We start from the raw sequence: 144,179 nt of genomic DNA on the forward strand, positions 1-144,179 counted from the left end.
TTAAATTCCTACATAATATGTTATTCTAGAATATAATATTAATGGTTTTGAATATTCTAGGAGACCTAGGAATTTTTAGAAAGGAAATGCTTATCATTGGATATCTTGTAGACTTAAATGATATGCTATTAGAATTATTGGAAATTTAATGATGGGTCGATTTGAGAATTGGTAAGATATTGTTGTGAGCATTAGTGAAATAAATGGTTTAGATATACTTTCCCTCTGTAATGAGAATTAGACAAATGATAATATTGCAATTGTGGCATTGTATTCACCTTGTAATTGTGATTTTCTGTTAACATATTTGGAAAACTTAGAACATTTAGAAAACTTGATCAACTTTTACTTTTTAAACCAGTAGGAAAGAAGATTGCCTGTTTCTGGTTATTGCCTATGCAAGTTAAATTTTTGTAATCGCTTTTGTTTAAAGTAATGGCAAGGCTTGGATATGTTGTTTGGACCTTATCATCTGGTTGGTTTGTGGTTGGCCATAGTTGGTCAGGTCCCCTAGTTAGAGTACCATCAGGCAATGGACCTTTGTACTAGCTTTTAATATGCTCAGTTGGACCCGTTTCTATGTAGGGATCATTTAAGATTTATTGACCGAAGTGGTCGTTTGTATATTGGTTGTGCTCGCCTAAAAGGTAGGAATGTAAATGATGTGAACCCTATGTAACTATAACTTATTTAATTATCAAAGGGGTCTTGTAGTTGAGTAGACCTGGAGATGTAGCCCTCTAGGGGTGAACTCCGAGATCATTTATGTGTTATGTGATGCTTTTGTCTCTCATGTTTCATGGTTAGTGTTAGCATGGATGGATGGTAATTTGATAGAATGTATAAGTGGGTTAGATGAGAATTATCGTAATGCATGTATGTAGTCATCTTTTAAATGCAATAAATGGATCATGAAGGAATATACTCTAGTAATGTTAATGAAAACAAGTATTCATGAAAAGACCTCATTAGTTATGATGATATTATAGAGCGTTTTTGAACAAGATGCATGGTATGAGTTTAATGCAAAATTGAACATAATGAATGGATAACAATTATTGGATGAACTCGTCATACTACCTAAATTGTAATTCTAATGGATGAACTTCATTTAGTTACTTACATTTTAATCTTCATAAATGAACTTCATCATAATAGTTATATTTTAACTAAATTGGATGAACTCATTTAGTTATTTATATTTTATTCTTAATAAATGAACTTCATCATAATAGCTTCATTCTAACTATAATGGATGTACTCATCAAGCTATGTATATTTTAACCCTAATGGTTGAACGTCATTATGCTATGTACATTTCAACCTTAATATGTGAACTTCATCTTAATAGCTACATTCTAACTATAATGGATGAACTCAATTGGTTATCTACATTTTAACCTTAATAAATGAACTCCATCTTATTAGCTATATTTTAACTATAATGGATGAACTCAATGGGTTATTTACATTTTAACCTTAATAAATGAACTTCATTATGTTAGCTATATTGTAACTAAAATGGATGGACTCGCCAAGTTAACCATATTTTAACCTTAATGGATGAATTTACATGTTACCTATGTTTTAACTTCTATGGGTAAATTTCCTCATGTTAGCCTCATCTCCAACCATAATAAATGAATGCTTCCTAATTTCTATAATGTTAATTCACTGAACAAATTATATTCATGTTTTAAGTAATAACATGTAATTAAGATATCTTGCTTAGTTGGATCAAATGTCGCGAGTTGAGTTAGGTGTTAAGTTACGTAATCACGTTGGGAAACTCCTTAGGTTCGTTTACTCTTCCGTTGTGTTATCTAAGCGTTAGATAACTCCAATGTATCTTAATGTTGTGTATTAAAGTTTAAAAAAAAATATATATTTGCACTCCATTTGAGTGTTTTAGCTTTAACCCTTCGGGGTTTCCTGGTGGGGCATTACAATTTCTTCTTGAAAATATCTCTTATAGTCATTCCTCAATAGAAGTGCAAATTTGTAATCCTCACCTTCACCAATGCTTTCTTTTAAAGCATTCCAAGGACATGCAAGCATTTGGTCAATCTTAGTATTAATTTCTTTAAACAAAGAAAGTCGCCAACCCCCTTTTTTTCTAAAGAAGGCATCGTACAAATAGAGATTATAGGCTAGTTCCCCAATAGAATCGCCAAAAAAAATTTGGTTAATAGATTTGTCTTTCTAAAAAAAGTAACAGAATGACTCAATGTGCCCAACATGAAAGAAAAATAAGAAACTAATAGTTGGAGAGATCACCAATTACATTAGCAATCTTCCTCTGAATTTTAGAGGTACAACTCCATCCTAAATCTACTCCTAGGTTTTGCAGTATGCTTTTTACCAGAAAGCAAGAAAGGAAAGGATACACACTTCTCATATGTAGAAAGATGAAATTTAGATTCAAATTATCAAACAGGAATGTAAGAAACACACAGTTTGCTCACAACACAATTAATTGTACAGAAAATATTGCAATATAATGTAAATAACTGAACAGGGAACACACAAAATCCAAATTATTCAAATAGTAAGTGTTTATGGAAGGTTAAGAATCATATTAGCATTATTGTTTTGTCCTAGGAGACTATATTAGTTTCAAAGCTAGTGATATTTCTATCTTCTATATTTAGTTTTCAACTTTGTCTATTTTAGTTTTAAGAAGTATCTAGTGATAGAGGAACTATATATAACTTGAGGGAGATTAGGAAATAAGTCCAATTTATAAAGAGTGCAGAGACTTATAATCATCTCCTACAAAAACTCGTTATAGAGTATACACTATGGAATAAAGAGATGAGAGAATGAACATAGATGGCAAAGCAAATGGTTGGGCTGAAAGAAGGTTTGATTTGATGATTAATATGATGGATATGAACAATAATATGAATACACCTTGACAACTAACGAGTGAAGAAAGTTCTTCTAAGGGTAATAATTTTGATGGCATTGAAATCCAACACAAAAGATTGTTCTTACTTTAGCTACAAGACCAACTTGGCCAATTTTTTTGAAAAAGCAAGTGGAAGCTCCAAAGTTTTAAGCACACAAATTATTGTTCGATGATATAATAGCTTGTTATGTAGAATGTATATCTCTTCCTAAGGAGATCTAAAGAAACATGTCACTCACCAATTATATGAACATGAAGAGGTCTCATAATGGTTATATACACAAGCCTAGGTTGCAAGTATTTTAGAGAGTTGTGCAATAAGATTTGGGGAAGTTGACACTCTCTTAGACCATTTATGGATCTAATAGATGCCTAACTCATGTGTGAATACAAACCTAGAAACATGACTATCCCTTGGATCAGTGACTAAAGATGAATCAATCAATATTCCACCTTACATTTGGAGAGTACTATGCATGAGTGGTGGTATCATAGTCTAATCAATCTAGGTCACAAATCTAGCACCTCATGTGATAGATTTTGTAATTTTTGTACAATTAATAAATTTTCAATTAAAAAGATCTTGAAGTTTATTTCAAAGATTTGGTTTAGCTTAAAAAATGTGGTTCAATGGAGAACTACATAATAGAGTTCCAAAAGCTATCATTGATAGTTTTAAATATCATATAGATAAGGTTGACTATGCTCTTCATTGAGGGGTTAATTGAATCTCTCAAGGAGTTGGTAAAGGATTTTGAACCACCTAACTTACAAGAGTTTATCAAGTGTGCTTTGGCATTAGAGATTTCCATGCCAAAAAAAAAATTCTAGTACAACAAATTCATTCCAAAGAAGCTCTTTCACAAAATTATATAAGAAATGAAGAGTTTCCCTTTAAGACTTGATATTAAGGTAATGGTTGAATTGAGAAAGAAGAAGGTATGTTTTAGCTACAACGAACCATGATCACCTCAACATACATGTGTTAGGAAAGAAAAAGTGTATTACATTGAGGTGACATTTGATAATGAATTATGAAATGAGGAACCCAAATCACAATTTGAAGAAGAACTTGAAGAAGAGATTAGAGAAGAGAAATATCAACCAAAAGAGAAGAAATCGTCTAAGTGGGAGGAACTCTTGTCATTTCCTCTAGTACTTTGAGGTATAACCCTTTTCACATATGAGGGGTCCTATGAGATAGAAGGGTGATTTTACTTATTGACACTAGTTTCACTCATAACTTCATTGATGAGGGACTTTTGTCCAAGCGAGTCATCAAGATAGAGTAATTTGAAATATTCAGTTCTATGGTTGCTAATGGTTTTATCATCTAGTGTAATAGGAATATCTCCTAGTTAAATCATAATATGAGAGGATACAATATGAAGGATTACTTATATGTTGTTAGCATTTGAGATACATATATGGTCCTAGGTATCTAGTCATTCTACTCATTAGGAGAGATCACACAAAACTTATTGACCATGAAATTTAATTTTAAATCAAAGGGAAAAGAAGTGGTGCTATGAGGAATAACAAATAAAGAACCAATAATTTATACACTTCAGATACATTTGATCATGGTTGAGACATGTTGAGAGAGGCTATGACCTATGATGAATATGGATTGATAATATGGAGGGATAAGGTGAGGTGTAAATGCATAAAATAATAATAATGTAGACACATAAAATTAATTAAATTAATATTTAATTAATTTACTCACATCACATAATTAATTTAATTAATCATGTTAGCCCTTTACTATTCCTAAATCAATTATATCCTATCTAATTAATTACCCCCTTCCATCCATATAACTAATTTATTAAATAATTAAATTTGTCTCATTTCTTCTAAAGTTTAATTTATTTCAATAAATCCAACTCATTTTTGCCAAATATTTCAATTTCCCTCCTAATCCCAATTAATTGAATTAATTTGGGGATTCCTACAAATCCACCTTTTAACCCCCTTCATTAAGCTAATTAACCTAAGTCTAATTCCTATCAACATTTATCATATTTTAAATGTTACACACCTACCCAAGTCCACATGTGACTCCCCTCATAAATGACTTGCATGCACAAGTCATTTCACCTCTCCACCTCACTTTTGACCCATGGGTTCTCATGCATGTGTAAGAATATCCTTCCCCATGGAGCCACCCTACACCTTTCCCTTTTGGTCTGCATGTCATATCCCCTCTTCCCATAGCCCTTACACTCTGCTAAAAGTGTTTCCACTTGGTAGCCTCATGGTCTTTCCAATATTTTCTCACACATGTGTGAGCACATCTGCACCTATTTCCCATGACAAGTTCTCTTCCCAAGAGGTGCTCACACATATTTGAGAACACTTGCCCCTCTTCCCAAAGCCTACCCCTTGTGACACTTGTCACAAACCTATGAGTCCAATCCAATTAATCTTCTCAACCTTAATCTCAACTCTTCATTTAACTTCCAATCTTGACCATCCATTTCGAATCCCCAAAGTCTATAAATTGAAGACTTCCTTTATCTCAAATCATCCACTTTCATCGTATTCTTATGCTGCCCTTTTGGTTGCACATCCACTCGATTGCATCCTTATCTTGTCATTTTGAAAACATAATTATTCTATCTCATATCCATTATCATCCACCACTTATCATGTCAATATCCACATCTATCTAGCCATCCTATGTTATGCTAATGTGAGAGCCATCTAAATCACAACTGAGATCAAGTATTGCAGAATCGAACCGGTAGAGAGCAACAAATAGAGTATGAGGGCAGTGTAAGAGGTCTGCGCTGCCAGAAGAGCGAGCTAGAGACTGGTAAATCTCGTGTTGAATACGAAACTCATGAGAATGGCCTCTGCCATGGGTAAATACGAAATGCATGAGCAAGTGATATAGTGACTGTGTAGAAGTCATTAGCCTTTTCACATGATACAGTTATAGCCCGCTGGGAAGCTGTGGTGTCTTGTTCTTTTTTGCCTCTGATGATTTGCACTATGAGGTTATTATTATTGTTTGTCCCTTCAACTTGTTTGCCATTTGTTTCTTACAATTCCATAGTTCGGGCTTCATTTCGGACTTCATCTTTAATGTCGCGGGTTCTTTCTTGTTTAGCTCCGACTTTCACTTGGGAATTTGTTGTGTCTTCCACAACTAGTTTAGTTTTGATGGGAATTGAAGTCCCCATTTGAAATTTTGGATTCAGTTTTCTACGCCCATGAGTATTGGGTCTTTTATTTTGTGCTTTTGAATCGGTAGTCCATAAGTTTAAGATCTTCTTGCAGATTCAGCCTCACAAAACGTCACAAAGCCATAGCCTTTAGAATGAAAAAGTATATTTTTTTTAAGAGAAGAGAGGAGAAAGGTATTTGTTATTGGTTTCAAGTGCAATTATGTCTTTAAAAAAAAAAATTGTGTCTTTCCGGAGGACGCTTTATGAGCCCACTGACACACTAGATGAGAATCCATGATGACTAACCACCACTAGATGAGAATCCACAATGACTAATCACATCTAGAAGAGATCCATGATGACTTCACATTGCAACGCATGAGCTTTTGTAAGTGTTGAGATCATTTCTTTCCATCATTTGTTCAGATTTCCTTTGATTTTTTGCTAACCAATCCTCTAAAAAGGTGTAGTTGTAGGATATCAAAGAGGAGTTATAACAAATCATTTTTGCAAGTTACCAAGACATTAGTTGGCGAACCACTAATCATTTTGATGTTTCATTTTGCAATGATGACTTAAAAACAATCTTTATTTGTATTTAACAAAATCCTACAAATACACCTTTTCTATCTTGGTTAAAACAAACAATCACTTTGCTATCTTGGTTAAAATGAGCATTCACATTTCATTTTGCTACAAACTGGGTTTAAAAAGAAAACAAATTTTGCAATGAGGCATTACAAATAACAAGTGTTTGTTGTGATTGGCACATTTGTGCATTTGTGTGTATAACCTCGAAGTATAATAGAGGTATCCTCTCCCCTTTTGGGAGGTGGAAGAGAAACCACAATATTTCCTGAGCGATCCTGCCTCTTAGTGCGTTACACCTGTGAGGGAATGAATCACTTACAGTACTCTTTCGTTCCGCTATATAAATAATCGTGGGGATGACGAAAGTCACAACCACCTGGTGTCGATGTGTTATACCAACAAATTTATCCTCTAGTATCCTTATGATGCACTAAACCCTCATTTTGATGGCTAGGAGGCCTCTTAATTGAGCGAACCGCCACATGCATAGCCACCAGTATTTCCCTGAAAGCTGACTAAACACTTTGTAGTAGAGGCCAAAATCCCATTTGCTTGTTGGTGCAGGAGGTCAGACCTTTGAAGCCACCCCACATTGTACTATTCACTATCGAGTTAGATGTCCCCTAATTCATAAGATCTCTGAATCTTCGGGGTATGAGATTTTGGTATGCTCGAGAAGTGTGTGCCATGCAAGGGGGAGATAGTCCTACTGAATCTCTTTCTATCCACTTTGTCTAAGTATATGGAGAAATCCAAGTGGGGACTCAACAAGTAGAATCCTCTTTCCAGCCTAGGCAGTGCATGCTTTCGCGTGTTTTTAATTGTGTACATGAGTGAATTTTGTAAAATCAGGCTAATCTAGGCTCTCTATCTCACGCTTGTTTCAAGTGTCAAACTTGACCAATGCGTTTTATTGTTTGATGTCTCTTGCCAAGAAAAGAAATTCCAAATTGGACCGAAACAAACACCTTTGTTATCATAAATATTCTCATGCACTATATAACCAAAGGTCTCTCAAGCATCCCAAAAAGTCCATCTATCGCCAAGTCAAGAAAAAGAAGCCTAGTCTCAAGAAAATATTAAAGAGTCAAAGCTTCTTATACAAAAACTAAAAGCTCTGGTTGAAACACCACATCTTCCTACACCATTTCCACGACTACCTACACAGTTTCAACAATGAATTTGATCAAGAACCATTGAGAACCCGTACTTTTAACCAAAGATCAAAATTGTCTCAATCAATCTATAGGTGTCGCTGCATTTCATTGTCTCTCCCTTCCTCAACCAAAGATCACATATTGAGCATCTTCCCGTCGTGGGTAACCTTTCCCTTCTCTCTTCATCATCAACCCATTCATCCATAATCATTTTTCGCCCATCCTTAAGGACTTAGCACATTAACCCAATCAATCTTCTAATCCAAAAGTCAATCATCAATCATCAGTCCTACACCAAGGTCAACACTTTGCTAAGTCTAATTTAGATCTTTATCATTTAATGATTCCTAATTAGTGTGGTGCTTGAGAAACTATCTATCTCAAGTACCTTACCTAATTAGCCCTAATCATTTGGGTTGATCCAAACCCTCATCCTTGTCTAATCTTGCTTAGGAACTTAGCCTATCCTAAGTAGGAGAAGACTTAAGTAAATTAAATCCTAATCCAAAGATGTGAATTTAGCCTAACTTGGTTCTTACCTTGCTCTTGGCGCATGTCATTAATCTCTATACCCCACCTAATCCTAATCTAAGGACCAAGGTGTTATCGAAATCCAAATCAATCTTGTCCTAATCCAAGGACCAACCTCTCATCTAATCCAATCATATCAAATCAATCCTAAATCAAATCCAAAGTTGTTAAGTCCTAATCTTCACTATTCATCTCACATCTCGCCATTGTCCCTTGATCACTTTGATCCATATCATCTCAATTTTATTTTCATCTTTGTCATCTTGAGGCTACCCTTGCATGGTCTACATATGCTCACAAAATAAAAAGTTGGCTACCCAAAACCCACATTCAAACATCATGGGTTGGTTTGAAGAAATGATCATGGAAGTTCAAAAATCACTCTATCAATCATGCCCATCCAACTCAAGCATGCCTCAAATTTATCCAACTTTCACCTATTCATGTCTCCCACCCCATCCCACTTACCAACTCAATCTCATAACCTCGCATCCATCTATCATATCCCCATCCATTTCACCTCAACACATTATATCCAATCCCAATCCGTATTCCATTCCTTGTCCTTCGTCTACCTTTGACAAGGGAAATCCAACTTATTCCTCATCCATGTTTCTCTCTTATCCCTCACCCACATGTTCATCCCATATGACATGTATACCCAAATCTTCTCCCCCATCCACATACCAATACCCATATTTTTACAACACCTCCACTCACCATCCAAGTCCCTTACACCATATTTATCGAAGCCTTAATCCTAATTCCCACTACATAATACCAATCTTCCATCTCATCCTAAACCTTCACATAATCCTATTCCTACAACATCCACAACATCCCCATCCATTAAGTCCTTTCTTCATAATTTTATCTAATCAATCGTAGCAAAGGAGAGTAAATCCCCACCTTCAAACAAAGTTGCCTAATCTCCCCAAGTCATACGCCCCCCTCCCATCAAAACACATATCAATCCCCTACGCTTCATGATACTCTCATCCCCCCATCTACCCAAGTCGAAGAATCCACCTCCTCCTCCATCACACTATCCCTTCAACCCCAACCATGTCCAACACTTGTTCTAGAGCATGCTGGCATAGATTCTTCTCCACCTTAAGGTCAAAGCATCCCTCCATTGCATGATCCCCTTCCATCTCAAGATCCACCCCTTCCACTCCACCAAATGATCCCATCCCAAGTCAAGATCAAAGTATTCCTTCATCTCCATGTCATGATACCAATATATCTAATGATCCTAATATTCCTCCTACTCCCACACATGAGCCTAATCCTCCCCATGATACTAGTCCTCCACAAGATCCCATCACCTCTATCCAAGCTATCCATGACTCCCATACCTATATGTTGCAAATGTGATGTCGATGGTTGCCATTGATGTCAACATATTGGAGTTGGTGATCTAAAAGATGTGTTCCCAGAATATTTGGTGCTCTGGAAGATGTGCTATAGTTGATATTTGGTGCTAATTGTTTGTGATAATGGTGATCTAGATTTCTTTGTTTACCAGATATGCTTTTGGTCAATTGTATTAATGAGTATCTTGGTTCCATTATTATTTTTTCTATGTTGGGTAGTGCTTTTTGGGTCAAGGTATTTGGAAGTAAGTGTTATATCCGGAGAGATGAAGATACTCTTGGAAAATTTGACAGCAAAGCAGATGAAGACATATTCATATGATATTCTACAAGGAGCAAGGCATATTGGTGGCACAACAAAAGGCTAAACAAGATTGTTGAAAGTGCAAATGTGAAGGTTGATGACGACATTTCCAAAGACTTTGACTGGGGTATCATGCTACTAGTCCTTATCTTTTTCTATCCACTATGTTTGATTCTTATTTGATATAACATCACTTCATGATGCTATATCAAAGAGGGGCAAAATGTAGACACATAAAAATAATTAAATTAATATTTAATGAATTCCCTCACATTGCATAATCAATTTAATTAATCATGTTAGTCCTTTATTATTCCTAAATTAATTAAGTCATATTAGATTAATTACCCCCTTCCATCCATATAATTAATTTATTAATTAATTATATTTGTCTCATTTCTTCTAATTTTTTATTTATTTCAATAAATCAAATTCAGCTTTAGCCAAATATTTCAATCTCCCTCCTAATCCCAATTAATTAAATTAATTTATAAGAATAAATTAATTTGGTGATTCCTACAAACCCACCTTTTAACCCCCTTCATTAAGCTAATTAACCTAAGCCTAATCCCTATTAACATTTATCCTATTTTTAAATGTTACACACCTACCCAAGTCCACATGTGACTCCACATGTGACTCCCCTCATAAATGACTTGCATGCACAAGTCATTTCACCTCTCCACCTCACCTTTGACCCATGGGTGCTCACACATGTGTGAGAATGTTCTTCCCCATAGAGCCACCCTACACCTTTCCCTTTTTGTCTGCATGCCATATCCCTTCTTCCCATAGCTCTTACACTTTGCTAAAAGTGTTTCCACTTGTCAACCTCATGGTCTTTCCAATATTTTCTCACACATGTGCGAGCACATATAGACCTCTTCTTCATGAAATCATGTGAATTTATATTGATTACTAAAACTCCATTTTAATGAAGACAAATAAAACATTAATTTTATTTATTTTGAGGTGGAATTTTATTTTATTTTTGAATAAAGGGGTAAAATTTTTATTAATAATTAGAGAAAAACATTACACAAGAAAACCAGAGCCACAAGGCTCCAGAAGAGAACAACAAACCCAACCAGAAATCATCCAGCTTCATAACTGTCCATATCCTCAGCAAAGATCTTATGCAAGTCTTGACAGTAATCAGGGGAAAGATGCTCCCAACCCTCAACTTTCCAATCATCATCATGATCCGAAGCTCACTTAGCCAAACAATCTACAACTCTATTCCATTCACGAGGAATGTGGATGAAAGACACCCTCTCCATCATAGCACTAATTTGCAAAATATGGTGCACAATCCCTGCCAGCTACCAATTAATCCCACTCACCTTTTGTTCAATCAACAGATTAACAATAATCCATGAATCCAATTCACAGATAACCTTATGTCACCCTAGCTCACATGCACGCTCTAGGGCATAGAAAATTGCTAGTCCCTCCATAAAATTATTAGACTGCTGCCCTTTATGTATTGAAAAGAAGAAAACCACATCCCCCATACAATCCCTACCAACACCCCCAATCCTAACAAGACCCAGATTACCTCGAGAGGAGCCACCGGTGTTAATCTTAATGGAATCATCCTGAGGGGGCAATCATCTTCCCACCCTTTGAACCTTCTCCTTAGCTCGTCTACCTCTCCTAACACAAGCAAAGACAAGAGACATCTCCTGCAAACCCAACCTACTCACAATATCAACCTCTCCTCTATCTAGAGGAAAATTTACCTCACATTTAGCTTCCACCGTCTCCTGGATCATTCCAATGATTCTATTCCACACTTGTTGAACTAACAGTCTGACTTCCCTAAAGATCCTCCTATTCCTCTCTAGCCAGATCTGCCAGTATGAAAATGGACCCAATGTGCTAGACAGTCTGGAGAAAAGAGGACACAATAGGAGGCCTGCCCAAATTGCCCCAAAACTCCACCAAAGAATCTGTGCGAACATAGAGGTGCTTCCACACCCCCCACCAGTAATGTCAGAGCAACAACAATAAAGGGCATCTGAAGAATATGTGTGAGGAATCCTCCTCTCCATTACCACACAAAACATAGATGGAAGGCCCGTGGAACCCACGCTTGCAAATATTGTCCCCGGTTAGACATCTATTCAAAGCCAAAGTCCAAGCAAAACAGTTACACTTTGGTCAAGAGAAATTGTTCCAAACATATTTCCACCAATGCACCTCCCTCCCCTCTAAGCGATGGAACAACAGCTCCTGGTACCCATTGGTAACAGTAAAAATGCCCTTAGGATTCAGGGACCAAGCAAGTCTATCCCTATCCTTAATGGAACTACAGTGTCTACTAGCCAAAATGCCATGAATCTCAGCACAGTCTTCCTCCATATCAACAACCGACAATTCATTAGGAACCTTCCACCGCACCATCTCCAGTTGCCCATACGTATAAACAGACTTAAAGTTGCTCACTCTAGACCACCCTGCCTCTAGGAACCTCTGGCAAAGATTCACTAAATTAGGAAATTGATCAATAATGGGGGGATAGCCATCCCAAGAATCGAACCAAAAAAGCACCTCTTCCCCCTCTTACAGATCCAAAAAAGACCTTCTTTAATCAGTGCAACCCCTTTCTTGAGAGTACTCCAAATTGTAGAGCCTTTTCTCACAAGCAGATATCTTGGGATTTCCTCCTTTGAGATCCTTTGCATATACTTGAAAGACAAAATCCTAGCCCAACCTTGATCCTTTCAACACACCACCTCCAGTACGATTTAGCCGCCAAAGCCTCCCCAAATAAAGAAGACTACCTTAAGCCAAGCCCACTCAACTATTTCGGGCTGCACACCAAGTCCCATTCGACAAGACTCCATTTATAGAAGGACAAGTTGTCTGCCCATAAGAATTGCCTTGCCAAAGAATCCAATTCCTTCACAAGACACTTTGGGGCCACTTGGAGCATACACCTATAAATTGGAAGATCATGAGCCATCGACTGGATTAGTTGAGCCCACCCAGTAATGGATAACCATCTATGAGTCCAATGTTCAACCTTCATGCAAAATTTGTCCAGAATACCCTGCCAAGAGTCCCTGGGAGGATTACCGACAGAGATAGGAATACCCAGGTAATTCAAGGGAAGAGAACCAACCTGGAATCTCAAGATGTGAGAAATCCTCAATTGAATAGTTCCAGGTGTGTTGAAGAAGAGAATGGAAGATTTATCCTCATTGATGAACTAGTCAGAAGCAACAAGATAGACATCTAAGATTTTACATAGATTTATAGCTTCTCTGATCCTAGCCAGTCCCATCACGACCATATCATCCACAAACTGCAAATATGACTGAGGAGGCATGTCATTACCCCAACTTCAACCATGAATAATACCCAGTCCCACATTATACTTAATCAATCTCCCCAGACCCTCAGCCATAAGAATGAATAAGTCTAGGGAAAGAGGGTCCCCCTGACAAAGACCCCTAGACACACCAAACAACTCAGTATGATCTCCATTAACTAGCACAGAAAATGAGGTAGGTGAAACATAACTCATAACCCATTGGATCCATTCATCAACAAAACCAAAGGCCCTAAGAATCTTATGGAGAAAGGACCATTGGACTCTATCATAAGCCTTTGCCATGTCCAGCTTGATAAACATAGATTTTTCCTTGGAAGCTGCCATAGAATGAATGGTCTTAGTAGCAATGACCACTCCATCCAAGATTTGATGACCCTCCACAAACCCACTTTGCTCTTCAGAAATGACCCCCCCAAGCCAACTCTTCAACCTTTCAGCTATCAGCTTAGAAATAATCTTATAAATCACATTACAGAGAGAAATAGGACGAAACTGGCCTAATCGATCAGCCCCATCACACTTGGGGATGAGTGCAATGTGTAGACATCTAAAAATGGTCAACGCTTGCGGAGTCATACTTTAACATTTGCGCATTGCCTTATTTTAGGGTTTTTGTGTTGCATTAACATTTCTTCTATGTTGCGCACTTGGTCTTTATCATTTGTGAGCATCAAGTCCTTCTTCTACATTCCTCATTTTTATCGCTTTCGAATTAGGGTTTTGTCCTCTTGTCAATCTTGTCATTTTGCGATCGATTTGTCATCGATCGTTGTCCTTTTCAATCTTGTCATTTTGCAATCAATTCGTCATCGATCCTTGTCCTCTTGCCAATCTCGTCAATTTTGCGATTGATTCGTCATCGATCCTTGTCCTTTTCAATCGTGTCAATTTGGATCAATTGGTCATTGTTCCTCATCAATTGGCGCCTATCAATTTGGTCTCTTTATCAATCTTGGTCAATTTGTCAACCAAAATCAATCGTTTATCAGCATTGGTCCTTTGTCAATCAAAATCATGATCGAATCGACATCAATTATCTTTTGTCAAGACCTAATTGTCGTTCTTGCATTTCTAATTCATCTTCTAAGGTTTTATGATTTATTCATTTAATCTTGTTGTCATTTTCCCTCTAGGTTAAATAATTTATTTATTTATCCTAAGTCTTCTTGTCACAATTAAATATTTATTTAATTGGCTAACTAATTCCTCCCTCTTTTTGTGAATTAATTAATGAATGAAAAATTATTAATTAATTTACCTAATTTTCCAATTTACTAATTTTTCCTAATTTTTTAATTTTCATCAATTTTCTAATTTCCTAATTTCCAATTCATCTAATTTTCTATTTTCTCCTATTTTTCTAATATTTCTCCTAATTTCATGGGAATGACATTTCAATCTTGTCATAGTTTGTCATAATTTGTCAATCAATCAATTTTGCATAGCAACCTTGTCAATTTTGTCATAATTTGTCAATCAATCAATCTTGCATAGAAAGTGTCAATTTGTCATAATTTGTCATATTTGTCATTCTTGATTTGAAATTTCCTTTCAAATCTCTTCATGCTAATCTTGTCTTTTCTCCAATTTATCTATAAATTGGATGAATTTCTTCAATCATGGCCCCTGATCCCCGAATCAATCACGCTTCTAGTATTCTTGCGCTACCATCTTGTCAATCTTGCTTTCACATTATGCTTATGCACTTAAAGGTGAGATCCACAAAACAAAGCAATTTGAAGGAGAAAGAAGGACAATGGAGAATCATGGAGGAGACATCCGCATTTGTGATGGTTTGCGTTTGAATTGAATGTCTTGTTTTCATAGCTCTATTGAATGTTAATTAGGATTTGTCACTGCAATTTAGTTTTTCGTGATTGAACTAGGCTAATGTGCATATTGCTTTGATGATTTCCAAATTCCTATCTACATTCTTAGAAATAATCTTATAAATCACATTACAGAGAGAAATAGGACGGAACTAGCCTAACCGGTCAACCCCATCACACTTGGGGATGAGTGCAATGAAAGTCACATTCAAAGCCTGAAGCATCTGCTTACTCCTCTGGGACTCTTAGACCACCTCCAATAAGTCCAATTTGATAATATCCCATAATTCTTGATAGAACTCAATCAGAACCCATCCGGTCTAGGAGCCTTCCCCTTCTTCATGTGAAAAACAATCCTCTCAAGTTCATCCAACAAAATAGGTCCCATAAGCTGCTCATTCATCTCCCTAGTAACTAGAGAAGGAATACAAGCAAGAACCTGATTTTCCTCTTTTGATTCCCCCTGAGAATCCTCACTGAAAAGGGATTGGAATTACTGCATAGACTCCCTAGAAATCTCCTGCAAGGATAAACACTGCTCACTTCTATCATTAACCAGAACATGGATGGAATTGCCATGTATACTTTCTTTCACTGAATTTAAAAAGAACACAATATTCTTATCCCTCGCTTGAATTCAATCTATATGAGCTCTTTATTTCCAGTAGATTTCCTCCCTAAGCTCCCACTCTTCTAAAACCTTGACTGCCCCAACTTCCTCCCCAAGCAAGGCTTCTAACAATCCATGCTCTCTTATCTCTCTAGTAATGCCATTCAACTCTAATTGAGTTGTACCTTGGCATGAAAAATATTACCAAAACACGGACGATTCCACTGTTTAAGCTGGAACTTAACAAATTGCAGCTACTTGGAAAAAGTGTACATGGCAGTGCCAAAGGCTGGCCTCCCTTTCTTCCACCACTCTGCAACCTGAACTTGCAAAGAAGAATCTCGCAACCACATAAGCTAGAATTTGAATGAAGGAATGTGAGCGACCCGAGCAGAAGAGGATGCTAATTTGATGGGCCAGTGGTCCGAACCTTTCCAATCTAGAATCTCAGAGCATGTGGACCATCCCCCACAAACCTAAAAACTAGAAACCAGAAAGCAATCGAACCTCTCTGCAATCCAATACTCCCCTAATCTCCTATTGTTCCAAGTGAACAGACCATTACCAGGCTTGATGTCAACAAGATTCAAGGTTGATATACTATCTCGAAGAAGGAAGGAAGAAAGCTCCAACCGCATAACACCACCCTTCTTCTCACTCAACTCTAAGATAGCATTGAAATCACCTGCCATAATCCACAGATGAAAAGGAAAAAACCCCACGCATAAAAGTAATATGAGACCACAAATTATGTTTACCCTGAAGATCAGGGGGCATAAATGTTAGTAAGCAAGATATATTCCCCAGTCTCAAGACTGGAGGCAACCCTAGATAAAGATGATCTGGAAGAAACCCACCATATAGGACGAATCCTCAAGGGGTTCCAAAGACAAGCCACACCTCCAGAGGAGCCAAATGCCCCAATACACTGACATTCGCCTCTCCCCCATAGCTTAGGCACCAAACCCAACATACTTTCCACATATAATTTAGTTTCCTGCAAGAAAAGGACATCAGGAGAATGACCCCTTATCGATTCCTAAGTAACTTTTTGTCTAGGGCCATTGTTCAAGCCCCTCACATTCCATGAAAGTACAATCATTTTGGGGGATTAGAAAAATGAGAATCCAAATTCTTTACTAACTCTGACTCAACCAAATTCTCCCCCATCAATTTGATCTTATCCAAGTCCTTCTTTCTGCCAACCTTCAAAATCTTCTCTGTTGCTCCTTTTTTAATGTCTTTCTGAAGAAGACCCAGATGTAAAGAGATCTTATTACTTTTAACCTCAACAGAGTCCAATTTTTGTGTTGCAGGAGAAACATCCCCACCAACCATCTTCACTTCAGCACTAGAGATGGGTCCCTTCTAGGCCAAAACCTGTTGATCCATCTCCATTTGTTGACTTCCAACCTCCTGCAGAACCTGGGCAGGATCCAAGTTCACACTATCAGGCATCAACCCTACTACACTATGATCCAAAGGAATCATCCCCAGATTCACCTCTTGCTCGCTAAGGTCATCCAAGGCTTCAAATCTGTTAAAGGTATCCTCCTCCTGTCTCTCCTGCAAAGACCTCTTTTGACCCTAGTTCCTGTTCTTAGTCTTAACTACGATGAAACCATCAACACCCACAACCTCACCAGACTCCTTTATCAACCCCATCAAGGTTACGAGAAGGTAGTTGAGATTGATGCTCAACCGATTTAGACGCAGGGCACTTGCACTGCAAATGACCATACTCATGACATAGACGACACCGAAATGGGAAAGTCTCATAATCAAGTTGTTGGGCCCAAGAGTAAGAACTCGCACTATAGCATCTAGCAGAGGCTTACTAAGATCAATTTCAACATAGATACGTGCAAAAGTCATTACCTTTCTCTCCAGGGTTTGCTTTGAAGATCCAACAAGCTTCCCAAGCAATTAAGCTAGCATTCACAACACATCCTCCCGACAACATTCCACCAGAAAATGAGGTAATCGAACCCATAATGCGACCTGATTCGGGAGCTCCTCCAAAGGGTTAAATCCTGCATGCCAAGGTTTGATGAACAACCCCACTTGGTTATAAAAATACGAGCCTCCTTCAAAGACCCTATTGCGATCATCCATGCAATTAAAAGTAACCATGAAATAATTGTTAGCCAACAACATAATATTCATTTCCCCTTCTGGTGCCCAATTCCTCTGAGCCCAATTCTCCAAAAACTGCAGAAACCCTCATCCCCAAAAATTTGCAATATAATGAGTGTTTTGAAAAGTATTCAACATCTTCAGCTATCATCTCCAGAGGAATCACCAATTTCGGCCTCTCACTACATCTCTCCAGACAACCATTGATCTTCTTAATCCGAGAGACATCAGGCATACTAGCACTACCAAACCTCGAATATGAAACAAAATCATTATTATCAAAGGTCTTAATACCTTGAGATGGGGATTTCGAACCCAACACTGCACGAAAATTCATGTCGGCTGATGCCTCAGAGGTCTCTCCTTTAGATCTAGACATCGCACCTCATGACAAACCCACACCCCAAAGGGAAATGAAAGAGGAAACTGCACACCCCAACAATACACCGAACACCCACCCCACCCGAGCACCACCAAAGAGCAATACGGATCAAAGCCCCGTCACCCCATAGGCAATCACGAAGCACCAGAAAAAGAACTCGAGCTCCTACCGCACTCTGCACAAACCCTCCACCCATAGGTCACCCCACCGCCACCAACACCAAGCACCCAACAAAAGATAATCCCCTCCCTGCAAGACAACCCAACGCCCTTCCCTTGACGCACAGGTAACCAGAGACTGCCCACATTTTAGGGCATCGATGTCCTAGCTCGAACCCTGCAACCTCCCTTTGTGCTCAAAGCCATCTTCCTTGAGGTGGAAAATTAAATAAATATATTAAATTTATTTAATTTGAGTGGGATTTATTAAATTTTATGAAGGGTGAGATTTAAAATGCACATGAATTGACAAGGTATAAGGATAAGATGAGGTGTAAGTGCGTAAATGAAATAAATAAATTAATAATTTTATTTATTCAAGGTCAATTTTTTTTTTTTTTTTTTAAGCAAGTGCTATCAAGGTGGGGATAACGCCCTATATTAATAAAAAAATAGATTACAAAATATATTCGACTGACTCAACCTCCCTACCAACTCGACAAAACCAAACAATACAAAACACTACCAAATTATAATAGCCTTAAAATGGTGGCCACCCGCACTCCAATAGTCGCCACCTTATCAATGATGGCTTCCGAAAGCCACCCATGTTCATTCTGCATCATCCTCCTAAACGGGCCCATGTCTACATTCGTGACCCCAACCCGAAAGACTTCCCAAGCTTCTGCCATAAACTCCTCCTTCTTGTTCCTGAGAGCAACTGTGGCTTGCTGGGCTTCATCCTCTGAATCCGAGAACTCTACATTTGACAGGATAGCAACGAGGTTGAAATAGGGGCCTAGAATACTAGCCCACTCCTCTACCACCTCCAAAACCGCACCACCCATGGTCTCCGCAACTTCTTCCCTCATAAATCCTACCATTTTCTACACACATGCCTCCTTTGATGGCAGTACATCAACCAGTAAGCACAAGATGATTTCATAAATATACCCATCACACCAATGCCTCTCCTCACTAAATGCGTCCTCTAGCAAACCTTGAATGGTATTTAGACCTTCTGTATCTATATCAAAGAGACATTCGCACTGATCTTCCAAAGTCTCCTAGCGACAAAGACAACTAAGGCCAAACTGATGCACCATTTTATCTTCTGAGAGATGCATGCTTCGACCAATCTGATCTTAGCTTAAATAGGCCTAACACTTCTAGAATCATCCATCTAACACTCCAAACCTGCCTTCTCTTTTCCCACCTAGTCCTTAAAACTAGGCGCAATCCAATCTAGAAAGGTTGTAGCAGTAGTTGTCTAGCCCGCATGAATAAAGCTGACAAGAGAGTACCTCTCTTATCCAGAAAGACACATTTTATAAAACTTCACCCTATACCCGTCCTTGAGAAATGAGCTCTGTCATTGTTCAGGATATTCTGAAAATCTATGTTCCTAGCATCTACCGTCGACATGACTATTGGCAAAGTCTCTGCAATACCTTGGTTGACAAGAAAATCTGCCACTTGATTGCCCTCGCGGAAAATATGGTGAAGATGGTAATCCGTCAACTTTTGAAGCAGACAGTCTATCCTCGAGATCCAAGCGTTTAACCGCCAATTCGTAAATCCTTTTTTGATAATCCCGCTTAGGATGACTTGAGAGTCCCCTTCTATCATCACCTTAGAAACTCCATTAGATGTGGCCCATTTCAAACCTTCCTCTAATGTTGCAATTTTTGCTACGTTATTAGTAGCAATTCCCATAGGTCCACATATTGCCCCAACTAGGCTACCCTTCTCGTCTCTAACTACCGCACCAAACCCAGATAATCCAGGATTTCCTCGACTAGCTCCATCGAAATTCAATTTTTTCCAACCGAATGGGGGAGGTGTCCACTTAACTTTCTTCCGTTCAATTGATCTAGCACCTTGAAAGTGACTAATGCTTTGTTTCAAATTCCATACTTTCTCCATCTCCATATCCCATTTAGTGTAATATTTAAATCTTCTCCCGAGGATCTTGCCATTAATGGTTTCTTCTATTGCCGCTTGGATTTTATTAATAAGAAGAGTAACCTCCAACTCTTCCTCCCTGAATATCCTTCTGTTTCTCTCTTTCCACATGTGCCAAGCGACCATAGATGGGCCAACAATCCACAAACTCCCCCATTTTGAGGACTTGCCACCCGTCGGCCAAGCAAAGATAAAGTCTTTGCAAGTACTGTTGCACACCATATGGTTTTGAAGCTTCAACAATAGCCAATCCCAACATTATTTTGAATAAAAACAACTGTACAATAAATGTTCAACGGATTCTTCCTCTTGTTTGCAGAGGCTACATCTGTTGGGCCTCGCTATACCTATTGTTTTTAGTCTGTTGCACGTAAGAATCCTTCCATGCAATGCAATCCATAGGAAGGCACCAACTTTAGGCAACACCCTTTTGTCCCAACACAGAATGGCAGGCCAATTGCAATCCTTCTGTCTCTTTCTTTGCAGTTCATATCCCAAACTCACCTTATATTTACCCGATTTGGCAACATTCCAGACAAGAGAGTCATTTTCGTTCAAAATGAAAGTCTTCCTGCTTTTAAGAATGTCAGCCAACTTCACATTGTTATCACTCTGCCAATCTCCAACCCGTTTCCACGAGATAGGAGAATTTGGAGAGCAATTATCATCAACATAATCTGCCACATAAGCTCCCATAATTGCCTCAACTTGATTAATCCAATCTTGATCCTCAATCACATCTGCCAATGCTTCCTCTCCATTCCAAGAATCTCTCCAAAACTTTGCTTTGCGCCCATTACCAATCCTCCATGTGAGATGATCTGTTATGATCTTCCTCCTTTCCCAAATGAATATCCATATCGGTGAACCTCCAATCGAATTGGCCACTGTAAATATTCTCTCTAGTTCATTCGAGTCTAGATATTTGGAAGCCATCAACTTGCACTAGCCTTTATGGGAAAAATTATACATTTTCCAAGCAAGTTTCACACCAAGTGCCAAGTTCTGGAAATTCATTTTCCCGAGACCTGCCCCATCTTCCTCCTTGAGCATGTAGGCAGTTTCCCAATTGATTAAGGGTATCTTTTTTTCCTCTTTCGAACCTTCCCAAATAAACTTTTTGAGCATTCCATCTAATGCTGATGAAGCCTTGCTAGACACTCTATAGCAAGACATGTAATAGACAGGAACTGTGAACAAAACAAATTTTATCATCTGAATCCGCCCTGCCTGCGAAAGCCATTTATTTTTCCATAACACAGATTTGGCTTTGCACTTATTGACAACTTTTTCCCACATTCTGTTGTCCAATTTTCTTGCGAACAAAGGAACCCCAAGATATTTAATTGGAAAACTGCCTTGACCAAATTGCAACAATCCCTCTATCTTTGACTGAGACCTCTTGTTTGTGTTGAGGAAGTATATCCTAGATTTTTGTTTGTTCATGCACTGGCCCGAATCCTTTTCATAATCTTCTAATACATTCTTAATAACATGAGCTTCTCTCTCCGTAGCTTCACCAAACAGGATAGTATTGTCTGCGAATTGCGAATGAGAGATTAGATCCAAACTTTCATGAATTGAAAATCCTTTCCAATGGCCTCGCCCAACCTTGCTTTTTATCTGCCTACCAAGCACTTCTGCCATAAGTGCAAACAAAAAGGGCGACATAGGGTTTCTTTGTCGAAGCCCATTAGTAGCTTGGAAAAAACCGCTCACAGAACCATTAACTATGATTGAAAATTTTACAGATGAAATACAATGTTCAATACATTTCAACCATATTTTATCAAATCCAAATTTCCTAAGAACCTCAGATAGGAAGCTCCATGTAACTCGATCATAAGCCTTGGACACATCTAATTTAATAATCATACCTTTGAATTTGGAAGTATGTATAGAATGAATAGTTTATGCTACCATGATTATGATATCCATGATTTCGTGGCCCGGGGTGAATCCATGCTATTTAGGTGAAATGATTTTCATCAGGATGGGTTTTAGCCTGTTCACCATAGCCTTGGATAGAATTTTGTAAATAGAATTACATAAAGAAATGGGCCTAAAGTCCACAATGGATGAACAATCCTGCTTCTTAGGGATCAGAGCAATATTGGTATGATTAATTTCCTTCACAAATCTACCCTGTTTTCTAAAATCTTCCATAATGTTGAGAATGTCATTTCCCAAAAACCCCCAACATTTAAAAAAAAAGTCCACGGTGAACCCGTCTGGGCTAGGAGCTTTGTTTGGATGCAAGTTAAAAACAACCTTTTTGACCTCCTCTATAGTGAATGGACAACATAATAATTTGTTGTCCTCATCTGAGATCTCCTTGAAGATAATATCCGTCATCATATGAGGTTGGGGTGGTTTGTACCCATTAACATCGCCAAGAAAATCCTTGAAAAAATTCACCGCTACCTCCTCAATAGCTTTAGGAGAAGAATGTCACTTGCCTTCCTGATCTATGATCGAGACTATTACGTTCCTGTTCCTATTAGTCTTTACCGAGGCATGGAAGAATTTAGTGTTCGCATCACCTTCTTTAATCCATAGCTCTCTGGATTTATCGCGCCAATATATTTCTTCTCTAAGAAGTATATCTGCCAGTTCCTTCTTGAGAGCTATTTCTTTGTGATACGCATCATTAGACATCCCGAAGGTTATAGTGATAGAATTTAGTACAGATAGTTCCTCCTCAACTCGATTTCTTTCTGCAAATATATTTTTGAGAGTATCTTTATTTCATACTTTAATCTTCTCCTTTAAAAATTTCAATCTTTTCACAAAGCTATAACTCGAGGTTCCCTTGAATATATTACTCTCTTTCCACCATTGCTCGAGATGTGAAATGAACTCACGATCTCTCCACCACATACTAAAAAATTTGAAACTACTGCTTCCTTTAGATGGAGCCTCACTCAACTTAAGCTCCATAGGAAAATGATCCGATAGAGAAATTGGAAGAATGGATGCCTCTACCTGAAAAAGATGACTCCATCCAGGATTCTCCAATGAGATGTCTATCCAATCTTTCCGAAATGTGTGCAAAATTGGCCCTTCGATTAGTCCATGTGAATAGCCCATTCTTTGGGACAACATCCAACAAATGATTATATACAACAAATTCACGGAAATCTTCCATGACCTTATTTGACATTCTCAAACCTCCCTTTTTCTAATCTAAATCAAGCAATGCATTAAAATCACCTATCACAACTATTCTATCACTCCTCAGATTGGAAATTTTGTTTGAAAGAACATACCAAACATGATACTTATCTAAAGTTTTTGTAGGTCCATAAACATTTATTAGAGGAAATTCCAAGTTCTCCTTCAAATTGTAAACATAATAGATCATCTAGTGTTCAGATTTCTCTAATAACGTAACTTTGACCAAAGAAGGATTCCATATAATGCCAAGTCCACCAGCGACTCCATTGGCTTCTTGAAAAACACCCTCCCAAACTTTACAAGACTCGATGAAATAATTCAAATTCTCTGAACTAAGCTTTGTTTCCTGGATGGCAAAGATATCACAACTACATCTACAAAACACTCGTTTCACCAAGCATCTTTTGTTAGGGGCCAAGAGACCCCTGACATTCCACATAATGATCTTCATCTCTTGCCAAGGGAGAGCCCTTCTCCCTTAGCTTTCCTCATGAAATCGAATACACTAATGATTCCCTTCTCTTTTGCGCTATCTTCCCTTTTTTGACGGTTGCTCCGCCTGCCTCTGAATCCTTTGGCTTTACCAAGTAAGACGTTAGCCGACTTATTGATACATCTCGGATCTACATTCTCCAATGCATCCTCATGAAACAATTCCTCCTCAAAGTCCCGATCAAATTCAAATTCTGTGTCAGATAACCCTTTGCATGAATTGTTGATTCCGGGGGTTAACGAATCTTCTCCTCCCACCTTGGTTTCAAATGCTTCCTGCTTGGAAGTCTCCCCTCCATCATCGAGACATCTATTGATGACTGTGATCCTATTCTCTGAATGGAGATCTTCCCCATCTTTTAACGATAATAGTGAACCTTTCTTTTGTTGATGCGGAAGAGATTTTGTTTCTTGACTCTTTTCAACAGAAACCAAAACTGTTTTCGATGGTTGTTCCAGCTTTCGCCTCCAGTTTTGTAGTGGTCTCCTGAAAGGAGTCCTAGCCTTTCTAACGAACATTTTGTAGTCCTCTACTCCATGAAACTTGCTACCGCATTTGGGGCAATGACGGATTTCTTTTTCAACTTCTACCTGCTGCCTCCACGCACCTTTCGACGTATGTAATGTGCTCCAGGATACGCTCAACTGCCGCAATCCTCAATCTAACATACTTACACAAATCATCCTCATCATCAACGTCTATCTCCAACACCGTCCCAAGCATTCTGCCAATCTTCTCCAGGAATACCTCTCCCCAATATTTAATCGACAAATTGTAAAGGCATATCCAAACCGGGCATGAATAGACTGCCAACAGGATGGGATCAAAATTCGGTGTCCAGGGTTGCAAATACACCGCGTGCTTGTTTGCAAACCAATTCTCTTGATTAAGGATACAATCTCTTTCGGATCGATTTTCAAAAAGCACCACGAAGAATCCTTTCGGTATAAATTTGATAACAATCCAATCGCCCCACTTATCTTCAACCCACGATCTGATATTTTTCCTTGACCAGTTGAGGCCGATGATCCTTGCGATCACCGCATGTTCTTCCCAAAACTATCTATCTTCCTCCATCTCCTCCATGAGATCCACCACAATCTCGCCTTTCTCTTCATGTAGCCTCCCCTTCGATTTCCCTGTGAAATCCTCTGAACCGCCATTAACATCCAATGGTTTTTGCACAGCCGGTTCCTTCATTCCTTTTATTTGATATTCAAGGTCAAAAATTAATTAAGTAATAAAATTATTTAATTATTATTAGGTGAAATGGTAAAATTAATTAAATAAAAAATATTTAATTAATCATGAATAAAAAAGATTAATGAAATAATGAAATAATCATATATTAATTAATATGGATAGGAGAATAATGCTATGGATGACATTCTACAATTCATATAAAAAATAAAATAGTTTTCTAGTATAAATTTAAAAAGAGATATATAAATGTCAAAAGTATTATTAGAGATGTTTGCATTGAATTTGTTATATCTTTTGATTTTTAGATAGCTACATTTAAGACATGTATGAAAATATAAATTTAAAAAAATATATAAATATAAAAATATTAATTTAGAGATATTTTCATTGAACTTGTTATATATTTTTTCATGTTTTAGATATATATATTTAAAATATTTCTCTATATAATCTTACAAATAACAATAATTATGATAAATAACCCCTTGTAAAAAGATGTCACAAAGAAACCATTAATCTACAAGCAAGTTTCATAAAATCTTCAAGATCTCCACCAAACAAACACTTAAAATGAATAATTTGTTTTTTAAATTAAAAAATAATTCTATATTAAAAAAACTCAAAATAACATGACTAAAATGAAAATTAAATATATTTTTTCATTAATACTAATTAGTCAAACACTTAACATGCTACATCATAATTTAAACAACTTTTATATTTTCATGAAAAACATTCTTAAATGACGTCATAAGATTCTAAGGTGGAGATCCATATTAAAATCTAAACCGTATCTTCTGAATAAATACCCCCTAAAACAGGACGCCTACACGTTTTTTTTGAACTACATATATATTTACTCTTTTCTGTAAATTATTGAAATAACCTGCTTGTCGTCAGAACTCACAATGAACAGAATTATTCTATAAACAATGCACATAATTTAAAAACGAACATATAATTCAATCCACATCATAAATAGGAATTTATTGGAGAAAGGATTATGGATAATGGGTAGCCACGTCAACGACAATTCATTTTGGTAATGGTGCGTTACATTCCCGAGTATCTATCGATGCTTTCAAGTTGAAAATACAGGGAACTGTAAGATGGGCGTTGCTAGATTTACTGCAAAAAACTGTGCACCCACATTTCCTTCTATATTGGTTTCATTGCACCAAAGGAACACAACCAGATATTTTTGCTCTAAATCTCTAAATCTGCAATTCCATAAGTTGGTGTGGTTGAAGAAGTGCACAAGAAAAGCAGTAAATAGTGAATTCTATGGTGTCATCAGCTGTCAGACCAACATCCAATATAAGTATGGATTGGTGAAGAAACATGGAGATGGGGATGGAGATGGGTTGAGCTTACCTGGAGGAAAAATGGTGGTGGAACTTGTGGCAGCCTGGAATGATTTGACTGATAGAATGACCCCTGCAATTTCTTCCAAGTCCTCTAAATTGCTGTTGAAGTCCCTCAAGATTTCAGTCTCATTGTTGCAGAGCTTACCATATGGAGAAGATGGTCGCCCTCCTCTGACAAAAGCTCTTTCTGTGGCTTGCATTCTTGCTGATCTTCAGGTACAAGAACTTCACTAACTTATTAAAGAAAATGTGATGTTGAAACCTAGTAGAATTAGGTTTGCTCCAAGTGAATCAATTTTGTGTACATTACAATTCCATTGAAATTTTCACCGTGTATAACTTTTTATTGTTGTAGTTGCTGGATAATAGAGAAAAGTTTCAATGGGTTAATAAAAAATTACAAAGAAAATAGTAATACTGGAACAAGATATGAAAAAAAACGGAATGGAAATATTAGAATTCATAAAGAAATCCACGCTATGATGTTTGATGTAAGTAAATTAGAGTAGTCGCATTGCAATGTTATTGAAGCTGTCATGGCGTATAAAATTTTGTTGTTGCCATTGCATCTTGATCAGAAACCAAGAGAGAAAAAACTTAATGAGATGTTTTGAAAATCCAACAAAGAAGAGTAGAAATCTGTAGAAACTCTGGGCAGAGCACGGGAGAGGAGGTGCTACAGTTGCGAAGGGAAAACCCTGTTGCCAGGTAAGCAGAGATGGGGCTGTTGAGCTCCTACTGTTAGCAGATTTGGGGCAATTATTCTGGTGACTAGGTGTAAATGCCAGGACACTGGAATTCCCTTGCCTTTGGCCACTGGCACATACCTCATTGCTGGGCTTAACCATCACAGCACATTTGCAGTCAGATGGTAACATTGTATTACTTAACCCTCTAGTGAAGACCTGCATAATTATATTTTTTAGAAACGTTTTGAAAGCATATGGTCCATAGCTAACAATGCACTATATACGTGTGTGCTATATTACCTTTAGACTGGTATAGTCAATACACTTTTGACCTGCAAACATGTGTGACATTTAAGCTGGATGTACACGTCACTCCTTGAGAGTTTTTTCACAGCTCTGAACTACAGTGTATAGATAAGTATGGGACGGAGTTTCAAACCTCAACCTCCCCAAATCAATACTCATAAAATGATATTTCATATTACTACCAGGGAATTCCCAGCAGAACAACTTCCTAGGCCTCCCCAAACAATAATATTTTTGTTTTTAATGTTCATTGGTGTCAGTCATATACTACAATAAATATTATTCTAAAGGGGTTTCTTATAGCTTTTTGTGGGAATGCCAAATAATGTGAAAATAAAAAATATCAGATCACAGTAGGGTCTGGGTCTGGCTGGAATGACTGTCAGAATTCTCTCTTTATTCATAAAAAAATTACATCTGTACACATAATGATTTTTTCTGAACCAATTAAATGTCTTCATGCTTCTTGATGACTTGATTTGCTTCCTAGATGTTGAAAGATAACCTTCCAAATGAACCTACAGACCAAGTGTTCCTTACAATCTGTAGTTTTTAACTTTTTGGTATTCTTTGCTTAGATAATTTTTCAGTGTTGAGTAGTAAAACACAATTTGAAGCTGTAGGGGTCATATGACAACGAATGATTATGTATTATAGTCTGTTTATAGTAGCAAAAGCGTTTCCAAGGAATTTTCACAGGATTTTTAATTTAAGATCATTGGCAACCACCGTCACCAATAAGTATGGTGTTCTATGCCTATGTCCAGAAACACAGCGATTTTTTTTAAAGAGGTTGGTGATATTCTGGATTCCCTGAGTCCATGCTTGGTCTCTTTTTATTTTATCTCTTAGGACCCCTTGGGATACCAACATTTATTAAACTCTAGATAAAGTACCCTTGTGTCATTTATAAATAGGCTTTGCTTTGGTTTATCATTTACATTGTCTATCACTTGTGATTACTCCTTTTGGAAGGAAATATAATAAGGTTTATGCTTTATGCTCAGTATAGACTTCCAAATTCTTTGTTTTCTGATATATAATGTTTCCATTTCATTAAAAAGATATAAACTGGTTAAAGTTCTTGATCGAAAATTGGGTTTTAGTGTTCCATGCTATCCATTTTTCCGCTCTCATAAGCTATTGATTTACCAAATTTAGAGATAAATACTTAAGTTGTAATGCTTTAGAGGGTTAGTTATGGTTACAGCAGGATATTTGTTAGTTATTTTCTAACGATGACAACAGATTGTTGTGATATTTGTTAGTTATTTTCTAACGATGACAACAGATTGTTGTGGTCTATATGCCTGGTTAAACTTTGGTTTCTGGTATTGTGAATGACTCTTGGAGGGTTGGACTGTATTAGGAAATCCATGCATGAATCTTCTATACAATCCTGCAAGTTCCAAAAATGTCCCATTTCATGGACATTTATTGGTGTTCTTCAATCTTGAATGGTTCTGATTTTCTTGTGTTATGTTTTTCATCTCTTATCAAGTACCTTTATATCCTAAATCTTTGTTGTTTTTGAAGAAATTGTACGTTTATAACGTAGAACTTATGTTATCTAAAGAGTTTTAGAACTATTTCGAGACTCACCATGTGTCCTCTGATTCTTACTAAAACCAGTGTTTCATTTGGGAATACAGAAATGAACTTTCCTAAACATAGTTGAAGATATTGATCATAATTTTCAGAAACATTACAGAGCAATTGTCAAAAGCCAAGAAACCCACAGGCAAGATTGCACTAAGAGTAAGGACTAAGCTTGTGCATCCGGGACCTAAACACATTAATTCAACTGATCAACCAATCCTATAGCATGATGGCTATTTATGTAACATGCTCTATGTAAATTGTAAATAGGCTCACATACATGATATAAGGTCCACATCAGCATAAAATGTACATCATTGCAATCTGAGAGCCTAGGAGTTTGCTTGTAGAGTTTGAATTGAAGAGTAGGTGCATGATACAGTTTATAGCTATATTTCTGGTTCTAAATCCCTTTATCTCAATATAGAAGGGGTTTCCATGGTATTGCATCTCTGATGACTAAAATGCTGCCAAGATAAACATAATATTTAAGAGCTGTCTGCATTGTTTTTTTTCCCAAATTTCAATAAACTGCATGTAATTATAGTGAGTTAAACCTTCAGACTGTTTCGAAGATCAACTTCCTTCTTTTCAGTTAAGGTTTTATCCAACTAGCAACTGCGGAAAACAATGAATATATATGGACAACTTCTGTAATTCCTGCACATACCTCTCAAAGAAGCAACCAAATTGTGATCATCACCAAACCACATCCTATGGATGGGTTTCCTTTAAAGCTCATCATCTGTCTGTTAAGTTATGACTTCAACCAAATTTGTCTCCCTCACACAGCCATAACAAGATATCATTGAGAAATTCAAATTCCTCCAGAAGATATGCCATATGTGATCTCTTGAAGTAGGAAATGTAATTTTTAGGGAAAAAATAATTGGGATAAAGTCAAGGAAATGTCTTGAAGATCACAATGGTGAGATTGGATCTTTACCTATGAAGGTGAGAAACATAAAGGAAGATTTACTACAAACGTACATCAATTTAACTGAGGATATAACTTATAGTAACAATGTTTGTCCAAAGAGGTGAAACAAACTACCACGTGCAACTCAAGAAATTAAGCTATAGGCATGTAGGAGATGTATTATAATGAAAACTTACTGGACTAAAGTTTGGGGAATGAAATAACTTCTACTAAAAAACTTGTAGCTTGTTTATATTGCATGTTTGATTATCATGTGTCTCCATACTGCAAAATAAGAAATACATCAAATTTCAAATATGCTGTCTTTGGTACAAGGCTGCCTGCATCCTTCTGAATGGATGAGTAAAACCTTCTTACAACTGGTGAAGAAATCAATGAGCACTTCTCTTAATAGAAGCAACAAAGAAGATACTTTCTTAGTTCCATTGTACATGATTTCCCAGGTTGCTTTGTGGCCTCAATACTGGCAGAGCCGTGAGAAAAATAGCATACAGAAAGTTCTTTGTGCTTTGAGTTAAACAGGCAGCCTGTTAGGAAATCGTTGATATTTGTTCTTGTATGCTAATGTTTCCCCTTTGGAAACTTGAAGTGATTGTGTTTTTCCTTACTAGTTTATTTGGCTAGATTATATTTATTTTTAACACCAATTTCTCACAGGTGGATGCAGAAGTTATTGCTGTTGGACTTTTGAGAGAAGTGCTTGAGGTAAGTGCTATTAGGAGGCATGAAATAAACATCCAGCTTGGCAGTGAAGTTACTCATTTGTTAGATGAATGCTTAAGAGTGAAGAAAATACCCAAAAGGGTAGACATTTTGGATGAAAATAATGCTTCTGCACTGAGAAAATTCTGTTTGGCATACTATGACATTAGGGCTTTGATTGTAGAACTTGCCATTCGACTGGATATGATGAGGCATTCAAAGCACCTACCTAAATATCTTCAACAAACACATGCTCTTGAAGTTATGCACGTATATGCACCTCTTGCCCATGCAATAGGCACTGGCAGCCTATCATTAGAGCTTGAGGATCTTGCTTTCCAATATTTGTTTCCAAATTCATATTCATTTTTAGATGCATGGCTGAGAAATCATGGAATACAGGGTAAAACTGTTTTAGATGAATATAGGTGCCAACTTTTTGAAGTTTTACAGAATGATCCTGAATTGGGGAATATGGTGGATGGTATCTACATACAGGGCCGATTCAAAAGTCGATTTAGCACGATGAAGAAACTTCTGAAAGATGGTCGTAAACAAGATGAGGTATATGATGTGTTAGGTTTACGGGTTGTATTGAATGCTAAAAGTGGCAAGGATGTGCAGGAGAGAGGAAGGAAAGCATGCTATAGGGCACGTGAACTTATTCAGTCAATGTGGAAAGAAGTGCCACAAAGAATGAAAGACTATATTGCCAAACCGAAGGATAATGGGTATGAAAGTTTACATATGACAGTTGATCTTAGTGACACTATTGTTGAATGCCCTTTCATGGAAATTCAAATTCGCACAACTGAAATGGATGCTGCAGCTGTTGGTGGGGCTGCTTCTCATGAATTATACAAAGGTGGATTGATAGATCCAGAACAGGTAGACACTTGCTATTGGGTATATGACAATAGATTAAAAATTCGAAAGCCAGCTGATTTCAGTTGTTTCTCAGCCTGTACAAGATTCATAAGTGAATGTTGGCTAATAGATACATTAATATGGATTTTTCTTTATAGTTTATTTTTACATGGGCCAATATGTGTCTTTTAAGTCCTTTTAGTACATTAAATTCTCATTTTCTGACTCAAAGTGATTTCAACAAGTGTCAAACCTCATTTACTTTGTATTTTCAAGATTGTCTCAGGTTTTCACTGTAATAAAAGCTTATGACCTGTTAAACAAGCTTATTCTTATTTACCATTCTTCTCATTGAAATGAAAATTTTCTTCTGATATGATAGCATTTTAAATGATCAAGGCATAAAGAACTTGGTTCCCCTGTACTTTTGAGGTAATGGAGATGATTTTTGCTTGTCTAACTTCATAGAAGAAACTTTCATTAATTTCCTTATGAATGTTTTTACATATTGTCAAATTTAAGTTTGACAACAAAATCTACAACGAACCTTTGAATAGCCATAGTTTTGTCAAACTATCACACATAATGCTTGATGCTGTTTTTTTCAATCTTATTTAATTGCCTCATATTCACAAGTTTAAGGACTGATTTGTTCTACCTATTCTTACTCTGCATGACTGCTTTCTGCTCTAACTGAAGCTCAATTGCTTTCTATGGCTTTAAAACTGATATCTTGATTTTCATTAAATTAGCTAAAGAATCCATGAAGTGACATGGATTAATTTTTCTCATAAGTAAATAATTTTCTATGTTTCGTTTATTTCTTAGGAAAATATTTTATTATTTATCATGATTTATCATCACGTGTATTTCTGTTGTGATTGTCCAGTTGCTGTGTCATTCATTTTATGTCTTTAGATTGCTAGATTCTTCTTCCCAAGTCTCCAGATAGAAGCGAATAAAGTAAAACAGATAGACAATTATATGTTTGGCTTTGATAGCCATGCAATTTGAATATCCAACATGCACCGCTTTTGACATAGCACTTAAAGAAGATGCTAATCTAGGGTTGTCATTTTATAGATGTAGGAATCAGTGAGCATATATCTTAAATTGTCATCTGCTGGAACCTTTGGTAGGCTTAAAGTCCATTTCTTATGACCTAAATGCTTGGAATCCAATAATCACACGTAATCTTCTTAAACTAGATTCTTTATAAATTCTATGCAATCATCCTTATTCTGCAAATATGCAGGAGAACCTTAGTAAATTCTTTGTTTTACCTTTTTTTTCAATTACTAGAGAGGTTCACCTCAGTCAACCTTGGGGTTCTGTACCCCTTATGGTAACTGAAACCCATCTTTATCACTGAAGAGACCATAATGCAATTAGGCTTGCAATCCTCCCAATACACTTACCTACCTACTTATACCCATTAAAATCAAGTATATATATGATAGCACTCAACAAAAAATGGGTTTACTTGAGCATATTCTGCTGATCTAGTTTTTCACTGTAGTTCATATAAAGATATACAGAAGGAACACCTTCTTCGTGATGGCTGTATTTGTTTCCTTGCGGTTCATAATGTATATTTTGGGAGTGCCTTCTCTTTGAAGGCCATTCTTGCCTTAAGGTGTGTTACAAATTACCTATATCCATTTTAAATATTTTGGGAGTGCCTTGTCTTTGAAGACCATTCTTGTCTTATGGTGTGTTACAAATTATCTTCTTATATCCATTTTAAAATTACCCGAGCCTAAGGCTAACACATGGCCTGCAAGGAGTAACTAAGTTCTGATCTAATTGGATATCATGTCAAGAGCAGTAGATTTGTGCTAAGAAATGCATGATGGCTCTCCAAACTTTAAATGCTCAGAATGTTTGCAGAAGTTTTTAACTTCCAATGGTAATTCGTTTTAAATGTTTTCAGAATGTTCTTCTTAAAAGGCCAAGATTTCCGCCCTTCCAGAATAACAGTATTTTTAATCAATTTTTGTCAGATGTTGGATTAATTTAGTACAATTTGGAGAATTTTCCATATTCATGATGAGGTCAACATCTGAAGGGGGTAGGGCTTCATAATAAGCACTTGCTCCTAAATATAATCCGACATCTTTAGGTATATCTTGTCTAGCAGATGCTTCCCTGCATTAAGGTATGCACTTACTCAATTCTAAATATGTGCTCAAGGAATATATACTAATATTCCCCAAAATGATTTCTGACTATAGAATAAATAAATTCATAAGAATAGCCTTTATTAAAATATTCTTTTTGAAGAGTGTTTATCTAGATTCATACCGGTATCTTGGTAGGGGTTTCCTTGGAAAGATCAGAATCCATTGTCCATGGGTGCATAAAATGGCCCATCTGTTAAAAATCAAGGCCTGCCCTGGAATATTTTATCTTCACTTCTATTGATGGGATATAATATCCTTGAGTTTGTTGCATGTAACAAATGGTCATGTATATCCCAACTATGTTCTTTCCCAAGCTTGGTTGCTTCATTCAGAAGTCACCATTTTGGAAAGTTCAATGTTTAGCTCAAAAAATGCTCAATATCACCTTTTTAGGTAGATGTCAAGAGGATGTAAATGTTGATCCTAATATGATATATAACTAAGTATATGCTATATATTTTTAAGTATAATAAGGATAAGAACTTGTGGCATGTTAATCCTAACATAAATATTAGTTAATACATTAATCCCTCTTAAATAGGATGAAGGGGTATGTCCCTACATAGTTAAGCCTATAAATAAGGAAGAGAACTCTCTCCCATATCATCATATCATAATATATTGAATTCATATATTATTATCTGATTGCTGGAGGTCACCCCCTCAAAGTGGTCTGCCATGTTTCTGATTTTTACAAATATTTCCAAGAAGTATCATAACAGTAAATAAACTATGGTCAGATATTAAATTGGTACATGGCAGAGTATCACCTCTGTTTTACCAGCCTAAGATGATGATAGATTTCCAACTAGTCTTGCTATAAGTATGATTGGTACCTTGCTAATGCTTCTGTTTAGTGCACATTTTGTTGGTTATAATTTAGGAGGAAGGTGAAGGGATACATTCTCTCTCCAGAGAGCCTGTCATAACATGCCAAATGAACTAAGGTTACTTTTTGTAAACTTGGCAAAATTGGATGAAATACTACCAAGAAACCTGCTATCTCTTTTTATTTATTCCTTCAAATCAGCTTACAAATAAGAGCTCTAGACTAAAAAGCAATAGATTGTGTCAATAGCTATTTGAATTGGTAAGAAACTTGCAATATATTCTTCTTTATGCCCTCAAATCACATTTGGAAACACCAAACAATAAATGCCAACCAACTACTTGCTCAGGTTAGTGCTAGTGAGCGCCTGAGCTCATTACTCAGAATAAATCAAATATGAATGAATGTGGTATAACTAGTCCACCTTTCATTAAATTGTCCTAATCACTACAAACGTACTATGGCTACAAGCATGGATTCCTGCATGCTGGACATTTATCATACATAAATACAATAGGGATTCTACTTATAGACATTTACCTCCCATAGGTCATAATTATGTTATTAAGTTTTGACCTCGTCAATTGCAAGTACAAGGATTGATGCTTTACTCATTTCTGTCATGACTGGGTTTATAACATTAAATAGTGATCTCATTTATTAATGTACAGAAACTATCATTTGTTTATCAAGATCTCATAGTAAACATTTTCATTCCCCAGTATTGTTGAATTAATTAACTCACTCCAATACTATCCTCAAATTCTTCACCTCCATGTGATGTGGTGTTGTTTGATAGGCAGTCATGCTTGTCAATGAGAAGATTTACCAAAGTGCTTCCTAAACTAGGTGCCAATATCACTGTATAGGGTGGACCTGATGGTGAAGAACTCATGCTTTGGTAGGGGAGGCACAGATTCAACTTTGGAAGGGGTAGGCTATGTATGCCCTGTGTCATTATAGCACATATGGTGACTCTCTATAGGGAGTAGAGGGTTGTCTCATGTGCTGTAAACTTACTTGTAGTCTAAGCATTGTTTGATGCTTAGGATACCATCTATGTGGACTTCAAAACTATATTTTCTCTCTTTTGCTTGACTCCTACCTCTTGCATTTTCACAAGGAATGAGCTCTAGGTGAATAATAAAGGGTATGGGTTAGGAAGTCTAGGGTTTGGAATCATGTAGATAGGTTGTGGTCAATTGGAGCATTATAGGCAAGAGGTATGGTTGTAATCAGTTTGGCAACATCCATAGTTTCAAGACTCAGACTTAGCAAGTTGATATTTGACGCAGCACTCAAACTCAGTAAATAATTGACAAATTGAAAAAGCATGAAATATGAAGACTTTTGAAGCATTTAAAGCTTTTACCATGCATCCTTTATTAATTAAGCTTTGAAGGCATAGTTAGCTCATCAATCAGAAGCTACATTCGTCACATACACAAGTAAACATTGATCAAATGAGTACAAAAGTGGATTTGAGTTGAAGGAAACAACATTTTTAAATATATAAATATTCTCAAGTGTTTTAGGTGTACAAAACTCATTGATTATAATATCTATGGCATCAAAAACAAAAATCAAAACATAGAGTCGTGAACTATGGTAGAGAGGAGCTTGTATCACTTGGCCCAACATCACTAGCTCCATGTGGGTCTTGCTCTTGTATCTCAGACAAGTCTACAAATTCTACTACAATCAGAAGAGAACTACTTAGGGAAGGGATTGACTTAGAAAACCAAAAGTATAAGTCTCCTTCAATTACATGGGATTTACTTGGAAAATAGGTTGAAAGAATTAAAAAATGTTGCTTTTCCATCTCACATGGCCTAAAGTCATTATTATTTTTTGCCTTTAAAACTAGAGTGAGGTTTAAGGACAACAACCCTTAGCATGGTCTAGGGGTAGTGACCCTTGTGGGGTTCTCGGGTAGCCCGAATTAAAGCCTTCGGGACCATATAAACTTTCATGGTGCATGCTCTTTTCCACAATTTTATTACTTTTAACCAAGCTCCAAGAGTCCTCCAATCCCTTCAAAAAATGCAATTAGCAAAGCAATAGAACAATAATTAGGCCCTAAATATGTTTGTTGGTTTTTCTGTTTTAATGGTTTGAATTTTTAGCTTCAATTCTCTCTTTTTCTCCTTGCTTGTGCTTGCCAATGGAATAAATATCATTTTGAAGTAATAAAGATCATTTTACATGTTTTAAGCTTATGCATTTTGATTTTTTTTTCTTTCTAGTTTTCCACTTGATTGTCATGGTTGACTTTTGTAGATGAGAGTTGCCAGGTATGGCAAGTCTAGTAGATTTGGTGAGTTTGACTAGTCCTGTCGAGTACTCGGGTATTGAGGCTTTGGGCCTCAGTTCACTTCGCTTACCTCAAGACTCATGGAGTTTGGGTGAGGTCCTAGCAAGTCTTGTAGTTTGTAACTATGGCAAGATGGTTAGAAAGCGATTGGGATTCTTGAGGATTAGTCAGGTCTACTGACAATTTAAAAGTTGGGATGATAATTGGCATTAAATGTTGAGCCAGCAGATGTTATCTGACCAAAAAGATTAAAGAGAAAAAATTGTACTAATAAAGTGAGACAAGTCTACCCCCTTGAATTTTTCTTAAGATTTTGAAATTGGATCTGTGCCAGGGAGATCGATATTCGATGGAGTAATAATAGCTCAAGAATCCATCCATTCAATCTAGACCAATAAAAAACCAAGTAATTAAGTTGGATATTAAAAGAGCATATGATAAAGTTGATTGGAGGTTTTTATGAAAGTGTTTAGAGGCTTTTGGGTTTTCAAGAGAATGGGTAAATCCGATTTTTTACAGCATATCTAGCCTCAGGTTTTTAGTTTTAGCTAATGGTTCTCCAGAAGGAATCTTTGAAATTTCTAAAGGTATTCATCAAGGGGACCCTATTTCTGCCTTTCTCTTTATAATAATGGTGGAGGCTTTGGGGAGGTATTTGAGTAGAGCCCCCCAGGATGGACAAGTGAGAGGCGTTAAGATTTCTAACTCGGTTGAGGTAGTTTCTCATCAATAGTTTGCAGATGACACCATGCTCTTTCGATATGCTAATAGAAAGGAGGCAAATTTTTTTAGGAAAACTCTCAAAATCTTCTCATCAGCATCAGGTCAATAGGTAAATCAATCTAAATCAGAGATATTTTTTTTCAATGTAAAATCTAGCATAGAGAAGGAGATAAGGCAGGGAAGCTACCTTGTTCATATTTAGGATTACCCTTGGATAAAGGATTGAGGACCACCAAAGTGTGGGATCCAATTGGGGAGAAAATGGATTAAAAAATGGAATCTTGGAAAACAAAATGTTTCTCATGGGCAGGGAGAATTACTATGTTGAAGGCAGTTTTATCAACTCTCCTTGTTTATTTAATGTCATGCTTATCTCTTTCAATAGGAGCAAATTCAAATTTGGTGAAGAAAATGAGATCCTTCTATTGGCAGGGAATGGCTAAGAAAAAAAATTGGCGTTGATTGCTTGGGATAAGATATGTAAGCCTATAGCTTCAGGGGGAGTGGGATTGAGAAATCAGATGCGGCAAAATAAAGCACTGGGAGCTAAATTGGTTTGGAAATTATATAAGGATTCTCACCTAAAATGGGTTAAAATTCTTTAAAGTAAATACTTAGAAGACATGAGCCCAAAAGTTCTCTTTAGGACTCCAAATCCCCCAAAAGGGTCAAGAGTTTGGAATTTTATGTTAAATTGTAGAGAACTGATTTTAGAACAGATTTCTTGGGATGTGGCAGATGGCTAAAAGGTCCTTTTTTGGTTAGATTCATGGGGAGGCTATCCTGCTTTAGATAAAATAATGAATGTCAATAATATGAGAGAAGTATGTGAAAGATATTGGGGAATACATGTTAGAGATTATATTGAGTTTCATGATAGTAATCCCTTTTTGGGATGGAAATGTAATATCCCTGACAATTTTTATTTTTATTTTTTCAATAAGATTACAATGCAAACACAATAAACCGTTAAGGTTAGAGAAATAAGCCAAAACAACTGAAAGGGAACCCTTCCACCTTTTGATCACTGAGAGCCCAATTTGAGAGGGTGAGAGCATACGGTGTTCCGAGGATCGTTAGCACCATACACTGAACTGAAATTACAATGCACAGGCAGCAAGCCAGCCCCTTTTGCTTATCCAATAGGATAGAAACTAAATTACTTGGCGGTGAACCAGCCAAGGAAATCGACAAGGAATTTCAACACAATCACTCTACCGCATATTTCAGCGGGAGGACAATACATAGAAACTATCACTCTATCGCATATTTCAGCGGGAGGACAATATTACTCGACCGCTTACTCGGTAGGAGGACAAAAGTTACAAACTGAATTACAAACAAGAAGGCGGCTATGCCATCCTCTTCCACTTGGACAGTGGGAATTACAAATAAGAAGCAATAAGAGTGATTGATCATTTTTACTGAAACAATCTTACAAATAGAGATATGAGAATAGATAAGAAGTTAAGTGCAGATCTCAAGCTATCCAAAATCACACAACATAAACACTACTTGCTGTTCTGAAACTGAAAATAAATGACACGTTGAACTAGCCACACCAGGCAACACCAAAAACTCACAACTCACTCAAATCTACACTAAATCACACCAAATCTGAAATAAATGAAAGAAATGACATAGGCGATCAATACCTAAACCTCAAACCAGCAATGTGGAAGCTTCAGGAGTGATGCACGCAACCTGAGGCACCTCCCAAATGGTACAGCCTGCTGTAGATTTCAATTTGCAGCTAAAAATCAGAATCATCATGTCCCAATCTGCAAATTGGTGAGTTATATCGCCCAGGGAGTACGGGTGGATAGAGCCAATACCCAGAATGTAATGATCAACAGGCAGGGAGATATAAACGAAACAATGCTTCAGCCACCGCATCCAACAACACCAAAAATCACAGAAGCAAACAAAACTCTCCAAATCCACACAAAATGCAATCCACAGGAAACAACCAAGCAATCCAACAAAATCGAACCACAGCTAGGAGTGATGTCTCACACTCAAAACTGCAAAGGATACTCTAGGAGGTTTTCACCCTCGAAGAAGTCTGAAGTCATTCCGACAGCATAACAGTGTAAATTCTCTAGATGACCAAATGAGAGGCCAAGCACTCGTATTTAAAGATTTTCCAGTCTGAAATTCAAATCCAAATTACCGCTAAATTCACCTCCTTCAATTTGCATTTCATTTCCCCAAGGTGGACCCAAGTATGATGTCCCACTCATAAGTCAAAATCACACCTAGGGGAAAGACCACAATTTTTTGGCATGTAAATACACTTTGTTAAATAAAATAATGTCTCCACATTCACTTTTTGGCGTCCCCCTTCATAAAATAAATATTTCGCCTAGCAGACTTAGGAAAACAACATAATGCACAATTCTCAATAACATTAATCAATAATAAAATAATTAAATATTAAACCTTAGGATAAGGAAATAATATTTAATCAAATAACTTATAACTCCAATACTGATTATCATCAAAATCAAGGATGAAGTTGAGCAATGAAAACCACTGAATTGAACTGGATCAAGACCCTGTCCAAGACTGCCAAAAATAACAATTCTCAAATTCCTACTTACTAAAAATAGTAAGTCATGAAATACTGCTCCGAAAAGCATGATCTTTGCACCCAGAGAAAGAGCTTGGAAAGCTCGGTAAAACTGTACCATCTAGTCAGCCAAACCCTAACTTACTAAAAATAGTATGTGAACCTCAACCGAACGCGATGCATGTATCATCACTGCGAAGCTCTCCGAAAACCCAGAAAAACTCCACAATCAGAAATCCAGACTCCAACTACTTCCCACTCAAAATCCTCCCGGAAGATTGAAACTCTAATTCTGCCAAAAATAGCCTACGGGCCTCCTGAATAGGCTATTCTCCACCAAGAATGATCACTGACTAGAAGGGGACATTACAGGAAATAGAGTAAGTTTGAAGAATTTCCTATCAAGAAAGAAGATCTATCCCAACTTATGGACATTTTGAAGAATAGATCCCTTTCTTTTAAGAATGGAAAGGATATTCTGATTTGGAAAGGAGCAAAATTAGGTATTTATAATTCCAAAGACAGTTATAGATCAATTGTTGAGAAACAATGCTTTCAAAAAAATGAGATCCCGATCCAATTGTGTTGGGATAAAATTTGCTTGCCTAAAGTAGGAATTTTCGCTTGGGCAACCCTTCAAGGTAGAATTTCAACTACAGAATGGTTTAGGAAGATTGGATTTGCTGGCCCATCCATTTGTGTTTTATGCGAATAGAATGAAGAGATATTCAACCATATTCTTTTATGTTGCCCCTTTTCTTATAAATGTTGGCAATGGTTATGTGCAAGATTGGGATGGATAACAACTCTTCCCAATGATATTATGAGTATGTTTCAAGGTTGGCCCAGATTATTTTCTTCAAGTTTGTATAGATCTTTTGGACTTCCTCGCCTTCTTTATTGATTTGGGAACTATGGAAGGAAAGAAATCAAAGGATATTTAAGGAGAAAAAATTGTCTTGGGAGGCTCTATCTAATAAGATCAAAGCTGCCATCTAGTAGGTAATTAACCTATGAGCCAAAAGATACTCAATTCTCTAGTTGGGATGATAAGATGAGGGGTAGATGGTTTGGGCTAAAGATTCCTCCCTATGCTGGTCAAGGGGGCAAAATATTCAAACAAAAGAGAAGTCAATGCATGTGGGTTCCTCCTAAAGAAGGTTGGTATAAGATGGAGCATCTTGAGGAAACCTTGGCTTCAGGAGCAGGTTGTGTAGTTCATTCTTGGGAGGGAATGCTAGTTGCCAAGAAGGCTAAATTGTTAGAAAAAGATACAAATAATATAGTAGAACTTAAGGCTGTAGTAGAAGGGCTTATAATTTGCAGAGAATTAGGTATCAAGAAGGTGGAAATTGAAGGGGATTTTGCAATTGTTATCAACGCCCTTAGAACAGGAGCAACCCCAAATTGGAGACTGAATTCAATCCTGGGTAGGGCTTTAGAGCTTCTAAAGCTTTTTGAAGCTGTTACAATCAATCACATCTATAGAGAAGCAAATGGCCTTGCAGATCAATTAGCAAATTTAGGAGCGGATGGAATAGACAAAAAAGAGATCAAAGGGTCTCAAATTAATAAAATTTAACTAGAAGATTGTAATGTCCCCTAATTAGTTATACTCTAAGTTAACTTAAATTTGCCCAAATCTATATTAGTTAATTAAGTTTTATGGGAGTGCTGTTGATGTGTTTTTTATTCACTTGCGAACACAAAATAAAATACCCAAAAGTATCTTATCCTCTCTTGGACAAAGTTACTCAAATGTTGAAGATTGGCTTAAGGATCACTTTTGACAACTCCAAGGTTCTAGTATGTCAGTATTATAATTTATACAAATTGAATTTGATTTGCCTTATTCCTTCTGGATTCATTAACAATATATGTACATGTATAATGTCTAATAGTGATGTTATGTATAATCTTTTCAATGCCGTTTGAATAATTATATATTATATGCCTTTTCAATTTTATATCATATTAATTGTCATCAATTTGATTAAGATTATTCACAATGGTTTATATTCAATAATGTACATATACAATCAATTTGATTAAAATTATCCACAATGGTTTATATTCAATAATGTACATATAGAATTTTAATATATATATAAATACTGACTGTTATGTTTTAATATTCTTCAGAATACGTAACTATCATTTTCCTTCCTATCCTTGTTGGCAGTTTGGATGATCTATCTTCTATCTCCACATTGGCACGGAGTGTGGGGGGGTATTTATCCTTCCCCCCATATCGTGGTGAAAAGCCATGATGTTCCCTTAATGGGCAGCGCCCCCTTTTTGAAGGGTTGCTGTCCTCCTATTTCTTACGGCTCCTTTCTAAAAGAGCACTGCTTCATAGAATGCTTCGATTTGGAGACTATTCAAGCCATCGTTTAATGAATGGTTATCGGGCCTTGGTGAATATAGGAGTTAATTGGTCAAACCAATATAAGATATGTTTTAATACAAAGCATCATTCAATATTGTTAATGTATATAATATAATTTATATTGTTAGTGCATCATTTTTAATATAATGTACATTGTTAACATAATAACATCATAATATAATAGAATATCATTTTAATATGAATGTATTATAATATAATTTTAATATGATGTTAACATATTATATGGCAAAAATTATATTAATTATTTCTAATATAAATGGGGGGACATGACAAGATGAACATTATTTTTAGATTTCATGGTAGAGGACAGTAGAATCATTTGATTTGAATGGGAGTCAAGGCTTTTCGAAAATATTTATATCAGACTGAATTTAGTCAATGCATTCTATTTGACATTGAGGTTAAATTTCAAAGAAGAAAATTATGAAAAAAGTTTATTCTCATTCATGGTGATGGATCGTAATCATAAAGTTTGGATTGAAAAGCATTGAAGGATTCAAGGCATAGACGGTGGCAGTCCTAGAAAGTAGGCGGTTAACGGACATCCTAGGTGGCTATTATTTTGAAATTATGACTCAGTCTCTTCTTAAGAAAGAGCAGTGTCAGTTGGCAACGGTTATCGGTATTCAAATTGTGTTGGATCGATCACATCTCATTAATTTATGAGGTGGTGGTTAGGCTGGCATATGGTGACGTGCTGATGTGTTTTTTATGACAGCGTTGAACACAAAATAAAGTTTCCTAACGGTTGCTTCACTCTCTCTTGATCAAAGTTCAACCGCATGCTAAGATTGCGATAAGTTCAAACGGCTAACTCCAAGGTTCCTTTATGCGATGGACGTGACTCAGTTGGCGGATGTGATTGCTGGTAATCCATGGGGACTTACGTTTGAATCGTTCTTTCACTTCTTTGCTGTGGCTGGAACTTCATCATCGGATATAGCAATTTTGTGATGCTTCTGCTTCGAATGAAATGAACTGGAATGGACTAAAATTAAAGGGGAAAGGGTTAGAAGGATCTAAATCTACTCCTAAGGGCAATGATATCAATAGATAATGCTTTAGTGGACAAATTCCAAATAAACCAAGCTTTGCTTTGCCAAGTTTAACTACAACTCCGCAAGAATCGGTGCAATCTTCTGAGGATGTTGAAGGATTTTCACATTGAGAAAGTGCATTTGAATACACAACACGATGCAATCCAAATGACTATTCACAATTGAACTTAGCACAAATTTGGTGGCCCAGGCTAACTTCACACTACAACTTATAATCAACAAGATGCAAAAAGTATGAACCATGGAAATTCATCAAACACCATTACATTCTCCATTGAAATCAAAGCACTATACAACTTCTACTCTAAGCAAGGAAGGTGAACCATGCAAGTTTTGAAAAATAACTTAAGTGGACACCATCAGAGAACAATGTTTCACTGTTATTATCTCAAAAACTTATTGCAACAATTTCATGCAAATCTCCCTGCTTTACAAATGAAGGGGTCACCCCTTTATATAGGCCTCTAGCCTTGAGTATATGCAAACCCTAATTAGGGTTTTTCCTAAAAGATTCCCCACACATGATGCAACAAGGTGGGAGTCCACAATAAATGCCCATTATGCCCATATGCAATTAATTACATTCCCGCCCAAAAGTGGCGTCCATTGTGCATTGAATGCACCACTTTAAAATTTGCCCAATATGCACTAAATATTCTTCCATGCAAAAATCACCCCATTATGTCATAAATGCACCATCATCTCCACATGCGACGACAACATGCAAAAGAATCAGCCATGATGCCATAAATGTGGTGGCTACATGCAAAAAAAATGCTCCATTAATTCATCATGTGCTGACCTGGCTGCCACTTGGCAAGAAACCCTAGGAGAGAGAACTTTGTCCAGGAAGCATTTTCTTGAAGTTTTGAATTTTCCTTGTTCTAGAGGAGATTTCCCATTGATTTTCAATATTTCCTATTTTTTAGGGATTTTTAAAATTAGGGTTCTAGGGTCCAGGAGAGAAAAAATTCTCTCATGAATCCAAATCTATCATCATTTTGAAACTCGGATGATTTTTGATGCTCCAAAATGGATTTTTCAAAATTTTTATTGGGGGGAATTTTCTTCTTCAATTCAATCCTTGGGTGTGATTTCTTCCTTGCTTGGAATTCCATCTTGAAGGAAGGAATTTCCAACACTTGGTCAATTTTTCACTTTTTCCAAGAATTCTTCCTTGAAGGAAGGAATTTCCAACACTTAGTCAATTTTTCACTTTTTCCAATAATTCTGTCCTGAAGGAAGGAATTTCCAACACTTAGTCAATTTTTCACTTTTTCCAAGAATTTTGCCTTGAAGGAAGGAATTTCCATCATTTTCACCTTTTCCAAGAATTCTGTCTCGAAGGAAGAAATTTCCAACACTTAGTCAATTTTTCACTTTCCCTTTTTAGGAATTCTTTCCATTTTGAGCTCCGGAATTCGGGAGAGAGAAAATTCTCTCTTCTAGCCAAATCTGTCATCATCTTGAAATTCGGATGAATTTTCATGCCTGAAAGAGGTGTGTAGGGGAAAAAGTGAGACTAAGTATGGAAACCCTAATCCCGCTCTCATACACACTCATGGAATACAAAAGAGCCTAGGGAGGTAACGCACTTCGGCTACTTCTTGTGAGGAAGAGAGAGCCGAGGATTACCTCTTAGGGTTCCGATTCCCTTGCTGCAAGAGAGGAATGATTCAAAATGCAATCTAACCTAAAGTGCAAGTAAGCAAGCAAACCCTAATTTGGAAATGCAGAACCGAAAATAACTGATAAACCGCCGAAGAGTACAAATTAGGAGGCAAAATTAGAGGTGCACCTGTGTCTGAAATCTGAGTTGAAATGTCTGGGACTAGGGTGCCACGCCACTGTCCTGATTCTGCAAGTCTGAAGTTGCAATTGACAGGATGAGATCTATACACTGCAAACTGCTGCATTGCCAAATCCAACTGAAGACAGGTAGGACCAAGGCGCTACGCCTCTGTCCTGGGTAGGACTAGGGCGCCACACCTCTGTCCTAGGGGTTTTTGCTGAGATCTGAGCCCTAGGACAACCTCCGTGTGCTTTGTTGGTCCTGAAACTTCTAGCAACGCTCGGATCCGAACCTGTATCTGTAGCTGAAAAAGAGGGTTTCGGGTGGCTATATAGGGTTTTGCCTTAGTCAAATCCCTGTTTTGGTGATTTCCACCTCAACAAATAGCTGATAATGTACTGAAAATGTGTGTGCTAGAACCTTGTGTGTGTGCAAGATCCTAAAATGAAAGCAAACAATCTAGAGCAACCTTAATTGCTTATAATTGACAAAGTAAATGCTCTAAATCCATGATGCAAAGTGATCTAAAGCATGAATATGAATCAAAATGAAGCTAATAGAAAGACATGGAAACAACATGAAACCATACCCAACCCCAAGGGAGAGGTACAAGCCAATCTTCAGTCGATGATCTCCTATTGTTCTCCCTACATCTTCAAAAAGCCCCCAATTGATGAAATGATGCTTGATGAATGTTTGATGGATGAATGTTGAATGTTGTCGAAGACTTCAAAGATCTACTCTTTCGCTGCAAAGAAGGCTCTTTATGCTCCAAAAACCTGCTCTTAGATTCTTAGAAGAAGACCCCTTCAAATGAAGAAAGAGAGCTCTTAAGTATGAAACCTTAGATCTTAATTTCATGTTTAGGCCGACCTAAGATTTGAATTTCCTACCAATCTTTTGGGGTTAAGCATTACTATATCATAGGATTATGCTCCTAAAATTTCGGGAAAAAAGCTGAGGACCATGTGCACTTTCAACATGGTCCAACCAACTTTTCACCAAATTTTCGGGGACGTTAGATATAATGATATTAGAGCAAATCCCAAAGTTATAGCTGATTCCAAGGTGTTTTGATATGTAAAATCGAGCCTCAAAGGTCAAAATAGGACAAAATTAGGGTTTAGGATTAAATGATTTATTGAAGGAATAAAATGACAAGGGGCACACTTAAGATAAAGGGCCCATCTTTATAACATGTGAAGTGATGAATTATGATTTTAGATTTAATTAAATACTTAAAAGAGATTAGAAATGCAAGATGCAAAACACACTAAGGCGGGTGCTAATCAAGTGTGACACTACAAGAGGATTTTTCAAAAAAAATTCCGAGGGGAATTTTTTTTTTCTCAATTTATCGTTGACCTTCCATGCCTTAGATTTTTTTCATCTTCAATTGACCTTGAGCGCGGATTTCATCATGTGGAGGAAATTTCACTTTTTCTTTGATTTTCCTTGACTTCCCTTATCCAGCACGCCATGCCTGACTTGGGCGCTATTTGATCATCATGGAGAAATTTTTCATTTTCATACTTTTCCATGGCACCTTGGAATTGGCGCCCTTCCTTGACCCTTGGCGCTATTTGCACTAGGTGGAGAAAATTCAACTTTTTTGGATTTTCCATGGCATCTTCAATTTGGCGCCATTCTACACACTTGGGCACTAAATAAGCATAGTGGAGGAAAGAATGGTGTGGAGGAATTTTCCTCCACTCCCCCTTTCTAGCACCCTTCTTCCTCCTTGGGCGCCAAAACACCCTAGTGATAGAATTCTCACTTTTGCCAACCTTCCTTGTCATCGACATCCTAGCGCCCACACTTGCATTTGGGCACCAAAAACACGAGCAAGGAATTTGGGGGGGGTGAGGGAGGGTGGAGGAAATTCCTCCATAACCCCACTTTAGCGCCCTTCTTCTGGACTAAGCGCCATTTCCTCATGTCCAGGGAATGATGGATTTTCCCTTTGGTTGCCGTTCAGACTTAATCAAAATGTTGCTCAATTGCCAGAATGGGATGTCATGTGTGAAATTGAAGTGCTTTGTCATGCCAGACTTAGAATTTTTCAAGTTTTCCACTTCTGGGATGAGCGTCCATACTTAGCCCTTTTTTTATCAGTGGCCTGCCTTTTCAAACTTTCCGGATTTAGACAATTCTTCAGGAATGTTCGGTCTTCAGTGTCTGCTTGTGAAGATCCTGCCAAAATAGACTTTCCCAAAATAGTAAGTGTTTCAAAATGTTAGGATTAAGGCAAAACAGGTCAAGAAAGCACTTACTAAAAATAGAAACTGCTAAAAATAGTAAGTTTGATTTCTGGCAAAATTAGATCAATCCCGGAGGCAGTGAAATCCCTAAAAAATAGGAACTTTCTAAAAATAGAAAGTTGCTCAAAATTCGCTCAAATTTCATGAGTAGGTTCCTTAAAGGGTCATGATTCCAATGCAACGTTCAGTTTTTCCAAAACACTGAAGGAAAGGCCTCAAATCCAAGTCTGAAGGATGAAACCCTAAAATAGACCAAATAGGCTCTAGACTTGGCCAAATTTGCTCAAATGAGCTGCAAGATTGATCAAACTGACCCCCAAACACTTGCAAATAGAGAGGACTGATGAGACTGCCGCGAAAAGACCCAACAAACCAAAGCCAAAAGACCAAGAGGACCTAAAAAGTAGGGGGTCCCCATTTGCAATGGGGCGATGTGTGAAAACGCCACAACATGAGGGTTGTAGTTAGTTGCCTATTCTTTGTTTAGCCAAGGTGGTGGATATAGGCAGCAGAGCTTTGAAGGTATGCCTATTAAAAAAAATGTTTTTTTGGTGTTGATTTTTCCCAGGCAAAAGGACAGGCAGCTGGCATTGTCAGTGAACTTATATCAATTTTTGGGCGATCACATCTCATTAATTGTTGGGGTGGAGTATAGGTTGGCAATTGGTAGCAGTTGTGGTTAGCAGCTAAGTGGTCACAGTTAGTAAGGTGGGAGCTAGTCATTTTCTTTCCTTAGCTAACAAGAGAGTGAAGATCATGACTGAGGGATAAATCTATAAAGTGGTGCAAGGGAAAAGGATTCAGACACAAATAAAATATAATTATCCTGGGTAGTGTTTCAGCTTGGGGTTGTCTTTCTTTAGTCATCTTTATGGGGGTTCTTGGATGGTGAGTCACATTCTAAGAGATAGGTCAACAAATACTTGGTGGGCACTATTTGAAACTTAATCCACATGTATTGAAATCAATATTGCATTTAATAAGGCAGGCTGATGACAGGGTGGCCTACTTGCTTCACGCAAGTTTGTAGTCATATCAAATCAAAATTAATTTTGATATGCATTTTCTGAAGCACTTCAAAGTGGAGGAAAAGATGACATGGTATCAAATAATGATGGAGCATTTCATTGTTTCTTATTTGAGAAGATATCAAAGACAAGAAATTTTCATATTTAATCCTCCACCAGCCGGTAGAATCAGTCATTGTTTTGTTTGGGTTCTGCTCTGATAGCTATCAAAGATGGACTCTCCTATTAGATTGGTTTCAGAGAAGAGGCAGATGCTTTTCTTGGCGTAGTGACTAACAAGCGAGTGTTAGAAGTGACAAACCACTCTCATTGTCTGTTTATTCATGCAGTTAAAAGGATTTTGGGGGGTGAATTTATAAGGGTAGAACATAGATACAGAGTTAACATGGATATACCAGCTTTCTTTCTAGCTACTGTATTGTGGATTGGTGAGAGAAAGGTTGTAGCAAAGGAGCTGTGTAGAAGGGTTTCTAAAAAGGCTTTCCTTGGGGATCTGAATCGAGTGCTTGACAATGTGGATGTTAATTTGACCATTCCATACTGTTGTGACTTCTTCACACGTCACCCCATTGCAAATGGGGACACCCCTTTTTGCTTTGCTTGCCTGGTTGCTTTAGTCGTCTAGGGTTGTGATCCAGCAACAATTCATTCTCAAAGTGGTCTTAACAGGTAAAACTGATATCATTTCGCAAGCTGCAAAGGTTTTAAGATAACAAACTTCAATTCAAATAATTGTCTTTTGAGGACACGATGCAGATTGATTTGAGTTGAGTTGTAAAAATTGTCTTAGCACGAGAGCTGCGTATCAACTCCTAATGATATAGGTTGGCAAACTTCTGTACATGAAGGTTGAACAGAACGAGAGATGAAACCCTCAAGTTGCAAAGATGAAAGTTGGTGAATTATTCAGTAAGATGTAGGTGTGCATGATACCAAGTTCGCTGGAAAAGACAAGTTGAAATTAGAACTTCCAAACATCTGAGATGAAACTGACTCCAGCATACATAGCTGAAGGATGAAATCAGTTATGGCAAAACTCGAACCTCCAAAGAGATGAGTCAAACAGCTAAAGCGAATTCTCCTAAAAAAAAGAAATGATAGCGAATTTACCTAAGGCAAAATTTCAAGCCACATGGATGAGGGTTGGAAGATGAAAACATGACACTCTCAAGTCGCAAAGATGGAGGTTTAAAGAATCATCAAGCCCCAAAATTCTAACCTCTAGATATGCAAGGTTGGTGGGATTGCTAAAAGGATAAGCAGTGCGAATTGAAATTTACACAAGGAATTTTTACAAGGAAGAATGCTGAAGTTAAAAGAGCAATGGATAGAAAGATGAAGTCCGCTGGAAAGAATATGAAGGATGAGTTCGCTGATCAAGGAAGTTGGCAAGATTGAACTTCCAAACATCAAAGTTGAATTTATTAAGTATCAATATCGAACCTCAAAAAGAGTAAGTTAAAATACTTGAGCATCAAAATCGAACTCTTAAAGATGGAAGTTGAAATGCACACAAAGATGGAATTCACTCCTTCAAGTCACAAGGATCAAAGTTGAAATTACTAAGTATTGAAGTTGAACTTTCAAGGATCAAGGTTGAACTCTAAATCGAACCTCCAAGGATGGGAATTGAAAATCATTAAGATAAGAATCGAACCTATAAAGATGGGAGTTGAAAATCATTAAGATAAGAATCGAACCTATAAAGATGGGAGTTGAAAATCATTAAGATAAGAATTGAACCTCTAAGGGTGGAAGTTCGAACCCCCAAGGATGAGGGTTAAAAGTCATTAAGAACCTCTAAGCAAATAGGTTAAAACAAATGATAAGTGAATTTCAACTTGGACAAATGGAGGCTGACCAAAATCGCGTCGCATAAAGAGAGACCCTCTAAATTAACACTTAAAAGTTTGTCAAGTCCGCCTCCTAGGAACACATAAACAAGTTCGATTTTTGTTAATTAAAAGCCTTAGTATACTAAGTTGGCCAGCATGAAGAGTAAAAGAAAATGATTAAAATAGCAAAGTCGGCTTGATCCAATTATGAAAGGGTGTGACTTTTAAACTTCAAATCGTATAAGGAAGAACATCCTTCAACAACACAAATGCAAATGCAAATCATAAACCTACAAATCATAAATTTGGCCATCAGTTTCAATTAGAAGCAATTCGCTCAGCAGTTTGGAGGAAGAAAATCGCTAAAGATTGGTGACATTGCTGGAAGTAAAGAACTTTGCTACCCTTAAACATTTAAGTTCACCTTGATTAGCCTTCCAAATTCGTCCATTATAAGCTGGAAGGAAAGAGGCTTTCAGACATTAACTTGTGGCAGAAGGCAGGCTCAATGAACTTGTCCCAAAAGCAAAAGGCTGGAGGTTTGAGAAAGATTTTTGAGTATAACAAAACTCAGTCAGCTCAGGAATTAATTTCAGAATTTACTAATCATTAAAGAGAGGAGGTATGACTCAGACTTTCTGAGTAATAATCAAATCTTAAGAGGGGTAACATTCAGATTTTGGATTACAAATTACATGTACTATCTCAATATTTCCAGAATTTAACAAAACAAATTTTTCTCTAAGTTCTGATTTTGTTACAGTTAAAAATCATATATATCAAAATAATATCAGAACTTAGCAACATAAGTATAATTCAACTTTGAGGCATTCTAACTTCGAAATTCTTGCAGGAACATGTCGGGAGAAGGATCAAGGAAGGATCAGATGAAGGCCTTGCTCAAAGGGTTTTATCTGGAATCTTAAATCACTTCAAGATGGAGGAAAATTGGATACCAACCTGGAGCAGTTTGACTTAACCAAGTTCAAGAAGAGGATGTATGGCACACATGAGAAAACGCCTTCTCCTATGGCAACCGACATGATCAAGAATGGAATTTGTCAAGCTGCTGGCTTCCCACCTGCAGTACAGTGCAGTGAATTAATGGTGGAATGCGTAAAACACTACAACTCCGAAGAGAGGACCATAGTAGCATCCAATGGAATGGTCTTAGCACAGCTCATGGAGGAAGCAATCAGAGAAACATTTGGTATTCCGTACCATAATGGGATGATTGAATTAACTAAGCAAGAGTTAGAGGCTTTCTTTGAAAAGGCATCAGGAAGATGTACGGATCACATTATTTCAGACTGGATGAGTGGAAGCAAGAAACCATAGTCTAAGATACCTAAGAAGTTTGTATGTCTTGATTTCAAGGAAGAGTATGGGGATATGGTATTCTTGCTGAATAGAATCACGGGGCGCCCACAAGGAGCAACATTTCAGATATGGATGTTTTGTTATGTGGAAGAAGTCTCTCTAGGACTGAAGATGATAAATTGGGCTAAGTTGATTAGTGATAACTTGGATAACCAGCTAAGAGAATTGGATAGAACAAAGACATTTTACTTGAGCTCCTATGTTGTATATGCATTGGCTAGGCACATAAGGTATAAAGAATTGATATGCAAAGGAGAGGTAGGCATCAAGAAAGGACAGCTCAAGGTGTATGATTGTTATCCTCAATTGCGGCTACATGAAAAACAATTTTGAAGGGTCAATGATGTGTTCACAATGTATCTCACCCGGTTGCTATAGGGAGGACTCCATATGAGACTATCTTAAGGAGCAATGGCATTGGTAGAAAAGTTTGGTTCGTGGTTCATTCAATTCCCCACCTTCTCATACATCGGGATTCAAGGTTGTTCATACCATCCATATCGTCTTCCACGATATCCCACTGATAGGATGGTACTACTTGAAGTAGTAATGTAGTTGACAGAGTTTGATTTCATCCAAAAGGAGGAAGGAAGACGAGGGATTTCATACCCTATCTCGATTGGTAAGCTGATGGAGGCATGTTATTCAGCCCAAGCCGCCGAGACAACAAACATGGAGCTAGAGTTTTATCAGCTTGGTGTGTATAAACCAGTATTTTAAGACTCGTGGACTCGCCACGGACTCACAAGTCCATGGGAGCCACGAGTCGACTCGCCAAGGACTCGTGAGGCGAGTCCTGGTGAGTCCATTTGAAAGATTCGCGAGTCTTTTGCAAGGACTCATGCGATTCTTTTGCACGGACTTGCGAGTCTTTCAGATGGACTCGCGCAACCCAGAAAAAATGCCATGTAAGCTTTAAAAGTGAGTTTTTTATATTTTTTTGCCCTCATTTGGCATTCTTGCTTGGTTATGGTAGGTTTGTAGGGTGTGAAGGAGGATAAATACAAAGAGGAAGATGTAGTCTTCTCTTTAGTTTGTTCATTGTTGTTTTTCACATTTGGAGTTGGACATATCATTATTTGTAATTTTGTAGACATTTATAAACTTATGCTGCTATTATACATTTTAGAGTTGAAACTATGAGTATGAATGATGAAATTTCAAATATTGCGTGTTTGTAGATCATATATGTGTAATGTTTCAATTATGGCTCTTATGTTCTCTAAATGCATTAATTTCTTTATGGTTTTTTTGTAAAACTATGTTTTTTTTTTGTCGAGTCCTTGCCGATTCTTTTGTGAGTCTTTCATGAGTCCGAGTTCGAGTCCAAATTTTTGGTTTGTTGAGTCCATGGCGAGTTCGAGTTTTAAAGTTCAGCAATGGCAAGCAAAAAATGAAGTTCAGCAATGGAGCAAAGAAATTATGTTTATCATTCTATTGTGCAAAAATGAAGTAGCTTTTACCTTTTTAGTGTTTAAAGTCATCAAATTAGGGTTGGGGGGTCGAATATGCCTTTTTGGCATTAAAAAACAATTTTAAAAAGTCAAATCACTTTTTTGTTAGATTCTGCCTGGGTTCTTCTGGGTTTGGCAAGGACGAACCCACAGGGCTTGGGCGGGACCCTGTCCGGACTCGGGAAGAATCGGCCTAGGACCCGGACCCGGGGGGCCTAGGCAAGGAACATGGTAACTTAGTATTGAACAATAATGGGTAGTTTTCTAGGTCATTAGTAAGCAAGACACTGAAATATCCCCTGTCCGGACCTGGGAAGAATCGGCCTAGGACTCGGACCCGGGGGGCCTGTTGATGTGTATTTTGTACACGACCAAACACAGAATAAAATACCCGGAGGTATCTTATCCTCTCTTGAGTAAAGCTCCTGAATGTTGAAGATATCGCAGAAGGATCAATCGGAGAAGCTTCAAGGTTCTTGTTATGTAGGATCTCTACTCGTGGATAAGCTCTTTGTGGTATGATGTGATTTTTGTTGGAATCACAAGGGGACTTTCACTTGATGACCTAAACGTCTGATTTGTTGGAATCACAGGATTTCACCAGCCTAGATTTTTTGAAAAAAGGAAAAAAAGGATGAGGGCGAGGGAAGGATCTAATTCTGACACTAAGAATGTAGGAGCAATGAATAACCTTTGGTGAAATTCTAACTAAGTCTTGTTTTGACATCCCAGGACCATCTCCACAAGGTTAGTGTGATCTTCGGAGGAAAGCTTTATGATGTTCAGATCATCGCTACAGGCATAGACACCATCAGGTTGATGCATATCAGTGAAGAAGTGACAATTGAAGTTAAGCTTAAGTTGAATGATTCCAGTTGACTACACAAGGCAAGTCTGCAATCAACAAACTGCTAGTAGTATGGATATACAAATTTCACCATCAATCAAACACATTTCTTCCACTCATCTAATAACATGAAATCAAAACTGAGAAGTATAAAGACCATGGAAATTGTTGAATCGACCCATAGATTTCACTATTTCTTCAATGAAGTTTTACAAGCCTTTTACAACAACATCTTGGCAACAATCTTTGCCTTCTCTTTCTATTCTACTCTAATTGCTATACTATTAACTGACTTATTCACTATTTCTAACTATTCACCTTCTAACTCCTGACTAACTATTAGCCTTTACAAATGAAGAGCCAGGGCTTATATAGTGCCCTCAATACAATTCAATGGCTCCGATCCACTTAAGATCAATGGCCGAGATTTTACAATGAAAACCCTAATTAGGGTTTGTTACAACTCAATTCTGGCCAATGAAATAATTGCATTATTTGGGCACATGTCTTCTCTGGAATATTCGACCAATGGATAATCGGGGTAGGTACATCAAAATTTGTGCCATCTCCAATGAGTCGGGTACATTGAATCTGGACATGCTGAGGTGGACCAATCCAACTGGAGGAGTGATGACTAGGATGCCACCTTGTCTTTCCTTCAAATGTTGGATTGGAAGAGGTCGTCCTTGATGAGGCTGGGCTGGAGAAGGTCGTCCTTGTTGATGCTGGGCTGGAGAAGGTCGTCCTTGTCCTGGCCTGGTCTTCTTTCATCTGCCAAAACAAACCAAAAGATGATTAAGGACACATGATAAATTCATTTCAACATAGCATTTCCAACTTAAATCATCAACAAAAGATATTAAAATGAAGTTTGCTTAAGATTCTTTCCAAGGACAGGCTCCATCAGAATTTCGCTCTGGACCCTTTGGAAGGGTCAGGAGCAAAATTCTCTCGAGCTCAAAATTCACATTTTTTGAAGGTCCAAATCTCTCCAAGGCATTCTAAATAGCTTCTTTCACTGTAATCCAGGCCTAGTTTTACTCAAATCTTGAAGGAAAAGGTATCTTTAGTGTTTTTCGCTCTGGACCCTCTGGAAGGGTCAGGAGCGTTTTTCTCCTTTTGTAGCTCATTTTTGATCATTCCAACTTCAATCCACCTCACAAGGCTAGGAAATAGCTTTCTTCTTTCACCCAATCCAAGTTTGATTTCGTTTTGCAAGGCAGAATAGGAGATTTTAGGATTTTCGCCCTGGAACCTTTGGAAGGGTCAGGAGCGAATTTCCTCCTTTGGCCTAAAAATCATCACTTTTGAAACAAACATCAACTCAAAGGTAGTCTCAAGGGCATTTCTTTCCTTAGTCTAGTCTTGTCTTAGCATAAATTTGAAAGGAATAATTAGGTTTTAGGATTTTCGCTCTGGACCCTTTGGAAGGGTCAGGAACGAAAATCTTGTTTTAGGGCTATTTTGCCATCCTTTCAACTTCAAATCACCTCCAAGGCATAGAACATCTTGTCTTTCTCCTTTCCAGGGTATAAAAACCAAAATCTTGTCATGATTTGCAAAGAAAAAGGGGAATCTTAGAAATTTCGCTCTAAACCCTTTGGAAGGGTCAGGAGCGAAATTTTCATTAGGCTTCAAAATTTGCATTCTTGGCAACCAAAATCCACTCTAAGGCAACCCAAATGCCTTCTCACACTCTTGTCCAAGCTTGGCTTTGCTCAAATTTTGAAAAAAAGATGGTTTTAAGGATTTTCGCTCTGGACCCTTTGGAAGGGTCAGGAGCGAAAATCACTTCTAGGCTCAATTCCTTCATCTTTCATGGTTTCTAGCAACTTAAAGCCACTCTCAGGGGAAACTTCTCCTTGAATTTACCTTAGCCCACACTTGATCTAGCAAAAAATTGATAGCAAAGAGAGGTTTTGAGAAAATTCGCTCTGGACCCTTTGGAAGGGTCAGGAGCGAAATTCTCATTCTTGACCAAAAATCATCATTTTTTCAACTTGAAACTTCTTTGCAAGGTAGGATTTCATCTTTCATTGCCCTAGAAACAAGGTTTCATGTCCAAGAAAGGTCAAAAAGTAGGTTTATAAGGAATTTCGCTTTGGACCCTTTGGAAGGGTCAGGAGCGAAATTCACCTTCTTGGCTAGAATCCTTCATTTTTTCAAAGCTTTCAAACATTTCCAACGTCCAAACATGTCTACTCTTCCCTTCAAAATGCCTTGCAAATCAAAATTTGGTCAAATAAGGCCAGAAATGAGTCTTAGGTTGATTTTCACTCTGGACCCTTTGGAAGGGTCAGGAGCGAAAATCTTGATTTAGGCTTTAATTGCTCATTTTTCAAACTTCAGGGTTCTCCTGGAGGCAAATATAGATTGTTTTCCACTTGAGGAACTAGGTTTTAAGCCCATTCAAGGTAGCAAATGAGGATTATAGAGAATTTCGCTCTGGACCCTTTGGAAGGGTCAGGAGCGAAATTCCTAATCTTGGCCAAAATCCTTCACATTTCTATGTTCCATCACCTCAAAAGGCAGAGACTTGTTATTTGCTTCCCAAATTCGCCCATGGAACAAGGTTGGTATCCAAAACAAGGGAGCAGATGAGGCTTATGAAGAATTTCGCTCTGGACCCTTTGGAAGGGTCAGGAGCGAAATTCCTATTTTTGGACAAGATCCTCACTTTTCAAAACGCTTCTCAAGGCAAGAACACATCAAGACTCACATACAAAGCCTAATAAACCAACGCCCATCCAAAACAAGGAAGGAAAATGAGAGTTATAAGGATTTTCGCCTTGGACCCTTTGGAAGGGTCAGGAGCGAAATTCCTCTCCCAGGCTAGAATCCATCATCCCAAGGTCTAAAATCTCCTCTCCAAGGCAAAGTTGCATCAAACCTTCTCAATTATGCCTCAAAAGTCTACAAACTTGGTCAAGCTAAGAAGGAAAATAGAGGAAATAAGAATTTTGCTCTGGACCCTTTGGAAGGGTCAGGAGCGAAATTCACCTTAGGCCATGATCCTGACTTCATTTTTTTGCATTTCTTCATTCAAACAAGTGCTTTTGCCTTCATTCAAGCCTGGGAATGCGTTAGTTCTAGGTTTTGGTCAAAGTAGAATGTCTTATGGAGAATTTCGCTCTGGACGCTTTGGAAGGATCAGGAGCGAAATTCGCTTTGGACCCTTTGGAAGGGTCAGGAGAGAAATTTGACATTTTGGACTCTCCGTCAGGATCATTTTATGGAATATAACATTTAAGTATAAGTCTAATACTTTAAGTTATATTCCATATATACTTTCAGGATGTTTGAGAGTGGTTTCGGACCTCCAGGAGTTATATTGCAAAATCTAGTTTTTGGAGGATTCTTCAGTTTTCCAGACTTAGTCAAATTTCAGGATCAGGACATTCCAGACTTAGCCAAATTTCAGGATCAGGACATTCCAAACTTAGCCAAATTTCAGGGCATTTGAAGATCAAGATGACATTCCAAACTTCATCACTCACCAACTCGACCTAGCTCGGACCTTCAAGAATGATACCCACTCACAAAGCAAGACACAATTAGCAACGAGAGCAAAACCAGGCCCTAAGGAAGACTCTCAAAGAAACCCTAACCTGGAGCACTTGCTGACTCCCTTGGCTCAAGCAAAGCCTACCATCCTATTGATCCCCTGGCGACACTCAAAATGCAAAGGCTAACAGACAAACCCTAAACACCTAGAAAACAAACCCTAGAAAGCAAAAAGCAAGGGTCCCCATTTGCAATGGGGCGATGTGTGAATACGTCACAACAGGGCCTAGGCAAGGAACATGGTAACTTAGTATTGAACAATAATGGGTAGTTTTCTAGGTCATTACTAAGCAAGACACGGAAATATCCCCTGCCCTATTGAAGATTGAAAACAAGAGATATTTGCTGTCCAAGTTGTGTGTTATACAGTTCAAAGGTTTATGTGTTATGCTGATAATGTTTTCAGATTGTAATGAAGGCTAACACACATGGATATCTCAAGAATAAACAACTCCTAATTGATCCCTTTGACTGCAAAATTAACAAGAGATGCATATGCCACTGTCTTATGAGGGAATAAATTAAACAAGACTCAAAAACAAAAGCTAACAGCAAACTGGCATTTTGTCAAACACTTGTCTTACGTCCTCAGAGAGATAGTATAATGAGATGCAATCCCAAACTCCCTTCTTTATTTCATATGATGGACAAACAAACATTACATTGACAGCCTTAAGAACATGATATAGGCAGCTAAAGAAGAATTACATGGACTGTCATCAATTTTCAAACTTCTGAGGACACAAGGACTGCAACTATACTCATGCATTCACACTGAAAATTACAATGAAAGCAATTTGCAAATGAACCTAGCAAGGACGCCTTGAAGAAGTAAGCAACATCCAATGTCAAAGACTCTTCAATATGCTAAATCGGACCTCTTCCAACATCGACCCTGCTGCTGCAATGGAGGTCTGAGATCTCAATGGGCGGCAGCTGAAAGCACTTCAAACTTCCACCAAAAAGATCGCCATTAATTCTGGAATGAATCACCCCTCTTAAAGTATAGTTTGGAAGGCAAATCGACAAGCTAGGAGCAAATTCGATGAGCAATGGCAGACTGGTTCGATTTCTGATTTCAACTGATTAGAGGTCAATACTTCCACAAAACTCCTTCAACTTGTCATAGAATGAATCACCCTTATCCTCCAATAAAATCGCTAGCCTCCAATTAAGACTTTGATGCCTCAATGATGCAAGCTGAACAAAATCGAGGGTAAAGGCTTATGCAGATCGGTCTTCACTTCAGACTTGAATATGAACAGCCAGCATGTAATACTCCTCCAATAATCTCATCAAGAAAATCGGCTATCCTTCCTTGAACAATTTGATATGCAATGAATGTCTAAATGGCCGATCTGAAATTCATCAATGCATCCACCATGACCAACAGCAATACCTTTGATATGCACAATTAGGAAGACTGAGATGTCTCCCTCTCAACGCAACCTCTCGGAAGATCTTTCACTTCCTCAGTTATGCCAACCATCGGGAGTTTCCATTCCCAAATGATTATCTGTAGACAACCTTCCGGCTCCACAAGTCAACACAAGAAGAGATACTTAACAACTGATGATCAACAACGAGTTACCTTCCTCCATTTATTTCTTTTTCATCCAATCATATCATTTCTTCTAGAAGATCTCCTCATATGGGTAGGTACACTTTATTATTATTTATTAAACATTAATTTAATTGCACTTTATAAAATATTGTTATATTAAAAATCAAAAGTGCACACGCCTCGTAATACGTGTAATCTCCTTATTTCACCATTAGATCCAATAACATGAAATGTGAAGCCATAAGTCACTGCAACTCGACCCCCTAATCAATCCTCTTGGCCTACGAGGGTCGGATGATAGGCCAATCCCGTGAAAATCTGAGGACTAATGAGAAGGTGACATTACAGACACCAAGAAATGTATAATACATAGATTGATATAGAACACTAAAAGGATAGTGTTTTAGGGGTTTAGATTAGGGGTAAATAGTTGTGGTGCAACAACAGAATGAACTTTAATATAAGATATTTGCAAAATCAATGAAGATATGAATTCAAACAAGAATGCAATTAAGAAAGAAAAAGTTTGAGATAATGTTGCCTCTTAAATTGGGCAATCTCCATATACTCATTTCAGTAATATTCCATAGTGTTTAACTACAAGTGAGTTGATCTAACTATTTATACCCAGAAATAGGTGGGAGGTATCCATTAGTCCTTATTTAGGTCAACATATCGTGAAGATGAGAAAAAACTAATATACCAGCTACAAGACTAAATTGGGGCTATGGACAGCCACTCCACAATCCAAACATAGATTAAGAATATAGTTCCATACATAAGGATAGCTGCCTAAGTAACCATTCTCTTTCAAGAAGCTAAAAGCTCTAATTTATAGGCTAATTAACATTGATTTGCAGAAGCAGTAGGTCTAAGAACAGGTTGAAGATTTTAATTTGCAAGAAAAGGGAACATATTGGATACTCCATAGTTTAATGCACTATGGAAACTCTGATTTACAGTTGCATTTTCAAATCCTAAAAGGATGCTATATCCACCAAGAATGCATAGAAATCTCTGAAATCCCTAGCACAGAACCTGAGAACTTTGATATCAAATTTTGGTTAACATTGTGACAAGTAAATAGAATCAAATGATTGAGAACAAAGAAATGTGGTAGAATGGGTCTATCTTGCCAAATTGCATCAACCTTTGTATATTTACAATGAGCTTTACGCTATTTATACAAGCATGGACTTTCCTTTTCTGTGTACTTGTTGCAACTAGAGGCTTATGTCATACCTAGGCTTGTGACTTCATTGATTATGAGTACATAAAATAATATTTATTTTGCAACTAAATTCACAATGTTAAATTGCTACTTGATTAATTATAAGTAACATAAACAACAACTAGTGAGAATTGGAGCCAAAAATTTTGATTGATCAATAGCATTCTGGAGCATCTTTTCCAATCTACTTATGGTGTAGCTCTACAAGATTTTTTAATTGAGATTTTAACACTTGGTATGCTAGTCAAAGTTCATTGTTATGACCAATGATGCAAACTTGGTAAGTGACTTGTAGACTCATAAGATTTGATAGAGTTGGCGAGTTACTTGACCAAGAACTTATTGGAAATCTCATGAGCTTACTTGTAGTTGTGAATCTTGTGCAAAAAATTGACTATGCAAAAAAAGGGACTATGACATAAAACAACTTAAAACATAATTTTTTTTCACATTTATGATATTTGTCTATGTTATTGGGTCATTGTAGTTTCTGTGCTATTGCAAGACCAAATGTGTTCTAGTTCAAGAGTAGGGATTGGTATGAGGATGGGATAGCCAATGCTATGCTTTGACCATCCCGTAATGTGCCCGACTACTCCCAATCACACCCATAGGCCTAAATGTGTTTTTGACAAGAAAAATGATTATTAAATGTTAGAAGTTATCTTTAATAACCTAGAAAAATCCAAAAATGTGAATGACAACCCTAAAAATTACCCCAAATAGTATTCATTCCTTTCATAGCCACAAATCACATAAACAATCAATGTCATTCCAAATTGCCATTTTTGCATTTTGTGAAGCATACTTTTTTTTTTCAAAGGTAAAGGATTGCGAAGGTGCTAAAGATATTTGCCAAGTGCTATGTGAGGGAAATAGGTTGCACAAAGGAGATTTATTAATCAAAGGTAGGGTATTTGGTAAGATTTTTTAAAAGTTTTTTCAAAAAAGAAAAACGAAGTTTTTTACATTTTCTTTGAATGTTTTGAATTGTTTTTATTACATCTATATGTATTTAGGGTTTTATTTTTATCATTATTCTGTTTTAGTTTTATTTTCCAAGTCCATGTACTCTAGGGTTACATTTTCAATTTAAAATATAAAATCTCATAACAACAATCTATTTAGAAAGGCTGCTTGTTCAAGTTTAGTGGGACTAGAGGTAGTTAGACAACTCAAATATGATTAAACATCACCTCTATGGAAATATGCCACAATGTTTGAACAACTTCCTTTGTAGTGTATAAGAGCTCATATAGTCAAGTGAAAGCTATGACCAACCATTGAATGAAAGCATGTCAAGGGGTGAACAAGAAGGGGTTGCTAAAGGAACAAATTATGGCATACATTAGACAACAATAAGAAGTTGACATTGTGGAGTGAGAGAGAAAGCATCAAATTATGGCTGGAAACAGTGACAACAATTAGTCAAATACCCTATGGTAGCATAGGTCTTGGGTATGAGAATTTGTGCACCACTTTATTAGCAAAATATCTTTTTGTTTGTTTGTAGATATATCACTAAAAAGTAAAACCAATTGGAAAAATAATGGTAATTGCTTTCAAACGCACTGCACATTAGATCCAGAAGTGGAGGATAATGTTAAGACTTAATTTGGCAGGTTCATCTTGTTACGAGATCATGGTATTTGCACTCTTTGAAACAAGTATAAGAGAAACACTCATACATGGTGGTACCTTTGTAAGCAAGGTTATACGTTTCTCCAATTTCTTGCAATCAAAATTCTATCATAAGATTTTTTAACATTCTTACCATTCTTTCACATTTTTAAGCTATATTGAATTTCTATCCAATTTCAATAGGTTGCAAATTCTTCTTTGGCTAAGAGGAACACGAGTACATCCTCCTTTATCCACTTAAACACAATTGATTAATTACAAAAAATCCTCGAGTACATCCTCCTTATCCACTTAAACACATTCGATTAGTTACAAAAAAGCAGAAGATTTGGTCTATGTCTATTCCAACTTGCGCCTCCTATCGCATTAGGAGGTTGATTGCACCTCCTATCACCTGTATACAGTTTCTATGACAAATTGCATTATTATGACTATTTTTATGGTTTTTATAGCAGCCTGAACAATATCTGTAGCATTCTATAGCAACTTGTAGTTAGTGTTTACAATTTCTTGCAGAAGTTTAAAAAGAATGGTTTTGTTTTCATTTTAGGATAGTTCCATTTCATTCATACTTACCTCACTACCTATAGCTCTTATGTATATAGCTGCAGCACCTTTTGCAAGCTTACACCCCCAGATTGATAGAAGGATTGGATTGAAATTTTATTTCGTGAATATTAAATCTACCTTATTATATACCTCAGTTTTAGCCTATCAAGGGCAATGAAGATTTGAGATATAATTCCTAAGCGTGGCAGCTTGGATGCATATGTTTAAGAGCTTGCTAGAGTCACTTTAGATGATGATGAGGCTCTTACATGTGATGCATTTAGTGGAAGTGGCATTGTGATTACTTGCCGCTCAAATAAAGTTGAATCAAGTGATGGCTTGGATCAAGATATTTTCATGTGAGAGCATGATATAGATTTTTGAAAGTATTTACTCTTTTCAAATTTTGTAATGATTAGACATATATGATATAACATTAAATTATCAATTATCTTTATCACTATCATTGTAGCAAATATCAAATGTATTTTTGATGTTATATCATATATGTCAAATCATTATATATATATAGGTAAATTGCTACCTAAGGGGGTAGCTCCCTTCCATTTAAACATAAAAAAAGATTACATAAGATCAGTAGAGAGTGCAGACTTGGACTCATATGGCCTTGTTGTGACCTTTTTCACACATCGCCCCATTGCAAATGGGGACCCTCTCTTTTCTTGCTTTCTAGGGTTTTTGTTAGTGTCTCGTGGCCTTCCGCTTCAATTTTGCCAAGCCTTGCTCAGTTTTGAACGGTTCGAGTCCTAGAGATTGAAAGCTACTTTTTGCAAGCCAAGTAATACGAGAGTCCGGATACCGTCAAAGTTCCTAGAAGGGCCAAAGGACGAAGATTGCAATTGATTTGGACGAATTTGAACAACTTTCTATGTTTTAGAAAGTTTGCTTTTTCCTATTTTTTAGGAAGTTTCATTTTTTGGCATTTTTAGCCCAATCCCCAGTATGGCTATTTTTAGAAAGTTTTCCCTATTTTTTTAGGGATGCCTGCTTTTTGCTTTTTCAGAGTGGGGACCTAGGGTTTGCACTGGTGCCATTGACCTGCTTCGACTGTGATCCAAAATTTCCAAGTTTTGACCTAAAAAGCTAGTTTCCTACATTTTAGGGGTCTTGATGCTTCAGATGGTTTGCCTGAGTGTGGATTTCAAATTTCAAGTCAATTTGGTTAAAATTGGTTAAATTGTGAAATTTTGAAATTTTCCAAAATTTTTCCTAAGTCTGGCTAACGGATGATGTTGAGTGTTGTGGCAGGTGATGAAAAATCTGCCCAAGATGGTAACAATGGAGGTGTCTTCAAAGTTCGCCATGTTTGGTAGAAAGGCTTCAAAACTCCGCCATGCTTAAGGAAGGGGCATCAAAGTCCACCCAAGGAGAAGCCTCTCCAAACTCCGCCCTATGCCTTGAGAAGGTAGTGAAAAGTCCACCCATGATGGTGTGCAAACCGCCTTGGTGTCCTTCCAAAACTCCGCCCATGGAGAGAGCCTTCAACAGTCCGCCCCCTTGGTGATGTCTTTAAACTCCGCCTAGCCAAGGTATGAAGATAGCCATGTCATCTAAAACTCCGCCCTATGATGGAGAGTCCCAAAGTCTGCCTTGGTTGAGGTCACCCAAAAGTCCGCCTTGAAGAGGATTGAGAGGTGTCAAAAGTCCCCCATGTCGAGGAGATAGCCTCAAACTCTGCTCTCGTTGATATCGTAGAATGGTCTCCAAAGTCCGCCTTGGAGAGGTCTCCCAAAACTCCGCCCTCCAAACAAGTGACCAAGCCTTCAAAACTCCGCCTTGCCTAGAGCCCTCAAAAGTCCGCCCTTGGTGATACACCAAAAGTTCGCCATGTTGGAGAGGTGCCTAAACTCCGGCCTATGAATGGGATAAAAAAAAGGTTAAGGCAACCAAGCATGAAGTTGAAGTCATAAAACTCTGCCCAAGCATCATGTGAGAAGATGAAAACTCCGCCCAAGCATGAAGTTGAAGTCTTAAAACTCCGCCCTACTCTTGGAAGTCAAACAAACTCAACAAGAAGTCCAAAATTGAATTCAAATGCTAAGTGATGTCATCAAATCTTCCTAAAATTCGAACTTCTAATTAATTTAGAAAGTTGAAAAAAGAGATTCTCGAAGATCAATGAGTTGAGAAATCAAAATGGAAACTCAAGATTAAAATTGGAAAGAAGATATTTGCAGATTGAGATGATCTTCAGACTGAGTTCCAAATTAGAAACCTTTTGGAAGATGCTAATCTATAAGCCTAGTTCGAATTTATGGACTAGATTCAATTTAGAAACTTGCACAAGTAGAAGATTTTCGAACTCAAAGAAATGACAACACAACTCGAAATTGGATGAGAAACTTTCCCAAGATTTAAGTTGAACTTAGAAACATGAGTTGGATAGTATTTACGTGTTTCTAATTATGAAATCAACTTCATTACAAATGCATCCTTTGTTTCTTCATTCTTACACCAAGAAGTTCGAATTTTCTTAGCAAGCTGAGGAAAACGTTGAGAAGTATATTTGCAGATTGAAGAAAAATCGTGATATTGCTTGCAGTTGGGTGAGCTTCTTGTCAAAGAATCCGCAGATTTTGGAGTGGAATCCGCTGGTAGAAGGCAGAGTTGTTAATTTTTCTGAGTTTTCTTAAAAACTTCTAGCCTTATTCTCATTCATTCGAAGGTGAAGTTGAATTTAAAATGCAGATTTATTGCATTTTCTGAGTTTTCCAGAGTCATTCGCAGCCTCGATTTTCTTCAATCCGTGAACCAATTTCCAACTTAAGCTTCATGTTTACTTGTAGGTTTTAAGCACAATGAAATTCCAAGTGGACAAGGACGCTCCTTCCGAGTCAAGGATGACCTCAAAATGGAAGAATGCTAGCGACACTAACCTGGGGCATATCAATTTGAGGGAGTTCAAGAAGCGGATGTTTGGTTTGGACAATCTCGTGCCTACCATGACCACGCAAAAGATGATGAAGAGTGGCATTGTGCATGCTGATGGTTTTCTCCCTACCATGCAATGCACCGAGTTGGTAGCTGAGTGTGCTAGGCATTACAACCTTGCCAGTAGGGATATTGTCGCACCAGATGGCAAAATATTGGCAAACATCAGTGATGAGGCCATCAGGGAAGCCTTCAGAATTCTAGAGTATCACAATGCCATGTACGTAACCAAGGATGAGCTGATCGTATGTATTAGGATCATTTGGAGGAGTATGACGCCATTGTCAATCATTCTTGGCTGGACAAGCCAAGGAAAGGTGCCTCCAAACTATAGAGGAAGAGCTTGGTGAGAGCATACTTCAAGGAAGATATTGGAGATATGATTGTCTTGCTGAACAGGATAATGGGGAATCCTCAAGGTGCTCCGTTTGAGCCCTGGATGTATTATAAATGAAATAATGAACGGAGTTAAGATGATAGACTGGGCTCGAATGATAAGTGATAACTTGGACAACTAGTTGAAGAATCTGGAAGCAAATAGGACCTTCTTCATGAGCTCGTACTTGTTCTATTATTTGGCTAGAACCTATAGGTACAGAGGCCTCACCTGCAGAGGGGAAGTGGGAAACAAAGAAAATCAGTTTCCCGTCTATGATTGTTATCCCCAGCTTCATATGGAAGAAAAATTCCATTTTAAGAGGGTGAATGACACATTTCTCATGCACATCACACAGACGTTGTGTTGATGTGTATTTTGTACACAACCAAACACAGAATAAAATACCCAAAGGTATCTTACCCTCTCTTGAATAAAGTCTCCGAATGCTGAAGATGTCGCGAAAAGGATCAATCGGGATGACTTCAAGGTTCTTTGTTGTAGGATCTCTACGTGTGGATAAGCACCAGTGGTCGTTGTATATGCTGTTTCTTCAAGGGGCCTTACGTACTTTCAGAGAAAGCTTGTCTGTGTTACTCTCTTTTCGACTGCAGGAACAGGATTTTCCTAACACTAACAGATTTTCAAAAAATGTCAAAAGGATAAGGGTTTCAAGGAAGGAATGCTAATCTAATCCTAAGAATGACTCAATGAAGGCTAGACTTGGTAAGATTCTACCAATTTCAGTATCGCCAAGAAATTACAACTCTATTGGAATTGATGCGATCTTCTAAGGTAGAATCTTACCAAGTCTAGCCTTCATTGAGTCATTCTTAGGATTAGATTAGCATTCCTTCCTTGAAACCCTTATCCTTTTGACATTTTTTGAAAATCTGTTAGTGTTAGGAAAATCCTGTCCCTGCAGTCGAAAAGAGAGTAACACGGACAAGCTTTCTCTGAAAGTACGTAAGGCCCCTTGAAGAAACAGCATATACAACGACCACTGGTGCTTATCCACACGTAGAGATCCTACAACAAAGAACCTTGAAGTCATCCCGATTGATCCTTTTCGCGACATCTTCAGCATTCGGAGACTTTATTCAAGAGAGGGTAAGATACCTTTGGGTATTTTATTCTATGTTTGGTTGTGTACAAAATACACATCAATAGAATTGGTGCTAGAAGGAGGGCCACTTGTACGAAAGTTTGATTATCAAAAGGAACAGTACTGTCCAGAAAATTCAAATTTTTTTTTTTTCAACATGAGCATGTATCACGATGGTGTTGCCACATGAAGGATTGAATGAGGTAGTGCAACCTAATTTGGAAATAGGCAACGTTCAAGAAGACATTATTTCGGGATTGAATGACCTTGCGTGGAACTTAAGGAGAAGTGAAGCTGAGTATACCAGAGTTAGAATTATCTTGGAACAAGAAGCAGACAGAGCTGAAGAACGCCAAAGAGCCGCCGCCAGAGAACTTCGCAATTAGAGGAACCTGCATTAGTCTCTGTAAAACTGATCATCATGCTGGATCGTATTGGTTCTTTCTCGCCTGAAAAACACCAAAGAATATTGAGGTCTACGCCAGGCACCAAGAATCTAACTGAACTTTAGTTTACTTCAAGATCGAAGCGGGCTAAGAGAGAAGATACCCCAAGAGAGTTTGAACCGAGATTAGAAGGCACTCCTGAGTCATCACAAGCTCCATCTCTTCAAGAACTAGTGCAAGCAGCAATTCACACAAGTATCCAAGCAATCGCTCAAACAGCAAGCCAGGTCGGGTCATCAAGTTCTCAATCAAGTTTTCAACCTCCGGGAAGCACGATGGCTCACAATGCTCCTCCTCCTCCTCCTCTTGTTCATGCACTCAACGGTGCTACATGGATGATCAATAATCCATCACCATTAGAATTTGCAATTTATCATGATATGCCAAAGAATCCTGAGAATTTTTGTCCTAAATTCAATGTCAGCGATTTTAATCGTACAGCGGAGGACCACATCAAGATGTTCGAAGATCTTCTTCGTAACAGGCGAGTTGAATATGGAGATGTAGCATGTAGGCTTTTTCCCTACTCATTAGGAGAAGAGGCATACTTCTGGTTCATTCACTTACCAACAGGGTCAATCAGGACTTGGGATGCAATGAAAGATACATTTATTGCAAAGTTTGGTATCCCAACCACACCAGCTGAGCTGTATAGACAGTTTGTTGAGATTCGAAGGAGAGAACATGAGCCGATCACTTCTTTCAATAATAGGTTCCACAGGGCTTACACTATGTTACGACATCCCTATCTCATTGCTGATCCTTAGGCGAGATCTTCAGCAGTCGGGAACTTTGTTCAAGAGAGGATAAGGTACCTTTTAGGTATTTTATTTTGTGTTTGGTTGTGTACAAAATACACATCAACACGTTGCAAGGTGGACTACATCAGAGAGTCTCTCAAGAGTCTATGGACTTTATCAGTAGATTCGGATATTGGTCTATCCAATACCCGAAGTTCACTTACATTAGAATTCAGGGGTTTACCGGATCTCCCTATAAGCTCCTAGCTTACCCTACCAACCGAGTTGTGCTACTTGAGGTTGTGAGGCAATTGGAGGGATATATGGCAATTCAAAGAGATAAGCAAAAGAAGGCAGGTACCTCCTCTCTCACGATTGGGAATGGATTGGAGACGTGTCTGTCATCACAAGCCACTGCCACTGCTGAGAAGGAGCTAGCCTGGTACCCTTTTTATTAGTACAAGGCAAGAAAGAATTTTGATCCGTTCCACAAGATAAAAAGGGTCGAAGGGATGACATTTGAGCACAGAGCTGATTTAGAAGATTATTGGGCTAACGTAGCCGATAGTTTCGAGATCAGGAAGAGATTTTGGTCGAGGATTCCCTTGAGCATGGTAAGGGCAATGGAGGTATTTAGAGTTGCTGATCAAGTACAAGATAGCCTTGAGCTTCAGCAGCTAGGTTTTGAAAAGATGAGGAATGAGCCACTAGCCTTGATCGACTGGTCAGAGGGAGAGAAATCAGATCTGGCAGACCTTATGAGGTCGGTGGTCGAGTACTCTAAGTGGTGGACATTTGAGAGGATGAAACAATTGAAGTCCAAAGGTGTGCCCCTGACCTATGATTTAATGGGAGTAGATGACTCTCTGTCCTCCAACCCTTGTATCTCTGTAGGCAATGCTCGGAATCCAGAGAGTGTTGGGTCCCAGAAGAGGAAGGAATTACTGGGAAGCTCTGGAAAGGCTAGAGGAAAGAAGATTGTAGGGGAGAGACAGGATTCCAACGAAGGTCATTCCATCCTGAGTGCCGCATCTACCGTGCCTGATCAACATGCAATTGAAGAACAGGAGATGGACATATATATGGTAAATAATGAAGTGAGAGTGCCTTCTCCTTCAATTGAGGAAATAATGAAAGGAGTTGTCCAAAGTCCGGATAGGGAATAGGTTTCAAATGCAGCCACAGAAGTTGAAGAGCTTGAGCCCCCAGTCGTTTTCCTTGATGGTATAGTTACTGAACCAGGAAGGGCAGATGATGGGTTTGATCAAAACACCGTGGAGCAATCAACCATTCCTGATTGGCTGAGGGAAAGGATAAGGGCTAAGGTCCCTAAGGAAGCTCATTCTGAAGAGAACACAACAACATTTTTGGAAAAGGTGAATGAACCAGTTATAGTCAAGCCACCTAAGCCAGCCAAAAAATTCTCTTTGATTCAGAGGGATAGTGCAGGATTCAGGACAGTTTAGATAGCTGTGCCAAAGGAAGGGAAAACTCGGGACAATGTTGCCCTAGAGGATTATAAGATCACCACTATAGAGTTGGGTAAGCCTACCCAGGACCAAGAAGTCCAGTACTTTGACGACTCCTGCAATGCCCTCAAGGAAAGTCTAGCCCAGGAGAGGGAGAAAAGGAAGAAGGTAGAAGAAGAGAACCAGCAATGGAGGAAATATGTTCTCCATCTCACCCGGCCGCTCAACCATGAGATACCGGTCACTCCTCCGCAGCTTCAGCAAGAGTCAATGAAGGATTATGAAGACATGAAGGGCACATTCAAACAGGCCAAGGAATGGATTTCAGATGCTTTGGCACATGCTGATATACTTGTAGAAAATTTAGTATTGGCACATGAGTCGACCTCTTCATTGGTCAGCCGAATTCAGGATCTAGCTACAAATTGGGAAGATGTTGAAGAAATTCAAGATGAAATACTTCCGCAATTGAAGGTTGTCCGAGGCCTGTCGAAACGAAGCTTGGTGGATGCAGGTGTCATACAGGCTGGGGACATATATGACTTTAACACTTGGTATTATGCTCTGGTCACCAGGATTGAAGTTCTGAAGAAATCCGAGACTAAGTGCTTTGAGACAAAGGAGAGTATCAGGGAAATTTTGAGTAAAGTGTTTCAGGTAGCATCAGAGATTTGGAAGAAAGAGAGTATAAGAGAGAAACACTTGCAAGTAGAGAACCTAAGAGCCAGGATTGAGTCGAGCTTCTTCAAGGACTCGGGGATGATTGACAAGGGCGATCTTACAAGGATTGCAAATTTTCTCTTCATTGATGAGAACTTTCTTGCCCAAGCAGTTGAGTGGGAAGGCATCCTCGCCACATGTACTGATGATGTGGACATCATCGACTTCTAGATTGGCAACTTGCCAAGTGTCACTATGGAGGAGGTTAGGCTCATTATGTCCAAATACATCGAATCTGCAAAAGGGGAAAATGGACACTCACCCCAGTAACAATAGCAACTGTGCCACATGTCACTTTCTCATTCTTTCAAACTAATAGAATTTTGGGAAACCCTAATTGGGGTTTGTAGCTTTCAATCTGGGCCCTTTATCATTGTTTGATCTCGGCCATTCATTTATTCTTGAAAAACTATATAAGGTTACCTCCTCTCATTTGGAGAGTGTGAGGTTTTTGACATATTGTTGCGTGAAGGTCATTTTCGAATAATATATTGCATGTGCGCTTTCTCTTAAGGCTTTGTAATCTCTATTGTTTGAATGATTAGCATGGTTTCAATTTCCTCAACACTTAGTTAAAATTAATTTAGATTTTCTTTCATGTTATTAGCGTTGAATGAAGGATTTGATAAGTGTTAATTGACGGTGTATCTCTGCTCATACTTCTGGTGAATGGATGATTTCCATCTCACTGTGCAAAGTTAGTCTGAGCCTATCCTCTGTGCATGCCAATATTTCAATCATAAGCACAACCCATTGAAGATTGTACCCACTTTGTGTAGTTGTCCTCAGTGTGGCGAAGCAAAGTGTGGTTTCCCGAGAGCACCCAGTTGATACCGTCTCCGGAGTTCGTAGGATTAGATCAACCTTCTCGAACCTTATCCCTTTTTCCCTTTTTTGAAGGTCCAAATCTCAAAAATCCAAAAAAAAAAGAGAGCCTAAAATTGCTAAATCTGTCTAAGTCCATCAACTTCAAAGACAATTGTTAACGTAAGTCCCCCTTGAGATTTTCAGCATACACTACCCAAGAAGCTATTTCACTAAAGTCACTTGTTCGCACATATAGACCTTGGAATCGGTAGTGATTTATCAAGAGAGGATAGAATACCTTCGGGTATCTTATTCTAATGTTTGGTAGATGATAAAACAAACACCAACATGCCTCAATAACCTCTTGGGCATGCTCAATCTGCTCTGGGGGGAAATAACTTCCATTTACACTCATCATGTATTCATAAGTTTCCATGTTATTTCTCCCCAAATCGTCCCTCATTGCCATTGCATTATCTGTCATATTCCCATCCTTGATGACCTCTTCAATGTTGAATACATCTGCCACCTTTCCTTGGAAGGACTCCTTCAATTTCTTCAGGGCTCCCACAATAGCTCACACAGATTAGGGCCAACCAGTCACCAAACAGCCTTCTCTATCATCTCATAGTCTCTTGTCATTCTGGCGGTGTTATACATGAACCTCTCTAGTAGTTCGGCACTATGCACATGGGGTCCTTCTAGGACGCTGCTCTCGATAATCCCGCAGACGGTGTCTTCCTCTAGATCACCATCGAAGTCAAAAATTGCCTTCAGTCGCTCTACTACTATCTTTGATTAGTCGCACTTACATTCTGGAATGTGGATAGATTCCACTTCCTCATTGCTTGACACAGAAGACCTTGCCATGCTTGACTCAACCGTTTGTGCTTTCCCGTTCTGAACACTATGTGTTTTATAAACAAGAGCTATCCCTTTGACCATCATTGCAAATCTATCCAAATTTGGAAGGGATCGGATCTAATTTCCAAGTGTCTAGCACACCTACCATGTCATAACTCCAACCTTCCTTTTCTGCCTTTCATTTCGCAGTGGAGGGGTTCGAAGTTGACACACCAATAGAGAGGGTAAGTTTTCTCCAAGCAGATGTGATGTCCAAAATGACAGAGTCACAGTTTTGATCAATAGCACAGTTTGATAAAATATCTACTTCTTTGTTCCTTTGACGAAAAATATGTTTTGTTGTATAGTTCATTTCCCTAAAATGTCTCGGATCACATTTAGCCATATTGTAGGTTTCCAACTCGGGGATTTTCCAGTGATAACTGCTCGGATCACATTGGGGGAGTCACCTTCAATGTCAACCTGTCGAAGATTTTTTCTTCCTACATAGCTTAAGGCTGCATACTTAGCATCATTATTGGTGCCATCTGAGAGTTTGACCGAACCCCCCTAACATTATATATATATATATATATATATATATATATATATTACCCATACTTGGGTAAAGGAAAATTGATGTATCAACACACCTAAGCCTTGACCTTGTACCTGTTTGCATACATATGCAAGAATTGACAATCTAGATATTCATTCCTTTGCCCTTGACTTCACTACATCAAATTTTAGTGGATATCATGGATATATTGATTGGATTTGAAATGTTTTTTGTATAATCATTCGTGTTTTGTTTCCTTTTTCCTTATTTCTTTTAGATTTAGAGTTTTCATTTTGAAAGTTGAAGCTTGATTGTCTTTTCCTTTTTGCTAGAGTTTCCAACTTTGTAGATAGAGATGGAATCTACAAGTTACCGTAGTGATGGCAAGACTTGGGACCTTGCTTGGAGGCTTGACACACTAGGTCTAGAGGTAGGAGTGGTGATGTGGAATTCTTGTGGCTTGAGGATGAAAGAACACATCAGTCACCTCATATATCACCTTGCATGAATCCCTAGGCATGAAGTGCAACTATCTAATTCAATGTAATAGGGGATTATATGAGAGATGAAGGCTGTCCATGACTTGTATGAGGAGAAGAAATTATAGATAAGAGGGCTGCTAATGCAATTGCAGCTATGATGAATTCTCCTCCGGACTTTGAGATTTTTGTATTGAGTATTCAAAATATGATCATAGGGGTTTTTTGTTCTATGGAATGATCTTGAAGAGAAACCTTGCTTGAAGGTAACATTTAGAACCAAAGAACCTTCATGAGGGAAGGACGGCATGTGTTTATTTTTGGTATTCAACATACCATTCCTTGTTGTGAGGAACACATATTGGTAGTCATTGGTCAATGCATTGATTGTTTCTAGAAAAGGGTTCAAGAAGCCTAGTCCATATGGTTTGAGAAGGATCTTTGGGGACCAAGCTATAAAAACATTGAGATCATACTAGAAAATCAAAAGAGATTTTGGTACAAAAATGGCTGCACTATTTTTTTTAATGGGTCAATGGGTGGTAGGAACCACACATTTAACAATTAAGTAATGCCTTTAAGTGGACAATTGGTGTTCTCGAAATTGATTGATGCCTCTTGTGAAGTGCAAAATGTTGACATTGTGCAATATTTTGGATGAGGTGGTCATAGATATAGAAGTGGAGAATTCTCCTTAAGTTGTGACTAACAATACAACTATTGGAAAACTCGGTAAGGATAGTCATTGTACCATTATTTGGAGCCCTTGTGCTTGCCATTGCATTGATCTTCTGCTTAAGGGTATAGCAAACTTGGATGGTTGAAAACCATGGTGGAAGAAGCAAGGAAGTTCACTAAACCATTACCCATACTTGGGTAAAGGAAAATTGCTGTATTAGCATACCTGAACCTTGACCTTGGATTTGAAAGGTACACAACTCTTTTTTTTTATTTAGGCTGCTGATGCTTTCTCTTTAACTTTTGTTTTCTAGCACTTCAAGGGTTTTAATAAGTCATGTTTTGTTTCCTTTTTTCTTCTTTCTTTTAGAGCTAGAGTTTTCATTTTTAAAGTTGAATCTTGATTGTCTTTTCCTTTTTGCTAGGGTTTCCAACTTTACAGATAAAGATGGAATATACAAGTAACTATAGTGATGGCAAGACTAGGGACCTTGCTTTGAGTCTTGACACACTAGGTCTAGAGGTAGGATTGGTGATGTGGAATTCTTGTGGCTTGAGGATGAGAGAATACATCAATCACCTCAAATATCACCTTGCATGAATCATTGGGCATGAAGTGCAACTATTTAATTCAATGGAATGGGGGATTATATGAGAGATGAAGGTTGTCCTTGATTTGTATGAGGAGAAGAAATTATAAATAAGTGAGAAGCTAATGCAATTGGAGATCTGATGAATTCTCCTCCTAACTTTGAGATTGTTGTATTGGCTTCTTAGGCCATTGATATAATTCTCATTTATTGGAGATAGTTCTATTCAAAATATGATCATAGGGGTTTTTTGTTCCATGGTATGCTCTTGAAGAGCAACCTTTGCTTGAAGGTAACATTTAGAACCAAGAGAACCATCACAAGGTAAGGACGATGTGTCAAATTTTGGTAGTATAACAACATACTATTCCTTGTTGTGAGGGACAAATATTGGCAGTCATTGGTCAATGCATTGATTGTTTCTAGAAAAGGGTTCAAAAAACCAAGCTATAAAAAACAATGAGATCATAGTAGAAAATCAAAAGAGATTTTGGTGCAAAAATGGCTGCACTATTTTGTTTAATGGGTTAATGGATGGTAGGAACCACACATTTAACAATTTCCTAATGCCTTCAAGTGGATAGTTGGTGTTCTTGAAGTCAATTGATGCCTCTTGTGAAGTGCAAAATGTTGAGATTGTGCAATATGTTGGACGAGGTGGTCATGGATGCAGGTGTGGAGAATGTCATTTAAGTCGTGATTAACAATACAACAATTGGAATTTTTTGAAGGATAGACATTGTACCATCATTTGGAGCCCTTGTGCATCTCATTGCATTGATCTTCTGTATAATGGTATAGGAAAACTTGGATGGGTGAAAACCATGGTGGGAGAAACAAGGAAGATCACTAAATATATCTACAACCACCCTTGGGTGCTTAATTTGAGAAGAGAGAACGCCAAGGATTCTTTGTATGATTGGAAGCTACATGGTGTGCTACCATCATCACATTGTTGAGCATTTCAGACTTATTAACATCTCTTAAGAAAAAGTTTGTGAGCATGAAATGACTACTCAAAAAAGGCTAAATGGGAAAGGGTCGTTAAGATTGTTTTTGATGATTTGTTTGCCAAGGGCACCAGTAAGATCTTCAATGGAACTACTTGTGATGTTTTCACACATTGCCCCATTGCAAATGGGGACCCCCACTTTTTTTCTTGGTAGCATAGTTGTATTAGCTTAGTCTTCTAGCTAGGTAGTATTTTGAGCCTTTAAACTTTTGCTTGTGAGGGGATGCAATGCCTTTGTCGTCAGGATGTGATCAAGTCGAGCAGTCTAGCAGCAGTTAGGTCCCCCTGTAGACTAGTTTGGAGTCTTTGCAGCTCTAAGTGCTTAAGTGATAGATAGAGGTCAAGGTCTTCATTAATTAAGGCTTTGCAATGCAACCATTAGGTCAGGTCAAGGTATGAGTCTTAAGTGTAATGAGAAATCAAGCAGGCAGGTGGATATCTTCAGGTTAGAACATAGAAGCAAAGAAAGATCAGGGAGAGATGATCAAACAAATGAGATGAAGTGCTTGATGAAGATCAATCAAGGTCTAAGTGGTGATGGTGGAAGAAAAGACCAAGTCAACCCTACGAGCAAATCATTCTACACTTGGTGAAAGTGTTGAAGTGATTAACTTAGGCATGTAGTGAAGTGGTCAACTCAAGGTGGAAGTAAGGAACCTTTCCTTGGCACCTCCAAATCCACAAACTAGATCATCAATCTTCCCCCACTCCCTCAAATTCACAGCCTAGGTGGAACCTTTCCTTGGCACCCCCAAATCCACGACCTAGTTAGAGTTTTTCCTTGACATGCTGATATCCACGGCCTAGGATGCATTTCTCCTTGGATTGAGGAAATCCACACCTTGAGCATGAGGGGAGCCGGGTTGATCAATGAGAAAAAGAAGAAACAATAAACTCATTCACATCCTCAACTTTTAAAATGAAGATAATCATATTTGATCAAGCAAATGGCTAGGTTTAAAGAGGAATGAAGATTAACAACTTAGAGAAGTCATATGCAATTACTTCCCTTGCTAGCCAAAATCCACGGCCATTCTCAAGAACTTCCCTCACCCCCTCAAATCCACGGCCATCCTTAGCAATTTTCCTCCACCCTCCAACATCCCCGACCATCCTTGCAACATTCCCTTGCCTCCTCAAATCCCCGACCATCCATCCTAGCACCCTTCCCTCACTCCTTGAAAACCCCAACCAAGGAATGATCTTTCCTTTACATGCTGAAATCCACGGCCAAGGAATAAACTTCCTTGACCCCTCCAAATCCATGGCCAAGGAAGAAAACTTCCTTTAGCCCTTGAAATTCACGGCCAAGGAGTATTCCTTTATTTGCATGCTCAAATCCACGGAAGTCATCAGAAAGTTCTTCCTTAGCTTGCTAAGATCGAAGGCCTCTTAGTGTAGCAATTTGTCTATCACTTGGTAAAATCCTCAATCAGACTCGAAGTCCCAATCAGACCTGAAGTGAGTGAAATCAGACATGAGACTAGAAGTTAGAACATCATTTCACCCTCATTAGGAATGCATACAAGATTAGAGAGTTTGAAAAATGTTTGGTGCTATCCTTTTTTATTTTGCAGGTATTACTAAGGAAGAGGGTGAAAGAGCCGGCTGCAAGCAAAATCAAGGCAGGGAAAGACTCCACCAAAGTTCTCTCTACAACACTTTAGTAGGAGAGAATGCATCTCAAAATCAGGCCACACAAGGATGCAACATCAACTTGAAGGTGGATATGAAGAAGATAACAAGGCGGAGGTGGATTACATTTATCCTTCAAAGAAGAAAGATTTGCTTGTCATCAAGCATTCACAAGGAGGAGGAAGTTGGACAATCTTGAATTTCCTTTGGAAATCCACGAATTGTTACCAGTTCAACAAGAGAGTAATCTAGGACGAAGGCTTCAAGTGAAGGGATTTAGGACCAAGGGTAGGTGAAGGTGATTAAATTGGATAAGATGATGCAATTTGGGAATATCTCCCACTATCATCACCTGAGGCGCTTGAGAGTATCAAGAGATATTGCCTGAATCACAAACTCTTCTTTGGGATGATCTACAACATGAGCAAGTTGAGGTGGTGCCTAGTCATCTTCAACCCAATCACATCATTCCAAGTCAAGGCATCCAGATTCAATGTGCTTGACTCATCCAACAAGGAGGATAACTACCACATGTGGAGGCACAAAGTTCAATGTACTGTTGTGATCATTTCACACATTGCCCCATTAAAATGGGGACCCCCTCTTTTTCGCTTTTGTTTTGCTTGTTCTTCTCTCTGCTTTTAGGGTTTTGAGTGAGTGAGTTGTTTGTCTGGGCTAGGGCTAAACCTTAAGGGTTCCTTTTGGATATTTTTCAAGCCGAGTCTAGTCAAATTTTGAAAGTTATTAAGCGTCCTTCCGAAGGTTGATTATTGATATAAGGAGAGTCTGCCAGGAAGGTCAGATATGTCTCAGGTTAGGTCTAGTTAGGGTTTTTTTTGAGGGAAAATCAAATTTTGTCTAAGTGTTAGCATTTTGAAGATGAAATTGTATATTCTTGCCTAGGTAAATTTTGATCAAATTTCGGAGGCAAGATGATGCCTGAAACAGAGAAAGTAATCCTGTCCTTCACTGGAGGCCCAGGGCGAATTTCATTCTAAGTGCAATTTCTTGTTTTGCGAGAGCTTGCTAACTGATTCCGGGCCTTGAAGATGACCTAACTCTGCCTTGTGAAATGATTGGAGACCTAAATTTTGAATATTTTAGCCAGAAAGGACAAAAGTGCTCCTGTCCCTCTCCAAGGGACCAGAGCACAAATGTTATTTAATGCATATTTGTCACTGACTTTTCTATTTTGTTTTGTGCAGGGTCTTCCGGAATGATAATTGGACATGACTTGATACGTTTGAAGATTTTGAAGGCACAAAAATGGTGAATTTTGAAGGTTGAAGGAAAAGTGGTCCCGTCCCTCTCCAAGGGACCAAGGTAAAGTGCTCCCGTCCCTCACTGAAGGACCAGGGCGAAAAGACTTATTTGAGCCATTCTTGGCCTTGTTTGCTTAAATTGAGACATCATAGGCATGGTGGAGGACGAAATGAACATGATAAAGCATCCAGACTTGATTGAAAACAATGAAATGATGAAGTTTTTGCCTAGAAGGTCAAAAGTGCTCCCGTCCCTCACTGAAGGACCAGAGCACTTTTCTTTATATGCACAATTTTAGAACTCTTTTGGACATTAACTTTTATTCATAGCGTGAAGTAAGATGAAATCTTCCCTAGCAAAGGAATTTCGAGATGAAAAGTGAGACAATTTGGCTTAGAGGGCAAAAAGTGCTCCTGTCCCTCACTGAAGGACCGGAGCTTGAATTTCAAAATTGTACTATTTTTGCAAGATTAAAGTGATTTTACGATTTGAAGAAGTCAAGGGAAGCATGTTTTGTCCATTGAATATAATTGAAGCAGTTCATGAAGGAGTAAATCAACCCAAATGACAAAAAGTGCTCCCGTCCCTCACTGAAGGACCATGCCACTTTTTCAAGTTTCTCCTCTTTGTTTGATATTTTATGGCAAAACTTGACTTGGATGGGAAGGACTAATGATGTTTTATGCCTTGGACGCGATTGAACTTTTAAAAGAACAAAGAAATACACCAAGATGCAAAAAGTGCTCCCGTCCCTCTCCAAGGGACCAAAGCGATTTTACAAAAAGTGCTCCTGTCCCTCTCCAAGGGACCAGAGCGATTTTTCAAAAGGTGTGAATTTCCTGCAAGGCCAAGGCAAGTTTGTGATTGAAATGAATGGAAGAGGACATGATTAGCCCATTGAAGATAATTTGGGAAGCTAGCAAAGGACGGATAAGCTTGAAATTGAAAAAGTGCTCCCGTCCCTCACCAAGGGACCAAGGCGAAGTGCTCCCGTCCCTCACTGAAGGACCAGAGCACTTAACATGTTATCTAGCCTTTCTCACCAATTTTGGACAAATTGAGGCCAAGGTGCAAGTTTGAAAAAGTGTTTAAAATGCCTTGAAGTGGAATTGAGATGCGAGAGTTGCAAATTTTGACGACAAATTGCAAAAGTGCTCCCGTCCCTCACCAAGGGACCAGAGCGCTTTTTCCAAATATGACCATTTACCTTGCATTTTGAAAGGATATTTTTATTACCAAGGATCAAGATGGAGTGAAATATGATATTCTACGCCTCGAGGGTAAATTGAAGATTAATGTGATCAAGAATTCATGCAATGGACTCAAAAGTGCTCCCGTCCCTCACTGAAGGACCAGAGCACTTTTTATGAAAACAACTAATTCCCTCCGAGATTATGCTAAGGCAAAGTTGTGTGAGATAGGAAAGAACTTCTAAAGCATGGTAAACGAAGGTTTGACTTCAAAAATTGAGAATCCTAGCCTAAAAATGAAAAAGTGCTCCTGTCCCTCTCCAAGGGACCAAAGCGCTTAACATGTGCATTCTTTATTTTTTACCATATCCCAACGTTGATGTCCTCCAAATCGCATGAAATGCCAAAATCACCAATTTCAAAATATTTGAAAAAATTTAAATTAAATTGGCATTTAATAAAGGCGCATGGCATTTAATAAATTAATTTGAGCCTCAAAAAATCAATTTTTTTATTATTAAGACATTTAAAATTAATTTTTATTAAATTAAAATTGAAAATGGGGCGCTTGAGGTATCATGTTTTATTATTTTATTAGGTCGGCCTCTTGTTTTTGCAAATTTATTTATTTTTTAGCCTATTTTGCCAAGTCAACCTATGGAGAGATGAAGTGGTGAGCGCCCTATATAGTAGGGGTGTTTTGAGCAATTTTAATCATTCATTCATTATTTCAAGTGCGATTTGAGGAGCAAGGAAGGAGGTGCGAAAGCTAGCCTATTTGGAGCGAATTATCTTAAGTGTTGAAGACTAAAGGTGGTGGAATTGATGCTTGAGAAGATTAAAGGAGGCACATTTTGCTAAAGGAAGGACTTTGATCTATATTTCGCCTAGCCAAAATTCACCCTATTTTTGCATCATTTTTTAGAATTAATTCTCAAGTGGAGGTATGGCGAGATCATCCTAGTCCCAATGTTGAGATTTTGAATTTTGAACTTCAAGTTTTTGAAAATTACATGGTTAATTAGGAAATGATAACTCAAGATTTATCATGAAGTTTCCTAATTAAAATCTTAAATCTTCCTTTTGAATCCTAATTTCTACACTTCAAGATATATTATTAATTGTGAAATGTTGTGTAGGTATCAAGATGGCGACTCCCAAGCTCGAAAGATCTACAAGTCGGAAGGCTCTCCTCAAGGAAAATCAAGCCAAATCAAGGACGGTCTCCTCCAAGAAGATCAAGCAAGGATAAGGGCGACCTCCTCCAGTCTAGCATCGACAAGGATGGCTTTCTTCGATCAAACATCAACAAGGGCGACCTCTTCCAATCCAGCATTCCAAGGCGAGGTACATCAATCATCCTGCAAATCAAGGACAAAAGGAGTTAGAACAAGGGTTCATTGAAGAAGCAGATAATTTCAGAAGAGTTAATTAAAGATAGCTTCTCAACAACATCAAATTGAATATCTACCAAGCTACAAGTGTCAGACGAGGTGGCATCCTAGTCATCACTCCTCCAGTCGGATTGGTCCACCTCAACAATGTCTAGATTCAATGTACCTAACTCATAGAAGGTAGCACAAACTTCGATGTACCTGCCCCGGCTATCCATTGGTGGAATTTTCCAGAGAGGATATGTGTCCAAGCAATACAATTATTTCATTGGTCGAGCATTAAATGTTATGTAATGGTTGTAACAAACCCTAATTAGGGTTTTCATTGTAAAATCTTGGCCATTGATCTCGAATTGATCTCAGCCATCGAATTGTATTATGGGCACAATATAAACCCCGACTCTTCATTTTGTAAAGGAAATGGATAGAAAATAGTTGGAAGCAGTTAGAAGACAGATAGAGAGTAGTTAGAAGGTGATTAGCTAGTTGATAGAATAGCAATTAGAGTAGAGTAGAGAGAGAAGGCAAAGATTGTTGCCAAGATGTTGTTGTAAAAGACTTGTAACTTCATTGAAGAAATGGTGAAATTTATGGGTCGATTCGACAATTTGCATGGTCTCTATACTTCTCGTATTTGATTTCATGTTATTAGATGAGTGGAAGAAATGTGCTTGATTGATGGTGGAATTCGTATATCCATACTACTAGCAGTTTGTTGATTGCAGACTTGCCTTGTGTAGTCAACTGGAATCATTCAGCTTAAGCTTAACTTCAATTGTCGCTTCTTCATTGATATGCATCAACCTGATGGTGTCTATGCCTGCAGTGATGATTTGAACATCATAAAGCTTTCCTTCGAAGATCGCACTAACCTTGTGGAGATGTTCCTGTGATGTCAAAACAAGACTTAGTTAGAATTTCATCTAAGATCATTCATTGCTCTTACATTCTTAGTGTTAGGATTAGATCCTTTCCTCGCCCTCGTTTTTTTTCCTTTTTTCAAATCAAAGCTAGTAAAATCTTGTGTTCCAGCAAATATTCAAAGCAGATCAGACGTTCAATCATCAAATGTAAGTCCCCTTGTGATTCCAGCAAATCACATCATACCACAGAGAGCTTATCCACACGTAGAGATCCTACAGAAAAGAACCTTGAAGTCACTCTGATTGATCCTTTTCGCAATATCTTTAGCATTCAGAGGCTTTACTCAAGAGAGGATAAGGTACCCCTGGGTATTTTATTCTGTGTTTGATAGTGTACAAAATACACGTCAACATGTACCTAACCTCATCATTTATTGGTCAATGTTTAAAAGGACATGTGTCCTATTTATTGTAATTTTATCATTGGTCAAGTATTCAATGCTATGTAATGTTTGAAACAAACCCTAATTAGGATTTCCGTCTTTCAATCTTGGCCATTGATGTGGATTTGATTTTGGCCACTCAATTGTATTGAGAGCACTATATAAGGCTTGCTCTCCTCATTTGTGAAGGTTAATAGTTAGTAGCAGATTATAATAGTTAGCAGCTAGATCATTAGAAGTAGAGTGAATTAGAAGGAGAAGGTAGAAATTGTTGCCAAGCTTGTAAATAAACATCCTTTTGATTGAATTTATGGTGAATGGTGTTGTTTCTTTTACATATTGGATGATTTCGTTTTATATCTTCATGTTAGATGAAGTTCATTGATTGTGATGGAGTAATGTGTGAATGTTGATAATTCCTTGGTTCATACTATTTGTGGTTGGATGATTTTCAATTACAGTGCATAGTTAGCCTGAACATCAAGATGTGCTAAGTTCAATTGTGGATATGTTTATTCAAGTTGCGCTACTGTATTGGGTATTTGGATGAACGTTCATAATATGAAAACCTTTCATTTACCTTGATAGATTGCATCGGTTTTGTGTAGTTGTTGGCAACTTGGCGAAGCAAAGCTTGGTTTAAGGAATGTGTCCATCCTAGCACGATCCGGTGTTATCATTGATCTTAGGAGTAGATTAGACTTCTCTAAACTCTCAATCCCTTTTGTCTTTATTTTCAAATCAAGTAAATTTCCATGTTCCAGCCGCATTCAAGCAAGAGTTCAAGTATACACGTAAGTTCCCCTTGTGATTCTGGCAATATCAAATTAACCATTGAGCTTATCTACATGTCAAAACCTGACATTTGGAACCTTGGAGTCACCTCAAGTGATCACTTAGTTCAGCATTTGAGAGGATTTTGTTCAAGAGAGGATAAGATACCTTGGTATTTTATTCTATGTACGAAGTGCATAAAAAAACACATTAACAAAACTTTAAACTTGAAATTTATGTTTAGTAGAATGTACTAATTTTTTATTTACTCTTTATATGTTCAAACTTTTATACAGAAAATCCATACTATTCTTGTTTTAGGTGAGAACGTTTGACTGGTGTTGTATGCTTGGTGGATGGGGAAAGAATCCAATGAGTTGTTTGTATGATGCCATGGGTAAAGCTAAGGATGTAGTCCATCATTACTATGGGTCCAATAAAAAAAATATGAATCCATTTGGTGGATAAATGATTAGGTGTGGAACAAGCAACTCCGCCAACACATACATGCAACAACATACTACTTGAATCTCAAGTTTTCTTCTTTGAATCATTTAGGGATGATGAGGAGGTTATGGATGTCCTTAACACATCCATAGAGAGGATGATGTTTGATGGAATCCTAAGAGGCATAATTCTGGACCAGTTGCAGGTTTATAAGGTGAACAAGGGAGATTTTCTTCAGTTCTATTTGTTCAAAGGAGAATGACTGAATAACCAAGTAACAAAATACTAAGTTCTTCAAAATTTATATCGCATTCTCATAGATAGTAGATCTGGCTAACAAGTGCAATTGTAGTTTGTTTACAAAGCTATAAATGTTGTCCTTGTGGTTTTGTGGTGGGAAGATTATGTTACAAAAAGAATAAAAATCATCAAAGCCTTTCTATAATGCTTTTGGGTGTGAGCATAATTGGAGCACTCTAGAGGCCATCCGTACAAGAAGAACAATTATTTGACGTAAAAGTGTTTAAATGACTTCATTTTTGTGCAGTACAATCTTTGTCTTTGCATTAAAAAGGTGGAGGGAAAGGAGACTGATGATGTGATTGACTGGATGGCATTGGTCCATAGTTGAATTGGATTGTTGACAACTTGGAACACATGTTTTACATGGAGGAAATCCTTGATTTTGAGAGAGAAGTAGCTGAACGAGCAGCAGAATTAGAAGTGCAAGAGCAAGTGCAGGCAGAAGTGCCAAGACAGGCTTCATTAGATGACATGAGATGTTTGATGATGATATTGTTCTTGAGGAGGAATCTTTATAATCCAGTTTGAGGGTGCCACCATTGAGGAGCTCTGAGAAATTTAAAAAATAATTAATATAGATTTGTAATTTTGTATGATGATGACACTTGATCAATCATCATAGCATATATGATGGTATGATGTGCATTGTACTCCTTTTTTGTCAAAATCAATAAAAAGATAACTAACAAGTTATTTAAATTCAGTATTTTGTGTGTTAGTTAAATTTATTTTACAAATATATGTATTTTTTAGTAAGACAAGTTTTTGATCTATGGTTTTAACTTTTGCAGATCATTTATAAAAATAGAGTTCTTAATTGCATTTCTAAACTGGTTCTTTGGGATTGTTATTTTTCTTTTGATTCTAATGCACTTTAGAAGCACAGATACACAACCATTGTTTTTGGATTGTTCCTTTTTGTATTTCATTTTGTCTGGTTAAAAACTAAAATATGTGAAATATTTGCATATTGAAGGAGATTGGCAATCGATGTCTAGAACCTTTATTGTTTTTTCTTATTTTCACAGGTTAAACAACTTAAGGCAATCATGAAGGCTGCAGCAGATCTTGCAGTTTTGCATTTTCAAGATCTTCCTAATGGGTCACCTACACACAATGACACAAGGAGTCAAGTATTCGAGTTGTTTGATAAAAATGAAGATGGCTTGATTAGTATGGAGGAGCTAAAAGAAATAATGGAGGAGCTTGGAGCTGATAAAGAAGATGCCCTTGAGCTCATGCAGCTAGTAGATGCAAATAGTGATGGTTCTCTGAGCTCTGTTGAGTTTGCTGAATTTCAAAAGCAGGTATATTAAAAACGAATTTCATAATGTAAGTTTTTGATGCATTTTGATAGAGACATTTTCTCGCTGACACATGCTTTCTCTTTATACAACTTGGAGAGCTTGTTAGGTCCAATGAATAGTTTCTTTTGTTAAATATCGTTGAAACCAAAATATGTTCAGGGTCTGTATTTTTTTCTCAGATTTTAGTGATATTAGTGGGTTTTCTCGTCTTTTTTCCTTCTGATTCCTGACCAACTGCATGCTTCAATTTTAGGTGGGTATCTTTCAGAATTTGGAGGGTATGGATGAACAGTGCAGTAGAAAGTTGGATAGGAAGTTCCATTGTTTTCAGATTGATCAAAGTGGAAGTAGCCCTAGCTTGGTTGAGAATGCTGAATGTAACTCAATTGCAGAGAAACATGTCTCTTTGTCTAGTCATATAAATATCCAGACTGATGTATGTCACAAAATCTGTTCTCTCCAGTAGCAAAACATAGAAATTGATATGATGCCTTCTGAATAAGTTTCATCTCAAATGCTGCATAGTGGAAAAAGGGCAACCAGGATTCAATCTGTGATTTGTCTCAAAACGCTATCTATTCTTCTGCAAATAATGCAGTTATTGAGTTTCACGATACTGACATGGCATCTCAAATACTGTGGGGAAGAGAATTCCAATCCTTATGTTGGCACCAATTCTTTGGAGGAAAGCAAATAAGTAAGTGTGGAAACATCTTTGGGACAATGCAGGGGAAAGTTTGATATCAAGTATGTTCCTTCAGATTTGTAAAGTGTCTCTGAGCTGATACTTGAGGAGAAATAAAAGTTAATGCAGGAAAATTCTTCGTGTGCTTGTGCACCTCTCTCTCTCTGTCTGTCTGTATATAGATGTTATATTCATGCAACTAGGAATTTGCTGCAGCCCGTTCATTTATAAGGGGGATGAGTAAAAGGGATTGCATTTCTTATTGTATATTTAATGATTTCCAGTTGTGACATATCTCACTGTAATTTACCACCATTTCTCCACTTGTACAAATGAGAAAGATGATTAACCACATTGGATTAAGTTACATCTGTACTATTAAGTCATCAGTTATCATTGCTTCCATTGTTTTGGTTTGTATAGGACGACTGCATTGGTTTATTGAAATACTTTGATATGCCATTGATTTGCACGTGGTTGAAGTTTCCTCATTAATCGATTTTGGAGTAGGAGAATCTGGACCTAGCAATGCCTTATTCATTTTCCTACGATATGGTTTGGCCTATGGGAAGAATACAATATTAAAAAAAATTGTAACATCAGTTTGGACATCATGGACACAAATTATGTGAAATTATGAACAATTATCAGATTTGTTTTAGATACTTCTGGTAAAGAACATTTCAAGCTTTTGAAAAGAATGCATCAATTTCAGTACCATTTTTTGGTATGTGTTTATTCATGGTCTTGCACTTAACATGAAATTAAAAATTAAACTTTAGTGGAGTATGAGTTAAATTGTACTATTGGTTGCAGTATTGTAGGAATAGGACTTAAGTTTTAGGTTATTTTTGTCTGTCATTCTGAGGAGTAAATTGATTTTTTGGTTGCAAAGCATCTTTATTTCTTAGGATTTTGAGGTTATGATTATCATTTAATTATATTTGTGATTTATTGCAAACTAACTAAAAGTTTGGAGGGTAATTTTGTATGGTTCAAAGTTTGAGTTTAGTTGCATTTGTTATCATCCCTATGTTAAGTGAAGACTATCATAGGTATATGTGTGCTTTTGAGTTATTTTAGAATGTCTTCCCTGAGTATTGTGATAATGCTTTTTTTCTTATTTATGTAATAACTATATGACGAGTACAATAGTTGTTGTTATTTATTTATATTTTTTGTTATATATATTGAGGGTTATGGGTGTAGAACACAGAAGTACTACTGAGAGTGGGGGGAGGGGGGGGGGGGTGGCGGGTTGCGTGAATCAGTAGTAAAAAAAACTTTAATCCTTTTTAACCACTTAAAACCTTTACCAAGCTTTAATCTGAAACACCAATGTATTCCTTGAACAATCTGAAAATATAATCAATGTCCTTATTGTGAATTCGAAACAGAGAGTTTTGTACCAATCTGAATTTAAATACTACAGCATCTCAGTAATATAACATAAATAGAAAGCATATATTTTAATCTGTAGCAGAAATACTGAATCAACAATCTGGTCAGAATGCTTCTGTGTATGTCTGATATAAATCTGTATTTGAAGAACAATCTGAATACTGGTGAAGGCCTGTGTGCTTTTAATGAAAAATCTGCAAACGATCAATGTTCTTCCAAAGACAGTCAATCACCACTGTGTATAAAAATTGAATTATGAACTTTAGATGATATAAAATAAACTGACAAAGGTTATACCATTCATCACCAAAAAGACTCTTGAAATTTCAATAACACTGAACTGTTCTCAATCCGTCATCAAACCTTATCCTCCAAACAACACACTGTGGATGTACATAATTTTTATCTTAGAAGATATCTCGCTGTTCAACAGTTGTACGTTATTTTCATTATTATCTCCTTATCGTATCCAAGTTTTTGATAAACTTTTGTCTTTTTCAATGATCTTCCACACCACTAACTCTCTTTCCTTGTCACACAACAAGCGAATATATAACCTTCTTAAAAAGAGCGAACTAAGAGTTGTTTGTTGAAAAAACAGTTACAACTGACATGGTTGAAAAAACAGGTTACAACTGATTCTTAACCAACCAAAGGAACTTCCTTTTAACAGCCACACTAATACGATTTGCTTTCAAAGACAACTAAGGAGCGATAAAGAAGTTATAATTGTTTGCCAATAAAATCTAACTTCTTTTGTCATTTACAAACTAATACTTCAAGACTCAACTCGAAGCAAAGGAACATTTTTCAGAAATGAAAGCTGTCACGGACTGTATAAAGCTGGTAAGAAATTAGAATCACCCGTAGTTGTAAAGACATATACCAACTTAACATACATCTGAAAAAAAGACAGATAGCTAATATTCTGTTCATGTTTGGAAACATGGGTCACAATGAATAATGTATCGATGCACAAAACAAAACCGAGACCATTTTTCAGAGATACGAACTGAGATAGTCGACCAATCAAGGTAACATAAATCTGTATTAATTTCTGCAATTCAATATAAATCTTTATTAATCAGTACAAGTAATAGGCACTAATCAGGCTGTAACTCTGAGCATTGTGACAGGAAAGATACTACCAGACAAGGCAGACGACATCAATGGCAAAACAACCAACAATGGGTTCCTCACCTTTTGTAACACAATATCCAAAAGTGTACTATTTGATGAAGGAAATGTTATTAATAAGACAACATTTTTGGATTTTAGATTTCAACTTTACAATGACATGATTCAGCTGTTGGAAATAGGGTTTGGCCTTATACTATAGACTACAAACAATATCAAATAGCTATAATAGAATAGGAAAATAAATAAAAAAATAATCATGTTGCACACTACCACTTGTTGGCTTGGACTTGCAGCAGAAGAGGAAGTTACTCCACTAACCCTTTTTGCCATGATGCCTTTGTGGGCCCAACCTTGTTGTCATATGTCCTAACCATTTGAAGCAAATATTTGATTGATATGGTGGTCTTAGAGCTCTCTTCTGACTTGGTGTAGAGAAAAGGAATGGAAGGGCATATCAGTATTAGACAAATCCATCCGGGTATTAATAAGACAACATTCTTGAAGTTTAGATTTCAACTATACAATGGTGGAAAGCAAGCACTTGTTGGAAATAGGGTTTGGCCTTAAAGTTAATCCTATAGATCTATATAGAATATCAACAATATCAAATAGCTATAATAAAATAAGAAAAGAAATAAAAAACAATCTTCCACACCTACCATCTGTTGGCTTGGACTTGCACTAGAAGTGGAAGTTGTTCCACTAACACTTGTTTATAATGCCCTTGGTGGACTCAACTTTGTTGTTGTCCATCCTAACCATTTGAAGCAAATATTTGATTGATATGAACATCCTTAGAGATCTCTTTGCTATCTTGGGGTAGAGAAAAGGAATGGAAGGGCATGTTTATATTAGACAAATCCATTGCAGGTTGCTACAATATGCCATCTTTCATGTGATTTGCATTTCCTTCACTATGCATGCCATTGCTCCAAACCTCATTTCTATTTCTCTAAAGAAAACATCATGACCAAGTCATGGATCTCTCCTCCAATGATTGGCAAGTGGGACCAAACCAAAAGCCATTGTTTCCAATGCCTTCTCTAGCCCTCTAGAATATTTAGTTGGAACATAATCAAGGGTAATTTTCTTCCCTTGGTCTTAGTTGCTAAGGAAGCCAACAATTTTTGAGAAAAACATGGATGCCATTTTAAAAGATGCACTACATTTCAATCTCCATGAAGTTTTGCCTTAAGATGTCTAGGATGGCTTGGTGTATGGCACTAGATTGAATAATGAATACTTTCTTCAACTGAATCTTTGTTGTGTGTCCTCTAGAGAACATGTGAAATTTGGGATCCATTTAGTAAGCTTTCCAAAGGAAACCTCCTAATGAAGCCACATCCATAAAAAAATATTTAGATATATGATAAAGGAAACTCATGGCAACAAAAGAGATGAAATTTTTTCATTAAATCCATGCCTCATTCATGAGGGGTCCTCATTATTTCATCTTAAAGTGAGATGCCATTGAGTCTATTACTCTTAGAGTCGACAAATAAATCTGAATATCCAAAATTTCCAAATTCATAGTATAAGTTTTTTGACATTCCTAGCCATGTGTGGTCTAAGGTAATGAAATGTGTGAATCATACCAATCTATTTGCTTGATTGTCTAAGATGAGCTCATTAGGAGCTTTGGTTGCCTTGATGGCAAGGAAATTTTTTTAACCATTGGCTTCTTTGAAGCAATGCCTAGTGATGGACTTCAAATTGTTTAATGATGGCCAAATCGATCTAAGAAATCTTTTGATTTTCCAATTTGGAGAGTTTTTGTTTCTAATGGCGTTTAAGATGACCATTGAGCCAACTATAATTGAGAGATTCTTGTTTTTTTTATGCTTAAAGATAATTTGTAAGATGCAATAGAGACAAATTGACTTGCAAAATCCTTAAAGATGCGACAAACATCATATTGGTTTGAATTACCTCTAGAAGTTCCATTAAAGTCCATTTTCAAGAAATTTGCAGGGGCGGAATTCACCTAGTATCTTTCCTTATAGTAGATGATCAATCAACTCTTTAGGCCCCATGAATGGAGGGAAGTTTAAGAGTGACTAAGTTTTCAAAATGATTGTACTAAGAAGAGAATGGTTTATTTTTGTGAGGGGAATTATATACTTGAGCCATTACTACCTCAACAATAGTGACTTCTAGGTTGGAAAGAAATTCCTCTATAGGAATGGATTTTTCTTGACATATCTATCTATTTCTTTCCTTCCAAAAATGCCAATGAGGAGAGATGAGATGATTGTTCATAAAATTGAAAATATAGCTTATAGTTTCCAATAACACACCTTTCTAGTCCAATTTTACACAAAGCTAGGTCCAATGCTTATAGTTGTGAAGGTATAGTAAATGAGAATGTGAGGAGGATTCCTTGATTTTGAGATATAGGGGACAATAAGGACCTTCAAACCTTGACCTTCATAGTTTTTTGCTAGTAACATTTTTTCCAGGAATCATTGTCCAAGCAAAGGCTCCAACATTTGGGAGGCAATGTGTGTTCCCAAATGTTTTAGATGGCCTTTCTTTTTCCCTTCAATCAATAACCTCAGAGAGGTAGCCTAACTTGGTATAGCAAATCATTGATTTTTTGCAAGACCATCTAAATCCTCTCCAAATTGAACATTGATTCACTTATTTTTTAGTTCCTCCTCCAAGGGTAGTTTTTGATTTTTTGGATGCCATTGCCCAGTGATGCAAGTTTCATCAATGAAAAACTATCAACAAACTTTTTCTCCCCAAGCTTCTAATAGGAATTTTTCAACTTCTTTGAGCTCCCCTCTACCACCAAGGATTTTGTAGCTCATTCCACATAAGTTGATCCTAGAGTTAGTTGAACAACCATTTGTAATCTTCCAGATTAGATGATTGAAAATAATTAGATGATATCTAATGATGAAGTTTAAGATGTGGGAACTCTAGGAGGGTTATAAATTGTTAACGTTCTTCTTAGCTCACTAAATCCAAGTTTTTTTTATTTTTATTTTATTAAAGCATACACCATTTTGAATTTGTTTGAGGAAAGAAATCCTAAACTAGCTTGATTTGTAGAGCTCTATTGTGTCTTTCCATGGTCCCCATCTAGTATATTGATGTTAATTAATACTAGCGAGTGGTTAACTTTATGAGCTATTAACTTTAGTTTAATGTTGAAATGATAAGGTTACTATATAAATCTCCTAAGGAGGGAATATCAAAAAGATTATATAGAAGTACTAGTAAATAAGAGTAAATGGTCTCAAAGTGAGGCAAGATCAAATATATCAAAAAAAAATTAGTCCATAATCAAATCTAAAACAAGTGGAAAATAAACAAGATCAAAGGTCATGAAGTTTAATTTAGTAAATTGATGTTAATTAATACTAGTGAATGGTTAATTTTATGAGCTATTGACTTTAGTTTAATATTTAAATAATAAGGTTATTATATGGATCTCCTAAGGAGAGGATATCAAAAAAGTTATATAGAAATACTATCAAATAAGAGTAAATGGTATCAAAGTGGTCTTGTGTCAATAGATTTGACTTGGTAAAATGCACAGTTCTACTTTTATAACTTCATGTGCTTTTTCTCCATGTCTTTCACCTTCTCTAATATTTAGGACTGGTTATATTTAGAAATACATTGGAAGGGTTATCATTGTGACAATATCTCTAAAAGATAAAAAATATTTGAGGGCTCTAGAATGATGCATGTAACTTTTTATTATTCTTTTATTGTGCCAAAAACAAAAAAATGTGTTGCTAATCACTCCTTCCATGCTCTACAATGAAAAAAGGACTTGTAGATTTTAAATGTTGAAAATGAATGAGAGCATCGTTAGGCACTAGCACATAGTATTAATTTTTGATAATATGTACTTAGGAAAGTTAAAGTGGGAAAATAAAAGAGGCCATTGGACCAAATTTTGAATTTGAAGTTTGAAGAGGCAAGGGTCAAGCCTATGATTATGAAAGCGATCCGAAGTGGCCAAATGATTAGATCTAGGTGTATAATGAATTTATTATAGTAGGTGAATAATAGGTATATTGAGGTAGGTGTATGGAGAACTATAATCAATACAAGGAATAGATGAATGTGTTAGAATATATGCACACATGGATATGGTAAAAACTAAATGGGCAGGGTAATGTGTGTATAACAATGGATAATTATTATATCAATGAGTCAAATTTTACACGGAATTATATCATTTATTGAATGTACATATATCATGACATATTCTCAAAATAAACAAACAACTAAATAAAGAATAACATGAATACACAAATTTCACCATAATAATATAAAACTTCAAGAATAATCATTTTATATTTTTTAAAAGACAATGATTGTTGTTAATATTAACATGTTATTCATTTCCAAATTATGTATTTTTATGAGTTGGAGTAGCCATGAAGGGAGACAAAGTGAAGCTAGGAATCATTTATCCTTCCCCACTAGGAAACTTCTTTTGACATTTTGACTCCAAACTAACCAAAAAAGGAAACAAGGAATATTCAGCCATGGAATTTGAAAACACAAGGCAACTTCAAATCTGTTCTCTATTTTACCATTCTCATTTCACCAAGTTTTCACAACCGACCATTTCAATCTCAGAGTTGTCTGTGTAAAATGGTGGACCACTCAATAACTACGTTACTTGGCCAAAAGGTAGCATAATTGAAAAGGCATAGCCAAAAACCTCAATATGAACGACTGTAAAAGCCCATAAAGACAAAACTTGTGATCTAAGATTTTGCCGCCCTGTAAAATGGAAACTATGCAAAAATCTTGCCAATACAACACTCCATGAACATATTCCTTATCTATTTTGCTCTCCACACCACCTTATATAAATATCAATGGCCGAAGCAATTCAAAACCATTCATCTCTAAAATCATCAAGTTACAAGCAGACTAATCAGTCATATTTCAAACTGTTGCTGCAACAGTTTTAATGGCGGATGGAAGCAGGAACAGAGCATCTCAGCATCGTTCTCAGTTTGCAGAGATTTTTGAAAAGCATACAATCAAGAAGAAGATCAGAGCCCAAGTAATAATAACATGGCTCTGTGTTTTAGTTTTGGGTTTGGTGATCTTTGGAGGCATTGTGGTGTTGTTAACATGGATTGCCCTTCAACCCCACAAGCCAAAATACTCTGTAGATTATGCTTCTCTCTCCAACCTCAGCATTTCACATAATGTACTGAATATAAGGATGAGCTTCAACTTCACAGCCCACAACCCAAATGACTGCATTGGGATATACTATGAGAAGATGGAGGGTTATGCTTATTATGGGTATCAGAGGATTGCAGGGGCTTACATTGCACCATTTTATCAGGGGTTCAAGAATACTACCATTCTGAGGCCTATTTTGACTGTGCATTCTTTTGTGTTGGAGGAGGATGTTGCAAGAGATTTGGCATTGGAGAATTTCTTTGGAGGTGTGGAGTTGAGGCTAAAATTGTTTGCTAGGGTTAGATTCAGAGTGGGCAGTTGGAAGTCTGGTCATTATAATATGAAAGTCAGTTGTCATGTGAAGGTTCAGATGAATGGTGGGTCTGGTTCATTTAAGCCTAAAAGATGTAGGGTATACTTCTGATGGAGTAGGATTTTTATGTAAATTACAGACCATTTGTTTTGTTACATATTGTAGATAGACAACAGGAAAAAGAATTTTGCAGCTATTATTATAATGTAATGTTTTTCTTCTTTTGGCTTGGGATACCTTTTCAATTGTTCTATGATTGGAATCTACTTCTAATGATGTATTCTTGGCTTGAGTGTAAAATGGAATTACACGGGATGCTATTAGAATCAATAAGTTTAAAAAATTATTATTTATTATAATGTTTCTCTAAATAAATTTATTAATGTTGATATATATATATTTTTTGTTTGATAATTGGCCGAAGCCTGAATAGTTTTTGACTGGAGTTATGAACTAGTGGGACACCCCATCCCCTTAGATTAGATTGACCCCAAGCCCTTCCCCATCCTATGGAAGGCCAAGAGTCGCAACTTAGAATTCCACTTCAGTCCCTATTAGCAATTGAACTTGGGTCTCCACAGTGAGAACCCAATGTGAGAACCCAATGTTTTAACCAGTTAAGCTCAACCCATTGGACAATTTATTAATGTTGATATTCTAAATATAAAATTTAAATTTATATTTACAATATGCACAAAAATGAAAAAAAATCAATTTATTATTATCTTTTAATTTTATATTATTTTATCTTTATTTAGATACCTTTTAACTCCCATTCACTCTAAGTTTAATTGATTAATCAATTTTGTCTATCTTCATTATGTAATCACTTAACTTCCTAATTATCTCAATCAATTAATCTAAGATATGATGATGATGATGATGTAGTCTTAATAGATTTTTTCTTTAATCAATATTTTCATAAAAAAATTAAATATAATAATAATTTTTTAAGTAGAATAATGAACAAGTATGATATTTTGACATAAACAAGAATGGTGTTGTCTAAGAAAGAATGGGTGAATGGGTGAGGAGGAGCTTTTGAATCTATAATATAGACAATAAAGTATTAAAAGATTGATGATTAAATGTCAATGCTTTATAACATAGAGATTCCTTAAATTAATGTGTTATTTTTTCAATATATGATTTTAAGGTTAAAAAATATATCTTGTGCATATGGTGGAATCTAGTTTATTAGTAGTCATATAACAATCATGTGTATTATAAATGATTTTTTTCAAATAAATGATTGTAAGCTAATGTTTTATATATAAATATAAAATAATTAAATAAATGTCCATAAATAATGTTTATATCTTAAATACATGTATTTAATTTTTTTTTATAAAAAAAATCTATTTACATTGTTTATTTGTTTTTATCTTATAAATTATATTTGATTTATTATGAGTTAATTTACTTTATTTTAGGGGTTCTTCCCATAGTGTGTTGGTTAAGTGGTGGTGTTGTTATAACCACCAAGGTTCAAACTCCCACTAGGCCATTGTGATTGCAGGCTTGTGTCTTCACTAATCCAATGTAATCACGGATTTGAACCTCAACTTTGTTATATGAGAATGAAGTCCCCCGCTTGTGACCTCACCATTTCATAGCTCCAGGTTAAAAAGTTTACTTGAAACTTTAATAAAAAATTATTTTATTTTTATTATTTAAAAGTTATTTTAAATAATTTTATTTATTTGCAGTTTTTTTTATAATTTTAGTTTTTAAAATATATGTTAATTGTATTTTAGTTTGTTCTATAAACACAATCAAGATATGACATTATATTAATGTCACTTAGGATACCTCTAGAATAATAAAGTTATACTAGTTTAAATTTAAATAATTAGTTAAAATTTGATAATTACACCATTAGTTCTACTGGAATTAAATGTAAAATGATTAAGGCATTTAGCTTTAGGAATAAGAATGAAGAATAACATCTCTGTGATACAAAATAAATTTTATTGTCTAGAAATGAATTCTTTTGATTTGCTCTTTATCTTAAAACTAGAATAGATTCAAAATCTTTTCTTATATGAACCCACGTCTTGCAAGGTTGAACCTAAGCTCATCTAAAATGATCATATGCTTCTATAACCTTTTTCACCTTGACCATTAATATAATAGGATGTGCAAGGATTGGTGTTATTCAAAAATACCTTAGGGAAGTCATTTAGATGATAAGAATCACATTCCCCTTAGCCAAACCCATGATAGACTATATTTACAATAAAATATTGAAGAAAACACTTCAAAAGGTATCCTAGATGCATATGCTTGATAATTGAACTATTAGTTTTACTAGAATTAAATGTAAAAAGATTAAGGTGGTTAGCTTTAGGAATAAGAATGAATAATAACATCTTGATACAATCCAAAATCAATTTATTATTGTCTAGAAATGAATACTTCTGCTTTTCTCTTTATCTTAAAACTAGAGTAGCCTCAAAATCTTTTCTGATTTGAATCCACATCTTGTAAGGTTGAATCTATGCTTATTTATTATGATTATACACTTCTACAATCTTTTTCACCTTGACCATTAATATAATAGGATGTGCAATTATTGGTGTTATTTTATACCTTAGGTAAGTCATTGGATTACAAGGATCACATTCTCCTTAGTCAAACCCCATGATAGACTATAATTACAAGCAAATATTGAAGAAAACACTTCAAAAGGTATCCTAGATGCATATGTTGATGGAAATGTGTTCATTTACTTGAAGCATAGAATAAGTAATCCACAAACTTGTAGATAGAAAATGAAAGTTTCAACCCAACTCTTGAGGGCTATCAACAAAGAATCCAAAACATTGAAGAGACAAAGAAGAGGAGAGTAATTAAGGCAACAAAGATTCACAAGAAAATGATTAAACTACTAGACTTAGAAAAAGTGTTGAAGAAAAGAAATATATTGAGAAATCTAGAAATACATCAACTATAGATTGAAGTAAAAAATATTAGAAGGCAATGAGATTCACACCCTTAATTCAAGAACTATATGCCTCACATTAAGAAAGGATAGCATAGATGGCCACAAAGCCCAACTTCACACTCAAATTTATAGATTTTGCACAAAATATTAACATAGAAGTCAAATCTAAAGTGGAAAAAGTTCTAGCCTATCTCCAAAGGTCATGTAGACTTAAAATTTTATATATAAATTATTGGGTTACCAAAAAGGTTATGTAGGCTTAGAATTTTATATATAAATAATTGATTTACCAAAAAAGATACACATCATTGTTGGGATTGATAAAACTATAACCATAAGGGTCAAAGAGGTACTAAGCAAAGACAAATCTACCCAAAAGTGCAAAGGCCAATCAACCACTAATAGATAATTGGGCAAGGAATGAGAGGGCACATTTTCATCTAATAAAGAAAGGGATTTCATCCTCAATTGATAACGCTAATAGGATTTTAAATGAAAAAGAAATCAAGCCTCTACTAGCACTAAATTAGGAGTAGACATCATTTCAAGGCCGGTCATAGACATTGAACATTGCAAAGATGGAGAGATTTTTTTGACCTTTAGCACAACCTGAAGTTCAGGTCAATACAAGGGAAGACCTTAGAAATGTCTCATACAAAGACACCATTCAATTGGATAAGGCCTTTAAAAGAAAGAGGATACCTACAAAATTATTAATCTGGCCAGTGCATCATTTTTGGTGCTATTGGGTCAAGTATCTACATCAATTAAGTGGGCTTCATTATCCATGCAAATAAAACAAAAGAAAGTCTAGTATTAGCTAATCACATCCCATAATTACCACACTAAAAAAATTCTCATTCTTACAATTCTTTCCCATTGCACCATTGGTTGGAGATAGCCAAATTGCCTCTCCTTTTTTCCTTCTACAAGTTTTGAGATCCAATGAAAATAAATAAGGTAAAGATCAATATGCAAAGAAATTATCAATCTAACAAAGTTGTTGCACCATTGGTTGAATATATGGTATTGGGGTCCTTTCTTTCTACGACTTTGTAACAAAAAAGGAAAACTTTAATTTTTAGATCTTCTCTAAGACAACAACTCATGCATGTCAATTTGACAAATTCATATTATTGTGTTATTGGTCCCTCAAATCCACAAAAGCACTCTAGTGGCATTGTCACTCTTTAGCATATACTTGTCTATTTTTTAAATTGTAGTTGTATGATATATTATAATAAATAAAATTCAATTTAATAAATAGATTCATAGTATCAATTTAGATTAATTTTAGATTGCCAATATTTATTATATTTGTATGGAAAGAGTTTATTAAATATTTGATGACATAAAAAATCTAATGGTTTTGTTGCTCTTCAACATGTATTTGGATGTCTTATTTAATTGTAGTTGTGTGATATATATTGTTGATAAATAAAAATGAATCCAATAAATAGATTCACACTGCGAATCTATATAGTTATGTTATATTTATAATATTTTCTTTCCCCTTTCTCTCATTGCGATTTGAGAAGAGCTAATAATTTTTTTAACAAAGAATGAACTTACAAAATCTTAGAGGTCATCATGTAAACCTGTTGGTTAACAAATTTATCCTTTAATAAAAATGAAATAATCACAACCCTATTGCCCCTTTAAAGAACAAACAATAACCAAACAATTGGGTAAACTTATGAAAGTTTCCCTCTGAATTTTCTAAGGTACAACTCCCTCTTTAGATTTTCAATGAATGGAAACAAAGAAAACTACGCATATACTTTTAACCAAAAACTATGAGAGGCATTTTCACATCTACACATCACTATAATGTAAATGCAATTTTTTAGAAATATAATTCTTAAATGACAAAGCTCACAGACTTTGTTAAGTTTCACACTTCTCATTCAAAGAAACTTTAGACTAAATTCCTTCACAAATGCATAACATTCCTTAAAGAAACAAGAGACTATCTTGATAGAAATGAACTCCAACCAAATTTCGATTTCATTCATCAAACACACAAATTTGAAACACCAAAATATTCACTTTCATTCATTCATAGATAAGTGAGTGTTTCCTTTCAAAACATTATGCAACTACAAATAAAGTATATCCAGTCTAAAGTTAGAAATTCTTGGACCTTGACATATTCTTTTTAAAACATATAAATAGCCATAGATCGACTAACTTCAGTTCAGGGAAACATAGAGTTACATAACTTCGCCCTTGAGTCAAGATTCGGTTTTTAAAACATAACCAGAAAACTAATTTTTTTGAAACTATCCTAAAATTCATCACTAAATAATCTCAAAGGCTCTGGACGACCGAGATTGTAGCTATGGTGTTGGCAATTGGCACTCATCCGGTAAGGATAATTGTATTTAGGGTTGTCATTGATGGCAACTCATCTTCAGATGTTGATATTTCTCATTGGGATTCGTTGTCTTATCATTTTTCTTTGATTGGGTCAACCGGTATACACTACACACCATTGGTATATACACTTTGCTTTATCCTTAATAACCGGTTAGTCTCAATGGTCTCGGTAACATGTATTTGGAACCCGATTAAGTATAGGACCCGACTAAGATATCTTGTGACCCCGATAATTTCTTTCAAGGGATTTTTGGTAGTGTGTGAAGGCCAACATGGTCATCGGGATTATGCATGATATACCTTGTGATTCAACAATTGACATGTTTATTTTTCTCATTGAGGCCAACATGGTGAAAAGATAAAGGGTATTTAAGGGAGTTTTTTAGCGATGGATTTAAGGTTAATAGAGATGCAACTTTGGATGCAAATCAGTCAGAGATTGATGGTATTGATTTGGTCAACGAGTGAAAGCTTTTGTGCACAGTTTCACGTGCACAGTTCCAACTGGTAGCAAAACATGACAGAACAAAGTATTAGTAAACCGATTCACAGAGGGTTGACAGAGAATTAACTGGAACTTATCCAGGATGGTCAGATGCAATCTATAAGTTTATTTTTGTTTGTAATCATTGTATAATATTGTGTAAGTCAGTGAGACTTTTGTTTGAGCAGTGAGCTCTAGGTGGTGAGTTTGATTGCATGTGCAATCCCCTCTATGTAATATTTGTATACCTTGATCAAGTATATAGATATTGTGGGTATCAACCCCACCGTAGTTTTTCCCTTTACAAGGTTTTCCATGTATAAATACTGGTGTTATGGTTGTGCTTCTTTATGTGTTATTTGGTTTATGCACTTTAATTCTATTTATTGTTAACCAGTTCATATGCAATAAGTTCAGAAATTTGATTACCGACAGAACACTGATTCACCCCCCTCTCAGCATTCTTGGATTCCAACAATCGGTATCAGAGCCTAGTTCCTTAGAACAATTTTAACCACTTGAGGAAGATCCAGAACTTGGAATCAATGGATACCGGTTTGTAGCAACAACTTCAACTTGCTCTTGAGGATCTTGATAATGAACAAATGGAAAATAGTAAACTAAAAAATGAACTAATGCAAGCTAGAGAACACATCATTTCATTGAAATTACATGCTCAAACTCTGGATCGACAAATAAAAGAGACAAATTAGTCAATCTATGTCCATCAATAACCCCACCAGAGATAGAAGATTTAATCAATAAAACTGGTTCATCAGAATTCAATCCAAAACACTAGATAAATACCTTGATGTTAGAAAGATTTGAGGAAATCCGGAAAGAGACAATTGATATTTGGATCAAAATTCTTTTGAGTCTAGGATATGAGTTGAGCCCCAGTTTTGTTCAATCACAAAATATACAATTACTAGGGGGTAAGGAACCAACATAAACATATGAACAAAATGTAAATACTGATCCACCGGCTAGCACTCCACCAGTAACTACTGTACCGACTAGTGAGTCCAATTTTGAAGCAGATGATACCCCGACATATAATGTACAGGACATAGAGGTTAATACTGAAAAGGAAAAGGATACTAATAGTGAAGTTGTTGTGGAAGAACATGAATAGGATAAGACACCAAGTGGCGAAGCCACCACTACACAGGAAATAAAGGATACAGTGAATAAATCTCCAATAGAAAAAGCCAAAGAAACTGTGACAGACTTCTCATCTGGCTTGGAAATTTACACATCATCTATAGCCAAAGGAAATTTGTCACAATTTTCTATCAGTTTTGACAAGCCTTATCACATGATGTCTCCGACAGAGAAAAATTTGGCCACTGCAGCACTCCAGGCACAGGCTACTCAAGAATTGGCCCAGGCAAAATCTAAAGACAAAGAATTGATTAAGAACACTTTTGAAGTTTTGAACCAGTTAGTACCAGATTTCTAGGCATAGGAGAGTGCAAGCTCATCCGGTAAAATACAGGAGACCATTAATTTTATTCCCAAACAGTATGATTCTTTGGTAAAACTTTCAATAACTGAGGCAAAGAACAACTTTGTAGAAGCCCAAAAACAAACATTTTTGCAAATGATTGCATCTAAGTATGGTAAACTTCAAATTTGCTTAGAATTCATTGATTCAACATTGGCGAAAGGAGGAAAAGTTTACAAGACTTGTATAGATTTTTCAAAGCTTATAGCCTCTATAGACAAGCAAATCTTAGACTGTAATTCTAATCCTTTTAACTCGGCAGTGAACCTAACCGGTTCTTTAGATGTTCCAATTTTGGTGATGGATCAAATTTTGAAATTAGAGAAGGAAAGGGACAACACAATAAAGAGAGCAACAAAGCTCTGAAATTTTATAGGTCCCCAACTTGATAATCTGTTATTCACAAGACTGAGTGCATATCTAACATGTAGAAGGATGATCCCATAGAATCAGAGGCAATTGAATATTATGCCAGTCTCTTGAATGGATTCACCGCCATTCTTGATTCTCTGAAGCAAGGTTGGGACAAATACTTCTCATTTTTGAAGACTATGTATGCTGACATTTTGAAATTTGTATAGAACCAACATGTGTATATATCTGTACAGAATTCTTTGTGGGAACCCCACTTTGCCATTGACGTCAAAGGGGAGGAGTATAGTGAAAAATGTATATATAGATCAGGAAGAGTATATTAGATGTATATAGAATGAGTGTATAGATCAGGGGGAGCAGATTCAGAGATGGTATCATTTTTCACATGAGTGTTGCCATCAATGCCAAAGGGGGAGATTGTTGGAAATTGACACTCATCCGATAAGGCTAATTGCATTTAGGGTTGTCATTGATGGAAACTCATCTTTAGGTGTTGATATTTCTCATCAAGATTCATTGTCTTATCATTTTTCTTTGATTGGGTCAATCGATATACACTACACACCACCGGTATATACACTTTGCTTTATCCTTAATAACCAGTTAGTCTTGGTCCCAGTAACATGTATTTGGAACTCGGTTAAGTATAGGACCTGACTAATATATATTGTGACCTCGATAATTTATTTCAAGGAATTTTTGGTAGCATGTGAAGGACGACATGGTCATCAGGATTATGCATGATATACCTTGTGATTCAACAACATATAGGTTTATTTTTCTCATTGAGGCCGACATGGTGAAAAGTTAAAGGGTATTTAAGGGAGATCTTTAAGTGCTGGATTTAAGGTTAATAGAGATGTGACTTTGAATGAAAATTAGTCAGAGATTGATGGTATGCGATTTGGTCAGTGAGAAAATCTTTTGTGCACAGTTTCACGTGCGTAGTTCCAACCAGTAGCAGAAAAGGGCAAAACAAAGTATCAATAAACCAGTTCACAGAGGGTTGACAGAGAATTAATTGGAACTTATCTAGCATGGTCAGATGCAATCTATAACTTCATTTTTATTTGTAATCATTATATAATGTTGTGTAAGTCAGTGAGATTTCTATTTGAGCAGTGAGCTCTAGGTGGTGAGCCTGATTGCATGTGCAATCCCCTCTATGTAATATTTGTATACCTTGATCAAGTATATAGATATTGTGGGTATCAACCCCACCGTGGTTTTTCTCTTTACAGGGTTTTCCATGTATAAATACTGGTGTTATGGTTGTGCTTCTTTATGTGTTATTTGGTTTATGCACTTTAATTCTATTTACTATTAACCGGTTCATATGCAATAAGTCCAGAAATTTGATTACCGGTAGTACACTGATTCACCCCCCCTATTAGTGTTCTTGGATGACAACATATGGAACAAGATCTTTGGGTTGCTTCTGCACTGTGCTAATGACACGTCTCCAATCTAAATGAGTAGTTGCAAAGCTTTGTATAACGACATAGTTTTGAAGTCCGATATGAGCAATCCTTTGAGACCACACTTCCTTATCTCACCGGACTTGGGCCACAATATCTGCATGACTTCCCAAGTGCTCTATGCACAAGAAAAGGAGGGACTCGATCTTCTCCATAGTTGAGAAGTAATTTGTTGTTAGAGTTTTTGTGAGTTTTTGTTTCTCTACTCTAATTATTTTTTCCTTCAAAAGACTGAGTAATAACTTCTAGACTTTCTATCATTTTCTCGTCCTCCTTTAGACACTTGATTCCTATGCATTTCAAATAATTCTACATAGATAGAACGAGCTGAGCTAACTTGTCCCGCAATTTGGTAGACTCTTCACATCCCTGCTCTACTTCAAAAATTTTCCACTCAATGTTTTTCTTGCATACATAGAGGATATTATCATCCAAGCCCTACATTGGTTTTTTTGACAGAAACTTCATAATGCCATACTTTTGTACATCAATAATTTGAGCTACCACAAATCTCCACTTGGTTTCCTCCTTTTAGTTGGCAATTTCTGTCTCTAGCTCTCTCATTATAGTTATGGAATTTTCGTACACCCTGCTTAGATTCTTGAAGTATTCCATGCCAGACTGAGTGATCTTCTCCAATCATTCTAGGAAAATATCTGTCACCATCTTACTTTTTTTAATTTGACCTAAAAGTTTTTGATTAACAGGTGACTTAGGATCAAATGACATGGGCAACTGCGAAATTGGCTGGGCATTGGGATTATGAATAACATCTATGTATTTTTCCATATGCCTCAATGTTTCATTGAGATCTTGTTTATCCCTTTCGTCTTTCCATATCCTGCTTATTATTCTTTTCGTGGAGGCCTCCAAATGGGGTACATCCACTACTCATGATCCAATAGTCAAATTAATCTTTTCAACAATGAAATCCTTTGCTGAAGGATTCTCTACTTCTTTATCTGAAACAAGGCGAGCTATTTCAACATTCCAATTGCTTGTATCCTAATCAAAATCCATTTTTGAAACTGTTTTTAGCCTTTTGGACTTTGGAGTTCTGCCCAAACATTTACTAACCATGTCTTCAATAGGAAATGAAACAAGAACTACATTTCTCTTTTTGCTACTAAGAGCAGTGTCTGACCAATGACGAGCACTGGAATCTGCATCCTTCTTTTCTTGGGATTGTTCAATACTAACATTCGCTAAGACCAATGAACCTCCATCACCTTCTTCTTCGTTTTTAGTCTCTTCAGTATCATCAACCTCCATGGTGGGTGTCTCAATGTTTTGTTCCGCCATTTTATTCTCAGTTTCAATAGACCCTTTTAAATCAACCACTACTGTGCTTTCTGGCATCTTTTGCCCTTGGTTTTAGTTCTTGATCTAGTGACATGGGTTGGAAGCTAGCTAACAAGGGATTTCTTCGAACCTTTGACAATATTTGCTTCAAGTTTAACTTTGGAACCACCTACAACACAAGTTTTAACAAATTTATTAGATGAAACTTTTTGAACAGGAGAATCTTTGATTACTAGCTTTCCCAGTCTCTGCTTTCATAACCATTTCTTAGTTATGCGAATAATAAGGAATGTTCTCATTTGGATTTGATCTTCCTCCTTCTTATCCAGCTCTATCTCAGGGATTGGGGAACCTTGTAATTTCTTTGCATATTACGGATCAATTAAATCTTCGATGTTATCCACAACCCCTATTACATAGTTGAAAGGTATTAATTTGATCCACTGTGAAGCTGGAAAATATTCTCTACCTCACTTAAAATTCATCTCCGCAATCTTCCTAGAAGTATTCCAGTTTTGGGACATGGGAAAAACCCTCTTTGAGAGCTAGATGCACCTGAGCCTAACCTTTGTTGTCGAGATTAGGTCGAGCTATATAGTGTTAAAGGTTAAGCTTTTTAAAATCAACCTCTAGGTTCAAAGCATCAGAAACATTATGGCAAATATAATAACCTAGTTCAATTGGGATAGAAACACCCGAATCTTGTCTAGCTAGTGTCTTCTTATCAATGTGAGCAAGTTGCCTACACAGTTCAACTAGCATGAAGTGATCAAGGAAAAACCTCGGTAATTTAAACAGTTCTCCTTCAAACCCTCCAACCCTAATGTAGGTAAATTGAGGATACTAAATGAAATAACTTCCACATGTACTCACTAGCTGCATAGCCTCATCAGATAGTCGTTTGTTAACATTTCCTCAAAGTTCATAGACCAGTCTCCCCTGCAAACACATCATGAACCTTCTAGAAATCCTCATGGCACTTTCGTAGCTGAAGGTGCGGATGGTAATCATGAATTTTCATCCCATCAACCTATTCCTCATGATACAAACTAGGCCAAGGTCTGACACACACCAAATAATAGAACACATATGAGGACATATAGCAGTTTTTATTCTCGAGGCAGTTACTTAGTGTTTCATGTAGCCTTTCACAAATTAGCTTTTCCCAATCTATATATCGCTTCTCATCTAATAGGACTTGGATGAAAAAGTACATCCAGTCTTCCCAATAAAATGCTTGCTGGCTTCCTTTCACCTTGTACAACAAAATGACAATGTCCCTTACCTCCTTAATCAAATGCTCTCTGGTTAAGGGTTTGGGCAATCTATAACCACCCTTCTAAAATTTCAAGAGCTAATTTCTGGCTATAACACTTCTATATTGGGATTTCTTTTCTAAGAAAAATCCATAAGAGGTGGTTATCGTCCAATCTTCATATGACTCTTTAGCGGGAATTTTCAAGACAACCATAACAATTTCTCTATTCACATTCAACAAAACACCCCCATTTGCATTTTTAATACATCTATGTTTCGGGTCACACTTTTTCATGCACTTGAGCACTAATTTAGAGCACTGTATAGCAGGAGGAAAAACAATAGATTCTATTAACCCACTATCCAAAGTCTTCTCCATCATGGGTGAAGCAGAGGGATTCTTAGCTCTTTCTAGGAATTCATCTAAATCAACATGAGCTAAGGACGCGTCCCCAAATTCTAGGAGAGAACAACTAAGACCTAATTTTAACCCTAATTTTGGTGGAACGAGTCTCATTTCAACACTAATACAGGCTGCAATAACACCCAGTCCAGCTACTACAACAAAAAAAATAGTTTCTTCCTTGAAGCATGAAAATGATAGAGATGGAGAAGACTTTCAACTCACCTTTCATGCAACCGAGTGTCTGCTAATCCTGAGAAAATCACCTCTGACGCCAAACCTCCACCTTTTCTAATTTAGCTTCTTTGTGAAGATACAAACCTTTTTAAAAAAATTTGATATGAATGGCTTAAAACTCGGTTTCATGATTACCACAACTCATTCACTTGTGTTGAGTGACAAAGAAGATGACACTTTTGACACCTGCTTTTATTACAAAACACTTCGCACGATCTCTTATCAAGAAAATGATTACGTCCTTAAATGAGAATTTTCAAATAAATCACTAAGATCCTCCATGCCGATCATTTCTCTCCTTCGACCTCTGCTTTTACAAATCTTCCATTTTGAATGTGGAACCATTGAACCATTGAACCAACAATGGTTCAAAGGTTCAAGTTCATTCTTCGCACAAGCTTTCTGCACAAGTTAGAGTTGCCGCAACTAAGACATAATACACACAAAGACTTGATGAACCAGTGAACCAATGAACTAAACTCCGGGTTCAAATAAAAAGTTCAAAGACTCGAACACTTTAGACATAAAGACGCATCGACCGAGATATACTCAAAGCAAAAAGATGATAATTTAAGAGAATTGACTATGCTAAAATAAACACACATTCTCGGCATGAATATTCCAATGCAAGAAAAATCAATGAATGAAAAATAGGAGGTAACAAAACCACATCCCAAATTTGGAAGCTTCCCATGTTGGTGCAAATTTGCATACAGGTCCATATTTGAACATTAATAGTGTAAAAGTCAATTATAGAAAAAATCAAGAAAGAGATCAAAGGTGACATATAAGAAACTATAAATTGCTTACACACAAGATCACTAGTAGTTGTAATCCGATTGCATCATGCAACAATTGGATGGCACGCATTATTCACCATAAAACAACAAACCTCAATTTTCCTCTGTTCAACATATATGGACCTATTAGAACAAAAGAGAAACTGAAAGCCTGGACAAAAATTACTGATCAAGCTAGGCTGCTTGAATTGGATAAAACAATAATGACAGGAGACTTCAATGCTATACTGGACATCGATGAAAAGGAGGGAGGTCTCAGGAAATCTACAAAGGTGATAGATGATTTCAGGGATTTAAATTGCAAATTGATAGATATTATACCAAAAAATGGTTAGTTTACTTGGACAAACAAAAGACTTAATTTTTTGAAAATCTCAGAAAGATTAGACCGCTTCTTTGTCAGGGATTGGTGGATAAGGGGTGAATTTGTCATGGAGACTAACATTATTCCTCAAATTGGCTCAGATCACTTCCCTCTATCCCTATCAATCGCGCAAGAGTTAACAGGTAAGAAAAACTATTTCAAATTTTAAGCATGTGGTGGCACGATCCAAATCTCATGACCAATCTTAAAAATTGGTGGTTAGAAGGAAACATTTTTTCTGGTTCCCCAAGCTACAAATTCATGAAACGGATCCACTTTCTAAAAAATAAACTCAAAATCTGGAATAGATTCTCCTTCAAGAACATATTTGCAGAAAAAACCAGATTAGAAGAGGAAATGGAAACTATTAGTAATTGGGTTATGGTGGACGGAATGACAAATTTCGACTATGAATTAGAAAAAAAATTAAAAGAACAGTATGGGGAGATTTTAAAGAGGGAAGAAACATACTGGAAGGACAAGTCTAGAGAACTATGGATAGCGGATGGAGATTTGAACACAAAATTCTTTCATGCATCCTCCAAAGCTAGAAGAGCCAAGAACAAAATTAGCACAATCAAGGATGAATAGGGCTCACTAAAAACATCCGAGAAAGAAATAGAGCAAGAAGCCCTAGATTACTTCATAGGGCTATTGGGAGAAAAGGACCAGAATGACAATGAGAATTTCCCTATAATTTTAGAGGTGATTGACAAACTTATAACAAAAGGGGATTGTGAAATGCTGCTTGCACCTTTTTCACTAGAAGAAATAAAAAAGGCTACCTTTTCTCTACATCCACATAAGGCACCCGGACCAGATGGACTGACTGCAGAATTCTTCCAGAAATGTTGGGATTTTATGGGCAAAGACATCTAGTCTGTAGTTGAGGAATTCAGAAAGAAGCAGAAGTTCGTTAAAGAAATAAACCACACTCTAATTGTGCTAATGCCCAAGAAGCAGGACTGTGAATCAATGAAGGATTTTCATCCCATATCCCTGTGCAACACAATTTACAAAATCATCTCCAAAGCCTTGGCTGAAAGACTAAAGAAACTGCTTCCTAAACTCATCTCGAAAAATCAAAATGGATTCACTCCAGGAAGGGAAATAGTGGACAACATCATCTTGGTTTCTGAAATCATTCACTCTATCCATAAAGAAAAGCAAAAAGGTATGATCATCAAACTTGATGTAGCTAAAGCATATGATCGTGTTGTTTGGAATTTCTTAATATGTGTCCTTAAAAAATTTGGATTCCCTGGAAAATGGATTGAGTGTATCAAATTTTGCATATCTACGGTAAAATTTTCATTGTTGGTAAATGGAAATGTATGCGGATTCTTTAGTGCCACCAATGGTCTGTGACAAGGTGACCCTCTGTCCCCAGCCCTTTTTGTGCTCATGGCTGAAGTGTTAGGAAAACTGATTCAAAAAAGACAAGCAGAAAACACATGCAAAGGAATCAAAGTACATGAATAGATGAGAGCTGTCACCCATTCTCAGTTTGCTGACGACACCATTATCTTTGGAGAAGCAACAATTGAGGAAGCAAAATGCATTATGAATACATTGGACAACTACTCAGAATAGTCTAGGCAGATTATGAACAAGCAGGAATCACAAGTAATATTTTTGAACACCAATAAGAAATCTCAGCAAAGAATTGCAAATCTCATGGGGATAGAAATTGCAGACCTCCCCCTCAAATATCTTGGAGTTCGAATAGACAAAGGTTGCAGACAATCACAAATATGGGATGATGTGAAGAATTCTTGTTTAGCAAAATCAGATCAATGGAAGAATAGATGGCTATCACAGGTAGGGAGACTCACCATGGTAAAATGAGTACTTTCAGCTATCCCAATTTACAATATGTCTTGCTTCAAGCTTCCATATGCTGCTGGAAAAAACATAGACAATATTCTAAGGAAATTTGTATGGGAAGGAGCTAAGGAGACCGAAAAGATACCTCTCATAAATTGGGATACAATGTGCTTAGTAAAAGAAGAAGGAGGTGCTAGACTAAGGAAAATGGACCTGCAGAATAAAGCCTTGGGCGCAAAACTGGCATGGAAAATGTACACTAAGCCCCAGAAGCTATGGTGCAGGATATTCCAAAGGAAGTATCTGGACTCGAAAAACCCAAACAAAATTCTTACCATGGCGAACTCTGAAAGAGGATCAGCCACATGGAACTTTCTGTGGGATTGCAAAAGCACCATAACGAAGCATATTTCTTGGCATGTTGGGAATGGTAGAATGACTAAATTTTGGAGAGATTCTTGGGAAGGGGAACCCACTCTGATGGAATTAATCAACAATCATGACTGGATCGAGAGCATGGAGAACACTTTGGGCCAATTTGTGGGTGATTACTTTAACATAGCTAAAGAAAAGGATGGGAAAAGAGCATGGAAATAGTTCACCAATGGATGCCATATATCATGTAGCCAAACAAACAAAATACTAAAAGGCAGAGTCATCCCAATATCATTAGAAGAAGACAAATTTTTTTGGTGTGCTGCCAAATCTGGTGCATGTTCAGTAGAACTTGGATATGAAGTTCAAAGGAATAAAAATTCTAATCCGGAATGGCCATACAAGTTATGCTGGGACAAGAAGCTCCTACCAAAAGCAGGAGCATTCTTGTGGATAACACTCCACAATAGAATTCTAACTGGGGATAGATTAAAAATGGTAGGCATTGAGGGCCCCAACATGTGCATCATGTGTAGAACACAAGAAGAAACTGCCAATCATCTACTTTATAACTGTCCTTATGCGGAAACCTGCTGGAATTGGTTCTTTGAGAATACAAATTTCAAATGTGTCAGGAATGAACAGTTATATAACTTCCTCACTGCATGGCCTATCAAGCACAACTCAAAATGGAGCGACCTCTAGATAGTTGGACCATCATTGATTACATGGCATATCTGGAATGAAAGGAACAAGAGGATATTTAAAGAAAAAGAGCTCCCAGTAGACAAACTCATCTGCAATATCAAAAGTGCAATTGAAGAAACTATCAATGGAAAAGTAAGCAAATATAAAAATAATTCATATAATGAATGGGATCGCATGATGGAAAAATATTGGCTTCTGAAAAGACAGACATACATCCCACTCACCACCAATAAGAAACTAGATAGAAAGAACGTCAGATGGAAAGCTCCGCAAGAGGATTGGCTAAAACTAAACTTCGATGGTGCGAGTAGAGGAAACCCGGGAGAAGCTGGCCTGGGTGTCATAATCAGAAATAACATGGGAGATATTCTTCATGGAGTAGATGGTGACCTTGGCCATGTCACCAATAATGTGGCAGAAATCAGAGCTTTAGAGGCAGGATTGAATCTATGTGTACAAAAGGGACTCTCCAAAATCATCATTGAGGGAGACTCACAGATTGTTATAAATGGGATAATCAAATCATATTTTCATAGTTGGAATTTGGAAAAATGGCTTCCCTGAATTAACCAGTTACTCAGCTTGATTGGAACTTACGATATCAATCATGTATACAGAGAAGGGAATCGGTTGGCAGACCATCTAGTAAATCTGGGAGTTGAATGCAATAATGAAATTGTCACATTTGACAAATACTCGATGACAGAAAGCATTATTGAGTTGAGCAAGATGGATTCTTCATGCGAAGGCATCGGTTAAAAAATCCAAGGAATTAACATCCCGACCCAAGATATGTAGGTGGCAAGAGATATATGGGTCTGCCTTCATAGTATATCTTGGATCGGGATTACATAATCAGGGTGGCAGGTGGATAGTCTTAGTTTTTATGTTATGTCTGAAGGAAAATAATATGTAACCATATTTTGATACATTAATATAGGGCACTATCCCTGTAAAGATAGCACTTACCTTAAAAAAAAAAAAAAAGATCACTAGTAGTTGTGAAAATTATATCATGGAATGTTACTAGGGGATTACACTCTCTTTAAAAATGGGATCTTTAAAGATGGCAACTAGGGCTTTAGACAAGAAATATTTTCATGTTACAAGTCTTTCAACTTGGAATTTTACTTCAGAATATACCTGCAACTTGTTAGTTTTGAACAATAATAAAGATAAAAGCTACTAGAAAACTCCAAATTTAACCAATGAAACAAATAAAGGAGTACAAAACTTGAAAGCTTATACCTCTATCCTGCTGTCTCATTGTGTTGTATCACCATTTGAACTTGGCTGCATATGTTTTGCTCTCAAAAATGCACTATGGTTTCTTTTAAGATGACAATGATGAACAAACTGATAACTAGATGTTGATATGATAAGCTAAATGATTATGCAAAATCTATATGAAAATGATAAGATAAAAACTCACGGATGCAAGATATCTATTAGATGACTATTAGCTCTAAAATGATTAGGAAATGTCATTTTAAAAGATTTTCATGAGAAAAAATCCCATGTGGCAAAGCTCGACGGTTGAGATTAAATCTTGCAAGATTGATAGCTATGAAGAGATTGGTTGGAATGTGAGAGAAAAAGGAGGAAGATGTTCCTCCTACACCTGCAAGATGATATAAAAGGTGGAAGGAGAAGCCAAGTGTCAGAAGATTCACCTTGATTGGAGTTAAAGACTTGAGATAATATATGATGGTTGGAGAAGATTAAGGGATGTTGAGATAAGTGGAGTCAACTTCTTCCAAAGATGTAGGAGGTTGGAGAGAATATTGAAGAATTGAAAATGTGTGTACGTACACATTATTTCATTTAGGAGATGAAAGTTGAAGATAAATGTGACTATTTAATAATTAAAAATTAATAATTTATTTAGCCACAAAATTGTGAGTTGGCAAGATTCAGTGATGTGGAGATGAGGTGAGTTGGATTTGGATTAAATAAATAAAGAAATTATTTAATATATGAGACTATAGAAGAATTGGATAGGGGATGATTAAATATTAGATATTTAATTGAATTGGTTTAGAAGAAAGGGGTAATGAATTAATTAATAAAATGTTTCAATTTAATTAATTAATAGAAGAATAAGCATCAAAGTGAATTAAATAAATTAATCTTTTCAAATTAATTATTTAGTAGAAGAATATACATTAAATAAATAATAAATATTTAATTATTTATTCATAGCCAATTTTATGTGTATACATTTTGCCCTTCTTTGAAATGATGTTGAAACAACATTATTTTAACGAATAAAATCAAGTCTCAATATTGCCCTTGTCAGTGATTAAATGCCGATTGTGTGCCCCCTTGGGAGATTGATTGTGAAATGTTAAATTTTTTTTTTGGTTGAGTGATGACTCTCATAATAAAATTATGAAAACATTTGGTTTAAAACCCTTGCAAATAAATTAATTTTGAAAAAAAAAAAACTTACCACTCTCTTCTTTTATAAAATTAATTACCCTTCCAATAAATAAAAAAAGTAATTATATAATTCACCTTGGGCCCATTTTGACTTCATTTGCCATTTGTCTTTTGGAGAGATTTGAGGAGAGCTGTCTTGGAGTGCTAAGCTGGTAGGATGGTGGTCCCTTACGAGCAACATCGATTCAAGAGAGTGCGGAGGTATCAACAACCCGTAGAGTACGAACCTCCGGTATGTACCCAAATTTTGTCTTGTCGTACAATTTTTCTCATGATTTTCACATGATTTAGGTTAGATTGAAATTTCTGAATTTTTCGCCATGAAACCCCTTTTTTCACACATTTAGGTAGCACATTTATTTTGTTCATGCATATGCATTAAGTTTCCATGCAACTACATCATGTTTTCATGCATTTGCTAGTTTTGCATTTTTGTTTAAAGTTTTCTTACTTTTGCTATGTTGGGTCACACATATGCATGTGACTGCACATATGTTAGATTTGGTATGCATTTATGATGTTTGATCAAGCATTTGTAAAATTAAGTTTCACATTTACCCTGTTTCACACTTTTGGTAGATTTGATCACACATTTGTTTATGCATTCAACGCATTTGTTGATATTAGGGTATTTTGATGTTTTGCATATCTAAGTCAATTTGGTTGATGATAATTTGATTATTTCGATTCGATGTCTATGTATATAGATAAGTTTGATTGCATTTGATGATAGATAACCATGATTGATGGTTTTAGATTGGATAGGAGCTCTAAGAGGCTAATTTATTCTTTGATGAAGAGCTGATATAGTTATAAATCCATTTTGATCGTAGATTGATAACTTGATTTTAGGATAGATAGGGTAGATGATTGACTTAGACAAGTTTCAATGATTAAACAAGAGAAGTTAGATGTCCTCTAGTGTCGGGAGAAACTCCCATTGATGCATCACTTAGCAACTGAGTTGGGCGCAACACATTTGAGACACATAGATCAGTGTGGTTTACAAAATCTCCTGTACATCCCTGAAATCAGGATGAATAGGGGATTATTGACAACTTTGGCAGAGAGGTGGCACAATGAACAAAATACTTTTCATCTACCAACCAACAAGATTAGTGTTACCCTTGAGGATGTTTATAGGATTCTCCATATTTTGATTATTGGTGAGCTCATCCAGTATAATTATCATGAGATGGGAGGGACTATAGCATTAAGGAAAATGTTTGGTGGTGGTGGAGTTATGGGACCACCTTGCTGAGACCAAGATCCCAATCCTAGGGCAGGACCATTAGGTGGGGCACATCCTACTCGACATAGACAGACAAAGATGGGACTTTTGTACATTATTGATGATTTTTTTGATATTATTGTATAATTAGATATTTTATAATTTATGATGATATGTAGACATGGACTCTATATGATGATGATTCTATATGATGACATATCTTATATGCATTTCCTGGATGGATGATTATATGTTTTTGATGATTTTTAAATTATGATGTATGCATTGATTATGATGACAAGATTATAAACGTGATTATGTTTCCATAATGCATAAGTAAAATGAATTATTTTATGATGCCTATGATATGCTTATGATGAAATGCTTAAAATGATGACACTTATGTGATTTCTATTGCTATGGATGTATATGCATATGATGATTTAAAATGAGACAATGTAAGTAATGATATGATTTAAATGATGAAATGATACTAAAATGCAAGTGGATTTAAATGCAAATGAGATAAATGAATCACTGAACTAAATCAATGATAGATGACTATAAAAGAATAAATGCAACTAATATGATAATAAAAAATGATAGATGTTTAATGAAAAATGAACCTAACGATTGACCTCAACTAATATGATAATGAAAAACTAACCTAATGATTGAATGCAACTAATACAATTTACAATGATTGATGATTTAATGAAATGCAAATGAATCTAAATGAACTAATGCAAATGATCTTCATATGATTAAATGCAATGCAAATACTTTTGTTTATCCAATTATATTCAATCATTATTTCAACCATTGATCTCGAATGTTGATGAATGCTTATAATGCAAATGAAAATGTAAAGACCTAAATGATATTGCCATCTTTTTAGCATTTTTGAAACAATGTTTAAATTCATCATTGAGATTTTAAAATGTTGGAAGAAAATACAAGCATCTTGATATAAGGATTCAAGATGACCTGAGTACTTCTTACATGGATTTTGATATAGCAAGTTAATACAAGCATCTAGGTACAATGAGCCAAGATGAATTGAGTACTTCTTGCATAACATACAAGGATTATCCCCTTTCATGCATGACTTTGTACGTCCTCAATGATCTTTTGCCGATCATATCCTTAGACAAGTACATACATTAGTAAGAGATAAAACACAAACAACAAATAAAGAAAATAATCATGCCCCATGATAGCTCCTCTAATCTTGGACATCATCGAGTTTCATAGGGTACATTATTAGCAAAAAATAAGATACAAACATTGAATCATGTATGTCACATATACGTTCTCAAAAGTAGATATAATCATCTTGATCAAACGATTGTTGATATGTATTGTCACTTGCTTGTTGAATCTCCAAATTCTGAGTTTCATGATTCACTTTGTTGGATATGTCTTGATTTTGTTTTAACCTTGCTTCCTTAATGCTTGTCACCTATTTTCAAAATCCAAATTGTTTTTGGTTTTTCTAAGTTTTTCGATGTTTTTGGATTTTCTAGATTTTCGGTGTTGTCCCTAGTGAAGCCTAGGATTTTGCCCCTAGCTAGAAACAAACTTTATTATGAATGTACAATGATGATCCAAACCATGACGAGATATGATACATATAGCTTATTCAAATAAAATCAAGGATATTGACTATGCTAAGCATGTCCAAGTTTGACAAGTGTTGCAAGCTGCAGATCCATGTTGATGACTAAGATGGGTGTGAATGAAAAGTGGACTCATAGATAGAAGAGCTGACTATTAGATAACACTTGTTTCTAGGTTTTCACCATCTAAATTTATTATTATTTTCATATATTTTTTTCACTATTTTTGTACTATCCTCTTTTCTACTTTTTATGGGTTTTATCTGTTATTTTAATCATAGAACTTCTTGAGGTGCATGGTATTGATAGGTTGATCAAACCAATCACCCTCTGGTGTAGACAATCTATAAGATCCTATTCCATATGCTACTACCATGACAAAAGGACCCAATCAGTTTGGTTCAAATTTTACTTTTTCCTCTTGATCTTGCTAGTTGCGTGGATTTTCCCTCAGAACAAGATCTCCTATCAGAAATACTCTTGGATCCACTTTGTGATTGCAGCTTATCACCATTCTCTGCTAATATGCCTTCAACTGATCTGAAGCATTTTGGTGACGCTCTTGTATCAATTCAAATTCCTGCAGCCTAGAGACTCTCTATTCTTCTTCTGGAATAAGTCACTATAGACACCTATAAATGTCTCATTGATCATGTACTAATTATTCCTCTAATTGATTAAATAATTCTTTAATTCTTTAATTAAGCTAATTAATCTCATTCTTCTAATTTCATATTTCCTCATCATCTTACTAATTATTTTATTTTTAATTCTATCACCGTTTAATCATTTAAATCATTTTCTAATGTTAATTAAATATTTATTATTTAATTAGTTGTGATTATTAATCCTTCAATTTAAATAATCTTTATTATTTAAATAAATAAATTTTTAATTTCTATTTCTAATCAATTAATCATTCAACCTTTTTCTAAATATTAATTAAATATAATCATTTAATTAATTGAGATTTTAATCCTTTAATTTAAATAATCTTTATTATTTAATTAAATTAAATTTCTAAATAATTAAATAGTTTCTTTAAATTATTTAATTAGCTAATTAATTCTTCTAATTTCATTTAATTTCTAATTCTTCTAATTTCTTCTAATTTCAAATACATGTGCATGATTTCAAAAATCAAATTGAAAATCAAAGTCAAGTTCTAAATATATTCAAATAACAAATTAAATTTAAAATAAATTCAATATTTGAATTAAATCTCATGCAAAAATCAAATTGAAAATCAAAGTCAAAGTGCAAGCACATGCTAAATTAATTAATTCAATCAATCACTTAATTAAATCATTATCTTTCCAATTCCTATTTCTATCTTCCACTTTGCTTTTCTCCAAAAAGCATTCAAAAAGCTTTTGATCAGTAACTATTCAATCTATTTTAATTGATCATTTCAATTAATTGATTAATTGCATCATTTCTTTAATTCTCTCTAATCATTCTTTTTCTATCTTCTAGTTAGCTTTTTCTAAATAAAGTTTTCTTTGTCATCAATTAATTATCCTCCAATCATCCTTTTTCATCTTTCAATCATCTTTTTTCTCAATTAGTTAACTCATTTAATCTATTCAATCAATTGAGTTCCACCTCCAAATCAATAGTTCAACTATCAATCAACATGTGAGATCACCTGAGTTCCACCTCTTAATCATTATGTTCCACCTCTCAATCAATCCTCTCCAATTATCTATAAATTGAGCATTCAATCTCCATTTTCAACAATCACAAACTTTGAATCTTTGTGTCAATTGCAGGTTGCCAATGCAATATTTGAGAGCCATCATACCACAAAGAAGAGAAGAACAATCAAAGCTACATGCAATCATGGAATAGGGAGAATTAATTGATTTATTTTACAATCCTATTACTTGTTTGCATTATTTCATTGAGTTTATTTTATGATTCTCTGATTAGATAGGGATTCATGATTTCCCTCCATTTCTAGCTGATTACATGATGAGTTTTAGCATAGACATTTTGGTGAACCCGATGTGAAACAACAACTAATTAACCTTCTCTGTTTTCTGTGTGATTTTTGCAGTTCATACAAAATTTTCATTTTTTTTGTAGGTTTGTACGAATTGCAAAGTAGATTCAATAATCATGCAACCATGTTTACAGAATCATGCAATTGCATAGATAAGATCACACAATTGATAACTCAGGGTCATGCATTCATGCATAACCCATCACACAATTGTCTAGCTTCTATTACGCAATCAATCAAATCATGATACACATTTGGCTGGTTTACGCATTCTGTTTATTTTATTTTTCTCATTATCTTTTCTCTGTTTTGTCTTGGTTTTGTATTAAATTCAATAAATCTGAACATTATTGCATGCTTTAATTATGCAATCTTATGGCACGTAAGGTACAATTTAGGATTTCAGGGGCCAGGAGGACAAAAGAACAAAGGAGGCAAGCTAGACGTTATCAACAAATCCTAAAGGCAAAAAAGAAGATACAAGATTTAGAGGACCAACCAACAATTGATAGATACAACAACCTAGTTTTCTCATATAGAGTGAAATATAATTTTCTTAATATAGAATGAATGATGAGATATCTTTCTAGGGCATCACAATCTATTTTGCAGGTTCCAGGTCAGAGTTAGACTTTGTATTGCTTTTGTTTTGTTTGGTCTGTCTCTAATTTATGCATTCGCCCAGTTATGTTCACACAATCACTCTATCAGTATCATGCATTCACTTTGTTAGAATTACGCATTCACATTGTCATTATCACACAATTGCTCATACAGTATCACACATTCACTCAAGTATCATTATGCATTCGTATATTTCATATTTAAGTTCTGTTTTCTATGGATTTTCTTGGGTTATTGATTATCTATCTGAAACATGTGGCAAATTTACAGAGAAGATTAGATTATTACTGAATCATAAACACTCATGTTATCACACTTCAGTTTTGGGGTTAAAATAAACTTGGTTAAAATGGACATGCATGTTATCACACTTCAGTTTTGGGCTTAAAATAAACCTGGTTAAAATTGACACGCATGCTTTCACATTTTAGTTTGGTGTTCTAGAATTGACATGCACATGCATATCTCACACATAAATTTGGGTTTTAAAATGAATGTGAATCAGGCTTATCAATAGAATAACTCACACTTTGTTTTTTTAAAAGTAAATAACTTTTTATCATGTTTGGGGTGGACCTACTATTGCATCAACTACCTTTCTACCCGTCTTCAGGGTCTTGGGAGAAAGGGAGAATGTGATAACAACACCCAATTTTTTTATTTTAGTAGTGAGGGGTATCTTTGATTGGGGATTTCATCACCCCACAAAGGTACTTTGAATTGGGATGTGTTGGGGATATCATCTCTCCCAGCGTACTCTCGAGTAGGTTTTTTGAGTCACTATATAAATATACTGGTCAGGCGGCTAGAGTGTTGAGTGAATTCGACGTATGCGGGGGCCTTCCCTGCACCGATAAGCTTAACTAAAGTCTTAAGTGGCTTGCTTTGAGAATCCATCATTGGATCGAGATCCATCAAAATTTACAATAAGAACCAACTTAGTAACCCAAATCCCACATTCAGTGATTCTGGGAGTGCGGATCGTACCCCATAGATACCCTTCATGTACCTTGCATTATGAGATAGAAATTCCTTGGTGATAAGATCTTCAGATCTTCGGGGTAAGAGAGACTGACATGCCCGAGAAGTGTGTGCCATGGAGTTGAGCCAGTGCTACCAGACTCTCTATCTATTCATCTTGTTTCGGTATTTTATTTTAAGGGCCTCATTGAATGATTTCCACTTTCCAACGTAAGATTGTCTTTTGTGTTTTTATGCGTATCTGTTGGCAATATGGAGGAATTGATTATGTGTTGCATTGATGTTTTTTCATTGATGTCAACACTAGCTGTTATGGTTGGTTACTGGCAGATAGGTTTTGGTTACCGATAGAAGATCTTGTGTTACCAGTAAGGGTTTAATGTTTTATTGGTAGAGCTTTTACTGAGAATCTTTGACAGAATATATAAGTGGTGTTGGTGCAGCTTCTAGATGGAATTCAAGATGTAGATGGTGATCCTTGATCGTCCCTCAACTGATTGGAGATATCGCTTTGGCATGGTGGACCTAGATTAGGTCTGATACTTATCTAGGTTATGGACCGGTATCATGTTAACATGTTCTCTACACGTTACCAAGATATTTTATGGATTGGTTAATGATGTTTTGGTCTTGAGATGACATGGCATATCATTGTAATATGGATGTATGCAATGATCTTATTGTAATATCTTTAGGTGGCCAACCTAATTGGTTTAGGTCTTTGGGTTGTATAAATTGATGTAAGATCTCATTGTAGATTATGTGTCGTGGTCATGGAATGAAATATCATATGTGAAGGAGATTTGGTTGATCATAGGTGATCGAATTGGTTTTAAGTAAGAGGTCAAAGGCCTCCAGTATTGAGCTTAACCGAGACTGTAATCAGGCATGGTAAATGCTATCTCTAATAGTTCATTCTTCTGGATTGTTGTCCAATTATCTTGAGGTGGTTATAACCTCTCTGTAGTCAGTGAGACTCCTTTGTAATGAGCAATATGCTCTAGGCAGTGTGCCTTCCTGTATGTGCAGGCCCCTTATTGTATCACATACTTTCTACAGAAGTATCATCTAACTATGGGTAGGCTTCCCACTGTGGTTTATCACTTTACTAGGATTTCCACGTACAAAACATGGTGTTATGTAGTATGGTTGCATTGTGTTAATTCTTTGTTTTATTCTTAAGTTTTATTGTTTACCGGTATTTGTTTATGCTATTCCAATATTCAATGTTTATGTGTTGCGGTTAAAGGTTATAAAGTGGTTTGATTAATATAATCTGTTAACAACTGATTCACCCCCCCTCTTAGTTGTCCACCAGTTATCCTAACAATTGGTATCAGAGCTTTGGTCCTCTTTTGTAGAAGCTTAACCACTTGAGGTAGATCCTATGGCAACTAATACTTCAAATCCACTGGCAACTATTTTCAGAAGAGAAATCCCTAAGCTTGATGGAACAAATTATGGGATATGGAAAATCCAAATGGAGACTCATCTTATATGTCTTGGAAAGGATATTTGGGAGATCACTGAGAAAGGATATACACCTTATGATCTGACATCTAGCAATCTTGCTCCTACAGACCTGGACAAGAATATTGAAAATGATTGCAGAGCTAGAGAAGCCCTCTTGTGTGCACTTACTGATCAACAAATCATGGGATTGACCGATAAATAATCGACAAAGGTTATATGGGATAAATTGCAAACTCTGAATCAAGGTGATCCTACTATCAAAATTTCTAAACTTGATGGTTATCGAGTAAGGTATGAGAACTTGAAGATGGAATATAATGAAAGAATTGCTACATTTATGGAAAGAGTAAATGAGATTGTCATGGGATTTAAATGTTGTGGAGTATATCTGAGTGAAGATGAAATAGTTTCCAAAGTCTTGAGAGCCCTTCCATTGACTTACAAGATGAAGGTGACTACAATTAATGAAATGAGAATAATGGTAAATATTTTAGTTAACAGAGACATTCTGATTGGGAAATTATTTGCTTTTGAGCTTGAAGAATTTGGACCCTCTAGAGCTACAAAGTCTGAACCTACTTTTCATGCATCATCATCTATCAACATAAGTGATTGGAAAGCCCTTTATACAAAAGAATTGGAAGATATGAGGAAAAAGGGTGAAGAATTTGAGCAACTTGAATCCTTATTTGCTAGAAGAGTACCTAAAGGACCGACATAAAGTAAGTATGAAGGAAAAGCACCTTTTAAATGTTTTACATGTAATAAGATTGGTCATTTTGCATCTAGATCTCCTGAAAGGAATGCAAGATTTGAAGAAAGAGTTAAGAAATCATTTAAGCCTAATCAGAACAGATATAGATTCAAGAAAAGTAAATAATGCCACATAGCGGATGAGGAATGAGTAAGTGATGACTCTAAGGATGAACCGACAACAGACTCTAGTAGTGGATTTGACAATAGAAAGGAATGGGTGTTCTATGCTTTAAAAGAAGATGAATTGAAACTGGCTATCAAAAATGAAAAAAAGGCCCTGGAAGCAAAAGTTGAAGACAAAGATGAATGGGTAATTGATAGTGGATGCTCACATCATATGACTAGAGATAAAATAAAATTTCTATCCCTACAAGAATACAATGTTAGTCAAGTCAGATTTGGAGATGACAAAGCATGTATGATCAAAGGTAGAGGTATTATTTCTCTGGATGGCAAGAATTATACTGATAATGTCTCTTATGTAGAAGGCTTAAAGCATAATCTTTGAAGTGTTGGTCAATTGGTAGACAAGGGATTCCAACTTCAGTTTAAAGATATAAAATGCAAAATCATTAACAAAACTAGTTTGGAGATTGCAACCAGTACTCAGAATGGAGTTAATATATTTCGCTTGAACACTGGTAATAACACATGTTTGATTTCTCATATTGATGAGAGTTGGTTATGGCATAAGAGGTTGTGTCATGTTAATTTTGATTGTATTGTTAAGATCAGTTCAACAAAGGCAGTTAGAGATATACCTAGGATTATAAAGCCTCATAATCTAGTATGTAAGGAATGTCAATTGGGAAAGCAAGTTAGAACTTCTTTTAAGAGCATACATGATAAGTCTAATGATGTGCTTGATTTGATTCACACTGACTTATGTGGTCCAACAAGGACTAGAAGTTTTCAAGGTGATAGATACTTCATGCTGATAATTGATGATTATTCTAGAATGATGTGGGTGACTTTTCTTAGGGAGAAGTTTGAAGCTTTTGAGAAATTCAAGATCTTTAAAGCAAAGGTGGAAACAGAAACTGGTTTGAAAATCAAATGTCTGAGATCAGATCAAGGCAGTGAGTTCAATTCTCATGAATTTAATAGTTATTATGAGACAATTGGAATTAGGAGACAATTATCTGTATCCCGCACTCCTCAGTAGAATGGAGTAGTGGAAAGGAAGAATATAACCATTTTGGATGTAGAAAGAACCATGATGATGGAATCAAAATTGACTCACATCTATTGAAGAGAAGCAGTGAGTAAAACAATCTACACATTCAATAGAGTTTACATCAAAGGTGAAACCGGTAAGACCCCTTATGAGTTATGGTTTGGACATACACCTACTGTTAAATATTTTAGAATTTTTGGAAGTAAATGTTATATCAAAAGGGGTGATTCAATTGGGAAGTTTGATCTTAGATGTGACGAAGGGATATTTCTTGGATATTCAATTCAAAGCAAAGCATATAGATGCTATAACAAAGGATTGCAGATAATTGTGGAGAGCGCTAATATGAAAGTGGATGAGAAATACATAAATCAATCTATATCATATGATAGGGAATCGACAATGGAAATGATCATAACTGAACTAACAATGCCTCAACTGGTACAAGACATTGAGATAGTTACACCAGTACAATAAGAAAATTCAACTGTGATTGATGATCAGAATAGTGAACCTGAAGTTCAGAAGACACTAAGGTATGTAAGGTTAAATCATTCTAAAGATCAAATCATTGGAGAGAGGAATAGGGGAGTTATGACAAGAAGAATACTAACAAATGAAGAGGTATGTATTATTTCTCAAATTGAACCAACATCTGTTATTGAAGCTTGTAAAGACAAACATTGGTTAAAGGCTATGGAAGATGAATTAGACTAGATATAGAAGAATGAGACTTGGGCTTTAGTTTCCCGACCTAAAAATAAGAATGTTATTGGAACTGAATCAGTTTTTATAAATAAACTAAATGAGGATGGTCAAGTTGTAAGAAACAAGGCTAGACTGGTTTGTAAAGGATATTCTCAAATGGAAGGAATTGATTATGGTGAGACATTTGCACCTGTAGCTAGAATTGAAGCTGTTAGACTATTTCTTGCCTATGCAGCATATAAGAACTATAAGGTCTTTCAAATGGATGTTAAATGTGCATTTTTGAATGGTGAACTTGAGGAAGAAGTATACATTGAGCAGCCTGATGGATTTTAACTGAAAGACAATAAAGATATGGTTTGTAGGTTAAAGAAAGCACTATATGGATTGAAACAAGCTCCTAGAGCTTGGTATGCAAGGTTGGATAAATATCTTTTGAAGCTTGGTTTTACTAAAGGCAGTGCTGAGAGTAATTTATATTACAAGATCACTAATGATGATATCTGATTATTGAAGTATTGGTTGATGATATCATTTTTGGAGGTGAAGATAAATTGTACATGGAATTCTCTAATAATATGAAGAATGAATTCAAAATGTCAATGATTGGTGAGATGAGATTTTTCTTAGGTTTGCAGATTACTCAAACTGACAAAGGAATCTTTATCTGTCAAACTAAGTATCTATGGGAATTGTTGAAGAAGTTTGGTGTGGATAATTCCAAACCAGTAAGTACTCCTATGGTGACAAGTGAGAAATTATCTATCAAAGACACATCTGCACTGGTAAATTCGACAAGGTATAAGTCTATGATTGGTGGCTTGTTATATCTAACCAAGACTAGACCATATATTATAAATGCAATAAGTATTGTTTCAAGATATCAAAGTAATCCTAAAGAAAATCATGAATGTGCAGTAAAGAGGATATATTCCGATATTTGCAAGGAACAACAAAATATGGATTATGGTATTCTAGAGATGATAACTTCACTTTATGTGCATATACAAATTCAGATTGGGCAGGAGATACTGATGACAAGAAGAGCACTTCTAGTGGAGCTTTCTTTCTTTGAAAAAAATGGTTTCATGGATCAGCAAAAACAATCATGCATTTCTTTATCTACTGTAGAAGCTAAATATGTTGCAGCAACAACTAATTGCACTCGAGTCTTGTAGACGAACCAAATGTTGAAGGATATCAAGGTAAATTATAGTGAACCGGTAGTTATCTATTGTGATAAATCTGCAACTATTGACATGTCTAATAATTCGGTATTTCACTCTAAGACTAAACACATATCAATAAAGTATAACTTTCTGAAGGACAAGGTGGAAGAAAAGGAAGTCAAATTGGTTTATGTGAACACTAAAGAGAAGATTGCAGATATATTCACTAAATTGCTATCTAAGGAATCATTTGAGTATTTGAGAGACAGGTTAGGGGTATCTACCCCTCTAGTAGAAACTTAATTGATGGAGCAGACCATCAGTCTGATATGCATCATCAACTTTATCCTTTGCTTCGGGTTGATGTAGTGGTGCTACTACTCAAGGGGAGTAGTTAGCTTTGAGATTCATAGAATTTTGACATCTATGTCATATCTTTGGCATTGATGTCAAAGGGGGGGAGATATATGTGAAAAATAATGTTTATGGGAGAGAGATTCAAACTAGTTTCAGATTGGACTACACTCTTCATGGGGAGTTGCTAGGGTTTTTCAGTTTTTCATTGTTATATCTTCTATGAGAAATGTTTGGCACTTCTTGGCACTTAGATGTTTTCTTTTTCACATCTAGTGTTTCCATCAATGCCAAAGGGGGAGATTTTTGGCAATATGGAGGAATTGATTATGTGTTACATTGATGTCAACACTAGCTATTATGGTTGGTTACTGGTAGACAGGTTTTGGTTACTGGTAGAAGATCTTGTGTTACCAGTAAGGGTTTAAGGTTTTACTAGTAGAGCTTTTACTGAGAATCTTTGACATAATGTATAAGTGGTGTTGGTGCGGCTTCTAGATGAATTTCAGTATGTAGAAGGTGATCCTTGATCATGCCTTAACTGATTGGAGACATTGCTTTGGCGTGGTGGACCCAAATTAGGTCCAGTACCTATCTAGGTTATGGACCGATATCATGTTAACATGTTCTCTACATGTTACCGAGATGTTTTATGGATTGGTTATTGATGTTTTGGTCTTGAGCCGACATGGTATATCATTGTAATATGGATGTATGTAATGATCTTATTGTAATATCTTTAGGTGGCCGACTTAATCGGTTTAGGCCTTAGGGTTTGTATAAATTAATGTAAGATCTCATTTTAGATTGTGTGTCATGGTCGTGGAATGAAATATCATATGCGAAGAAGATTTGGTCGATCATAGGTGATCAAATTGGGTTTAAGTAAGAGGTCAAAGGCCTCCAGTATTGAGCTTAACCAAGACTATAATTAGGCATGGTAGATGCTATCTCTAGCAGTTCATTCTTCTGGATTGTTGTCCAATTATCTTAAGGTGGTTATAACCTCTCTATAGTCAGTGAGACTCCTTTGTAATGAGCAATATGCTCTAGGCAGTGTGCCTTCCTATATGTGCAAGCCCCTTATTTTATCACATACTTTCTACAAAAGTATCATTTGACTGTGGGTAGGCTTCTCACCGTGGTTTTTCATTTTATTAGGTTTTCCACATACAAATCATGGTGTTATGTGGTATGGTTTCATTGTGTTAATTCCTTGTTTCATTCTTAAGTTTTATTGCTTACCGGTATCTATTTTTGCTATTCCGGTATTCAATGTTTTTGTGCTCTGGTTAAAGGTTATAAAGTGGTTTGATTAATATAATCTCTTGACAACTGATTCACCCTCCCTCTTAGTTGTCCACCAGTTATCCTAACAATATCATTGTACTAGACTAGTATTGAGTCCATATTTGGGTTATTTCAGGCCCTACTGTCATATCTCTGAATTCTCAGAGTTGGTCAGAATACAGTTCAGTTAGCTATATTTGTCTTCAAACAATTGTTCTCAAATTTGAAAAATAACAAACTCAACCTACAAACATAATTACTTGAAACAAATTTTACCTTGAAACATCAGACGGTCCTACAAACTCCAAAATTTAACACACTTTTGACCATTGGAATCCTTGTATAGTCGTCATATATGTCCTTAGAATAAGTCCTTGCATAGTCCTCATTTACGTCCTCATTATCATCCTTAGAATGAGTACTTGCATTTAAGTCCTCATTATCTTTCTCATATACATCCTTAGAATAAGTCGTTACATTTATGTCCTCATTATAGTCCTCATTTATGTCCTTATTATTGTCCTCATTTACATCCTTACTTTGCATATGTCCTTACATAGTCTGTATTATCATCCTCATTATAGTTCTTGAATTATAGTCCTCATATAGTCGTGCATAATTCCTTGCATAGTATTCATCTACATACTCATAAAGTTCCCCTATACATCCTCATAATCCTCACATGAGTCCTTGCATAATCGTCATAATCTTTGCATAAGTCCTTGCATAGTCATCATAATCCCTGTTTTTAGTCCTTGCATAGTCTTCATCCTCATAAGATATAGGGTCAAATCATTATCTCCATTTTGCATTATCTTCAAAATTAAGGTTTTCCCTAGTCCAAGCTGAAGGTTGCATTGTCTTTCTTTAGGATTTCATCTTGTCATTCCTTAATCCAATTTGTCAAAAGAAATCCAAAAACATAGGTTGCATTTGTCATCCTCAGTTGCATTTGTCCATTTTAAAATTCTCAAAATCCAAAAAAAAATAGGGTTGCACTTTCATCCCTTAGTTGCATTGCATTTCATCCCCAAACTTCAAAAATCAAAATAAAACGGCATATAGTGCAATGTTTGAAACAATCTCTCAAACTTCTAGGAGACAACATTACCCTTATCAAATGTCCAACTTTTGTGGGATCATATCATTACAACCAAATAGTCAATCATCTCAATCCAACATATACATGTCCCAAAACATGCATCAAACTTATCAAGAAAAAACAAGTGTCATACCTATTTCTCCATCACTTGAAGAGAAACTAGCTCGAGAAATAGAGATCCTGGAACAAAACGTTAAAAAGGTGAAGAGAGTAGATTCTAGATGTTCAAACTATTTCAAAAATTTGGAGATCCCATTACAAACCTAGAGCTAGTTGATGTGCAAGCTCTTATTGTGAAATAAGACATACCAGCTATTCTCACACAAATAAACATGAGAAACCAATATCAACAACAAACACATCCAACAATGCAAGTCCAACAACCAATACAACAAACAACACAATTCTCAGCACCATAAATTGTGCAAACAAGTCAACCACTACGTAGGTCACACACAATCACACAATCAATTTTTCCTTCGGTTACATCACATGTTTGTGAATATCCTCCTATATCTTCAAATACACCACAAAGGGTTCCCCAAACAAATGCAAGTGTATTTACAAACATGTCACCCTTTGGACATCAATTGAACATAGTCAATGTGTCACTTATCATGCAACAAGGTGATCTTCCCATGTCTAGCAATGGTTCTTTCCATCAAGACTTTGCACCTCAAGTAGCCTCCATATCTTCCATCATTTCCTCATACCTTGAAGTCACACAAGAGTAGTCCACACCATCTTTATCCAATAACACAACCTCTCAAGGGATATCCATAATACAAATCCAATCTAATCCAGGTCATGATGCTAGTCCTTTCCATGCTTCAGAAATTCAAGACCCAATCACATCATATAATCCTATCATAGAGAGTCTCATTCAAAATCCTTTCTCATTAGGCCAATTTGTTGAAACATTCCAAGAATCTCCAATGCATATCTAAACTCCTTCCTCATGTCAAGAGGATGATCCAAAATAAGAAGAAATGAGTGCTGAAACAAATAAAGATCAAGAACAACCACTTCTATCCTACCAATTTTTGATCAAGATCCCATCGACCAAGAATCTTATGATGATCCCATTGCTCTTTTCTATTCCATTCATAATGATATCCTTTCATCTCAAGAACAAAGTGTCCTTTCAAGTCCCATCCAACATTCACCTCCTAAGAAAGATTTGGACATCCCTTCCATCCCTCCTAATAATCCATTTCCAAGTCAAGATCAAAGTATTCCTTCACCTTCATGTCCTAAAAAAGATCCCATTATTTCTCCAGATCCTAATCAAGATCCCTCCATCCCTTCATTTCCATGTCATAATCCTCCATTTCTCTCAAAAGATTTCCTCTCAAATGAATTTACCATTTCTCCTAGTGATCCCAATCCCTCTACACAAGCTATTCATGAACCCCATATCAATGAAATCACCAATCCTGATAATCTTGCAAAGAGAAACTTATCAACAATTGTATGTGCATCACCATCAAATGCCAATGTAGTTACAAAAACAAGCATAATGTCAGCTAATGAGATCGTCACCTAGTTGGCTCGATCATACTCTTCAAGTGCATCAATAAAAACATGCATAATACTCGCTCATGTCACAACCTAGAAACCAAAATCAATTTGTCTCATACACCCACATTTGAAAGACTGGGGGCAAGAGAATCTACCAGAGTTGGATTGCTTTAAAAATGATAAGGCTATAGCTGAAATCATGGGTTTTAGAGCTGGATTTCCCTCTGATGATTGACACAATCCAAAAACTAAGGAAATCAACATTGGAGATACTGAACATGTACACTTAGCCGAGTCCTTATATCCTATTGGAAAAGACATCTTTATCCAACTCTTCAAACAAAGACCAATGAACTACCTACACATAACTTCATGACCCTATGAACAACATGCACCTTAAATGATATTATATATAAAGGTTGGGTTAGTTTAGGTTTTACTTTTTGCATTTCATCTCATTTTATTGAAAGCACTGCATCACATATAGTTTCTTTTTCAAATGCATCACATTCACAAATTTTTTGCATTAGCATCTAGCAACATCAATAAAACAAGGCAACTGTCCAAGTTTATCATCTATTTACATTCAAGAGAAACAAGGGTCATCTCCTTTCTTAGGTATTAATACATGAAGTCTTTGAGGTCCTAAGGTCATTCATTTTCAATATTACCCTGTGACGACGCTTTACTTATGGTTGGGTAGTGATTTCACTATTTGAGACTTGTTAACCCAAAGTCTATCAATTTCTATATCTCAAACACATTAACAAAATCTCTAATTCATTCTAGACACCTAGTTGATCATATGACTAGTGAAAAATCTAAAATTCTACTTCAGTGCCGCTATAATTGTCATACCCAAGTAGGTTTCATTACTTACAAGTGAATGCAAGAAAATAAAAAGAAAACGTGCTATACCAAATATTCATCTCAAAGCAAAGGAGACATGATATATAACAAAAATATCATGCATACAAAGTGTGACAAAAAGATTGACTATGAGAACATGTGAGTAACTCCATCAGGGCTATGAACGCCTGCTAGCACTGGAGCAATATTTGAGAAATTATAGTCTATAACCTTGTTGGAGCTCTAAAAGCTTGCTGGCAATGAGGCTCTATTTGGGGTACTTTTGAAATTATGATAATCCATGTAGCTAGTCATATAGGATTCTAAGGATGTTTAGTGAACACAAGAGCAATTTTTAACTCATTTACACAAACATGAACAAAATAAGATCAAAGTTTCAAGAACCAATGGGGAAGTTTTTCACGTCTCCATTTGTAAATCCTAGTCACTAAGTGTGTTAATTTGGATGTTCCAAGGGACCTTAAGGATCGATTGACTGCTTATCTACTAAATATTTTGTACCTCCAATTCAATTGGTGTATTATGAAATGCTAAACAAACACTATCATCCTTGTTTGAATAGGAAAGGCATCTTCATCATGCATAATGCATTAACATAAGTCATGTAAAAAATTCATTGTCTCCACATGCATTCTGCAGATCATCATGTCATATAGGCCTGCACACTAGGGGCATAGCTAAAAGAATCCTAAAAATCATAAAAAAACCTGAAAAAATCCCCAAAAAAAGAAAGTAAAAAAAAGCCTTAAAAATAAAAAAACTGAAAAATCAATGCAAGAAAGCATAGACTTTCCATCAAATCAAATAAACAACAGACAAACTCTCAAAGTCTACAATCAAACTGATCACATATCTTGTTAGTGAATTTATCAATCAAACTCTATCAAACATCAACATGTCTTATATAGGGAAGGGTACACTCGAAACCAGACAGATCGGTCTTACACAGGGTATTCACTCTCTCAAACCAGACATTCCTATCAATCATCAAATGATCAAAACAATGACATAGATCAATATGGCTGCTAGATTTTGTCCAAGTTAGTCTTATCTTTATCAATTGATAACATGTCATGTTTCATCAAATCCAAAACATTGAAAAGCACAAAATCCTAAAAATCCTAAAAAGTCTTGAAATATTTCAAAAATAGTAAAAAATACAAAAAAATCCATACAATGTCTTGAAAAATAAATTCAAAACATTAAAAAATCGATCCACAAAATACAAAAAAATCAAAATCAACCATTCAAAAAAAAATTGCAATAAAATGTCTCATGAGAATCAAACACCCAAGCATATATATAGAAAACGCTTTGCACCAAGTTAACAAATGATACAACTATCTTGTCAAACATTTGCAACCAACTGATCAAATTATCTTATCAATCGTATCAACTATCCATATCAAGTGATCATTATCTTGTCTTAAAAATAAGAGGATGCACTCAAAATTAGACAGGCTAGTTTTAAATAGGGTCCACAACTTTATGAGATCAGACATTATCAACTATCACATCAAGCAATTAGAACGAAGGCACAAGATCAATATAGTTGTTGAATTTTGGTCCAGGTCAGTCTTTATATTTTATCATTTGATGATAGGTCATGTTCCTATGCTACTCAAGGATGTCCACAAGTGACTAGAGGAGCCGAGATGGTCATGATCTTTTTGGACCAGTGAAGTTCTGAGGCAATAGTTCCAGTGGGTGTCTATGTTGGTACGTTCATTCGATAAATATCCTATGCAAAATTCAAGGATAGTTATGCTTGTGACTATCCCACATACCTTGACCCTTGGCACTACAACTAGAATGGAGGGTTTCACTCCTTATCTGTTATGTGTTTGTTTCTTTAATGAGATATATTTACATCTTGGTTCCTTATGTTGGAATACAATGAACCCAAGAACATTGAGAGGGGGGGTGAATCAGTGTTATGCCAGTAACACAAGATTTTAACCTTTTATAACATACACATACAAACCGGTAAATGAAGAAACATATAACATGAAGTAAATAAACCAGCCACATGAATGAACACCATAACACACTGAATTTATACATGGAAAACCTCAAAGAGGAAAAACCACGGTGGGATTTGTGACCCACAATATCAATTCATTGGCCATATGAAAGATATTACATAGCATGGGGGCTTGCACATGTAGGAAGGAACACTTCCTAGAGCACACTGCTCAACACAAAGGAGTCTCACTGACTACAAGCTTCTTCTGAAATAAAAAAGTACTGGTGAACTCACAAAATGCATTTGCAATGCCAAAAAGAGTTCCAATTAAAAATCTGTTCTGTACCAGTTCATAAACCCTGAACCTTCTACCGGTATCTCCTCTTCCTCCAAGAATGCTTTACAAACTATCTATTGATCATAGCATGATATTACATTCGCATACAAAATGACCTTCATACATATCCTTTGCATCACACAGTTCAGCTACCATGTCATATACATTGTCCTATATCAAAATGACCTAGCAGACTGACTTATATACCCTTTACAAACAATATGCCTTATGTCAGCTTACAATACAAAATATATTCAATGTCAGCCCAATACAATAATTACAAAATAATTTTACAAATAAAAACCTATCGGATCTAGACTGATGTCGGCTTCACTGAAGTGTTGGATGCCGATGCCGGTGATGACCCTAAATACTCAATGCTGGTATCCATCAATGTATGCCTCCAAATGACGATATATGCCTTCAATATAATCTTGTTGCCATCAATGACAACATATGATTCCAATGAGTGTCAATTTCCAACACCTTATACCCTGATGTGAAAAGATCCATTGTTACATAATAAGGCTGATGAATATATATTGCGCTATGAATAAAGGCACAAAATTTTGTGAAAACCATTATCTTCATTTTCAGTCTATCATTTTCAATCAAATCATCATCATATCATTTCAATTCATACCAATTGTTTCTGATCTCATCATGCTAATTGTCTCTTCAAATCATTTTCTCATCAACCATCTTTTTTTTGGATCAACCTTTTCAATTCACTTCAATCATTCTTTCATCTAACATGATCTCTCTCATCACTTAATTCCAATCTTTTCATCTGTAATTCTATCATTTCCTCATATCAACTATTCTATCAATCAATCAATTATTCCTCACCTTCATCATATTTTATTATTCATCCAATTTTGATCTATCATTTGTCTTATACAAGATGTATCCTTCCTGAAACCATATGTTTTGATCATCTTTGTCTTATAGAGGATGTATCCTTCCTGAAACTAGATGTTTTGATCATATTTGTCTTATATAGGTTGTTTCCTTCCTAAAAACTAGACTTTATCTTTGTCAAATCAATCCGATCAAAAACTATCAATCCCGTCAATCCTATCAATCTTATCATTCAATCAATCTACAAATCACTCTAGCCATTTCTTCTATCCAATCAAGTCCATTCATGTCATCATTTAATCATTCTTCATCTTCTATCTAACATTATTCTTCTTTCGAGAGAAAGAACAATCTCTCAAGGGGGCATTACACCCTAAGCGCTGCTGGGGCATATTGGGGTAGAAATTTTTTGTTTTCTTTCAAACAACATCATTCCGACATTGTCTCAAAGAGGGGCAAACATAGACACCTAAAAATGTCTTGTTGATCATGTACTAATTATTCCTCTAATTGATTAAATAATTCTTTAATTCTTTAATTAAGTTAATTAATCTTATTCTTCTAATTTCATATTTCCTCATCATCTTACTACTTATTCTATTTTTAATTCCATCATCATTTAATCATTTAAACCATTTTCTAATGTTAATTAAATATTTATTATTTAATTAATTGTGATTATAAATCCTTCAATTTAAATAATCTTTATTACTTAAATAAATTCATTTTCAATTTCTATTTCTAATCAATTAATCATTCAACCCTTTTCTAAATATTAATTGAATATTAATCATTTAATTAATTATGATTTTAATCTTTTAATTTAAATAATCTTTATTATTTAATTAAATTCAATTTATAAATAATTAAATAGTTTCTTTAAATTATTTAATTAACTAATTAGTTCTTCTAATTTCATTTAATTTCTAATTCTTATAATTTCTTCTAATTTCAAATACATGTGCATGATTTCAAAAATCAAATTGAAAATCAAAGTCAAGTTCTAAATATATTCAAATAATAAATTAAATTTAAAATAAATTCAATATTTAAATTAAATCTCATGCAAAAATCAAATTGAAAATCAAAGTCAAAGTGCAAGCACATGCTAAATTAATTAATTCAATCATTATTTTTCCAATTCGTATTTCTATTGTCCACTTTGCTTTTCTCCAAAAAGCATTCAAAAATATTTCTATCAGTTAACTATTCAATCTATTTTAATTGATCATTTCAATTAATTGATTAATTGCATCATTTCTTTAATTCTCTCCAATCATTCTTTTTCTATCTTCTAGTTATCTTTTTCTAAATAAAGCTTTCTTTGTCATCAATTAATTATCCCCCGATCATCATTTTTCATCTTTCAATCAACTTTTTTTCTCAATCAATTAACTCATTTAATCTATTCAATCAATTGAGTTACACCTCCAAATCAGTAGTTCAACTATCAATCAACATGTGAGCTCACCTGAGTTCCACCTTTCAATCAATCCTCTCCAATTATCTAAAAATTGAGCATTCAATCTCTATTTTCAACAATCACGAACTTCAAATCTTTGTGTCATTTGCAGTTTGCCAACACAATATCTGAGAGCCATCATACCACAAAGAAGAGAAGAACAATCGAAGCTACATGCAATCATGGAATAGGGAGAATTAATTGATTTATTTTACATCCTAGTGCTTGTTTGCATTATTTCATTGAGTTTGTTTTAGGATTCTTTGATTAGATAGGGATTCATGATTTTCCTCTATTTCTAGTTGATTGCATGATGAATTTTAGCATAGACAGTCCCTTCAATGACACACGTAGAGAAGGTATCTCTACTTCTACTGGTAGGATTTCTTTCGATCCATACACAAGGAAATATGGAGTTTCCCTTGTTGGTGTACGAATGCTCATGTGATAAGCCCATAGAGTAGGATTCAACTGTACATGCCAGTCTTTACCAACTTCATTTATTGTTTTCTTGAGGATTTTGAGTATAGTTTTGTTGGATGCCTCGGCTTGTCCATTCCCTTGAAGATAGTATGGTGTCAAGAACCTATGTTGGATTTGGAATCGCTCACATAGTTCTTTCACATCTTGATTTTTAAACTGTCTTCCATTATCAGTGATAATGAAGATGGGAAGACCATAGCGATAGATGATGTAGTTCCAAATAAAAGATGATATCTATTTTCCAATTACTGTTGTCAAAGGTACTTCTTCAATCCATTTGGTGAAGTACTCAATTGCAGTCAAAATGATTTGTCCATTTGATAACCAAGGATTTATCTTTCCCACCAGGTCCAGTCCCCATTGAGAAAACAGCTATGATCCTACCAAAGGATGCAATTCTTGGACCGGTGCATGGATAAGATTTCCATGAATCTAACATTGTTTGTACTTTTTAGTATATGTGAAGGAATCTCTTTCCATAGTGGGCCAATAATACTCCAATTGAATGAGTTTCTTGGCCAGCATAAGCCCACTTGAGTGTGTGCCACAATTACCTTCATGGACTTCGTTTAGAGATTTTTATATTCTTCACGTTCAAGACACCTTAAGAGAGTGCTATCCAAACCTTGCCTATAGAGGATATCAACAATAATGGTATAACGGGCTGATTGACAGGTAAAATTTTGTTTCTAATTTTAGGATAAGTTTGGGGGAAGGATATTGTCTTTTAAGTAAGTTTGGATATACAACAAGGAGTCAATTCTGAATATGTTGCAGATGATTTGGGTATTTGGGGAATCAATGGTAGGATAAAATATTTCTTCCACCAGGAACTCGTAATGCTCTTGATTTTCTTGGGTTTGAAAAAGAGATGCTATTATTGCCATGGCATCTGCTGCTTTATTCTCATTCCTTGGGATCTGCACAAATGTGATTTCAGTAAAATGTTCTTTGAAATCTTTAACCATTTTCTTGTAGGGTATCGTTTATCATCCTTGGTCTGATATTCATCAGTTATCTGGTTGATAACTAACTGTGAATCTCTATAGACATGTAAGTCCTTGATTTTCCATTCAATATCCATTTTGATCCCAATGACTTGCGCCTCATACTCTGCAATATTGGTTGTACATGGGAAGCACAATTTATATGATTTAGTAATGGTGTGACCTTAAGGTGTTATGAATAATATTCCCGCACCTGATCTGTGCTCTGTGTAGGAGCCATCAAACTACAACTCCGAAAACTTGGTACTGACAGTAAGAACATTTGTATCAAGAAACTCAATATGGAATGGTGCATCATCGCGCAGGGGCACTTCAGCTAGTTGATCTGCAATTACTTGCCATTTTATGGATTTTCGATAAACATATTCAATTTCAAACTCACTTAACACCATGACCCATTTAACCAATCGACTAGTTAATGTTGCCTTGCTAAGTAAATACTTCAATGGATCAATCTTTGCAATTAGCTTAACAAAGTGGGTAAGCATATAATGTAGCAATTTCTGAGTTGTGAATACCATTGCTTTTCCTTTGCTGTGTAGTTCAACTCATAACTGACCAAGGTTTTGCTGATATAATATATTTCTCTTTCCTTTCCTTCGGTGTCATGTTGTTCCATAAGAGTCCCTAATGATACATTTGTTGCTGAGATGTATAGCAACAATGGTTTTCCTTTGATTGGTGTTTCTAGCATTGGTGGGTTTACCAAATATTGTTTGATTTGCTTAAAAGATTCCTCACATTTGTCATCCCATCTAAATAGAACATTCTTATGTAATAAGTGAGTAAAAGGGTGACATATGTTAGCTAAGTGAGCTATGAACCTCTTGATTGATTTCAATCTCCCTAGTAGAGAACGCAACTAGTTAATATTCATTGGGGATTCCATCTCCATGATATCTTTTACTTTCCCTGGATCCACTTCTATTCCATGAGCTGATATGATATAACCTAAAAGCTTACTTGATGTAACCCCGAAATAACACTTCTTTGGATTCAACCTTAATTTGTATTGTTCTAGTCTATCAAAGATCTTGTCTAAGATTTCCAAGTGCTCTTCTCTTGTATGTGATTTTTCCAGTATACCATCCACATAATCCTCCATGAAAGTATGCATCATATCATGAAAAATGGTTGTCATAGCTCTTTGTTATGTAGCTCTAGCATTCTTGAGCCCAGATGGCATAACGTTCCAACAGAAATGTATACACCTAAAAATGGTCTGAAGATAATTAATTAAATAAGCAATTATTTTATTAATCCCCCTTCCTAATTTAATTGAATTCATTAGGCAATTTGATTAAATTCTCCCTTTCATCTACTTATTAATAAATCTAAAGATTTATTTAATAGGTTCATTCCATAGTCTCCTTTGATTAATTAATTCAAATTAATTAATCCTCCCCCATTTGAATTCAACTCTTATAATCTCCTAATTAATTAAAACAAATCAATTTATGAGTTGTTGAGAATTGATTAGTCTTTTCCTATTATTTAAATTTTTAAATTCAAATTACCCACATACCTCCTAACTTCTAACCACCCAACCTAACCATCACTCTAACCTAACCCATTCCACCTAACCTTGGGTTTACCCAACCCTATCCTATCTTGCACAATCTAATCTCCTTATCCTAACCTCCCATGGTGTGGATATTTTCTGCTTGAGACACATGGCGCTTTGGCCACATGTCTCCTCTCTTGGATGCTTTCCCTTTTATGAGAAAATATCCTTGACACTTGTCACCATAGAGATGACAAGTTTCTCTTCCTCCAACCTCTTCTTCAACCTCCTCCAATTTCACCCTTGATATCTTCAGACTCAATCTTGACCGTTGATTCCTTCCACCTCACCCTTGGCCTTAGAAATCCTATAAATATCCCCCATTTTGGAGCACAAATGATCCCATCTCATTTTCATCTTATGCATTGTTATTGTAGGCATTTTGTCATACAAAATTTTGCTTCTGTGTTTTTAAAGCAGATTGCATTTTAGGGTTTTCATGCTTCAATTTGATTATTACTAATGCTAACCCAAGTTTCTTTGTGAGTTTTTCGGTAGCCTAACTGGTTTTTGCAGGATGATTGTTGAAGATTATGCTTTTCAAAGCTTCATTTCATCAAAACATCATGACTACTAATGCATCTACTTTGTAGGTTGCCTAGGAGGACTCAACCAAACTTTATGTCTTCTTTAAATTTTCTAGGCACACTTGTTTTTGCTAATAGAAATGAACAATCATGTATTATGTGTTTTGATGATAGGCGAGTATGCTCTCACCTTTCTTCGGTGATCAGAAAGCTAGACTCATCCTTTTCTTTCATTTAGTACATATCTTTAGCAATCCTTCCCTCTCGAGGAGCTAATAACTCTAAGCCATTAAGGTCGGTGAGAGGGGGACGGCCCAAGTGGGAATGACTAAAGCCAAGTACTCCAACCCACTATAAAATAAACATGATTTTATAAAAATCAAGTCAATGATAGTGATCAGGAATAGCTCTCCTCCGTACCTTCGGGTATATCAAACCTTGGTTTTCAAGGCTGGGAGACTTCTTAATTGAGTTTATACCTCGGCACACCGAATGGATCCCTTACTAGTTCCAATTAAATTAGAAGCTACCTGATTCACCTCCAAAAGGGTGATAATATTTGTGTAGGAGAGATAGTAACTCTCCCAAGACACTTGCAATATCATGCCCCCATTAGCGTTTGGAGTCAGATAATATGACTTTGAGAATCCATTGTGTGAGACTTAGCGGCCATATTTTGGTTAGCTATTGGGTGTGTACCTAAGCTTGCAAGAAAAGGCTTTCTCTCTTAACCAACTTCCTTAGGTAGCGTAATTTGCTTGAGGTCACTTATCATATCACATGTTTGTTGTGTCTTCATCCCTGAAACAAGAAAATTAGGCATCTAAAACTGGAAAATAGAAGCAAAACATCAAACTTCAATGATAAAAAATCTGTCCAAACTACATTTTTTACCTTTGTTTTGTCTTGAGTTGTATGAGCTTGTATTTTGTCGTACGAGCCTTCTTGTTTGTTGTATGGTTTAGAAATTCTTGTCACATGAGCCTTCTTGTTTTTCGTATGGTTTAGAAAGTTTTGTCGTATGAGGCCTTTGGTTTATCATTTTGCTCAGTGGGAATTATCATACAAGCTTGTGCTTTGTCACATGAAATTCCTGATTTATCATATGGGCCTATATGTATTGTTGTCTGAAGCTGCTTAAACTATCATACAAATTTCTGTCTCTGTTGGTCCAAAGTTGTCTTCTTGCACATATTTTTCAGGTCTGTCATATTTGCTTGATCAATTTACAGTGATCATAAACACCCGAATATCTATCATTTTGTGCTTGGATTGTCTTCTTGGTTAGCTTGGTCAAGTTATCATTTGTCAAATTGGACTCTAGAGATAGACACCTCAAGATTTTAAAGTATTCACATTCAACAAGTTCAAGATCTAAACATCTCAAAGTGCATCATCACCCTCTTTGATAAATTGATCACTCAAACATAGTTTCTCATCAAGATCTATCATCCTCTATCATGAAACTACAACGCTTGGTCAGGACAACCTTGTCCCACATCGTAGGAAATATCATTCCTATTGGACTTGGCTTTTATCAAATCATCATCATTGCACTCCAAAACTAAAGATCGCAAAACTTGCAAACTTGCAAACTTTTAAACACTCGAATCATCTTTTCATGTCATATCACTCTATCACATTTACATTAACAATTGATCACTTATCAAAACAACTTTTGGACAATCAAATCCTAGTGCAATATCTAACACACGAGTATGCCTATCCTAACCAGGGCTCAGAGATGAAAGATCACAGAGACAGAATTCAAAACATTGGAAATAATTGAAGATTATAGAACTATGGAGCACGAAGATAAAATACAAGCTGAAGAAGAAATAACATAACAAAATATCAGAGACATCAAAAAAGATCCTCAATTCGATAAATTTATGCAGAAATTATTGGAGGAAGAAAAAGAAAAATATTTCCTAATGTGAGCAAAATCTAGTGCTACACTCCCCCAATATTTTGATGTGAACAAATTGACACAAAAGAAAAGTGACCCTCCCCCTAATAATGAACAATATGAGGATATTTTTGGTCTCAAAATGAATGACATGTCAATTCCTAGTAACACGAGAACCAATGAGGAAACTTACATTCCCAAAAGAGATGATGTAGCAATTCTAAATAACTTTCAATCCAATGAAGATACAAGAAGGAGTAGAGATGATACGATAAGAGATCCAGATCCTCCTAGAATGCAAAATCATGGTTATGTAAATCATGTTGATAATCCTATCACAACTCTCACAAAACAAATACAAACACTGCAAACACAAATTTGAGATATGCAGAGAGGAAATGTTAGAAGATACTCCAAGAAATTTGTCCTTATCCATTCGACATAAATCTAAACATGATACCATTTCCTATAGGTTGTGAAACTCCTAGATACGGAAAATATGATGGAAGCATTGATCCCCAAGATCATATATGGGAATTTTGCACAATGAGTATGGAGTTTGCACATGAGGATACCTACTTGATGAGATTATTTTCAAAAAGCTTAAGTGGACTAGCTATGGAATGGTTCTCCAAAATTCCACTTGGAATTAGATCAGTCTCGGAATTGGTGGATACATTTGTTTCTCAATACTCTTACAACATACAACATGAAGTAACAATGCTAGACCTATGTAATGCCAAACAAAAGAGTGGAGAACCTTTCATGAATTTTTTACAATGATGAAGATGGTTAGCTTCACGATATCCTTGTATAGTGCCAGAGTATGAAAAAATGGACATATTCATTGACAACCTAAATGATCAAATGAGTTATTATCTAAAAATGCAAGGAAATCAAAGTTTCAGAAAGATGATTGATAATGGAATCAGAATGGAGCAAGCGATGATAAATAAAAGTGACTTGAAAATATACAAAGAAGGAGTCCATCCTCCTAACAACACTAATAACAACAATCACAATAATAAGCCAAAGTTTTGGAATAAAAATTGTAATATCGTCAACAATGGAATAGTGAATAACAACAATGTGAAACCAAAGCAATTGGTTTTTAATTTATCAACTCACTCAACAATGGCTTAGCAAAACAACCATCACCAAAAAGAAACTATCAAAAATTTATTTCGAAGGCAATTTACAAACATTGGTGAACCCCTTGGGTCAGCACTAAAGACAATTCTCGCAAATAAATTGATTCCTTTTCTAGAAGAAAGAAACTACAAACCTCAAATAAAACCACCTTGGTGGAATGATAACCATTATTGTGATTTCCATTGAAACAAGGGACATCACATAGATAATTGTCAGAAGTTGAAACATGTCATCCAAGATTTGATTGATAATGGAGTAATAACTCTAGATGGACATACAACAAATGAATCTCATACAACTTTTAAAACTCCACTTCCAAACTATGAGAAAGGTGAATCATCAACAACAAATAATGGTAAGGGTAAAGCGAAGGTAAAATATGCTCATACATATGATAATGTGGTAAATGTGATTGTGGTTAAAGAAAAGAAAAATTAAGAACCTGCTCATGCTATCACAAGAAGAAAAGCTAAAGTTGTTTTGCTGGGTCCTACAACAAACACGTCATCCATTGCAAAACAATACAATCTAGTGGATCAATTGTAGAAAACACATGCACAAATATCCATCTTAGAACTTTTAAAGCTTTCACCTACACAAAAAGAAATTATTGAATGAGCATTAGTAGATACAACAGTATCTAAAGATCTGAATATAGATCAATTCCAAACCATGGTGGGACACCTCACAACCCCTCACTCTTATCATTCACTGAAGAAGATGACATGTCTTTGCAAAATCCCCATAATTCTCCCTTGCATATCAAATTCATCATTCATAAGATGTGAGTTAAACATGTCCTAATAGATGGAGGAGATGGCTTAAACATTTTCTCTTTGAGTCTAGTCCGTGCTCTAGGTTATTCAGAAGATGTAGTTGATCCCCAGAAAAAGATCACCATTAAAGCCTATAATGAAGAAGAATGTTCCTCTAAAGGAATTGTGATGTTACCCATCAGAGTGGGACCTTTACAGAAAGACACAGCATGTCAAGTTCTAGACTTGGACTTATCATAAAACATACTCTTGGGAAGACCCTGGATACATGACATACAAGCTGTTCCATCAACATATCATCAGTGATTAAAGTTTCACTATAATGGGTAGGAAATCATGATCTCAATAGATTCAAATCCATTTTAGTATTTTTTTAATCTCAAACCATCTCAAGAAGTCATTGTTCCTCATAATAGGGAGGCATCATCTTCAAGCACACAATCCAAAGAAAAATCATTTGCCTCAATTTTGTCAAGTATGGAAAAACAAATATAGCTAAGAGATAGAGGGAATGGAGAATATTCAATATCACAATTACCACTTTCTCATAAATCCTTTGGAAAACCATCAAACTCTAAACAACAACCAATGGTGAAACATCTTCCGATATTTGATGGAGCATTTGTTAGTTCCGGGACCTTATTAGAGGAAACATAAGACAAAGATGTACTATAGTGGCTATACAAGGATGAATAATTTCAACAAAAGATCGACAATGTTCGCATACCTACAAAAAAGTATGGAAAAGGATTTAACATTCTCAGAAAAATGGGATACACTAGAACAGGTCCTATAGGAAAAAGAAAAGAAGGTATATCAGAACCTATTAAACCTTAATCTCAGTAGGCTACAGACAAAACAAGATTAGGGTATGGATAAGTCACTCTACCAGAGGATACATATTTTAGCCAACAATAAGAGGAATATGAAAACATACAAGAACAACTAGAAATTGAAAGAGAAGAAACATCAACTAAGCAATAAGCACAAGAAAACATGAAATGGGAAAAGAAGCAAGCTTAAAATCAACGAAAAATCAAACTAAAAACACCTCCCAAACAACCTTAAATATTAATCAAAACAAACATGAACCTGGTACTTATTAAGGAGAGCTCATAGCAAGGTTCACACGTATGTAGGGAAAATGTTAGGAACTAGTTCACTTGACTCAAAATCACATTCAACTGACTTGGACTTAACTGAGGACGATCAGGAGTTTCTTGTGCAAGGTCATTTTGATGAGAGTACTGTTCTAGACATCGACATACATATTGAAAACTTTGATACATTTATCATGACTCTTGATACCCTCGAAACATCCCAACCTAAGGACCCCTTACCTCTAATCCACCCCAAACTTATTGATTGGGAAAATGAAGGACATACTGCCATTGATACCTTTCTGAATGACCATGCCATATCTGTATATCTTAATGCAATCAAACCCACAACAACTCTCACCAAGAATTTTAGCAATGCATCTTCTAGTCAAGTGGGTGCCAAATCTCCTTCTCGCAAAAAAGAAAATAAAGAAAACAATATCAAGTCTAATGCTGAAAACCATTTCTTGGCAACATTAGATCAGGAAAAAGTAAAAAGAAAGGATGCATCTAATGGTGAAAAACTCCTTGAGGCACCGAAAGATGGGAGATTTAAAACTTTGCCTGAGTACTATCAAGAAAGGTCATCAATTTTGATTGAACCAATAGAGGCAGTTAACATTGGGACAACAGAGCAACCAAAGATCCTACATCCAACAACTTCTCTATCAGAACAAGAAATGCAACAATATATGGAATTCTTCAAACGATGACAAAACAATTTTGCTTGATCATATGCAGACATGCCAGGATTGGATCCAGAGCTTATCATGCATCACTTAAATTTTAGTCCAAGAGCTAAACCAGTTAAACAAATATTAAGAAAAATGCATCCGCATATCACTCTCCTGGTCAAAGTAGAACTGAAGAAATTATTGGATGTAGGATTCATCAGACCTATAGCTTATCCTCAATAGGTATCCAACATTGTTCCTATTTCAAAACCACACAAAAGTATTAGAATATGCACAGACTTCAAAGATCTTAATAATGCATGTCCAAAAGATGACTTTCCTTTGCCTAACATTGACATCATTGTAGATTTAACTGTTGGACACTCCATGTTCTCTCTCATGGATGATATCTTCAGATACAATTAGATTAAAATAATACTTGAAGATCA

General features: G+C 36.1%; 2 protein-coding genes across 2 annotated transcripts; both read left to right on the forward strand.

Annotated features, from left to right (window-relative positions):
* Positions 1 to 26,264: 26,264 nt before the first annotated feature.
* Positions 26,265 to 86,596, forward strand: LOC131043445 (probable GTP diphosphokinase CRSH, chloroplastic). The gene is made up of 4 exons (XM_057976646.2): positions 26,265 to 26,922; positions 30,898 to 31,830; positions 85,161 to 85,439; positions 85,693 to 86,596. Exons 1-4 carry the CDS (start codon positions 26,449 to 26,451, stop codon positions 85,903 to 85,905), a joined length of 1,899 nt encoding a protein of 632 aa, XP_057832629.2. The 5' UTR covers positions 26,265 to 26,448; the 3' UTR covers positions 85,906 to 86,596.
* A 6,677-nt stretch (positions 86,597 to 93,273) lies between these two features.
* LOC131043639 (NDR1/HIN1-like protein 3) lies at positions 93,274 to 94,367 on the forward strand. The gene has a single exon (XM_057976876.1). It carries the CDS (start codon positions 93,611 to 93,613, stop codon positions 94,256 to 94,258), a length of 648 nt encoding a protein of 215 aa, XP_057832859.1. The 5' UTR covers positions 93,274 to 93,610; the 3' UTR covers positions 94,259 to 94,367.
* The last annotated feature ends 49,812 nt before the right edge of the window (positions 94,368 to 144,179 follow it).

The sequence above is a fragment of the Cryptomeria japonica genome, chromosome 4 (genome assembly GCF_030272615.1).
Source record: "Cryptomeria japonica chromosome 4, Sugi_1.0, whole genome shotgun sequence".
NCBI lineage: Eukaryota > Viridiplantae > Streptophyta > Pinopsida > Cupressales > Cupressaceae > Cryptomeria > Cryptomeria japonica.

Excerpts from the sequence above, each read along its gene's own strand:
- LOC131043445 (XM_057976646.2), top strand. The coding sequence starts at position 26,449 with ATGGGCGTTGCTAGATTTACTGCAAAAAACTGTGCACCCACATTTCCT. Across the intron at positions 26,923-30,897 it reads GCATTCTTGCTGATCTTCAG|GTGGATGCAGAAGTTATTGC; the intron begins GTACAAGAACTT and ends AATTTCTCACAG. Across the intron at positions 31,831-85,160 it reads GATTGATAGATCCAGAACAG|GTTAAACAACTTAAGGCAAT; the intron begins GTAGACACTTGC and ends TTATTTTCACAG.
- LOC131043639 (XM_057976876.1), top strand. The coding sequence starts at position 93,611 with ATGGCGGATGGAAGCAGGAACAGAGCATCTCAGCATCGTTCTCAGTTT.